Source organism: Pipistrellus hanaki (assembly GCF_964339955.1).
Source record: "Pipistrellus hanaki genome assembly, chromosome: 9".
Classification (NCBI taxonomy): domain Eukaryota; kingdom Metazoa; phylum Chordata; class Mammalia; order Chiroptera; family Vespertilionidae; genus Pipistrellus; species Pipistrellus hanaki.
The window spans coordinates 29,868,645-30,012,823 of NC_140511.1; the positions used below are offsets into that span (position 1 = coordinate 29,868,645).

At 39.2% G+C, this 144,179-nt stretch overlaps 3 protein-coding genes across 3 annotated transcripts; 1 reads left to right on the forward strand and 2 right to left on the reverse strand.

The window, feature by feature from the left end:
• The first annotated feature begins 31,115 nt into the window (after nucleotides 1–31,115).
• Nucleotides 31,116–56,674, forward strand: CHORDC1 (cysteine and histidine rich domain containing 1). The gene is made up of 11 exons (XM_084894666.1): nucleotides 31,116–31,319; nucleotides 35,840–35,889; nucleotides 39,477–39,533; nucleotides 40,779–40,936; nucleotides 43,537–43,637; nucleotides 44,283–44,341; nucleotides 48,910–48,980; nucleotides 50,057–50,162; nucleotides 52,304–52,423; nucleotides 52,901–52,963; nucleotides 53,161–56,674. The coding sequence occupies exons 1-11, from the start codon at nucleotides 31,256–31,258 to the stop codon at nucleotides 53,305–53,307; spliced, it is 996 nt and encodes a 331-aa protein (XP_084750792.1). The 5' UTR covers nucleotides 31,116–31,255; the 3' UTR covers nucleotides 53,308–56,674.
• NAALAD2 (N-acetylated alpha-linked acidic dipeptidase 2) lies at nucleotides 53,457–107,256 on the reverse strand. Its single transcript, XM_084894643.1, has 20 exons — nucleotides 106,965–107,256; nucleotides 106,103–106,214; nucleotides 93,606–93,792; nucleotides 90,841–90,942; nucleotides 90,040–90,165; nucleotides 85,650–85,836; nucleotides 82,932–83,025; nucleotides 81,849–81,944; nucleotides 77,286–77,371; nucleotides 76,873–76,992; nucleotides 76,692–76,774; nucleotides 74,524–74,587; nucleotides 73,382–73,449; nucleotides 71,013–71,104; nucleotides 69,811–69,901; nucleotides 68,154–68,418; nucleotides 65,950–66,031; nucleotides 65,690–65,782; nucleotides 59,255–62,431; nucleotides 53,457–57,996 (listed from the first exon to the last, which is right to left on the reverse strand). The coding sequence occupies exons 1-19, from the start codon at nucleotides 107,140–107,142 to the stop codon at nucleotides 62,242–62,244; spliced, it is 2,316 nt and encodes a 771-aa protein (XP_084750769.1). The 5' UTR covers nucleotides 107,143–107,256; the 3' UTR covers nucleotides 53,457–57,996; nucleotides 59,255–62,241.
• Nucleotides 107,257–122,054: 14,798 nt separating this feature from the next.
• LOC311627288 (NUT family member 2F-like) lies at nucleotides 122,055–124,054 on the reverse strand. The gene is made up of 3 exons (XM_084893656.1): nucleotides 123,841–124,054; nucleotides 123,342–123,461; nucleotides 122,055–122,828 (listed from the first exon to the last, which is right to left on the reverse strand). Exons 1-3 carry the CDS (start codon nucleotides 124,012–124,014, stop codon nucleotides 122,130–122,132), a joined length of 993 nt encoding a protein of 330 aa, XP_084749782.1. The 5' UTR covers nucleotides 124,015–124,054; the 3' UTR covers nucleotides 122,055–122,129.
• Nucleotides 124,055–144,179: the final 20,125 nt, after the last annotated feature.

Genomic DNA, 144,179 nt, shown 5'->3' on the forward strand with positions numbered 1-144,179 from the left:
GACCAACTGAACAACAGAGAGGAAGGTGATAAAAAGATCAGGTTGGGCCTTAGATAAATATTGGGGCGGGGGGGGGGGGGGAGAAAAGGGGGAAAGGGCGGGTGGATAGGGAAGCCTTTTCTAAAAGCTGATGGAGGGGGGAAATGGGAGGTTAAAACAAACAAACAAACAGTGCATGAGAGCTCAGCTCACTGCAGGGCTGTGGCCTCTGTTTGCCTCAGGAGAAGCAATTTCTCCACTTTTAGAAGCAGGCAGGACAGAAAAGCCAGGAGTCTGGTATTGAAGACAATAGGCCCCAAAGGTTCCTGCCACTATTGATGTTGGTCCAATGTTCCACCCAGAGTACCAACAGAACATTAGGTCCCAGGTCTTGCCAAAATGGCTAGCAGAGAGTGCTTGGCCATTAAAACTCCCTTCAACTTTTGATTCGCCTCTTCTAACCAGCACCCAAGGAGCAAAACACTCCTGGAACACAGAGTCCACCTCTTATTCTATAAATAAGTGAGCAGATGGGACAATTTAGTTTTCTCCTCCTTAGAAATAAATGGGGGTCCCTAATGGTTTCGCTTTGCATCCCTACCTATAATTCCAGATTTAATACAATAGTGGTCAGTGAGCACAGGTGATCATGCAGGGAGACAGGGAATCACCAGTCATGAGAAAAACACAAGTTCAATCAAAAAGCCCTGTAAGATACTTTTTTTTTTTTTAACATAAACTAGGTACTGCTTTACTTTTGAGCAGAAGCATGGAGTTAAATGCAATCACTTCTTAGTTTTAAACCAGAAATAGGAGGATAAAAACAGAAGTGATCATCTGTTCTGTCCTTAGGCCACTTACTCTGTCAACTCTGTTCAAGTATCTTTCTCTGCAGGAGACCAGGCAGAAATTTAGGATAATCTCTCATCAGTCTAATAGTGAAATGCAATTTTTTAAAATTTCCTGGTTTCTTTAAAACACACAAAGTTTAACCCATCCCTAGGAGCAAACATCGGACTCTGTCCCAGGAGTCTCACCTTAACTCCAGGGCTTGTCATCAGCATTCACACCCTCTTTCCCCACGCACACACCCATGGCCATTCAGTCCAGAGGAACATTCACCTGTTCAACAGCATCTACCCGTAAGCATATTGAGTATTTGGGACACAGAGGAGGGAACCTCAAACTAGAAGGACAAAGCAGAGTCCTGGGAGAGTTTGCATTTAGTTTTGGGAGAGAAAGCCAATCGGGCAGATGAAGGGGGTGTTGAGATGAGACTAAAGGCACCATGATGGAAAGGGCATCATGATTACTTCAAGGTGTGTTAAAACCTCTCTACACAGGGAAGCAGAGAGAAACCAGGAGGAGCCCTCATTTGTTTTTAAGGAGAGAAAATTAGGTTTCCCCATATGCTCACTTGTTTATGAAGCAAGGAGTAGACTCCCTGTCCTAGGTAGAACAGTCTGCAGAAGAGTTCAGATCTTTTCATTTGGGCAGGACCTGGTTGAAATTAGAAGCAGAATGGGAGAATTCCAAGTTCATTGATTTCCTCCCTCCAGAATAGCTGCTGATCGTCCCTCATCCCTCTGTTCCCTGCTACCTAAGATTTGGGTTTGGTGTCACCAACCTGCCAAGCTCTCTGGCTTAGGGCTCAGGCTGGGCAAAGCCAGTGAAGCTTACTGAGCCAAGTCCAGACCCTCAAATCACCTCAACCAGGTGGCCTTCTCTCCTTAGCCTGGACCAGGGGATCTCACAAGGCCAAAAAGGAACACACCAGTGACAAAGGACTCAGGCATTAAGCGGGAACATGAGTGATCTCAAATCCAATGGCAGATGTGGATCCAATGGCTTAGATTGGGCAAGGCACCTTTAGTCACAGATAGTGGTGTAACTAACATTTGTACCCTCTTTTGAAAAACTCCAATTCTGTGTTTGTCTTTGTTACTTTCACCTTCCTACCAGTTCGCCAGAGGCACTTTCTTTAAGTCCAATATCAGTATCCTTTTTGTACTTGCCAATTTTGTTACCACATCCTGACGTGTGAAGCTGAAAAATAAAGTTAATTTTGAACAACAGCCAAAAAAAAAAAAAATCAGAAAAATAAAGCTTACATGACCTAGTAATTTGGAGGATATATGGGGTAAGGAGGGGGGGGGGGCATAAAGATACATATGTAATACCTTAATCAATAAAGAAAAAAAAAAATAAAAAGGGATTTTCACACAGAAAATAAATAATAAATAATAAATAAATAAATAAGGATAAACATATATCTATGCTGTTGCAGAGAGGGAATGTAATGTAATATAGCAGGGAGGAAAGATAAGAGTAATATGCACTTTAAAGACATGCACTTTTTACAATGAATGCATCAGAATGTGATTAGCTCCTGGAACCAAAATGCTGGCAATAGACCATTGGAGGAGAGGGGGAGGAGGAACAGGGAATAGGTTCTCTGTCCCCTCCAAGTTTCAGAGTTCCATTGGTGAGGCAAACAGGGTAGATAGTCTTTCTGCAGCAGTAAATGCCATACATCAGGAGATTTAGGGAAAGGCTTTGAAATGGACAAAAGGATTGCTGAAGTGTCTTTTCAGTGGAACGCCGGGTATTATCTAACAGACTCTACTGTGATTATCTGATCCTGTAGAAGAGCCTATGCCCTTACTGCTTTTATGCTATTTTACAATTCCATGATTTATTTTAAAAAATGTATAATCATGCAAAAATACATGTATTTTTTAAAGGCAGGGAAATAGTTTTTTTTATTTAAGGAATGGACTAAGGAATGTTGTTAATGCAATATGGAATACCCTTTATAAGGTATTAATAGTAAAAGCAACTAGATGTTACAGTAGCTGGTGCAGCATTGCAGATATCCAGTGATGTATATGAAAATGTAAAAAATGAGCCATGGCAGAAATAGCCCATAAGGATTCAATGACCTAGATAATATTGACCCAAAGAAATTGTGGTAAATTCTGAATTTGTGATGGGGGGGAAAAAAAGGTATTATAGCCCCTCTCCTCTTAGAGCTTATATTCAATTGGGGAAGATAAGCAATAATAATGTTTAGAGCTATGAGATGAATAAGCAAGCAAGCAAGAAAAATACTAAAACAGAAAATTAAGAATGTAGATGTGAGGAGGCAGAGAAAGCCTCTCTGGGGAAGTGGCATGAACTGAGACATGAAGGATAAGAAGTAGCGAGATAGCAAGAGCAAGGCAAAGCTATCTGCAGGCAGAGAGCACAGTGAGTGCAAATGCCTAGGTGGGAAAAGAATTTTGCCAAAGAAAGAGGAGAGAGAGAGAGAGAGAGAGAGAGAGAGAGAGAGAGAGAGAGAGAGAGAGAGAGAGAAAGAAAGAAAGAAAGAAAGAAAGAAAGAAAGAAAGAAAGAAAGAAAGAAAGAAAGAAAACCCTTTCATCTAAGAGTGCAGTGGGTGAGGAAGAAAGTGGCATGAGATAAAACTGAATAGTGAGCTGGTTCCAGGTATTGTGTGGCCTCGTAGCTATTAAAAGGTGTTGTGAGTGTATCCTAATTGCAACAAGAACCATGAACAGAGTTTTAAAAGGTCGTGAAAAGATATAATTTGAGTTTCTTAAATAAGCGTACTATCCAACATGTGGAGAATGCATTGTAGGGGGCAACAGTGAAAGTGGCAGCATCCATGGTTCTCGCCTCCCAACATCCATTTCCCCATCTCTTGGAAATAATGCCTGGTGTTGCTTTAAGGAATGATCTTTTCCTTCTTCCTGTCTCCGAGGTTTGGGTGGGAATGGCCCCAGAATCCCACATAACTGCTCTTGACAAGTAAGAGCAATGTTTTCCTCTGGACTTGGTTCCGGCTGGGATTCTCTGGGGAAGAGACACTAAAATATGATTCAGGCCAGGCTCATGAGAGCCCTACCTTAGGCTTTTATTAGAGCAAATAATTAAGAAAGAGAACTGCTCTTTCTCTGAGAAGGAGAGCTTGATTAACACTGAAATCAATGCAATTAGGACACATGAAGTAATCTGTAAACGGAAGATATTGACTTAGTTTCGATGGGTGACAGGAAATAGAGAGCAGTGGGTGTGTTGTAAACATATCTTTAAAAGAGATTGGACTTCCATTCCTAATGGAATAGAATGAAATAAGAAAAAAATTTCAACTTCTGCTTAATTAGACAGGGTGAATGGATTATGGTGTCAAGCAGTGTGAGGAAAAGACAAATAAACTTGTTAAATTTGAGACAACTTTGGTCCGTTTGGATATATGAATCTGAATCTAAGGAGAGAGGAATGAAATAATATATACATGCCTGTATGCATATATGTATACATGTATATGCATGTTGTGTGTGTGTGTGTGTGTGTATGTGTGTGTGTGAACAGATAAGAAATGAGTGTGTAGGAACAGATAAGAAATGAGTGTGGACAGAGAACTTAATAGGACCCAGTTAAAGTCTTAAGGAACTCTGCTGAAAAGGAGCAGAGTATAAAACCAAGGATAGGAATTGTCAATATTCATTATAGTCCTTTTATAAACTATCAATCTTAAAAAAAAGAATCTTAACAGATGCCTCATTTAAAAATGCAAAATGTGATCTTTGCTATAGAAAAGCAGTCGCAATCCCCAGAACTATCAAAGCAAATGTGTATATGAAGGGACAAATAATAATTTCCAGAAAATTGTGCTTTCTGAACTGTCTGTTCACTTGCACAGAGGAAAGGAATCCAGTCTACCATTTGCTCCCAGGGAAAAAAAATAGATTTTATAGATTCTTAATTCTTCATGAAGCTACTGATCTTTCCAGCTCTGGAACTAATTTCAGTTCCTGCTGAGGGTTATGAGAAAAACCCAAGGGAGCTGTTACCAAGCAGAGGCCGGAGTTGTGAGGTGAGCATCGGCGCGTTGATACGCTTCCCTTGCCTCTTTTCAAGTGTAGCACTTTGGATGAGCCAAATGTTCCTCCTCACTGAGGACTTACTTTCTAAAAGCATGTGTGAAGTTTCACAGAAATAGTATTGACAGAACGTAATTATTTTTACCATTGCATAACAAAGCCTTTACCTGGTGCTTAGTGACTCATCATGACTCCTTTTTTTTTTTTTTTTTTTGTATCGCAACAAAGACAAATTCAAAATGGTAAATTCATTCAAGTTGTAGGCACTTAACAGCAATATGATATTTTTGTAAGGCAAAGTAACTCCACATATTAGTCTGAGGTTTATCATGCTCAAAATTATGCAAGTCCCCTGGATTGAAAGAAACGAAGGGTCTTCTTTATTTAACAAGTAAATGGTGACTGTCTAGGCTCTGTAGATGCTATGCAAACAAAGAGGGATATTCACTGCTCTTGTTGACCTCAAATTCATGTAAGAAAAATTAATTAAACAAGTATGTATTAGTTTAAGATACTAGTGATGACTTTGATGGAAATAGAGAAACAATATTTACTGGGATAAGGGATAACTAGATCAACTGGGTATACATGGGAATTGTGTCCAATGTATATCCTCTCTTACTTGCACTTGAGACAAGGTGGCTTACGTATATCCTTTACTCACTGTTGACAATTACAGTTGCTATCATTGTAGCTGTTGACACCAGAAAGAAAGGAACTCTATCAGCTTACTCATATTTCTTTAACTGGAAAAATAGATGACTACTGAGGAACATTCTATAGCTCTCTCAAGCAGAAGTTGTTTATTCAACATTCAGAAAATAATAACCCATCATAATAGCAAACATTCATTGTAAAATTTCTACATATACACACTATACATATACTATACATGAATGTATTTCATTTAATTATCACAGCCCTCTTACTATTCTCGGTGGAAGTGGGGTATCCCTTTCCCCACTGAATGGTGGGGGTTGGGTCCTTATGATATCTCAAGAAGAGGAATTTTCTGAGACTCACACAGGACGAAGAGTGATTTTCATTTTTTGTGGAATTACATCCTTGGGTTTCCAAAGTTCCATTTCCCTTAATCCAGTCCTGGAAAATGTGCAGCTGGAGATTTAGCAGAGCTATAAGCAAAGCCAGCTTCCAAAGTTTCCATTCCACATTGCAGCTGGGTCTGGTTTAGCATTAAGCTAGTTGCAGTCCATTAGTCCATCATGTGTGGGGTCCACATGGCTGTGGGCCATGTGGGCAAATGCAGGAGAGCTCAGTGAGAGCTCTTCAGGCCAGGAGTCAAGAGCACGCAAGAGGCAAGAGGCAAGAGGCCATGAGCAAGAAAGCAAACTCCTTTGTTTAGGAGTTTAAAGATTTCAAATCTTCCCACACTTGTAGGGGCCACACCTCTCCTGGCCAGTGACCTATTCCCAGGTATGACTGACAGACTAGTACTTCCCTTATGTCACCCAGACTTCACTGGGCATGTGTTTCTACTGCAGCTTCCTAGCAAGGCTGCATCAACCCTATATAATAAAGAGGTAATATGCAAATTGACCATCACTCTAACACACAAAATGGCTACCCCATGTGGACACAAGATGGCTGCCACAAGATGGCTGACAGAGGAGGGCAGTTGTGGACAATGAGGCCAGCAGGGGAGGGCAGTTGGGGGGGACCAGGACCACAGGGGAGGGCAATTGGGGGTGACCAGGCCAGGCAATTGGGCCAGAGTGGGAGCAGTTAGGTGTTGATCAGGCTGGCAGGGGAGTGATTAGGGGTGATCAGGCAGGCAGGCAGGTGAGCAGTTGGGAGCCAGCAGTCCTGGATTGTGAGAGGGATGTCTGACTGCCCACTGGGATCAGGCCTATATGGGCAATCAGACATCACTCCAGGGATCCCAGAGTAGAGAGAGTGAAAGCTGGGCTGAGGGACACACACTCCTGTGCATGAATTTCATGCACCAGGCCTCTAGTGACTATAATAGTTGGCCTTTCCTTTGCTCCTTTTCAGTTAATTAGTAACTGGATTAAATTACAATATAACAGTATCACTATGAGGTAGGTCCTTTTACGCCTATTTTACACATGTGAAACTGAGGCATAGGGATTAAGAAACTTTCTTAAGCTCACAGAAATACAGCCATGGCATCCAGGCAGTCTGAATCCACAGCTGGCACTCCCAGGTACTATCTTCTTTTTTGGCTGCTCATGCATTAGAAGTGGGGCTTCAGTTCTCATGTTGCTTTACTCCACAGAAGCTCATGCAGCCACTTTTAAAACCTCCTGTTCCTTATTGTTGTCATCTACCAATTCCTGGCCAGTTCATCTCATTCACTAAAGATTTTGATATCTGTATCAGGGTATTGATTTCCTCCTTGATTCCTGCCATCATCTCAGGAAATTCTATGTCCACATGGACAACTTATCCAATAGCATATTATAACTTTCTGACCTTCTTATCATTAGTGGTATGTTTTACATATTCCCACCATTTGTTATAACTTATCACTAAAAATAACTTCAAATCGCAAAACATTTCACTCTTATGAAAATTCCCATTTGCCTACCCAAGAAATCCAACTCTCACTGTGATTTGAGCTTTCAGTTCCATTGACGTCTCCACTTTCTTAAAAAGTGTTAAATTTCTTACTCTTGATAAATTCTAAAATATTTTCTGTCAAGCATTTTGATACCAGTACATTAACCTCCCTTGTCCATTTGTTCTTTCAAAGCCTCCAACTTAAAATAAAATTTCTCTACATAAGAGTCCTACATTCTCTAGAATCTATGCTAATATGCAATGCTTTAGCTTTCAGTGTATTTTTTCTTATTACTATGATCCACAACAAGAAATATATATTATATTGAAATATAATATATACATATTATTATAGGTACTACATGTGAACATATGTAATAGATATGCTATATATATAAATATCATGTATAAAGTATCATATGTAAAGTATATCTCTTACTATGAATTATAGTAGACAATTTATACAAATAAACTAAACTAAATTTAATAAGATAGTACCTTATCATTGCACTGAAATAAATATATATATATATATATATATATATATATACACACACACACACACACACACACACTAATAAAAGAGAAAGATGCAAAGTGACTGTACCTTCACGATGCCCACCAACCAATCAGGAGTGAATATGCAAATTAACCCAACAAAGATGGCATGTTAATTTGTATATGCAGGCACGAGTGGCCAGGGGGCAGGATGCTTGGTGACAACGCAGAAGTTCCACACCTACCCAGCTGCTCCAGGCCTCTAGGCAGCATGGGAAGGCAGAAAGGCAGTTCCAGGCCAGACCAAAGGCAGTGCTGGCAGCCAGGGGAAGGAAGGCCCATTCTTATATAAATCTTCATGCACTGGGCCTCTAGTATATATAAATATATATATATTTCAGAGAGGAAGGGAAAGGGAGAGAGAGATAAAAACATCAATGATGAGAGAATCATCGATTGGCTGCCTCCTGCATGCCCTCTACTAGTGATTGAGCCATAGTTCAGGCATGTGCCCTTGACTGAATCAAACCCAGGACCCTTCAGTCTGCAGACTGACACTCTATCCATTGAGCCAAATGAGCTAAGGTGCACTGATATATTCTTTAACGCTGGTTACCACTCACTAAATTAATATTACCATACTCCAATAAGTCATAACCTGCAATTTGAATCACAGTGAATTACTCTATTTCCCTTTATCTTTAAATTCTTTCATCTAAATATTTTTAAAAACTTTCAGCCCCAAGTGCTCCTTCAGTACATATCCTCCACACATTTAGACTTACCAGAAGAAGTTATTTAATTTTAGCCTCTACATTTCATTAACTTCTTAGACCACTCTAATCTGTCTTCTGCCTCAATACTCCATGAAAACCACTTTCCTTAAGTTTCAGTTAGCTCTTGTAACTAAATTCAGTGAACATATTCCCGCTTTCATCCTACTCCATATCTCAGCAGCATTTAACAGTTGACTTCCCCTTCTTGCAACACTACCTTTGCTTTGCTTCCATGACACGACATTCCATCCTTTTTCCTTCCTACCTGGGTTCATCTTCTTTCCGCTGGCTCTTCTGTTAGGCTCTCAAATATCAGAGGCCATCTATTCATTTCACCTTCACTTTCATCATCTCCTTCTCACTGTTTAGCTCTTGTTCTCCTTCTGACTGCCATTGTTGGGATTACCATCTGGATTTAGGAGACACGGTAGACATCTTATTTATAGGTTAGAGGCCTTTGGACGTTAGCTAGGTAATAAAGCTCCCTTCCCCCGGAGGAAAACAGAAATTTTCTTAATAATTCAGAATCCAGGGCTTCTCCTGAATCACTTCCAGGCATATGCAGTTACATAACAGAGGAATGCTGCTTTTTACATTCTATGCTTCTGATCCTGACTGCTTCAGCACATTTAAGATTATATAATTTTTTGGCATTATCAAAGAATATCGAGTTTTCATTCATTTCCTAGTTAGTTCAATTCAAGGTTTCCTTTTCTCCCTCTAGGATTTATGTATCCCTGGAAATGAATAGCTTCTCTTGGAAATCAGCTGGAAGCCTTTGAAATGTACATGATCAGCATCTGAGAGATAGATTTTCATGATGTATAAGTCATCACACCCACCTTTCCTAGTTTTGGAAATTCTATTATATTTTCCAGAAGATTTGGAAATGTCTCCTATTTTCAATTGTATTGCCTGGAGTGTTACTAGAAATCCTTTTGAAATATCTCAATAACAAAATGAAAACCAGCTTTATCTTGCCCCTGCCAATTTGGCTCAGTGGATAGAGTGTCAGCCTGAGAGTGAAGGTTCAGTGTTCGATTCCCATCAAGGACACATGCCCCATTGTGAGCTCATCCCCAGGAAGGGGCGCTCAGAAAGCAGCCAATCAATGATTCTCTCTCATCATTGATGTTTCTATCTCCCTCTCCCTTCCTCTCGGAAATCAATAAAATAATAATTTTGTAAAAATCGGCTTTATTTTCTTGGGTATTTTCTTCTCTAATTAGGTAAATCACTTATAAATCACTTGGTTGATGCTTTAAAATTTACAGATAATGTTCCAGCAACAAATAAATGCTCAATTAGTAATAAATTTTTATCTTGCAGATCTATGATGCTCTTCTGAACCCAATATTTCCATTTCAATGGTGCATCCAATGTAATAATTACTTTTTTAAAAATATATTTTATTAATTTTTTACAGAGAGGAAGGGAGAGGGACAGAAAGTTAGAAACATTGATAAGAGAGAACACATCAATCAGCTGCCTCCTGTACAACTCCTACTGGGGATGTGCCCGCAACCAAGGTACATGCCCTTGACCAGAATCAAACTCTGGTCCTTTCAGTTCGCAGGCCAACACTCTATCTACTGAGCCAAACTGGTTAGAGCCCAATGTAATAATTTCTATGAATTTTGTGCTGCAATTGACAAATAAATATGCACATAGCCATAGATCACTTCACAGCAGGGAGGACACGTGGTAATAATGCTTTATAAAGTTTTGACATTGAGGCAGCAAATTTAGCATGGATTATCACCATATACATCAATTTTAGAATGTCACAATGTGGAGACAATACAACTTTGAATCAAATAAAAATGACTGTCATTAAAATTGGTAAATTTTTATTTTTATTATTTTGTAAAATATATATCTTTATTGACTTCAGAGAGGAAGGGAGAAAGAAAGAGAGATAGAAACATCAATGATGAGAGAATCATTGATCGGATGCCTCCTGCATGTAACCCCACTGGGGATTGAGCCCACAACCTGGGCATGTGTCTTTAGCCAAAATCGAACCTGGGACCCTTCAGTCCACAGGCTGACACTCTATCCACTGAGCCAAATCATCTAGGGCTGGTAAATTTTTAATTAATTAATAAAATTGCAAAGAATCAGAAAACATTTTGAATAATAGCTTTCTTAAGCTATATAACTTGAAATAATTTTATTTCATATATCTACTTATTAGCCATATATGTAATTAAAATTTTGATATGTAGGCTATTGAGATGGATCACTTAATCTAAATGGTAACTTTGCCACTAATTAGTTTTGGCAACTTGGGCAAGTTAGTTAAACTTTCTGTCATTTAGTTGCTTCTGTAAAAAATGGAAAGTAATACTACTTACCTTATAAGGTTACTTGTATGAAAAAATGGTTTAACACCTATGAATATCCCCATATAGAACCTGTAAAATATTAAGCTTTTGATAAATGTTAGCTACAGATACTATAAATTTAATGTTGATGGCTTATTTCTTAAACTGGTTGAAAATTGCTCAAGGGTAGGGACCAAACATTAATTTTACTTTTACTCCCAATACTAGCATACAGTAGGTATTCAAGAAATACCTGGTAATAATAATACAAAAATACCTTATGCTACATTTTAGAAGAACATTATAATACTAACTAGAATTTAAATTCTGATGACAATGATTCCATGTGAGACCTTCAGTATAAATTAATTATACCAAAGGAAATACTATAGGTAAATTACATACACCCATTTTTTTTCAAAAAAAAAAAAAATGAACTGCCAGCTTTTAAATAGAAAAAATAAAGATCAGCATTTCCTAAAATATATTTTATTGGACTTATTTACAAGGGTTATTGTGCAAAGATTTTTAAAAACTTCACAGTTTAACTTATATGATACTTGATATAAGTATATCCTGGATCATCTGAAGACCATCTTAAAACTAAGAAGTGTTTTATAAATTCAATACACAGTTTGTGCTTACGATAATAGCATAACAAGCTTTTAATCATCAGAGTCTAACAACAAAATAACCATTTATCTGTAATTGATGAGTTTTTCCAAGTGACAGCCAAATATCTTATCAGTATATAGAATAACCAATTTAATAGAAGAGGTTATGAAGAATTGAATCATCCCATAATCATTTCGACCTCTGCTTTCAAAGAGTCAATTCCATTTTCAACTTGAGGTAAGTTATTTATATTGAAGAAGACATGCATTCATTACAGCAAATTAATTTTGTTAATATTAATTTTTATTATTTCATAGTTTTGCTTATATAAACACATAAGCACTATAAACAAAAGAAAAATATACTATTTCTATGTTTTACATATTTAAATAATACCAGAGTAAAAAGTAACTTAATAATTATTAGCAATATACAAGAGTGTTTTCCTTTAAAAATGGTAGAGGATGAATTCTTAATTTGGTGACAAAAGTGCAGTCCGTAAAAGAAAAATTGATAAATTAAACCTCATCAAAATTAAAACTTTTCCACAAAAACTATTAAGAGATTTTAAAACTATTGTGTGGGAGAAAATGTTTGCAAACTACACAAAGGACTAGTCTAGAATATATAAAGGACTGAGAATAAGTATTTGCATTATACGAAGAACTGTCAAAACTTGAAAGTGAAGAACAGTACAATTTGAAAGCAGGCAAAAGATAAACATTTCATCCAAGAGGATATATACATGGAAAATAAATTTTGCCATCCATATGCCACGAAAAAGGATAAACTGATAGCACAGAAAGGATGTTTAACATGATTTGCCATTAGAAAAATAAAAATTACAGTGAGTTACTAATACACCCCTATCAGAAGTGATAAAATGGAATCTAGAAACAATACCAAATGCTGGCAAACCTGCAAAGAAACAGGAGCATCCACACATTGCTGGTGGGAAGGTAAAATGCCGCAGCCACTGTGAAACACTTTGGAAGTTTTTCATGAAATTAAACATGCAGCTACCATATGACTTAGCAATTACACTTTTGGACATTTACCCCAGATAAATAAATGCAACATTCATGCAAAAATCTGGAACGAATATTTACAACAGCTTTATTTGTAATGGCTAAACACTGGAAACAACCCAGGTGTCCTTCAGTGGGCGAGAGGTGAAACTAATTTGGGCACATAGTACATTCTATGGAACACTGTGCAGCAATAAAAAGGAGCGAAGTAAGGATAAATGCAATAACTTGGATAAGTCTCCAGGGAATTATGCAGAGTGAGAAAACAGTTCCAAAGGGCTTTTGAATGTAAATTTCCACTCATATGACATTCTAAAAATGACAAAAGTATAGAGATGGAGACCAAAGGAGTGGTCATTAAGGATTAAGAAAAGGGCAGGATCTGGAGGGCTTAGTTTTAAAGAGACAGTAGGGCCCTGGCTGGGGTTTCCCTGTGATTAGAGCATTGGCCCTCACACGAAGGGTTGTAGGTTCCATTTCCATTCAAGGACACATACCTGCATTGCAGGTTCAAACTTAGCCCTGGTCAAGACACATGCAAAAGGCAGCCAATCAGCTGAAGCCGGTTTGGCTCAGTGGTAGAGCGTCGGTCTGTGGACTGAAAGGTCCCGGGTTCGATTCCGGTCAAGGGCCTGTACATTGGATGCGGACACATCCCCGGTAGGGAGTGTGCAGGAGGCAGCTGGTCGATGTTTCTCTCTCATTGACATTTCTAGCTCTCTATCTCTCTCCCTTCCTCTCTGTAAAAAAATCAATAAAATATATTAAAAAAAAAAAAAGGCAGCCAATCAATGCGTCTCACATCTATGTCTCTCTCTCTCTCTCTCTCTCTCTCTCTCTCTCTCTCTCTCTCTTTTCTCTCTCTCTCTCTCTTTTCTCTCTCTCTCTCTCTTTCTCTCCCCCCCTCATCCCTCCCTTGCACTCTCTCTAAAGGAAAAAATGTCCTGTAATGAGGATTAAAATAATAATAACAATAAAATAAAAGGGACAATAGGGAACTTTATAGTGATGATACCGTTTTTTATCTTGACTGTGATGGTAGTTACATACAATAGAGATACATGTGATAAAATTGCATATAAGTAAGCATACACACAAATGAGTACATGTAAAACTGGGGAAATCTGAATAAGATAAGTGGATTGTATCAATATCAGTTCCCTCCTCATGGTATTTGTATGATAGCTTTACAAGATGTCACTATGGGGAGAAACCAGGTGAAGGGTACATGAGATCTCTCGGTACCATATTTTTAGAGCTGCATGTGAATCTTCGATAGATTCCAAACAAAACTTTTAATTACACTTTTAAAACCTCCGCCATGGAGTAAAAGTAGCTTTCAAATATTGCTCTCATCCCCCATTTTTTTGAGCAACTTCCTCTGTGAAATTTTCATGTATAACACATTCAAAAAATATGCATCGGATAACCACATAATTATATACTGTAATGATACTGTACGAGACAGTTAGGAATAAAAGTAAGACTTAACTTTCGCTACAATGGAACACTTACTGAGAAGATAGTAACAGTCAATTTCTACCTGAAAGTGTCTTCAAATTATACAAGCACTACAAAATAGCTTCCAACTCTATCGTACAAATTTTCTAATTCACAAATACTATAGAATAAGCTTCTTTTTAAATGCTTTGGGCAGAGCTATAGAGATAAGCTTTGAATTCAGAATGCCTGGCTTTGAATTAATCTTTTTTGACCTACCAGGTGTGATAATTTAGGTGTAATAATTTAGGCACTTTAACTCCTCTATGTCTTGTTTTCCTAATCTGAAAAACTGGGTTAATAAAGTACCTACTCATTTCAGTTTCTGTGAGGACTGTCTATACAATAAAACCCTAATATGTAAATCGACTGAACAGCGGAATGACCAGTCGCTATAATACGCACTGACCACCAGAGGACAGATGCTCAATGCAGGAGCTGCCTGGTGGTCAGTGTGCTCCCACAGGGGGAGTGCAACTCAGACAGAAGCCAGGCTCATGGCTGGCAAGTGCAGCGGTGGTGGTGAGAGCCTCTATCACCTCCATGGCAACACTAAGGACCCCTTGGGGGATGTCCGCCTGCCTGCTTAGGCCAGCTCCCCGTCACTGTGGGGTCCCGGACTACGAGAGGAAGCAGGCTAGGCTGAAGGAACCCCCCGCCAGTGCACTAATGTTGTGCACTGGGCCTCTAGTTTAATGTAAAGAGCCTAGAACAGAGTAAGCCCTGAATTGTTGTGTTGTCATATGTAGTAATGAATATTAAAAATAGAATAATCCTTTGTTCTCAGCTATTAATAAAAATTAAGAAATTATATTTACATAGTTCAACTGAAACATTGCCATGCACATATTTAGACATTATTTAGTTGGCTTTTGCTATTTTCAAAGGGTCCTGCACTTTCATTTTTTTTATGAATATGCAATATCATAAATATTATGTATTTGGAGTTGTAGTTTACATCTTTATCTTTCAGCATATTTACTTACTTTCAATAATAAAAAAGGAACTGAAATATTGTGGAAAAGATATTCAAAAGCTAAATCAATTAAATATTCCTTACATGTGATTTTAAAAATGATAATGCTACCAGTAAAAGATGCGTATTCACCAAAAAATAGAAAATAAAAACTAGAGAGAGCAATTATTTACTTCTTCAACACATTCAAAGCAGAAACATCTGGATTTGTTTTCTATTTTAATATGAATACTCCTTGCATTTGTCCCATCAAAGCCTGATGCCCCTTGAGTGAGTGACATATGTTTTTTGTTTTCCCTACTATTTATTTTTTTTTCTTTTCATTTCATTAGCCCTCTTTCTTTTCAACTTTTCAACTTGTAGAATTATTTTTCCAGAGAAGTAATATGTGTGAATATAAATATGTAATGGAGCCTGACGACACTTCATAACATTTTTATTTTAAAAATTCTTTGAAAATCATTACTCCTAATATTTGATAGCTTAGTAAAATATAACTGTATTTTATGAAAAGAATCATGTTACCTGCACTAGTCACAGTATTTTTCTTTTAATTTCTACTTTCCAATGGCAAGTACTGTGTGAAAGTTGCTATTTTGCTTAAGTCATACCAAGCATATATGGTAAAGGCTTTGTAAGGTCCTAATCAGCCACTGTATAAAATTACTCCCAAGGGTATATTTTTTTATGCTGTTTCCTGGCTGGTTTTGAATAACTGAAGTATTCACACTTCCCATGGGAACATATTTCACAGCATGATTTTAGTATTAGAACATTTTCCCTGAAACTAGATTTATTTAAATTTTCTGTTATTATATTACAATGTTATCTTATTTCTCTTTAGTCCTCTTAACACATTCTGCTTTGATTTTTATGAAATCCTCATTAAATTATCTCTTGGCCAACTTATGGCTATTTAATTATAATATTTTCCATGAAATAATTTGTATTCACTTTTTCAAAGAAATGGAGGAAAGCCTAAGCATATATTATTCAGGACCACAGATATTAGCCGAATATGATTTTCAATGTCTACTGAAATGATATCTACTAAGCTGACTCATTTTTCAGACTTAAAGAAAGAAGGGTACACTAATAATATAGTAAAATATGAATTAGAAACCTTGCTAGGACATAGAATGATTGACAAAATGAGGAAAAATTGGCTTATCCATACAAAAAAAAAACCCACCCCTGAGCATTAGTTTAATCTTAAGACATCTGAAGACAATCATTCTATATATAGATTTTTATGATTAGTCAACAAATAAATATAAACTTTCAATCTTTAAAGTTTTGATGAGTATGATTGGTACAAATAAGCCAGACAAATCCATTTGCAAATAGATACAATTCCCAGGGTAACATTATGACATATAAACTATGATGCGGGCACATCGGATCTGGTAGAAATAATGGTCACCAAAGAAAATGTTATAAATTATATCTTACTAGTAGCACTGCACATGAATCCGTGCACCAGTAGCTCTCTGCGGGGCCTGGCTACTCTGCATCCACAGCCCAGAGGCCCATCTGCAGCCCAGAGGCCCATCCGCAGCCAGGCACGGGATGCTTGCCTTATCAGTGCAGCAAAGAAGCAAGCATTCTGCCAGGCCGCTCTCGCTGCTCACTTTCCGTGGCTAGGGGATTTAGGGGACTCCGGCAGAGCTGATAGGACCAGGCACCACCATCTTGTGGCTATGGTCACTGCCATCTTTGTCACAGAGTGATGGTTAGTTTGCCATCTAATATTATCCTTTTATTAGATGGGATTTAGTCACCAAAAAAAAAAAAAAAAAAAAAAAATCACAATGGATCAAATCTATCTATATAAGACCCTAATATGCAAATTGACCTAACTGCAGAACTACCGAATAACCGTTGGCTATGACATGCACTGACCACCAGGGGGCGTGTGTGGAACATGGCAGGCCTTGGCTGCAAGTGCGGAGCACAGAACATGGAGGGTATTGGCCACAGCGGGATAGTAGAGCAGGTGAGTGAGGAATCAAGGCGGAATGCCAGCCATTGTCATCGGGGCGAGCCTCTGAGGGCTACTGAAAAGGCTTTGCTCCCATGTGCCGCGGTCCTCTCCAGGGCTCTCACCTGCTGCTGGCACCCGGTACACTTGCTGCTGGCGCTGGAGCCACTGCTCATACCCACTGCCAGCACCTGGCGCCAGCCCTGATCACTCAGCACTGTCAGTGGGTACAAGCAGTGGCTGCCGGCGCCAATCACCCCCGAGGGCTTCTCCACCTCCCGCTGCTCCTGAAGGAAGATCAGGACAGCAGCAGCTGCTCACACCCACTGATGGTGCAGGCCCAATCACTGCACAACCATTGGCAGGTGCAAGCTGGGCCAGTGCCATCAGTGCATGGGAGCATTCGCTGCCAGCAGACAGGGGACCGGGGGCTACAACGAGAGGGACGGGGCAGGGGTACAGAGGATGGCTGGGCGTTGGCAGGGCAATCAGATCAGCCGGGTAGGCTGACGGCCAGGGAAGGGAGGCCCTGACTAGCAGCCAGCAGTCTCTAGGGACCCCACCCATGTATGAATTTCATGCACTGGGCCTCTAGTCTTATTATAAACTTTATAAGAAAAAATATATTAGCAAAAATAATTTCACAAGTTTAAAATGAAAATGGCAAAGTTATGAGTGATTAACAGTGTAGAGAAAAGTGACCAACAGATTAAACTAATGTAATGACATATATTCCTCCAAATATATTCACATCAAAAATAATCAATTTTGTAATAAATCTCATTAAGATGTTTTATGTGCATGAGCAAAAAGAAAAAGGTAAAGTTAAATACTTATTACCTAAAAACTGAACAAACTATTCTGCATCTATATTTGTAAAGTATAATAAATACCTCTTATGCTTAATATAAAATTATTTTGATAGGATTCAGAATACTGCCAGTTGTTCACTGTCAATTTAACAAACATTTGCTGCGGGACTTTTAATTGTCAAACTTGTGCTAAGTAATAAAAACCAAATTGCTCTCAATATGGCTATCAAAATCTGTAAAACTTATCATTGTAAGTTTAAATAACATAAAGCTTCTTAAATAAAAACCATGACACACATTTACAAGAAAAGCTTCTAAAACAACTTTACTAATACTTTGGCAAGTGTTTGGTTTATAACACAGTTTCACAAAAACTTTTTGAACTGATACTTCTAACAACCTATATTTAGGTTAGAAAGCATGTGATATGCCCAAGCTTATACATTGGGACCAAATGTCAGGCCTTCTTCATCCAAACCCTGGCTCTTCTCATTCCTTGTTTTTTATTATTATATTAATATCCAACTGCTTTTAGTCTTCTTCATTTTATTCTTATATATTGATAAAAAATCACATGTGACATAAATAACTAACACAATTTTAGAATTACCACCCTTGGAAAACTTAAACAGAAACAACAACAAAAAATGAAACATTTCTTAATGACGAATCAAATCTAATATGCATTTTACATTTAATAACAAGAGTGAAATCTGTGCTTCCAAGAAGCAGTGGATTGAATTCATTTTAGGAGGGCTTAACATATTTTCTAAAATGACTGAGTCAGATTAAAACAAAGAAACCCCTCCGCTGTCCCTGGATTCTCTGATGTTGTCAGACGAGAAAGTTCTGGAATATTCTCCCCTAGGCCTCCATCCCACTTACCCTTGCTTTATGTCCCTCCAGTGTTGTACACTGGTTCTGACTCTAGAGATAACATTCACTGGTTTTCCTGTAAACGCCAGGTAATGAGAAGTTGCCCTTGAACTGGATTATGTGGAAAGGGGTCTCCACATCGCAGTGGAACTGGTTCTGGGCCTTGAAGAATGTGTCAGCTTTAAACAAAAAGAGATTGTGGAGAGAATGAAGTAAACAAAGCATATGTGCCTGAACCGATCATTGTCTCACTGATAAAGAGATGTGGACAGGGAATCTGGAAGGCTGGTCAGCCTTAAATGCTCTGAAAGGTCACTCATTGTTTCGTTGAGACATTGGTAGCTGAAGCAGCCTCCACCTGTTAGTCTTATGTAAATTCTTGCTGATGGGCTATTATTGGAATTTCCTGCCTAAAGTATATGAGTGTATCCCATCACTTTAATAAAAGGGATAGCAAGAGCAAGGTGTAGTTCTCCCACTAGAGGTGAGCTCTCACCTGGCCCCCAATATTCACAAATTAATAATTCTCTAGTCTCTTTCATTTGGGTGCAGCCTTCTCCAGAACTCGAAGCCGGTTGGCTCAGTGGTAGAGCGTCAGTCTGCAGACTGAGGGGTCCCAGGTTTGATTCCGGTCAAGGCCATGTACCTTGGTTGCAGGCACATCCCCGGCGCGGTGTGTGTGTGTGTGTGTGTGTGTGTGTGTGTGTGTGTGTGTGTGTGTGCAGGAGGCGGTTGGTTGATGTTTCTCTCTCATCGACATTTCTAGTTCTCTATCTCTCTCCCTTCCTCTCTGTAAAAAAATCAATAAAATATATTATTTTAAAAAAAAACTCGAACCCTGAACCTCGTGGGAGTGAAAGGGGTTCCCACACATGGTACATAGTAGGTCAAGAAGAATTCATGGTACATAGTGGGCAAGAAGAATTCCATTTGAATCATGTAGTAAGCCACATGAAGTGAATTAACAAAGAAAGGACTGAGACCATCTTGTGAAGATCCTTGAATATGAAGTCTCCTCCCAATACCTAAATATTTAACTATGCTTACACTCATTTTCACAATTTCCTCCAAACTCTGGAGAAAAACAAAAACAGAAACATTTTCTCCATGTATAAAAACAAATGCTTCACCTAGCTGTAGACCACATCTGATCATTTTCAGAATAGTATTCTATTACTTATTCTTTACTGTTCTTACATTTTAGATTTCTTCGTCTACCAGGCTCTGTTTTGTTTAGTTTTGAAATACGTTTTTTATTGGCTTTAAAAAGAGAGGAAGCATAGGGAGGGAGGGAAGGAGGGCGGGAGGGAAGAGGAATGGAAAGAGGGAAGAAGGGAGGGAGGGAGGAAAAGAGAAACATCTATAAAAAACATGGATCATATTGATCGACTGCCTCCTGCACGCCCCCTACTGGAGATTGAGCCCCAAACCTGGGCATTCTGGAACCTGCAACTTCTTGCAAGGGTGATGCTCAGCCACATGAGCCATAGGCACCAGGGCTCTGCCACGCTCTTTTTCACAAATTATATTCATGCTCTTCAACTTTAAATCAATCTATCAATAAACACTATTCCCGCATTCAGACTTTCTATGGAGATACCATCCTGTCTTTCCAAAGGAATCTTCTTGCAGGAAAATGAGACATTTTCTCATTTAATCACTCTGCAGGATTTGACACCAAACTATTCCATTCCTAAAAGCCACTCAGTTCTTGTCACACATGGCTATTCTCCCAGTGCTTATACAGCTTCCTGGCTTTTCTTTTTCAGCCTCATTGGCTGTCATCGCCAACACCCCCTTCTTTACTATATCTAAGTGAACTGCAGTTATAAAAACAGGATGTGTACTATGACCCCATTTATGATCTGTTACATATATACAGATAGATATTCAGACTATGCATATATAAGTTGTGTTTATGTGTGAGATATGTCTGAAAATATATACATCAAAATGTTAGCAGTTAGGATAATCTGAGTGAGTTTTACATTAGTCATGTCTATAGTGAGTTTTACAGTAGTCATGTCTATAGTTTTAAAATATTTTTGCAGCTATCATGTATATAAATTTTTAAATTAAAGAGTCATTAATATACAAATTATATTTATAAGCTCTTCAAATTTTACTTTTATGTTGATAATTCCCAAACTGTCCTCTCAAACCTAGATTTTATTCCCGAATCCCAGACTCAGAAGCTCACAGTTGATCTCTCTTCTCATCCCATTCTCCTCTTTGCTCCTCCACAGTCCTCAGACTTTTTCTAAGTTCTTTGTGGCTAGATCTTTACATTAACTCCAAAAATGAAAAACTTCATGTGTTTATTTGTTTCTACTCCTAGTACATATCACAGCACCTTATAAATAGAGTATGGTTACTAAATTGGTTGAGGAATAATATATATTTTTTAAATTCTCTATGTTTATAGAAAATTATTTTGAAAATGTTAGTGAAGGATTCACATGTTCAGATTTGTAATGTAAGATTAATCTGAAAGTGTACAAAATGCAATGGGAGTAGAGAATTTAAAAGAGAGGAGGCAAGTATAAGGAGTCATAGACTCTAAGCACTTATAATAAAATATTTCTGATGAAATGGTACCTCTGAGGAATAATAAATATATACATATGTATTTATTATTCCCGTGTGTGTGTGTGTGTGTGTGTGTGTGTGCATCCTCCAGATATTCCCTATAGATGATAGGTTTTAAAAATCCATTATTTTTGGTATTGACTGAGGGTGTCTAGCGACTCAAAAATAAGTCTTTGCTGCCATCTTGAGGTGAAGAACATTTACTGATATATTGCATAAAAATCTTTAAGCTTTGCAAGACTGTGTACATAATTATCCATAGTTAAATACTTTGTTAATCCTCACCCAAGGGTATATTTTTCATTGCTTTTTTAGAGAGAGTGGAAGGAAGGGAGGGAAGGGAGGCAGGAAAGAGAGGTGAGAGAGCCACAACCATTGGTTGCCTGCTGCACTTGCCCAATAGGGACTAGAATTAAATCTCCAACCAAGGAACATGCCCTTGACTAGGAATCGAACCCAAGACCCTTCCGTGACCAGGCCTATGCTCTAACCACTGAGATCACTGGCCAGGACAAATAATTTTTTAAAAAATACTTTGTTTTTAAAAAAGAACTATAGCCAAGACCGGTTTGGCTCAGTGGATAGAGCGTCGGCCTGCAGACTGAAAGGTCCCGGGTTTGATTCTGGTCAAGGGCATGTACCTTGGTTGAAGGCACATCCCCAGTGGGCGATATGCAGGAGACAGCTGATCGATGTTTCTCTCTCATAGATGTTTCTAACTCTTTATCCCTCTCCCTTCCTCTTTGTAAAAACATCAATAAAATATATTTTTTAAAAAATATATTTCAACTTAACCCTTAAACATTTAAAAGTATTCCTTCTTTCTGCTGCTTTCATGCAAAGTTACTTTTCAATATACAGGGACTTTTGATATCTTTCGGGAGTTTAACATTGTTTTATTAATTATAATATAAATATATCTAAATTAATTTATATATTTAATTTTTTTGGTTCAGTTTTGCTCCAAATGCTACAGGCTGAATAAAAACTTGTGATAATTTAACTGTAAATTTTCCATCTTTTATCTCTTTCCCTATTGAGTACATATAATTTCAATCATCTACTGTATCTAACAAATATCTATTGAGTGCCTATTTTATGTCAGTCATTATCCTAAGCATTCAGGGTATAATAGTAAGCCAAGAGACTAAAGCACCCACTTTTAAGGACCTTATATTTTATTTGGGCATATAAAGTAAGTTTATATGTCTTGATGGTCTTTAAAAATGTTATTTGGTATCCACTATTAAAACACCGCATAAGTTTCTTGTTTAGAAGGAAGTATGATATAGAGAAAACTATCACTAAAATGGGATTTCTTTTTAGAAAAAAAAAATGTTGTATAGAATAACCCAAAATTAGAACCATGCCTATAAAATTTCACAGAAACTGGAAATTTTAATGATTGTTTCTATATTTATAAAATTATAAAAATAGGCTACAAACAAATGAGTCAGCAACACATTTTACAATTTTGCTTTATTCAAATCTACAAAACAAGACATTTAGCCTTCATCTGTACCCTGTAAAGGTCCAAGCTTAATGAAAAAGGAAATTGTTTGGAAAAGCTGGCCTTTTATACAATAAGAGAGAGATAAATGTAAGGAAGTACCAGCAATCATTGCCTAAGGAAATTGGTCTTCCTGATCCACAATAGCTTCAAACTTTCAAACTATAAAGTTGCCTTCCCCTTTTCTATTATTAGAGCCTTTAGTCTATAAACTTCTGAAATATGAACAAGTTCGTCCTTTGGAGCTTTCATTTTAAAAACAAATATTCAGTACGAACGCCCGTATTTCTTACTGAATAATAATAACTATGATATGTATTGACCACCAGGGGGCAGGTGATCAGTTTGGGTCAGGGAGAAGGTTGTCTCAGTTGGGGTAGTCTCCAAAAGCAGAGCAGGAGACAAAAGCTGGTAAATAGTTTGCTTTAGGACATTAATTCCGAAGAAGAGTGGGAAACTGGGAAGAGAAAGGGAGAAAATTAAACCTCAGGATATATTGGGTCGGCAGCTAAGTAATTGCGGGTTTCACACATATATGGCTTCAGTTGAATTTTTAGGTTTGCAGACGTAGTACAAATGTAAAACACATTTTGTTATTTGATAGTTGGCTATTCAGCTGTTAATCAGTAAAAAAAGTTTTTTGATCTGTTTTGTAGTTTTCGTTTGGCGTTCGTTGAAAAATGGAAAATCAAAAGGAACATTTTCGTCATATTTTGCTTTTTTATTTCTGCAAAGGGAAAAACGCATCGCAAGCTCATAAAAAGTTATGTGCTGTTTATGGTGACGAAGCCTTAAAAGAACGGCAGTGTCAAAATTGGTTTGCCAAATTTCGTTCTGGTGATTTTTCACTCAAAGATGAAAAACGCTCTGGTCGTCCAGTTGAAGTTGATGACGCCCTAATCAAAGCAATAATCAATTCGGACTGTCACAGTACAACACGTGAGATTGCAGAGAAGCTTCATGTATCACATACATGCATTGAAAATCACTTAAAACAACTTGGCTATGTTCAAAAACTCGATACATGGGTTCCTCACGAACTGAAAGAATCACAGTTAACGCAACGCATTAGCAGCTGCGATTTGCTAAAGAAACGTAATGAAAATGATCCATTTTTAAAACGACTGATAACTGGCAATGAAAAATGGGTTGTTTACAACAATATCAAGCAGAAAAGATCGTGGAGCAGGCCAGGTGAACCAACTCAAACAACATCAAAAGCTCATATTCATCAAAAGAAGGTTTTGTTATCAGTTTGGTGGGATTACAAAGGAATTGTCTACTTTGAACTCTTACCACCCAACCGAACGATCAATTCTGATGTCTACATTGAACAACTAACAAAATTAAACAATGCAGTTGAAGAAAAGCGGCCCGAATTGACAAATCGAAAAGGTGTTGTATTCCATCATGACAATGCAAGGCCACACACATCTTTGGTCACTCGGCAAAAATTAATGGAGCTTGGTTGGGATGTTTTGCCACATCCACCATATAGTCCTGACCTTGCACCATCTGATTACTTTTTGTTTCGATCTTTACAAAACTCCTTGAATGGTAAAAATTTCAATAATGATGATGATGTCAAATCGTACCTGATTCAGTTTTTTGCTAATAAAAAGCAGAAGTTTTTTGAACGTGGGATTATGATGCTGCCTGAAAGATGGCAAAAGGTCATTGATCAAAATGGGCAATACATTACAGAATAAAGTTATTTAGTTCCATGAAAAAATTGTCTTTGATTTTCTTTAAAAAATCCGCAATTACTTAGTTGCCGACCCAATATGATTGAGCAATGTGATTACGGCAGTTGAGTAGCTGGGACCCAGTTTCTCTAAGAAGCTTTGTAGACTGCCCCTCTGTCCGCCTGAGAAAGAATCAGGAGCACGCACCACCTTTCCCCACCCGGGCATTGGGCAAGAGCAGCACCAGTAAATGTTTCTTACTCCCACCTCCAGGTGTGATAGGCACCTGACAGGCTGACTGGATTCCACCAGGCACTTTACACAATCGCACAGAGAAGCCTGGGAGTGAAGAGGGAAGGGTAGGTGATGCAAACAGAATGAGATGCTTTCTGGTTCATCCACAGTGATGGAGTAAAGTGGTGGGTAGAGAGAATGTGAGATCGGGAACAAAATACGTAGTGTTCTCACCTGCCTTGTGATGTTATTAAAACAAATGTGGCCCTAACCTGTTTGGCTGAGTGGATGGATAGAGCATTGGCCTGCGGACTGAAAGGTCCCAGGTTTGATTCTGGTCAAGGGCTTGTACCTTGGTTACAGGCACATCCCCAGTAGGGGGTGTGCAGGAGGCAGCTGATTGACATTTCTCTCTCATCGATGTTTCTAGCTCTCTATCCCTGTCCCTTTCGCTCTGTAAAAAATCAATAAAACATATTTTTTTAAAAACCACAAATATGCATACCATCTTAAATGGAAATTTTTTAAAAGTAAAAACAGATGAGAGTTTATTGTAAAAAAAAAAATATCCTTTACAATTCTGATGTGAGAATTTAATAAATTAGTTCTGTAGGGATTGCTGCCAATAGCGGCTATTTGGTAATGTTATCAAAGTTGAACTCTTCAGATCACTGTGTGTGTGAGCGTGAAAGAGCATAAGCATAAATGTATACTTTTTCAATGTACAAAATTATCATCTTTAGTCCTCCTTACTTATTTATGTTTTGTTTTCTCCCTGGCATTGTAAGGATATGTTTCATTGTTTGTGATCTATTTTTAAAATTGCAATTCACTAAGGACTTCAAAAGCTGGAGAGTTTTAAACAGTCCAAACTTGTGAACTATTTTGGTTAAAGATGTTCAGCTTATTTCAAAAAACAGAGTAATCAAGTTTTGGGAGAATCGCTTAAAAATATGCATTACTATATGCAAGACATTTATATTGATTTACAGAATAGCAAAATGAGTTCAGGACATTTCTAAAAGTTTGATTGACATAGGGAAGCAAAAAGTAAACATGTGCTTCCAGGATGAGGTTTTATTTTCTTTTTTTTCCAGCTAATTTTGTTTTTCATTCAACAATGGCTCCCCATACAAATTCAGTTCAGCTATTCTATGTAGGAAATATTTGCAAATTTTCACAATTGGGGTTCTATTTTAACTAGTATGCCATTGCAGCTTAAGTAAATAAAATTATACATGTACCACCACCACTAGTCCCAACCATATTTTTTACTTCATAAGTTTCTTAATTTGCTAAGAAACTGTGCCATGATGTTGTGCTCCAATAAAATTAGTGTTTATATTGTTACAATAAAAACAAATGATTTTATTTTCAATGTAGAACTTTTTAATTGAATAGCATTCCACATGTCAGATGTCCAATATTTACAAAGAACAATGCAGAAATCAGGATAATGAAGCAATATTTGTAAAAATGGTTAGAAAACAAGTATGAACAAATGATTTTATATCTACTCAAGTCCTTAAGTTTCAGGTCTATAGAAAAAATATTTTTAACATGTAAGAACTCAGAGAATATTGTTTTCATAAGCTATTCCTGATGATTCTATTGGAAGACCAACTTCATCTGACCACAAGAATAAGGAAACTTCAGCCACAAGACTAATGGTAAGCAGTGAATATACTTTTAATATATTTCTTATGAGTAAATAAATGCATATATTTGATGAATATGCATTTCTATGTTAACATATAATGTAAATGATAAATATATCTAAATAATAAATAATAAAGGTAGGCATCAGAGGGGAAGACTAACATGAAAATGTTACACTCTTTAACAAAATAGAAGAAAAAAAAAGTGAGAGAGGGGAGGAAAGAAGAAAAGAATAATAATCTCATAAACTTTTTATGGTAGCAATTTTCAACCTGTGTCCCGAAAGAGACACACTGGTGTGCCATAAGAATTTTTTAAAAATGCAATACCTGACTATTTAGACAGGAAAAGACTGACCTCTTTTCCCTTAGATTGTCAACTTAAAAAAAGATAATAGCCAACACAAAAATAGCTGTCCAGTGTGAATGAATCAAACTATACCTATTTTTGCCACAGAATTTTAGTGATTAGTTTATGTGTCACAGATAAAAAAAAGGTTGAAAACCCCCGGTTTAAAGAAAACTACAAGTCCAAGTCAGTTAAATCCGATAAACTGAGTAGGAAAGGCTAAGTAAGAAAAAGAAAATGGTAATTTCATAAAGGTATCAGGACACAGGAAACCACGGGAACAAAATACAAACATTCCTAAATACCACAATGAAGACACAATTAAACAAAACAAAAGCTGCTGATATAAATTGTCTATTTTTGTACCCCATTCAAACCTTATGGAGTGTGTGTGTGTACTTTCACCACCATGTTAGTGGGATCTGAGGGAAAAAATGGAGGTTCAATATGACACCTGTAATCAAAATACATATAAGATTACTTTTTTTTTAATTGGTTACTTCTCAAGCTAGGATATTTTTCATATTGAATTTTTAGAGACAGTGGAAGGTAAGGAGGGGGGGGGGAGAAAGAGTGAGTTAAACCGGCTAGTAAGGTAAGATTACTTTTTTAAAAAGTTAGATTACTTTTTAAACACTGAGATTGGACTTCCTGTTGTAGACAGGTAGCCAGGGTTAATTAATCTTATATGGCACTCAAGATTTATAATTGATCAGGAAGTAAAATGAAAGTTGAGAAGTTAACTGCTCATGGATGACTATTCTATTCCTCTGATTTGAGATAATAGGTAGATGATGGTATGTTTACTGGTTGTTTTTGTTTTGTTTTTCCTTAATTCCCTGGTTGTTTACCTACTTCCATCCGATTTCCAAAGACCCTTCACTGTAAATAAGTTAGAGTTCAAAGATATTTCTGTAGACAAGCAATCTGCATCTAATTTGATTATTCAAGCTAGTCTTTTATATGAAAAAAAATTATGCTATAACATTTAAAAATTATGTTACCACTGGAAATTTTAAATACTTAGGCATCTAGAACTCAGATTCCTGTACTATGGGAAAAATAAGACACAGAAAAGTACATAAAATAAGTGCATTACTTTATGAATCATTATAAAGTGAACATGCACCACATTAAGAAATGAAATATGCCAATACCTCAGAGACATCCGCCTTTCCTCTAGCCTTCCTAAAAGTAACCATCATCTGGCATTTATGACAACTTATGGCTTTCTCATGTTAGTATCATTCTTAAACACAATGGCTTGTTTATGCCTGCTTTTGAAATTTATGTAAATGGTTACAAAGCATGGTTTTCTTTCTTTTTTTAATATATTTTATTGATTTTGTACAGAGAGGAAGGGAGAGAGATAGAGAGTTAGAAACATTGATGAGAGAGAATCATCGATCAGCTGCCTCTTGCACACCCCCTTCTGGGGATATGCCCCCAACCAAGGTACATGCCCTTGACCAGAATCGAACCCGGGACCCTTCAGTCCCCAAGATGATGCTCTGTCCATTGAGCCAAACCCATCTCGGCCAAACCATGGTTTTCTTTCTCTGTTTGGCTCTTTGGACTCAACATTATGTTTGCAAAATTCATCCATTTTGTTGAATTTGTAGTTCATTCCTTCCCATTTTTGTGTAGTATCTAATTTGTGCATACCTTTTCATAATTCCTTAATAATTGGATTATTTCCAGTTTCTGTCTTTCATTAAATAATGCTACTCTGAACATTTTTGTACATACTTCTTGATGTCTTTGTGATACTATTATTTATAAAAGAAAATATTGGGAAACACTTCAATGGCAACAGAGAATCACCTATAGTTGTTTAAGAAAATACTGGTATTTGCAGCAATAGGACTAATTACCATTAAGTCAGACTATTTCCATAGAAATTTTCAAAGAAAAAAATAATTTTCATTTATTGAGCTTCTACCATGAGCAAGCTAATGTACTAAGTGTTTTACAGGTTATTTATTTTCATGCTTTCATGAACACTAGGAACACACCCATCATCTACACAAAATTATTATTTTTTGCAGAAGAGAATATTGAAGTCTAGAGAGATGTTCTGAAATGATCAGATTTAAGTATTTTAACTTTATGTTATAGAGCTAGGGTTTGAATACTGGTCCGACTCCAAAACTCTCCTCTTAACTACTCTCTAGCACTGCTTTCAAAACGTAGGAATAATATCAAGATACTGTGTAAGAGTACTTATAACTGTGTGTTGGGGGAAGGGATCAGGAGCTGGAATCAAAGGCTATGTAAATTATGTATGTTACCAGCACAGTTCCTGTATTCCTGGTACCTGGTAATCCAACCAGTGCCTAGGGTTGGGAAAAAAACAAAAACAAAAACAATGGCAACACTTGACAATGAATTTATCAAAAAGTTATTTTGGTGATTTAGTACTTATTGCTAGGTGGTGGAATCATTCTAGATTTTGTTCTTGACATATCTCTGCATTTTCAAATCATCATAAGCATTTATAATTTTCTGATTTTTACAAATTATAGTTGAAAAACTGACAAATATTAAAACTATTTGACAACAATGCTAATAATGTTACTTAGACAATGGATTTGGCCACAATTAAAGCTTTCTAAGTTTCTCCATTTCTAATTGTGTAAGACCAATTCCTATGGTTTATTCCTTGCATCCATGGCTGGCAAAATTGCAAATTGGTATCACCTTTTGGGAATAATTAGCAATATATACCTTTAAAATGTCTAACTTATTTTAAAAGGCTTATGCCCTTTGCTCCAGTACTGTACTCAACAATTATTTTGAGGAGTAATCTAAAATAAGAAAAACAACATACAGTAAGTTGATTATCAAAGCTTAAGTTCAATAAAGAAAGTTGGTGAAATTAAAGGAAGAATAGTTATCCAACAAAATATTACTTCATCATTCATAACAAAACAAAATAGAAAAATACTCATATTAGGTTAAATGAAGAATACAACATTGTATATATCCAGGTTGGAATTATTCCATTATTTTTTTTAAAAAAAGTTTTGTTTTTTTTAAATATATATTTTTATTGATTTCAGAGAGGGAGAGCTATCAATGATGAGAGAGAATCATTGATCGATCTGCCTCCTGCACATCACACACTGGGAATGGAGCCCGCAACCTGGGCATGTGCCCTTGACCGGAATCGAACCCAGGATCCTTCTACATTACATATAATATTTCTAAATATAAAGAGGGGAGGGGAACATGGAAATATTGCGGGGCGGGGGAGGGGAGGTAGGATTATGAGCTGATCTCTCATTAACACACGTGGGATCACTAAAAACATGGCATGTAGCTTTGTACTTCTACTGAAAAACTACTGATATTCCTATTTTAATATTGTTATCTAAAGGCGTTTGGCAGGTATACAAGTCGGAGCTAGAGTCCTTTGCGTGTGCCTGCTAATGCATTACTAGGGATGTACCATGCACTTGATGAAATCTTATTGGAGGTCCCAAGGTTGCAGAATTATGTACCCACAAACTAAATTAAATGGAAACTAACATGAAAGCGACCATTGCCTGTACTGCATGAGATCCATTCTTTCCTTTGATTCTCAGATCTCGGAGCGCTTTGTATTTTCACAGCGACCTGAGGACCCCGAGGACTAGGTCAAATCGCTCCCACGGCCCACATTTCTTCAGAGCTTCAGAATGAAAACGATGGACACCCAGGCAGCTTCGCCCTCCACTCCTTTCCTTCCTCCCGCCCCAGCCACGCCCTAGTGGGAGGACTCAGGAAACCCACAGGATCCTGCAGATACGCTCAAACTGCCGTGGTGGGCAAACTGCGGCTCGAGAGCCACATGCGGCTCTTTGGCCCCCTGATTGCGGCTCTTCCATAAAATACCACGGCCCGGGCAGGTCTTATTCTGAAAAAGTGGCATTAGAAGAAGTTTCACTTTTAAAAAATTTGCTCTCCAAAAAGAAATTTATTTGGCTCTGTTGACTGAGTTTGCAGACCACTGCTCTCAAGCCTCTGGGGGGGAGAAACCATGGACCACGGGGTGTAATTGCAGTCTTGAGCGGAAGAGGGCAGTATCTGCGGGAGTCACCCAGAGCCAACAAGGAGCCCCAAAAAGCTGGCCATGCCCGCGGAGGCCCACGCCTTCCGCCATCCAGGTTTCCCCGGTGCCAACCGGGCCCACCTCCCAGCCTGCAGCCCCGCCGCTCCGCTGGAGTCTGACCCTGAGCCTGACCCGCCGCAGCCCCGCCCCCGGAAGAAGCCCCGCCCCTACCCCTACCTCCGCCCCTTCCCCTCCCATCTCTGCGCCTGCGCGACCGGAAAATTCGGGAAGGTTCCTGACCTGAAAGCGGCCGTTTCCGGAAGCCGGCTCCCGCCGCCGCCAGACTGGCGCTCGCAGCGGGAGCTGAACGCGACCCGCCCCGCGGCCCGGTCGCTGGGACGGAGATGGCGCTGCTCTGCTACAACCGCGGCTGCGGCCAGCGCTTCGATGCCGACAGCAACGCCGACGGTGAGGGGACCGCGCCGCCCGCCCCCCTGCACCCCTGGAGCCCTGGGTCCCCCCGCGAGCCTGCGCCCCGCCGCCCCCGATCGGTCCCTTCCGGGGCCCCAGGTGCGCGGCCCCCGGCGGGAGCTGTGTCCCCGCCCGCGGCCGCACGTGTCTCCCGCCGCTCGCTCTCCCGTTCGCCGGGAATGGGGACACCTTCCCCCAGCCACGTCTCCGGGCTCCCCGGGCGGGGGGTTCTCAGTGTGTGTGTGTGTGTGTGTGTGTGTGTGTGTGTGTGTGTGTGTTGTATGTATGGTGCGTGTGTTGTATGTTTGGTGTGTGTTGTATGTATGGTGTGTGTGTGTGTGTGTGTGTGTGTTTGCTGTACAGACAGACCGGAGGACTGGGGACTGGGCGGTGGGCGCGTTAGCCCAGCATTTCGGGGTTCGGCCTGGTCGTATTCGTGTAGAAGTTCATTTGTCTGGAAGCCGGCTTGGGGCGTGTATGGGAGACCCCCTCCTGCTATAAACTTACTTTTACAAGCGTACTTTGGTTAGGAACATTATTCTGTGTCTCAAGTGTTGATGCACCCGCTTCGGGGGGTGATACAGCCGGGGGGGGGGGGTGGAGGAATGCTGGGTATTGTAATTGTTGCTCTGGCCTTTCTATTTTAATAACGTGGTCGGTGTGGGTCAGTGGTTAGAGCCTCGCCCCTTGCACAGAAGGGTCGCGAGTTCGATTCCTGGCCAAGGGGCACCTAACTGCGTGGCAGGTTCCATCCCGGCCCCTGTGGGGGGATGCGTGCGAGAGGAAACCAGTGGGTGTATGCCCCCCTCCCTCCCACTTTCTCCAAAAATCAATGGGAAAAATAACCTCCAGTGGTGAAGATTAACCAAAATAAGTTAAATAACATGCCATGTTATGGATAAAAGTGATTGGATTAACTCTCAACACCAAGATGTAGCATTAAGGATGTAAAGTAGAAGTTAGTTGCCAGACTAGAGGAAAAAAGAAAGTGATCAATGAACTTGAATTTTGATTGGCGAATGGGACAAAGAAGTGACTTGATTATTTGAATATTGAAGGAGGTGACGCTTATTCAAAATCAGCTTTAACGCTTAGTGTAGGTTTTCTATATGCTGTACATTATAACATTATCTCATTTTAATTTTCACCACAACCCTTTGAAGTAGGTATCATTCAGAGAGGCTGAGTTCAACGTGGTAGCCACATGGCTCCACGTTGTGAAGATTAAATCTCCAGGCTCTGAGATCTTTGACATATTTATCTTGGTGCACAGGTGAATTGGTGGCATCATTTAAAATAAGAGCATTGGCAAGACTCTAAGGAAAAGATAAATCCAATCTTTGTACAATACTAAAGTGATTGTCGTTGACATTAATATTGTTAAGTATTCAAGGGGGAAACTGAGATTTCAGTGATGACATAATTGAGTGAGGGGTTTTAAAGCCCTCTGCTATTGGTAGCCTATGTGAAAAGTAGACTGCCTTGCCCAAGTCTAGCCTGTTTGTTCAGTGGCTAGAGCGATGATGGCCTGCAGACTGAAGGGTCCCAGGTTTGATTCCGGTCTAGGACAGGTACCTCTCTTGCAGGCTCCGCCCTGACCCTGACCCTGGACCTGGTAGGGCTTGTAGAGAAGGCAATCAATCGATGTGTTTCTCTCACATCGATATTTCTCTCTCTCCCTCTCTCCCCCACTCTCTAAAAATCAATGGAAAAGTATCCTCCAGTGAGGGAGGAAAAAAAGTAAGCTCCTTTAATGTCTGCGTGTATTCTACTTTAACTTAATAATGGTGAAAGGCTGATGCTTGGTAGTTCCGGACAGTATGTTGATTTATAGGGTGTTAAAATTAAGAAGAGATACACCATTTTTTGGAAGTCAGCTCTATGAGTGTCAAATGGTACAAAAGAGATTGGGCGTGGGGTACAGGAACGCCAGAGGCGTGGGCAGCCCCATCAGCAATACCAAAATCAGCTGGGAGCGCCAATCAAGTTGCCTCACGTTCTTTGCTTTAGCGAAATGGGGATCATTTAGAGCAGAGGTGGGAACATTCAGCAGGCGGCGGAAGGCTCAGGAAATCATTTGGCCCGGCCCTGCCAACGTATTCGGGGTGAGTTAATGAAATGTTTGACCAAATATAGGTTGATAATTTTGTCAAGTCGTGAATGATGTTTTAAATACCCAAATGGCCCTTGGCAGAAAAAAGGTCCCCACCCCGATTTAGAGACTTAGAATAAATATTCCAGTAGGTTGATTGATAGAATGGAAAGTTAAGAAAAAGGAGTTAGAAATTAGAAGAGCGAAGGATGAACTGTGGACGATATTAGGAGAAAGTTCTGTATAATGGGAGAGATCTGACAGGTATTGACTATCGATAAATAACAAGGCTCTTCAAAGCTGATAGAACATTTCAGTTTGAAACACAACTAACTAAATGAGTGTTTAAAGGAAACCTGACTGGTAACTTGCATATGTTATAAACAGTTATTCTGAAAAAATCACCATTTCACAAACAGTGTTTTATTTAGTCCACATACATGAGAAAATTGAAACAGCTGCCAAGCCGAGACCGGTTTGGCTCAATGGATAGAGCATCGGTTTGGGGACTGAAGGGACCCGGGTTCGATTCCGGTCAAGGGCTTGTACCTTAGTTGCGGGCATATCCCCAGTAGGGGGTGTGCAAGAGGCAGCTGATCCATGACTCTCTCTCATCGATGTTTCTAGCTTTCTATCTCTCTCCCTTCCTCTCTGTACAAAATCAATAAAATATATTAAAAAGAAAAGAAAAGAAACAGCTGCCAAGAGGCAGGTCAGAATTTGAGCTGGGGTCAGTTCCAATGTTAAAAGCCCTTGGCTCTTAACCACTACCAATTTGTAACTTCTTACCCATAAAATATTACTTGGAGAAAAACTGGTAAAAGTCCTATAGAAAGGCTAGAGAGGACATTGCCCATCTATTTGTTGCTTGCTTTTGAAAGTGGTGATTTTCCGATGTTGTTCATACTAGTTGTATGGTTAAGACCTGACTCATTGCTGCTGCTATTCTGCCAAAAACTGACCATTATTATGATAGTACTTCTTACTGTTATGCGTTTATGCCCCTGACTCTTGGTAAATTTGGCATTTTAAAAGTCTCTGTTCACTACTTTGGTTCCCCTCTCAGTTTCATATCCCTCTGCACATTCATTTCTACTTTGAACCTCCTTTTTTAGTCCTTGATTCCTTTTCTACCCTTAATAGCTTCTTTCTAATCCATGGGTTTATTTACTGTGCCATGAAAATACTTGACACTTTCTTGTTCTGTTTGCCAGCTTAGTATCTAGACAACACCTGGATACTAAGTTAAGAAACCATATTTGGCTGTTAAGGCAGGGATAGAGAGATTTCCATAAATACCAGTATTTAATCAACACCAGGAGTCAAAGGTTGTAACAGTTGAAATCCAAAAGGACATGTAGGTTGAGCAACACATCTTATAAGAAAACTAGAGGCTCAATGCACGAAATTCGGGCAAGGGGCTTGGCGCTTGCAGCTGCGGTGGCTTGCTTTGGCCCTCATAGTCCGGCTTCCTCCAGAAGGTTGTTCAGCTGTCTGGTCTAATTAGCATATTACGCTTTTATTATTATAGATTACCCAGGTATGGAATTGAACTGTTTTTTTCCTAAGCTTGGTAAGTGTGTCTATTATGTGACTTTTTTCAACATAATTGTCCATACTACAAACTCATTTTCATGAGAGAGGTAAAAATTGGTGGTGTGATGAAGAAAGGAAATACAGAATAACAATCGGTGAAAATAGACTGTAGAACTTCACCTTCTTTTTAATGAGGTTCATCTCTAAGAGTTGACAGTATTTTCATCTCTAAGAGTTGACAGTCTAAGTTTGACAGTATTTTTGTAAAAACAGAATTGAAAGATAACAGTCAAAATCTTGGAGCTTCAAGTTTTTGGTACTAAAATTTTACTACAAAGATTAGAAGAATACAGAATGTAATCTGTTATTCTTGAATAATTCTGCATTATTTTTATCTATAACTATCATACTCCTGAATTAGAACTTTATTACTACTATTTTAATGCAATGTTATAATAAGCACTGTGGCATGTGTCATATTTGAGCATTAGTGAATTTTTAAGGAAAAGTATTGCCTGCATTTGGAAAGAAGATAAAATGTTAACACCTGAGCACTAACAGATTTGGCTCAGTAGATAAAGCATTGGCCTGAAGACTGAAGGGTCCAGGGTTTGATTCTCCTTAAGAGTATGTACTTCCTTTCAGGCTCAATCCCTTGCCCCTGAGGCAACCAATCAACTCTCCCTCCCCTCTGTCTCCCCACTTCTCTCTCTTCCTCCCCTCTCCTTCCCCCTTTCTCCCTCCTTCCCTTCCACTCTCTATAAAATCAGCGGGTAAATATTCTCAGATTAGGATAAACAACCACAAAAACCAAATGTTAACACCTGAAGGAAATGATGTTATTTCTTTATTATAAAGTAGTATTTTTTTTTCTTCTGTTTTTGCCCAGATGCTTGCACATACCACCCTGGTGTACCAGTCTTTCATGATGCATTAAAGGTAGGAATTTGATATATTTCAGCCTCTTTATATTTATAGAGTAAATTTAGAGCTGTAATACTAAATCTTTATTTCTCATTTTTTGTTATTCTGCTTTCTTAATGACCGTTTTGGGATGATTTAAGCAAGTCCTCCACTAAATGCAGGGACAGATCTTTTCCAGTTATAAAGTGGTTATTGCTATCCCAACTCATTTTCTATAACTCTCACTTCTTCACTTTCCTAATTTTGAAGGGAAATGAAAGTAGTTTTGAATCTTAATCTCAATCTGTCAGACTGCTGCTGTCTTCTTATTAGACTCTGAATTTTAGGAAAGATTGTTAATAAACACTTAATGGTGCCAATCTTGGGACAGCATGTAACTTCAGAGTGAAAATAAACAGGAAAGAGATGCCACCTGTTTCCCACCTGTTTTTTGATCTGGAGAAGTAATGGAATAATAGAATGTTGTTTGTCCAGGTTTTTCATGGTGAGTTTATTGGCCTTTTAAAATGTATGATAATATGGTACATTTCCCATTACTATATAGCTTAAAAAGAAAAAGTTGCAGTATGGTGGTATGGTTTTAGTGTGGCTGCTTATTTGTAGTGGCATTAACAATCTCATTGCATGTTTAAATACTATTGGTTCCCTTTGAATTTCTAATATAGTACCTTTCAGGGAGTAGCTGGATCTTTTTTGACATTTAGCTGTTCCATAGCCAACTATAAACAAAGATGCACAAGCAAATAGCAAGTTTATGTTATTCTAGTTTTAAGTGAGGGAAACAGAACAAACTTCCAATAGGGCAAGTTGAGACCTTACTCCTCCTTATGGCTTTTTTAGACTTTTCACAAACTTATAAGGATGGAAACTGTGATTCTGTGGGAATTTTTTTTTTTTTCCCCCCAGGAGTGAGGAGTGTTTTAGCTTTCCTGGCCTACCATTTATTCTAAGTTTGGTTTTCTTATTGCATGTTTTTCTTTTTTCTTTCCTTGATGTTTTCTTCCAATATATTAACCATAGTCATGGTTTTCTTCTCAATCTTCGACTTCCTACTTTCTCTCATTTTGTTAATTCATTCCTCTCCCTCAAATGTTACCTCTGGCTTCTCCAAAGTATTTCCATTTCTGTGTGTAATTGGCAACTGCAGAACAGTGGACTCTTATTCCAAAAATACCCTGCCTCTCAATCTTGCTCCTGTTAGCTATCACTAACTTTCCAGTCATTCAGTCCATAACTCTTTTTTACTAAACAACAGTTAATTAATGTTAATGATTTTACTTTGAAGTATTTTTATTTCTCTCTTCTCCAACCCTACTAGAGAAGAGAGGAAATTTTTATGATAACGCACAAACCAAAATTTTTCTCAATTTTGGTTTGTGCTTGATACAGTAAGTAGTCCTAAAGGAACCCTACTGTTGTTATTGTTTCTATAAACATTTCTTGAAGAATTAGACTTGCTAAGACTACTGGATTTCACAGCTCACTCACTTTTAGACAAACTTTGTAAGTCAATGTAATGTTTACTGTTGCCAGTTTTATACTTGATCAAGTAAGAAGTTAAACATTGCAGTATCAAAAGAAAGAACATTTTAATATTCAAATTAGAAGAGGTATATTTCGAGAAAAAAACAATCCTTCTGAAGAAACAACAGGAACCTTATACTCACATGCTTGAATTTATCCTTCATTTTTTCTCATTACTGAGGACTACCATTCATCCCAGATTGGCATTTGGGAACAGTTAGTCTATATCACCTGTGTAGCCCAGTATTCCCACCAACTTGATAAAATTCTTCATATATACCGTAGTTAAAACAATAAAACCTTTGCTTGCATGGAATAACTTCTCTGGTGGCTATATTATTAATGCTACTTAAACCCTTTATTTAAGGTTGTAGTAACTTTTCATCTATATCTCAAGCCTATCTAATAAAAGACTAATATGAAAATTAACCACCACTCCGCCATACCCACAAGCAAATCAGGAGCAAATATGCAAATAAACCCAACCAAGGTGGCTATGGCTACTGAGAGCAGGAGGGAGGCTAGAGTTCCCCTGGCAATGGGGGAAGCCAAGCTTTCTGCAAACCCTGGCCGGCCCAGGTCTCCACTTAAGGCTACAAAGTTTCAATTATAGAAGATACATAAGTCCCAGCAGAAATGGCTGCTGCCTGGAAACAGAAGGCTTAGCTCCGCTCCAGGCTACAAAGTTTCAATTGTAGAAGATAAATCAACCCAGATACCAGGGCCTCTCCACTTGGGTCGCCAGGGAGCATGGCCAGCCTGCCCCTCGCCCAGACTGCCCCACGCCCCAAGGGAACCCCCACCTGATCCGGGACACTATCTAATAAAAGTAATATTCAGATTGACCATCACTCCACCATACAAGATGGCTGCCCCCGTGTGGACACAAGATGCCCGCCCCCGTGTGGACACAAGATGCCCAGCAGGGGAAGGCTGTTGGGAGGGACCAGGCCGGCAGAGGAGGAAAATTGGGAGTGACTGGGCCTACAGTAAAGGGCAGTTGGAGGGGACTCAGGCCTGCAGGGGAGAGCATTTGGGGGGGATCAGGCCTGCAGGGGAGAGCAGTTGGGGGGATCAACCCTTCAGGGGAGGGCAGTTAGGGGTGACCAGGCCTGCAGGGGAGGGCAGTTAGGGGTGACCAGGCCTGCAGGGGAGGGCAGTTAGGGGTGACCAGGCCTGCAGGGGAGGGCAGTTAGGCATCAATCAGGCTGGCAGGGGAGTGGTTAGGGAGTGATGAGGCTGGCAGGCAGAAGTGGTTAGGGCAATCAGGAAGGTAGGCAGGCAGGCAAGCAATTGGGAGCCAGTAGTCCTGGATTGTGAGAGGGGTCCCAGATTGGAGAGGGTGCAAGCTGGGCTAAGGGATCCCCCCCCCCTCCTCCCTGCACAAATTTTGTGTACCGGGCCTCTAGTTTAGAATAAAAAAGAATTACATTTCAAAATAAAGGAAATATGTATAAAATTTTTCTTAAAAAAAAAAAGCAAAAACAAAGCACCTCTTAGTGCATACTGTGAAAATATCACTACCAAATTCTTCAAGCATTATATTTGGGGAAAGGAGGTGACGTGAGACCCAGATGGGTATGTGCAAAGCTGGCCTTTAGTCTATATTTCAGGCCTCCAAAGTCTTGCTGCCTATTTATTTCCTCATTTTCTGAACTACATTGGAATTAAAGTTCAAGTAATTTTTTGATGATCCAGTTGATATTTTGTTCAGAAGTTACACAGTGGTTAGCAATTTCTATATTTTTATGCTTCTGACTGAAAAGATCATTTGACCTTCAAAGATCTAACAGTACTTAAGTTACTACATTAAATTATATTATTCTGAAGATAGGTGGAACTCATATTTTGAAGAACAGCTACAATATTTAGTACTAAATTATTATAATTATCTCTCTCGTTTACCAGATTTTCTAAGTAAAGCACTTTCTCTTTTTTTTAAATTATGAAATACATAAATATATAGACAAGTCACTTCAGGATTCAAGAAGATAAGTAGAAGTAGAGTATTTTACTGGATTGTGGTTCCCATGCAAATACAGTTTTCAGTTTTGTTTTTTTCCTCTCATGTTTCATAGGGTTGGTCTTGCTGTAGGAGAAGAACAACGGATTTTTCTGATTTTTTAAGCATTGTAGTAAGTATTACTTTTTTTCTAGGTCATCTCTTGAAGGGTACATAATCTGGGAAGCTCCAGATTTAAGGAATCTGATTTCAGTTGAGGCTCTGTTAACTGTATATCATATCTCCCTCCTATAGTCTTTAAAATGTAGGAATTTATCTACCTGTTTTAGAGATTAAAATTTCAAGTTCTCAATTTTGGTTTGTGCTTGATACAGTAATTAGTCCTAAAGGAATATTAAGGAGATGGAAGGTGGTAGGCAACAATTTAAAGTATTTTCAGTTAGGCACAATACATTTTTATCAAGTCAGACATTCCATGGAAATGTACCATCATTTTATATACTTGTAAGAAAGGAAAGTAGAGCTTAATTGACTTGTCATTACTTAATTGACTTGTCATTAATTTTATGATTTCAGAGATGTTAAAATGTATGTATTGTATGTATGTTTGCTACCTGCCAGATGTGCCACGTATTCTATTACTTTATTCACTCCTCTCAAAAAATATCTTACCATTATCTCCTTTACTAGTGAGAAAACTGAGATTTGAGAAAATTGTCCAAGGTCATGTATTTAGTTAGTAGCAGAACTGGGGATAAGATCAACAAGAATTTTGTGCTGTATGTTTAAGAGAGAGTTAAGTAGATATTTATGAAATGTTATTCAGAAGCTTTTTTAAAAAAATACTTTATTCAGATATAATATCTCATCTATATATATAAAAGACTAAGCAACTGGCTGAACGGCCGGTTGCTATGATGCACACTGACCACCAGGAGGCAGATGCTAAATGCAAGAACTTCCCAGTGATAGCAACTTTGCAGAGTGCCCTCTCGCACTCTGGAACCCTTCAGGGGATGTTGGACTGTTGGTTTTGGCCCAATCCCCAAAGGCCAGGGTCCCCATCAGCTGGAGCGACCTGCTTACTTCACAGATGCCCTTTGAGCCCCGGCACCACCCCAGGTCCTGTCTGCCGGAGAGAGATTGCAGGAGGTTGGCTCCAGGGCATGTTCGGTAGGTATCACCCAGTCCTGCCCTGCTGGCTACCATCTAATTTCCTTTAATGTGCACGAATCTGTGCATCAGGCCTCTAGTTTACAAATAATAGTAAATTTAGAGTCTTTTAGTTTCTTAAAATAAGTCAGTATGATAAAAGTGAAGAAGAGGACTTATTAATAAAGAATAAAATATAGTTTTTCTATCAAGGCATGTGAAATAGATGAGAGGGTAACTCTTAATGAATACCTTTCACTAACAGGGCTGTACAAAAGGTAGGCATAATAGTGAAAAGCCACCTGAGCCAGTCAAACCTGAAGTCAAGACTACTGAGAAGAAAGAACTATCTGAATTGAAACCCAAATTTCAGGAGCACATCATTCAAGCCCCTAAACCAGTAGAAGCAATAAAGAGGCCAAGGTACATGTCTTACAGTTGCATATTTTTGTCACGCGTGAATAATAGCATTTGTTCCTGGTATTATGGTTTTGCATAATGCATTTGTAACAGTTGTTTAGGTCACCATCTTTTTTGCCATTTTGTTTTCCTTTAGAAATCTTTTCTTTTTATTCCTCTTCAACTTGAGGCCATGTACACAGTAAACTAATTGCGAAATGGGTCACTGTACCATCATAGTCATGGTGGGGGGAAGGGGAGGAGCCACACATCCGCCTTGTGCCGTGGCTTGTGTCTTTCTCACTCGGGCATAGTGAGATTCTGGAAAGGAATTGTCCTTTTCACCAGTTTGAGTTGAAAAAGAACTTAGAGGTCTTCCTTTTCATTTTTCTCTACTGTTTCTTGAATATATTTTAGGACATTCTTGACAGGAAAATTTTTAGTTCCCTGTCAAATCTATTAAAGAAGAATGTCCTTTTACTTCAGAGGGGTCCATTTTTACTAGATCAGTATGTGATTTTCCCTTGTATTGAACCAAAGTTTCTCTTTTATTTGTCTATATTTTGTCACTTAGAAGAAACCTACTGCCATCTTCTACTAGTACTTTCAGATGCCTGAAACTATTAATCTTGTTACTGACTTTGATTTAGATAGCATATCTGCTAAAGTGTTTAATGTATTTTATTTACATAGGATAATTGTTAAAGCACTTTCGCTCAGTAGAATTATATGATTCTTCATACTCGCCTAGAATCAATTTTATATTCTACACTGCAAATTGGGTGCCACTGTTACACCAGGTCTTATTCATGTGGCACTTGAGTGCTGAATTATTTTAGAACCAAAGTACAGGAATGAATGAATTGGACTTTGTCCTCAAATATGGCTCCTGTTGATATTTTATTTACACTAATGACAGGGTTTCCCAACTTTTCCTTTAATGATCTTCCTTAAATTCATAGCATATTGAATTATATCAGATCAAGATAAGAACCCCAAGATACTTTTTTGATTTTTTGTTTATTTAAGCAAACAACTTTAGTATTTTTATTCCAACTTCACCTTATTAAAAATCATGAGAGACTATCAAATGCCTTGCTTAGCAGTCTAAAAAGTTTTTTGTTTTTTTTTAATTATCAGAAAAAGACAAGCATTGTGACATGACTCCTTAAGTATTACAGTGTACATATAATTGTCAATATGAGTTACTATTTTTTTTAAAATAATGCACTACTACTAATTTTACTTTAGAAGAAGAGAGATAAATATTTTATCCTATATTTGGTGATATTGTAAAGATTTTGAGGATATAGGTTTTTATGTACTTTGTTAATGGCCTCCTACATCAGAGGTTTCATTTCATTAAGGATGTGGAATGAATAGGCTTTATATTTTCATTCCTGAGTTTATTAATAGTCATAATATCTATTGAATGGGCCTTAAACAGTTCCTACATATGTCACTTAATCATATGAAATGCTAGGGGAATGCTGTTACTGTTTTATTATACTTAAATTTCCTGCTGATACATCTGAATTTAAAGTTACACCAGTGTCCACACTAAGTGAATTCTCTCCAGCAGTTAGGAATATGATTCACTTAGTACATATTTATTGCTTATTTATTACATACTCAGCATTTTGCTAAGTCATGAAACATAAAAGTACATCATGGTCCCTTCCTTGCATATACTCATTTTGACAAACTTGGATTGCCACTCTTTATTTTCTTCCCATTAGCCTATTGATTAATAATTCATTCTGTTGGCAATAGCATTATTTGAGATTTAATATTTTAATATCAGAACCTTTTCTATTAAACTTAGACATGTTGCCCTGACCAATTTGGCTCAGTAGATACAGCTTTGGCCTGTGGACTCAAGGGTCCCAGGTTCAATTCTGGTGAAGGGCATGTACTGTGGTTGTGGGCACATTCCCAGTAGGAGGTGTGCAGGAAGCAGCTGATTGATGTTTCTCTCTCATCGATGTTTTTAACTCTCTTTTCCTCTCCCTTCCTCTCTGTAAAAAAAAAAAAATCAGTAAAAGATATTTTTTTAAAAAAAAACTTAGGCCGAAACCGGTTTGGCTCAGTGGATAAAGTGTCGGCCTGCGGACTGAAAGGTCCCAGGTTCGATACCGGTCAAGGGCATATACATTGGCTGCGGGCACATCCCCGGAAGGGGGTGTGCAGGAGGCAGCTGGTCGATGTTTCTCTCTCATCGATGTTTCTAGCTCTCTATTCCTCTCCCTTCCTCTCTGTAAAAAATCAATAAAATATATTAAAAAAAAAAACAACAAAAAACAAAACTTAGACATGTTAATTCAGTAGAGCAGTTATTTGGAAAAACTCCCCCTGGCTGGTGTGGCTCATTTGAGCGTCATCCCATACACCAAAAGGAGGCAGGTTCAATCCCTCGTGGGGCCCTGTGAGGAGGCAACCCATTGATGTTTCTCTCTCTCCCTTATTCTCTCTAAAAATCAGTTTAAAAATTTTATAATGGGAAAATCTTGATTCACACATGTTTTGGCTTCTTTCCATAAATAAGCTCTTAAAAATATTTATTTTTAGTACAAAGAAATATTTTAGTACATTAATGATGGTAATAAAATTTCAAAATTCTCCAGCCCAGATGAGCCAATGACAAGTTTGGAATTAAAAGTATCTGCCTCCCTAAAACAAGCCCTGGATAAACTTAAACTGTCATCTGGGAATGAAAAAGACAAAGGTAAGATTTTGTTTTGTATGTTGCAATTATTTTTCGTACTATTTATGTAAAAGCGAAAGGAGCTGGATAATTTACTGAATATAAAAAATACATATGTAGCACCTTGTAGTAAAGAACTTATTTAAATGTTTTTTGAATGCCAATAATACCAGAGAATGGGTATGTGGTTTATTTAAAATGAGAGCCTGTTAATTAAATTATGTTCTTCTTCAATTCATTACTATTTTTTAAACAGATAAATTTCTTTGATAATTGTAAATGTTTCCTTGTGTACTCGATAAAATATATTTTCTGACCTATACGTGATATCCATAGGAAGAAAGTACCCTTTCATGATTTCTCTTTCAAACAAGATTAAGATATTGGATATAATATTTTATTAAGAATAGAAATGGGTCACATAGCCTTTTAGAGATATCAGTAAAATCTAATCACAATAGTTGGCTTATTAGCTTTTTAAATACATTACCTGAAAGGTCATGTAGAAAACTTAGTTACTTAAAATGCTTAATATTAATATCTTAAATTTTTGTATTTAGATTATTTTTAAAATATATTCTTTTTATGGAAAAGGATACTTCTTAAAAATGGCACTATAGTTAAGTGTTCTGTTTTAATGTTTCTCATTTGATTTTTTTGTTTCAGAAGAAGACAGTGATGAAATTAAGATTGGGACCTCATGTAAAAATGGAGGGTGTACAAAGGTATATATTGTAAAATTTTGTTGAGTCATGGAAGTAAAATATTAATTTTGGAAAAGTGTAATTTTGTAAATCAATTCAACACACATTTGTGTGCCTATTACATGTTGGGCACTGTGCTATGAGCTATGGTTTGTGAACATTGATAAGGGAGTGTCTGAGGAGCATATCTGATAGGATCGTGGGATTAAATAATCCTAATTTAGTCAGCGCTCACTGAGAGCTTACTATGTGCCAGACATTGTGTAAGGTAAGAACATAGTAGATTAAAGCAGAAATCTCTGTTCTTGTGATAGTCTAGTTTAGAAGAAAGAACAATAAATAGTTAATTAAAATGAATTCAGACAGTTATGAAGAGAAGAAAATAGAGTGAAGGTATTTAAATCAGAATGTCAAGAGAAATTTTGCCAAAGCCGGTTTGGCTTAGTGGTAGAGCGTTGGTTTGCAGACTGAAAGGTCTCGGGTTCGATTCTGGTCAGGGGCATGTACATTGGTTGCGGGCATATCCCTAGTAGGGGGTGTGCAAGAGGCAGCTGGTTGATGTTTCTCTCTCATCGACATTTCTAGCTCTCTGTCTCTCTCCCTTCCTCTCTGTAAAAAATCAATAAAATACATACACACACACACACACACACACACACACACACATATATATATATATATATATATATATGTATAAAAAGAAATCTTTTATGAAGTTGTGACACTTAAAAAATCTTAATTATGTATGGATGAGTTGAGTAAGTCTTAGAGTAGACTCGGGAGTAGTATGTATAGAAGCTTTAGAGCAGTGTTTCCCAAACTTCTCATGATGAGAATCACCTGGTGGAGTTGTTAAAACACAGATTCCTGAATCCCAACTAAGAAGTGCTAAACTAGAATTTTTGAGAACATATAGGTAAAATTGCATACCTAACTTAGTGCTCTGTATATAACATCTGTCTTAGAGCACTAGTTAAGTATACAATTTTACCTATATGTTCCCAAAAATTCTAGTTTAGCACTTTTTAGTTGGGATTCAGGAATCTGTGTTTTAACAACTCCACCAGGTGATTCTCATCATGAGAGAAGTTTGGGAAACACTGCTTTAGAGCTTGTCTATTCAAAGAATTATGAGAACTTCAGTGGGGCTTGGACAAAGGTGTGTAAGGAGGTAGTGGAAAAGAGGTGGGCAACATTATGGAGGTCCTTAAAAGCCACAGTGAGGTGTTTGGGCTTTATTCTAAGTAAAATGGGAAGCTATCATCTGTTTTAAGGAGGGATTTAAAAATTTGTCTTCGGCTGCTAAATGGCGATTATAATGGGGCAAGAGTGAATTTGAAGAAGGAAAAGTAATTAGGATATTATTGTGGAAGACCAGGCAGTGAGACTAGAAAGTATGTTTTTTAGAAGTGGTTAAATGTGGGATGTAATCAGACATCTCAATGAGGCTTCCCCCTCCCTCCTTGTTCTATGTAAAATTGCATACCCTCCAATATTTCCTCTCCTTTTTTTCTCCATAGCACTTCACACCTTATGACATACTACTTACTTTGCATATTTATTTTGCTAATGTTCTAGCTTTCCATTCCCCTCCTTCCCTTATATAAAGTTTAGAAGGAAATGATTGTATTTGTTTTGCCTCTTTGCTGTATTTTGAGTGCTTAGTGCAGTGCCTGGCGCATGGCAAATGCATGTAGAATGAATGATATCTTGAAGAATTAGCAGGACTTGCTAATGAACTGGAAGTGAAGGAAGGAGGCTTGTGTCTTTAGCATGTAGGTGATTGGTGGAGCATTAATGAAAAAAGAAGATGAGTTGGAGGGAGCAGGTGTGTGATTTATCCTCATGTTAAGTTTGAGATCACCTTACTCATTTAGGGATGGAAATACAAACGTCTTCACAAAGGTAGAAGCAGTAGATAAATGATAATTCTTGGGGTAGGAGAGTCAGGGCAAGTGGTAGAGTAGTGGAGAAAGAGACACAGAAAGAAGGTATTCTGGGTAAATTTTGAAAAACAATGATAGTTCTGTAAATGAATAGAAAGGAAAAGAATATACTACTATAGTGGTCGGCAAACTCAGTCAACAGAGTCAAGTATCAACAGTACAATAATTGAAGTTTCTTTTGAGAGCCAAATTTTTTATACTTCTCCTAACGCCACTTCAAAATAGACTCGCCCAGGCCGTGATATTTTGTGGAAGAGTTGCACTCAAGGGGCCAAAAAGCCACATTTGGCTCGCGAGCCAGTTTGCTGACCATGGTACTAGTGTATCCCAAAATAATGGAACAGAATTTGCTCGTGCAAAGTTGAGATTAAAAGAGATAAATAGGGGCCAGATCCTGAAAGACTTTTTAATGCTCAAAAGTGAGACTTTAGATTATGAAGGCTATTACAGAAAACTTTTACTCTCTTTTTCATTGAATATACATTTAAAGACATGCAAATACAAGTTTGAGAGCTTGAGGGATTTTCCAAAGCAGAACCCTTCTTATGCCTCTTCTCATTATTCACTCTCCCAAAGGTAACCACAGTTTTCTATTCACAAAGATGAGTTTTGCCTGTTTTTGAACTTAATGTAAATAGAATCATAGAACAGGTATCCTTGTCTCTGTCTTCTTTGCCTAATAAAATATTAGGGTGATCTTTGTTGCATTAGCCGTAGTTTGTTCAGTTTCATTGCTTTGAAACATGCCGTTATTTGAATATATCAATTTATCCTTGCTATTGCCCTTTATATTTTTGGATTAATGATGCTGTGAACATTTTTGTGCATAACTTTTGGAACATGAACATTCTGTTAGAAATATGACTAAAAATGGAATTGCTGGATTATAGTGTGCATATGTTCAGCTTTAGCAGTTATTTTGACATATTTTTTCAAATTGGTTGTTATTTACACTCCTCCAGCAGTTTGTTAGGCTGGTTTTATTTGTTCTGCACCTTGGTAACACTGTAATATCGATCTTTTATATGTTAGCCATTCTGGTGGGTATGTAGTGTTCTCATTGTGGTTTTAATTTAACTTTCTGGGTGATGAGATTAAGTACCTTTCTGTATTTTTATTGGTCATTTGGATATCCTCTTTTGTGAAATGTCCAAATCTTTTACCTATTTTCCTATTAAATTTGCTTTTTCTTACTGATTTTTGAAATTCTTTATATATTTTATTTTAGATAAAAGTTTTGTTTGTTAGAGACAGTATACATTTTCACTATCTTAATGGCTTTTGATAAATAGGGGCTCTTTAATTAAAAATAAATCCAATTCATTAATTTTTTCTTTGTGACTAGTGTTTTCTGTGTCCTGTTTATGAAATCTGCTTACTTCAAGGCCCTGAGTGAGAATCTGTTATTATAGTCTCACTAGGAGCCCAGCGTGCGATTCGAAATTGAATTGCTGGTCCTACCCTGCCTCTTTCTCTGCCTCCTCTGGCCCTTGAAGCAGCCACAGCCTCTGCTGATCAGGCCCTCCCCTGGTGCAGGCACATGGGGGCCCCTGCCGCCCCGCCCCCCAACGCTGTGTGCACAACCTCCTCCTGTCTGGTTGACCCATTATACCTTCCCGGTTAATTAGCATAATTCTCTATTTTATATAAATTGCCTAAATCTGGTGGTGATCATGAGAAAGATTAGCAGGTCAAGTTGATATTTTTAAGTCAAATTGACAGTTTTTGATAGACTGCATATGATTGGAGGGAGAGGAAAAATTGAAGAGGACTTACAGAATTTTGCTTTGCGAGATTGCGTTGATATGGTGTCATCAAATAAGGTGGGAAGATAATAGGTTTGGGGGGCAACAGTGATAAGTTCAGAATCGAACATACTGAGTTACATGTACTTATATCTTTAGGAGATACACATACCCAGAACTTTGGATTTACAGAAGAGTAAATACAGAATTTTATTTTCTGTACTGTAGGTGGTTACAGTAAATGCCAAAATAGAAAATATATTACTGGCTGCATTTATGTTTTATTAACATAACTTTTTGTGAATTCATCTGTAGGGCCTTTACCTACAGCAGGAATGGGGCCCGGATCTTCCAGACAAATCCTGTGTGTGTGTGTGTGTGTGTGTGTGTGTGTGTGTGTGTGTGTGTGTATATATATATATATATATATATATATATATGTCTGCAGCTCATTTTACCCTTCATGGGGATAAGAAATTACTCTAGAACTTGCAGAATTTCTTACTAGGTTGTCCATATTAATCCCTAATACCCAAACAGATTTTACTATGCACATAAATCATACTGTTCCTAATCTCTTGGTTTTAATATTGTTCTGTAAATTTAAATACCTCAATATTCTTGGATGTGACTTCATACCCAAAAGTCTGAAAGCATATTAATATATCCTATTGCCTACTTTTTGATTTGCCTTTTTCATAGGGGACTGAAACTTAAGCATATTCAAACAGGAATAATTTTTCATTTCTTATTGAAACGGCCTGGGTGAATTTGACTACACTAGGTTATGTTATTTCTTGAACATTTTCATAGTTCATAGAGGTCAGCACTACTACAAATATGTGTGAAATGTAACTTTGAGGTATGTAACTTTGTTTGTTTGTTTGTTTTCTTTTAGACATATCAAGGTCTACAGAGTCTAGAAGAAGTCTGTGTATATCATTCTGGTGTACCTATTTTCCATGAAGGGTAACTTACTTATTAAAACTTTATGGTAGAGGTTAGAAAAGTTATTATGCCTTTAAACATTATTTGCCCTGCAGTAAATTAGATATTTTTATTTGTATTGTGTAATCTTTACAATAATCTAGAAATGTGTGTGTTGTCTCTTTACTCATGAGAAACTGAAAAAGTATTTCAGTTAAGTGGCCATTGTGACTCAAACTTCATGTTTCTCCTTATTTTATATTTTCATAGAGGCCCAAAGCACGAAATTCGTGCAAGGGGCTCAGCTCTCGCAGCCCCAGCTGCCTCGTGGCCCCACGGCCCCGTCCACTGATCATTCCAGAAGGTCATTCCACTGTCCAGTCTAATTAGGATATTAGCTCTTTATTATGTAGGATGTGATACTTATTTGAGCTAAACAGCTTTTTGTTGTTTGAAGAACAGCATTGCAGGGCATTTATAGTTTTTGACCTTGGGCACTAACAACACCAACGTTGTGGTGTCCAAAAACCCATGCTTGTCTATAGCTTGTAGTTGAGAGCCTCTCATTATCCTATAGTTTATAGAAAAACTGTTAAAATCTTCCATTGTTTCCACTGTTCTTTAGAAACCAAGCCCAAAAGTTTTACTGTAATTTTTGTCTTCTAATGTTAGATTTTATCAAGTATGTAGTGGTGAGTTTCATTATTCACAACCCCAATACTTTGGGAATGACCTTCACAGATGTGCAGACATTAGTTTTTAGTTTTGTTTGCATGTTTTCATTTTCCTGGGTTATTAAAATGTGAGGATATAAAACTGTGGTCATAGCACTCTTTGGTAGCTTCATGAGGACACTGGAGCTGTCAGTGAAAAGTTGATTTGTAATTCTGTGGTGTTTTTAAGCACCATTACTTAGGAGATCCAAAACTGTTATAATAAATGACATTGTGAATTTAAAATGATCAGTCTTGATAATATTAACTGGTTACCTACTTAGATTTAAGATACTAAAGTTGCACACTTAGTGATTTTTTTATATCACACTTGTCGCTATGATAATTCTGAACTTAATTGGTTGTGAGATTTTATTTCTGAAACTTTTCTATGATAATTTATAGGATGAAATACTGGAGCTGTTGTAGAAGAAAAACTTCTGATTTTAATACTTTCTTAGCCCAAGAGGGTTGTACAAAAGGGAAACATATGTGGACGGCAAAAGATGCTGTAAGTTACCTTTTCAAGATAACATATTAAAGTATATTCATCTGTGTTATTTTTTAAAATTTGAGATTATCCTGTCTTTAGATTAAAAATAACAGTTTGCCTCTATCTCACACGTTTGATGGGCCTAAAAACTAAAAGTAATCTGAGTTAAACTCCCAGAGCATGCCCTTTGATCAAAATAGTCATTGTATATATTAATGCTAGTATATACATTTTTATGAAATACTTAAGCCTGGAAATTTTTTTAGATATTTTTCTGTAATTCTGTGGTTATTCCCACTTTTTTTTTTTTAAATAAAAATCACTTTTCTGCTCATTTGATGTTATCGATCATTTAGACCTCTGATTGTCTTTTGGCCTTAGAAGTCCATTCAGCCATTTACAGGTGAACAAACACTTCATCTGGTAGCCAAAGAGAAGTATTGCAGACTTGTTGAAATTGTTTTGAATGCCTCTGTTTGCAGGGAAAGTGGTCAACAGAAAAAAGAAAGCATCAGTTCCTACTTCCCTAGGTAGCTTTTTAAAAAGACTTGCGGTTCTGCAAATAATTCCCCCAAATCCCAGTAAGCTATAAAAAAGCAAGTAATTGCCGAAGCCGGTTTGGCTCAGTGGTTGAGCGTCGGCCTGCGGACTGAAGGGTCCCAGGTTCGATTCCGGTCAGGGGCATGTACATTGTTGCGGGCACATCCCCGGTGGGGGGTGTGCAGGAGGCAGCTGGTCGATGTTTCTCTCTCACCAAAGTTTCTGTCTCTCTATCTCTCTCCCTTCCTCTCTGTGAAAAATCAATAAAATATATTTAAAAAAAAAAAAAACAAGTAATTTATTGCTAAATAAGTGTTTGAGAGCTATTATTAATATATTATGTAATGTAGTTAGATTTATGTGCTGCATTGGCACTAATAAATCCAAGGCAAATATTTTCAGTATATGTCTTTTAACTTTAAACGTAATTGTAAATTTTCAAATTGCTGTAGGGATTTATTCTGCGAGTGAGTATTCTATATTTTCTGCCTTTTAATAACACATGGTTGGAGATAATATATACAGGGTGGAACAAAAGTAGGTTTACAGTTGTGATTACCTGAAACACAGGATTTAATTCTTGTATTATTACTTATTAATTATTGAATTATTTCTATATGAACAACTATAAACCTTTTGTCCCACACTGTAAACCGTTTGTCCCACAACTATAAACCTTTTGTCCCCTATAATCCCTCAAATTATAATTCGTCTGTCACAAAACTTCTAAATGTGTTTTATTAGCAAAAGAGTGAAGTCTCCTTGTATTTTCTCCTAAGTCCAAAAATTTGAAGATTTCATTTAAAAAAATAAACTTGTTTTTTATTATATGCAAAAGTTTTCAGAATAGAACCCTTGGTGAGATTTTTTTTGTAAATTAAAATAGCTTTATTTTTCCTGTTTATAGAAAAGAGTAAGCAGAATTATAAATTGTGTGAAAGAAAAGTTCAGATTGTTTAAAAATTTGCCATTTGAAGTGTAAAATTCAGTAGCCTGAAGTACATTCACAATGTTATACAGTCATCACTTCTTTTTCCAAAAGTTTTTGATCCAAACAGAAATGCTATACCATTGAATCAATATCTCCCCATTCCACTGCTTCCCCAGTTCCTTGGTTACCTCAACCTACTTTTTATTTCTACAAATTTATATATTCTAGATATATAAGTGGAATCATACAATATTTGTTCTTTTGTGTCTGGCTTATTACAGTTGGCATGATATTTCCAATACTTATCCACATTGTAGCATGTTTTAATACTTCCTTCTGTGTGTGTGTGTGTGTGTGTGTGTGTGTGTGTGTGTCTCACACTTTGTTTATCCATTCATCTCTCCTTTTTAAAAATATATATGATTTAAATTGATTTCAGAGAGGAAGGGAGGCTCTAAAAGAAAAAAAAAGGAATACATGTGTTCTCTAATCATAAAACTATAAAGGTTCTTTGTATAATGATATATCTTACTATTCAGACTTTTTATGGCAACTTTAGAAGTTTACTCATAAGAATTAAAGGTAATTACATGATAAATTTTTCTCATGTAGATAGGTCTTAAAAAATCCTCTTTTTCAGAAGTTACATGGAGCTTTGTAAATTCATAAAGGTTGTCTTATATTACAGGGGAAAAAAGTTGTTCCATGTAGACATGACTGGCATCAAACTGGGGGTCAAGTCACAATTTCAGTATATGCTAAAAATTCACTTCCGGAACTTAGTCAAGTAGTAGCAAATAGCACATTGGTAAGTACACTAAAGATCTCTGAGAAAAATTATCTTTGTACATTTATTCTTTATGTTGATGTAATAATTGTTCTTATTTGAATTGGCTTTAAGATAAGTTCTTTTCATCTTTCCCATTTAAAATTTGAAATTACTTTTAAAGGAATATTTTAAATGAAAAGTTTGAAATTACTTTTAAAGGAATATTTTAAATGAAAATTTCTACATAATACAGTTCTGGAGCATTTTGGAGACACTGTAGTAGCTTAGAAAATTTGTCAAATAATATGTTACTTAGTTCTCTCAATGGGAAATTTCAGATAATTTTTCTTTCTGCTCATGTTTTTTTCAAATAAAAAGTACAATATTGGCAGTTTGTTAAAATGGCTTAAATGGTTTTTATCAATATATTCTTATTTTCATAATCATTGTTTTATATCATAAACCTTGAGTTTGGATTTGATCAGTTATTCAGCTTTCTATAAATATCTTTTTCAGTTAAATGTGCACATTGTATTCGAAGGAGAGAAGGAATTTCATCAAAATGTGAAATTATGGGGTGTAAGTATTATGAATCCAGCATAATTATTTAAGATACCATTTCTATAGTAAAAGGCAGCACTTTAGTAATTATTCTAACCAAAAAGGTGAAATCTAGGTATTTAAATAGCACTAAAGTCTTGGAATTTTTTATTATTAAAATAGGCAAGACTAATACACTACCCAGGTTTACTTTAATTATCTTGGATATTTTGCAGGTGATTGATGTAACACGAAGTTATGTAACTATGACTGCAACAAAGATTGAGATCACCATGAGAAAAGCTGAACCAATGCAGTGGGCAAGCCTTGAACTGCCTGCAACCAAAACCCAGGAAAAGCAAAAAGAAGATAAAACAGAATGAATTGAGAGGGAATAAAAAGTTATTGCCTGTTTTAGAATTCTTAATATGTGGTGAAGTAGTGGCTTGCTGCTGTAAATCTTTGTTTTGTTGTGATAGTTGAATCTGGTATTTCAGGGTCAACAGTGTAGGTTCTTAAAAGCCAAAGTCAGTTTTATCTTTTTGTGCCTCTTTTTTTTTCTTTTTCCTTTTTCTCTTTTTTTGGTTTAACTAAGATTGATTATTCATTTATCCTCACTAATAGAATTATAGTTGTGTCCCATACTTGAAAAAGCTAGAAAATAGCTTGTAAGTAGAATAGTTCTTTGTATAATATTGTGTTAAACAGATGAATATAAAGTAACATCTCTTTCTATTCCATAATTAGTAAAGCAAGACGGAATGTCAAATTTTTAATTAGTTTTTTCATGAGTTTGTGTTCCTATAATACTTGAAATCTTTAAAAGTTAAAGCTCTGCAATGTTTTTTTTCCACTCGGACGGTTAATTTCTGTAGGAGGATTAAATTGTAAGGTAGTGTAATAACTAGTTAAAGAGGAATATATGCATTGATTAATAAATTACAATTTATTTGCAACTAATTGCAAAAAAACTTATATCAGTACCTATATTACTTGCAAGGCAGTATCACTTAAGAATACAGGAAACATAAAAAATATAGAGGTATGGATTTATTTAAAATTCATCATTTTATGAGACTAAGCAATAATGTTAAATATCTTCTGATTATTTATAAGTCTTGGTATGGTGTGATGGTTAAATTGTATTTGAATCATAGGCCATACCCTCTTAATATTTTTAATTACATATAAAGAGAAACTAAATATATATATCTGGCTTTCCTGATGGTAAACTTTATAAAATTCTAGAAATACATTATGGAAATACACTAGAATTTCAGAAAACTAAATATTTGAGCGTTGCTTTATGACAGCTATTACATATTAAAAATAGTGTAATTGTTTTATTGGTGTTTTTTTTTTTTAGACTTTCATGAACAGTTTGACAATTCCAGGTGATACAATATTGATTATATATTGTATTTTTAAATAAGTATCAGAGAATTAGATTGTTTATGTTTATAGAACCCATTAAAGAATAGATTACTTTTTGAGGTAGTGCAGAGCTCACAAAGAAAATGAAAAATGTTATGAAGGCAAAAACTCTGGCAGAATTTTTGGGCATGAATTATGCTTGCAGAGATTAAAATGATTATTTCCTAAGCCCTTTGAGTGGTTCTTCTCTCGTCCCTGCAACCCCTCTACCCTCGTCCTCTTGATGAATAGGATTTTATCATGGAAAATTTGCTGAAATACAATTTTAGTTAAAGAGTTAGTATATCTCACTCTATAAATAACTATTAGATGTACAATAGTTATGTAATTGTTAAATGGCTTAGCTCTGTTACAAATAAAGATGTAAAATATGGCAACTAGGCTTTTCTTATACTAAAATACTCTGGCAAGAAATTTTTGGCAGTAAAATTGGTACACAAATAGAGTATTTAAGTGAATTGTATTTAAATTTTGTAACGGTAGTTTTCATAACTTAGGACCTGGGTTCAATAGGACACATGCAATCTTCATTGTTTAGGGGAAAGGTTGCTATTTTGATTTGAGGTAATGAATTAATATACCCTTTTTTTATATGCCCTTTTTGAGGCTATTTTCCCCTAAAAACCACCTTACTATGTTCTGTGCTATTGAAATATTGTTTAAAGCAAGCGGATTATACACCTAATAGTTAACAAAGTTCTGACTTTTGTATTATTTTTGGATACAGCATACACTTTAGTCTGGTTACATTAGTGACCCTTCTGTTGTTAATTTCCACGAACCTCTGAATTTGCTGGCCAGATAAAAATTTAAATGATACTTGTCTTTAACTTATACATACATATAGCAACACATTTATAATTAGGTAAAATGTGTTTTACTTTTATCAGACTTTCAAAAAATTAAAATTCTTAACTTTTATTAAGTTGTCCCTCTAGAAATATATTTTGTCTTTCTCAGCATTGCTAGTAATTACTATAGCAAAGCAGTCAAAGCTATGTTTATTATATACTTGGTAACTAATTTGATAGCTAAACTAATCATGGGAAAAATTATTTTTTGCCTACCACATTTGCTAGTAGTATAAAATAAGGTCCTAAGAAGTTGAGCTTTTATTTCTTTTCAACCTCTTATTTTTAGGAAAATTTAGATTTACAGAGGAGTTGCAAAAAAAAAAAAGTACAGAATTTTTTATATGTTATGTTAATCTTTCCCTAGTTTTAAAATCTTACATAATCAAGTCATGTTACATTACTATTAACTAAAGTAGAAAATTAATTTTGACCATCTGTTTTTAGAGGAATACTATTAAATGGTAGTTCTTGAGACGTATTCTAGTTTTTGGTAATAATTTAAGCCAGGAATTTATAAACCATTAAAAATATAAATTGAAGTCAGTCTACCATAGACAAATGTTTGTCAAAGGTGTAATTTCTTGTTCTGACCATATACTGGCAAAGGACTGTAATCTATTTTATTATAATTTATATTTTGTACCATCAATTATAATTTTTATCATGTATAACTTTTGTTTGGTTTTCTTTAGACAAGTCTTCAGCATCTTAATGGCAAAGAGAACCTTAAAGAATTCTTACAAATACATTAAGTGACTTTGGATTATTGCTCTGCCACCCCTTTCTTTTAAAAAAAAAAAAAAAGTCAGTCATTCTCCAGTTTGAAAATGCTTGTCATGCATACACCCACAATAAACTTTTTAAAAAACTCATGTACAAGACCTAATGTCAGTTGTAGGGTATTTGGGTTATCAGAACATTAACAGGTGTTTTTGTTTAATTATGGATTACTTTGATATAGAATTCATATTTGGTATTTGATTCTGTTTCTTTTATAATTTCTTGCCATCACATGTTCTTAGGTTTTGTAATTCGTTTTTTGGGGTTGTTTGTGGTGTGTGTTTTTTTTTTTGTTGTGTGTCTTTCCCCCCATATATTTTCATTGCTGGTTTGTTGGGTAGTTGGAAAGTTGTTTTTTTTTACCTGATTGCTTTCTTGCTGTTCCAAGTATCTTACAACTTAAACTCATTTTGTTGTATGGCATGCCTTGTTAAGTAAGGGTAGGCACACGGGGTTGTATATTTGTGTGGCATTATCCTTAAAATACTGGGCTTGCAACATTTTCTTTTGGGCAGTTATTGTTTGATGTTAAGTTTTTATGTAGTTTTTAGTTGTAATTCATTCAAGAACAGTTTTTCTGAACAGCATATTTTTGTTAAATGCTAATTAATGACTTTTTAGTTTTCCAATTTACAAGGTTATTTAATGTCTATTAAAATAAAATAAAACTTCCAGCCTTTAACATTTTTGTGTTAAAGATTGTGTCAAAATAATTTAACTTGCCATTCGTTTTTGATTATGCTATTGTCCAGATAGATTCTTTTTTTTTAAGGCTGATACTTTGAGTAAAAAAGTATTAGTGTTAAGCCTGGGAACAGGGAAATGGGTCTATTAATGCTTTTTTAAAAATGCTTATCCTTTCCTTCACAATGCTTATTTCAGTTTGCAGTTCCATACTTCATATTTTATTTCTATGATTAATTTGTAAGTGTCTATATCTTCTCATAAACTGCATATAACTTTGTGTTTGGGCCAATCATTTTATCCTCATTTTTTAATATTTGGCATGTTGGTTGGCTTTTGTAAATATCAAGACACTAAGGATTAGTGATGGGCCAGTCACTGTCTAAGGACTTCAGTGAATATGGACTTGATCCTCATATTCAACCTATCCAGGTAAGTTCTATTACTATATAACAGGTAAGTTTTATTACTATATAACTGGAGAGAAAACTGGTTTATGGCACAGGTTGAATAACTTGACCTAAGTCAAAATGAGTGAGTTGTGGAGTAGAGAATTCAAACTCAGGCATCCTGGCTTTGTGTTCTGTGCTGCTTATGTCTGTCATTTGAATTAATAGGTTCCATAAAGCATGGGCAGATGGCAAGGAAAACTAATAACACTGTGTTCAGTCACCAGGACCACATTTTTTAGTTTCATATATTTTGTTAGAAAAAAAATGTATAAAATATGTCCTTTTGTATGGATGGTTTTGGTTATAACAATAAGCTCGTTATTTGTGATTTCGCAATTCTTAGTCTCTAGTCAAAATCATCAGTTGAAAAAAAATTTTTTTTCCATTGCCATTTTGATAGTGATACGTATTTTGTATGTAACTCATAGATGGGAATTCATATCTACCTGTTAAACAAAATAAACATCAACTTATCTTTGTTTTTGCCATTAGTAAGAATTGGAATGTCTACAACAAAGAAACGTATAAGATTGTAAACCTAGGGACAGATAGTGAAGGATCATTTGAATTCCTTCCTTTTGTCTTCTAGCCCAGGTCAGTGGTTATTAAAATATCAGTTCTAGACCAGTGGTATCAGCATCTCAGAATCTGTGACAAATGCTCTTTTTTTTCTTTAATATCAGACCTACTAAATCAGAACCAAAGTGATGTCCCAAAAATTTGAGGTATATTTTGTTTCATTGTAACATACAATAGAGTTTGAAAAACACTAACAGCGTGAGTCTAATTAAGCTTTTTTTTTTTTTTACTTTATCAGCTTATATATTTTGTTATTAATCTCTTATCAGATATATGGTATATATCGGGTCTAGTAATAATTAATGTCGTTTTTAAACATTCGTTTAAAATCTTGCTTGGCGTTGACTTGTATTGACATAACCTTCAAACACGTGGTAGCTACAGAACGTGTGAAGTGCAATTAACAAGTTTTGCTTGAAAAAGTTTGTGTTTGGTTTGGTTTTTGTTGCAAAACTAGGGCTAAGAAGATGGCGGATGAAGAGCATATTCGGCACTGCATGCTTTACGAGTTCCAATTAGGAAGAAAAGCAAGTGAGGCTGCAAAAAACATCTGTAGTGCTCTTGGTCAAGATGCAGTTAGCACCAGAAAATGCCAGCGTTGGTTTGAGAAATTTCGCGAGGGAAATTTTTCGTTAGATGACAAGAGTGGTCGAGGCCGTGTGTCCAATTTTGATCAAGAAGCTCTTCAAGCTCTTTTGGTGCAAAATCCTCAAATTACCCAACAAGAGCTTGCGACAACTTTAAATTGTTCACAAAAAACAATTTCCAATCAATTGCGTGCACTTGGCAAAGTCCAAAAGTTTGGAAAATGGGTTCCTCATGAGTTGACCGACAACAACCGTAATCAAAGAGTCGAAATTTGCAGTTCGCTCCTCTCTTGTCAAAACCGTTTGCCGTTTTTAGAGCAAATTGTTACCGGAGATGAAGAACGGGTGCTGAATGTTAATTTGAAAAGGCGGCCTCAATGGTTGGACAAAAATGAGGCTCCGCAGCCCACACCAAAACCTGACTTGCATGCGAAAAAAGTGATGTTGTATGTTTGGTGGAATTTTAAAGGATTTCTTCATTATGAACTTTTACCATCTAACCAAACCATTACAAGTGCAGTGTATAGTGCCCAATTGGAAAGGTTAGCCCTAGCTTTAAGAGAAAAAGAACCCGCGCTGATTAATCGGAAGGGCGTAATTCTTCACGATAACACACGACCGCATACTGCAAGAATCACTGCTGAAAAACTGCGCCAGTTGGAATGGGAAGTTCTCCCTCAACCTGCATATTCTCCGATTACCATTTGTTTCGTTCTTTGCAAAACTTTCTTCTTGGAAAAAAATTTAATAATGAAGAATGCCTCAAAAATGCATTGACCGAATTTTTTGCATCAAAATCACAAGAATTTTACAACAGAGGGATTAAAATGCTTCCTGAGCGTTGGGCACAAGTAGTAGAAAACAACGGCAACTATATTGTTGATTAAATTTTGTTGTATTGTTTAAATTCGATTTAAAAAAGTATTAGAAAACGACATTAATTATTACTAGACCTAATACAAATATTTTTTCTCCCATTTTGTAGGTTGTGTTTTAAATGTTTTATTGTGCAAAAGTTTTAAATTTTAATGTTCCATTTGTTGGTTTTTCTGTACATTATTTGTGCTTTATTTGTCATATCTAATAAATGCTTTCCAATGCCCATGCTAAGAAACTGCTTCTCTACATTTTCTTCTAGGAGTATTATAATATCAGGTTTTATGTTTTAGTCTTTAATTTTGAATTTTTGAGTGTGGTGTAAGATAAGGATTCGATTTCATTGCTCTGCATGAGTTTATTCAGTTTTTCCAGCACAATTTTCCCAGAGTACTCTTTCTCCATGGGATGCTCTTGGGTCCCTTGTAAAATATTAGTTGACTATATAAGCAGGGATTAATTCTGAACTTTATTACATTTGTCTTGATGGTATCATACTGTTTTTATTGTTGTAGCTTTGTCACACACAAAATGTGGTACCTCCAGCTTCCTTGTTTCTCAGGATTGGTTTGGCTATTTGAGGGTCTTTTGTGGTTCCATACAAATTTAATGATTGTTTTTTTTGTGTGTGAGTTGTTTTTTCTATTCGGTATTTTGATGGGGATTCCACCGAATATGTAGATGACTTTGGGTTATATGACATTATAGCAGCATTCTTTCCGTCGATAAGCATGGGATATCTTTGCTTTTTGTGTCTTTGATTTCTTTTAGCAAAGTGATGTAGTTTTCATTATATTTTTCACTTTCTTGGTTGAATTTAGTTCCTAAGTATTTTATTGTTTTTTTGATGTTGTTAAGATCATTTTCTTGTTCAGATGTTTCATCTTTAGTGTATCGAAATGAAACTGATTTCTGTATGTTGATTTTGTATTTAGTAATAATTTTTACTAAAATTATTTTCAACAGTCTTTGGTTTGAGATAATTTGTGTTTAAAACCTCGTCATATGCAAATAATGACAGGTTTACTTCTTCCTTTTCCATTTAGATGCCTTTTATTTCATTGTATTGCCTAAATGCTGTAGCTACTACTTCCAATGCTTTATTGAATCAAGGAAGTAGGAGTGGGCATCCTTGTCCTGTTCCTAATCTTAGAAAGTCTTTTTCTCCATTAAGTGTTATGTTAGTTGTGGGTTTGTCATTTTTGGCCTTTAGTGTTTCTTCCATATGCAATTTTCTGAGGGTTTTAATCCTTTAAAAAAATGTTACATTTTGTCAAATGTTATTTTTCCATCAATTCAGATGTGATGTTTATCCTTCATTTTATTAATATAATGTGTTACATTTATTGATTTGCCTATATAGAACCATTTTGCATTGCAGGGGTAAATCCCATTTGGTCATGGTGTATAATCCTGTTTATTCATGAATTTGGTTTGCTGATATTTTATTGAGAATTCTTATATTTCTAGCCATCAGGGATATTGATCTATAGTTTTCTTATGATATTCTCAGTGCTGGCCTCAATAAGTTTGGAAGTATTTCCTCTTCCTCAAATTTTTTGAAGAGTTTGAGAAGGATTGGTATTAATTTTTTGCATGTTTGGTACACTTCACCAGTAAAGCCGTCTCCTGGAGTTTTCTGTGTGGGAGGTTTTGATTGCTGATTCAATCTCTTTGCCCATTTGTAGGCTGTTCAAGTTTTCTATTTTTGGGGATTTAGTATTGCTAGTTTATGTTTCTAGAATTTTATCCATCTCTTCTAGGTTATCTAATTAACATATAATTTTTCATAATAGTCTCTTATGGTCCGAAGTATTTCTATAGAATCAATTGTATCTTTTTTTCATTTCCAGTTTTTAGTCTTGCTTTGCTAGAGACGCATCAACTTTTATCTTTTCCATGAATCTGCTTTCATTTTCATTGATCCTTTGCATTTTTTTTTCTTTCTGATTCCTATTTCATTCATACCACTCTGATCTTACTTTGAGGCTGAATTGTTATTTTTTCTAGTTCCTTGACATATAAAATTAGATTAAGATCTCTGATTTCTTAATTAGTTCATTTATCACTTTTAACTTTGTTTTCAGAACTGCTTTTGTTGAATCCTATTATTTGTTATGTTATTGTGGAAAATCAGTGAGATACCCTCTGCTAATGTTGAGGTATTCAGGAAATCTTTGGCCCTAAACTAAGTACTCCCACTGTTTTATTGTTGTTTTGGTTAGCAAGCATAGGTACCAGGGGAAGTTTCTCTTATAGTCAAACTTTGAATGGTCATTTCTTATTGTAGTTAGTGTGCCTGCCTATAAGGGCTTTATAAATTTTTATTTTCAACTCTTTTTTGCTAATTGAACAAGCTTGTTCAACCCTTAGTCAATTTACCCATAATTCTGGGTCAGTAGCCTCTGCATAAAAGTTTACTGGTGCTGATACAGTTTTTGTGGCAACTTTTTTTTTTTTAACCTATTACAATCAGTAGAGGTGAAGCTAAAGTATATTCACTTTTCTCTTTAATAAATACCTAGAAGTAGAATTTTAGTTGTCATAAAGTAAGTATATGCTTAACTTAGAAGCCAGTGTTTCCCAAATTATGGTACGTGTACCCCCAGGGGTACGGGAAGAGTTTGGTGGGGATATGCACTGCACCGTGCTTAGCTGCGCCTAATTCTACATTCTCATGAGTACGAGGGGTACTCAGCGTTATGAAAATTATAGAAGGGGTACACATATGTCAAAAGTTTGGGAAACACTGTAAGCTAACAAAATTTTTTCCAAAGTGGTTATACCATTTTAAATTTCTTCCAGAATATCTGAGATTTCAAGTTCCTTGCCATGTGTTAGTTTGGGGAATTTTCAGTTTTTATCTCTTTCTGCCACATGAACGGAGTTTTTGGTTTTATTTTGTTAATAACACACATGATGAAGTGATGCATTTTTAAAGAACCAGAACACACTTTGCAGATGAACAAGGTGGAAGTCTAAAATCAAACATGATATGAAAAAGATAAACACAGATTTTATCTTCAGACTTCCAGTGATATTTTTAATGGATGGCCACTTGGCTGACCTTACTATACCACTTCTTTCAGTGTTTCTGCTGCTGCTTGAATTGTAAAGGCTGCAATAGAAATGTGTTTCTTCACTTCTGTCCAGGCTGAACGTGGGTCTGCTTTATTTTCAATGTCAAACATAGCATCATAGATCCCAGGAAATGACTCTCCAGCATATTTGTTGTGCCTGCTTGGAGCAAAGATGATGTGCCTATTAGGAAAAAACAAAACACAAAAAACATAAGACAGGTTGAGTTTAAAACTATATAAATATACCTTCTATGCTTTTTTAAATATGTTCCCTTTTCATTCTTTCTCTCCTGGCATTCGCTATTATTACTCCAAAATGAAGACATATAATTGATTTGAGATACTTATGTAACAGTATTCTTTTAAGCAAAGGAGCTAAATCTATCATGTTGCCAACCCATATAGTTGGAATGGAACTAGATTCTTTTAAGTTATGTGCATTAGTTGTCTAACTGCCTAGACTGCCATAGTGATAGAATGTCTTTTATGGGTATGGGTGTATGTATATGTATATATACATATGTTATTTATATATATATGTATATATACATACACACACACATATACAGGTCATAGATATTCCTCAGTACACTTGCCATCTTCTGGAGAATTGTGAAGGGAGAATGTTATGAAACATTGACAGAGGAATCAAACCTTGTTTGAATCATTGACCTGGCATCTAACACTTCTGTTCTCTTTGGCAAATTGTCTAAGTTCTCTAAACTTGTCCCATAGGTGTAAAGATTTACTCTTAGCCACTTTCTAATATGCAGTATGGTATTGTTAACTATAGTCATCATGCTGTACATTCCCATGACTTAGTTTGTAACTGGAGGTTTGTAACTTTTAACCACCTTCACCATTATGACACATCCCCCACCCTCTGACAACCACCAGTCTGTTCTCTGTATGTATGAGCTGGTTTGTGTGTGTGTGCTTTTGTTTTAATTCAATATATATGAGATCATATGGTATCTGTGTCTGATGTGTTTCAGTTCCATTGATTTCTGTGTTTTTCTTCCAATACCATCCTGTTTTGATTGCTGTATCTGTATAGTATGGTTTGATATCAGGGTGTGTGACACATTTGTCTCTGTTCTTAGGATTGCTTTGGCTATGCAGGGTCTTTTTTTGTTCCATGCAAGTTGAGCATTTTTTGTTCTATTTCTGTGAAAAAATGCCATTGGGGTTTTCATTTTGTGGATTGCTTTAGGAAATAGGAACATTTAATGATGCCAAATCTCCCCAGCCATGAGCATGAATTATTTCTTTGAGTCATCTTTCAATATTTTATAGTTTTCATTGTACAGGTCTTTTACCTCCATTCTTAAATTTATTCCTAGTGTTTTATTCTGCTTATTACAACTATAAATTCTTTGTATACTAGTATTTTTTTTTTTTTTTTTTTTACTCTGCAATGTTAATGAATTTATTAGTCCTAACAGGTTTTGGTAGTCTTCAAGGTTTTCTAGAGTATGTTGAATAAAAGTGGCCATCTTTGTCTTATTCTTGAAAAACTTTCAGTTTTTCACCACTCAGTATATGGTAGCAGGCTTGATAATTTTATATATATATTCTTTTATTATGTTGAGTTTTTACCATAAATGGATGTTGAATTTTGTGAAATGCTTTTTCTGCACATATTGATATGACTTATTCTTTTAATGTGGTGTATCACATTGATTTGCATATAGTAAACCATCCTGGCATCCCTGGAATAAATACATGGTGTATAATCCTTTGAACGTATTTTTGAATTTAATTTGCTAATATTTTGATGAGAATTTTTGTACCTATGTTCATCAGGATGTTAGCCTCCAATTTTGTTTTCTGATTTCCTTGTTTGGTTTTGGTGTCAGGATAGTGCTGGATTCATAAAATGAGTTTGAGAAGAGTGATATGTATTCTTTGATTTCTAGATTGGCCTATTACTTGTTCAGTAGCATTTTTTCCCCCACCTGTTTGTGAACTTCCCAGTTTTCTCTTGTAATTGATTTCTAGTTTTATACCATTGTGGTTGGGAAATTTGCTTGATATGATTTTAAATGTTGTTTTGTGGCCTAATATATATCATCTATCCTTAAGAAAAATGTGCTTTCTGTTGCTTTTGAATGGAATGTTTTATATAAATCACCAGAGCCAGGCAAGGTAGAATTGTCTCTGGGCAGTAGCTACACAAATTGGGGTGCGGCAGGAGAGCAGAAATATTGCTTCCACCAGCTTCCATTCCCTGAGAGCACCTCCATATGCTTTCTCAGGAAGACGGGTGTGGAGTAACTTGTAAGTGGAGAGCTCTAGAACCAAACCTTCCAGGCTGTTCCCTGGGCAGCGGCTATAAAAACCAGGACACGAGAAACTGGTGCTTTGGCGCTCCAGAGAGAAAAAGCATAAATATGGCACCTATCATCTAGAATCAGAAAACCCATAATCTAGTTCACTTATACATATATAAGTGACTTCCAGGGTGTTTTCATTTCAAGTAAGATGGTGAAAACTATTTTGTAAGGGTGTTTATCACTAAATAACATACTAGTTCATGTTCTCTATGTTGCCTTTCTTATAAATATTAGGATTAGTATTAACATCTAACTGATAATAAACAGGATTTTCAAGTCTAGCTCTGCTAGATACTAAGTCTAACTTGGGCAAATTATTTCTTTAAACTTCAGGTTCCCCAGGGTAAATGGAGATTATTGTTGCTTTCACCCCCCAAAGGCTTGTAGGTTTAAGGTATATGGAGGATTTAGCTCAGAGAGACACTCAGTAAATAGCTGCTATTTTTATAAAATCATAAGTCATATGAACATAACTGTTTGATGCCAATATATTACTTTAATCCTTTGCCTGTTACTAGTTATTTATAAGCAAAAATTCTAGATAGAAAAAAGAGGCAGTTCCTTTAGGGGAAATATGAACCATCTTCAAAAACTCAAAATGTTAAATAAAAATATATCTAGATTTATTCTATTCAATTTTGGGGAAATTTACAGGAAAAACTTCAAGAGGTAGTAAGCACCCCATCACTGGAAGATTCAAATAGCGGCTGGATGTTTAGATACAGGCACACCTTGGAGATTTTGCAAGTTCAATTCCAGACCACCACAGTAAAGAGAGCTTCCGTCTTTTTTACAAATTGAAGGCAAAACCCTCTACTAGCAAAAGGGCATTATGTGTGAAGCTCAGTAAAATGAGGTTTGCCTATATCTGAAATCCTAAAGAAAAGATTTATGCAGAATGTTGAACCACATGAGTTATGAGATCCCCTTAAAGATTCTGTGACTTTACATCTACAGCAGAGCAATAAGGAACATGAAATTATTGTAAGTTATACTGTTTTTGCAGAAATTTTTTCATGTTCCTCTTGATATACGTATTTACCTTTCACTCACATGACAGTAGTTGAAAGTATTCTTTAGTGGAACACCTGTCGCTTCCTTACCTGTAGAACTTCCTCCCAGGTAAGCCCAGGGGATCGATAAACGCTCTTTCCAGGAACATCAGCTGGTCATTCACGATTCTCACTGCCATGGGACTTTGAGAACAAGAAACAGATTACAACTCTTACCTTGAAGCCATATTTTAAAATATTAAATAAGGATAAGGCTGCCCATAATTTGAGTAGCAGTGATTTAGTGTGCAATGTTTAAGTGACTAGGTTGCTTTTTAAAACAGCAGGGGAACTTTACATGGGAAGCTTACTTATTAAGATCCACTTCTGCAAGTCTTCGGTGGAAGTCTGAAGCAGCCTCTGAGAAGTTTTGTACAGCAGAAAACAAGGCATCTTTCCAAAGGAGAAAAGCAGGAGGGAAAGGAGAAAAGCAGGAGGGAAATGAGTAAGTACAAGGGCTTCCTCTCTGAGGTTTGCTTTCCTGCTCTCCCATTCCAGGTTGAGATGACTGAATAATATTGAAGCTGTTTTTATACTGAGCCTCTGGCAGAACCATGGAAATTGTTTAAAGTATTGTGACAAAGAACGTGTCAGAAATGGCTAAATTGGTTCTTAAGATAATAACTTTTAAGAATCCAGGGCATGTATAATTCACACTGCTACTAAGGACAGTAAGCCCTCACTTAACATCATTGATAGATTCTGTAACTTTAAATAAGGCAACATATAATGAAACAAGTCTTACCATAGGCTAATTAATAAAAACTAGACTTAAGGTCCACAGGCATTTATCTATGTTTTAATGAAACAATATTAGAGGACCTACTATAGTACATTCAATATAAAACCTGATTTATTTAGCCCTAGATATTCTATAAACTTTAATTTTTATTGCTGTTTTAAACCATGTAAAAATCTAATAATAGATATGGGAACTAAGGACAAAGGGTCAAAGAAGTAATTGTAAATTTCAAATGAAGCATAGAAATCAAGATAGATGAGAACTGAAATGTGTTCCTGGGATTTAGTAACATAGGTGGATGAAACTTTGGCAAGAGGGATTTCACTACAGAGTAGGAACTTGAAGACAGTGCAGGGGTTTGGTTAACGGGAGGTAAAGAACTAGAAGGGGGGGAGAGTGTGGGTCATCCATTCTGTCATTAAAACATTTGAGGGACTTTTTTTTTTTCCTTTTCCTGGCACTAAATGAAAAATTTTGATTGTGAAGTAAGTAGGGCACATCAGGAAAGGAAATGTTTTTAAGATAATGAATCATATGAGATGGAAAGTTTGGTAATATATGGGGAGAAAGGTATTAATAGATCAGAGTAGGTTCTTAAGTAGTCTTATAACAGTAAAAATAGGTGAATCAATTAACCTTGTCTAAAGAATCCTTCCACTATAGCTGTGTGGTTTCTCTTATCAATTTAGCTGATACAAATAGATAAAAGATAATTTGCCAAGAGGAAATCAGGGCGTTTAGGTAGAGATCTGGATAGCCATGGACCTATGGATATCAATCTTGCTGTAGACCCTGCTATGTCTATATTTTGTCTCTTATGACTAAACACAGTTTTCTAAATTGTCTTTGCTTTATTTCTAGATCTTAGTATTCTTCAGAAAGTTATGATCAGCAGGTACTAATTCTTATGTAATAATACTCCGAAGTCATTACTGACCTTTGTACTCCTATAGTAGTACTCTCTGTGTATAATAACTTGTCCCTTGCATTTTGTTGTCTTCCCCACATGAGACTTTAAGCTCTGAGGACAATGACTGTCTTATTAAACAGACTATTCAAACATATATATATAGTCCAGGAAATAACAGAACTTGCTACACAATAGGCAGGCAGTACAAATTGGATAATTACACGTTATATGCTAAAATATACTCAGAATAATAAACCAGTAATAATAGGTAGCATTTATGAGCACTAAGTGTCAATCACCATTGTTTCCGTGTCAAACAATTGATCCTCCACAACAATCTTGGAAATGTTTTTTTTACCATTTTACTCATAAGAAAATTGACAACACACAGAGGGCTCAAGTAACTTTGCCAAGGTCTCACAGTAAATAAACAGTAGAGCCAGGATATGAACCACACCCAATGTTACTACACTATTCATGTTTTGTAGAACAGCAACCACAATATTAAAAAAAAATCCTCCATGTAGAGAAACATTAAAAGACATACGCAATAATAATTACATATGTACTGGAATTGGTTTTCTCTTCTTTCCAATATTAGTGTGGTGGTGTACTGCATCTATAGAGTAGTCTTAACAGTAAAAATATTTTAAAGTCATTTGTAGCACTAACTTTAACAAAATGAATTCATTCTACAAAGACCAAATTAAATCAGTCTTTACTAGATGTTAAATTTGTTTCTAGAAGCCACACTACTAAGTGAGGCAGGATAAATTCTAGATGACACAGCATACATTGATGATACCAAATATCTTAAACCTGTTACTTAAAGATTATGGAATACCTGCTCAGTCACTTCTTACCAAATGATACTCTGTAGTCTTTCAATTGTTGGTCGTGTTTCTTGGATAAATTGTAGATACTTGTTGCATAGTTTTTCAAAGCTTTTGCATAGTCTTGAATATTGAAAGGAATGATTTGAGAGTCTGCAAGCTCATAAACCAGTGCCCCTCGTAATTGAGCCACAGAGAGCTGTTTTTTAAATGTCGGGTCATAAAATTTTTCGACCAATTCAAACGTCTCATAAATTGTATGATATACTGGGTAGCTGCTGTATTTATCTGTTTTCTAAAGAAAGGGTGGGGGGAACCAAATACAAACATTACATATTCAAATGATTGAAGAAAAAATATAATTATATGACCCTCTTGAGTTTTATTGCAATGAGGTAAAAAAAAAAAGTTACCATTAAATAATTTATGTAATCTTCATTCAAAATACTTCGACTTAAATTCTCCTTATTGTATTTCTGATAAGATTAAGGAGTTCATACTCAAGTTGCAAAGGAGTACACTTGACAATTGGGAATGAAATGTCTGGGCGGTTAAGTCTATGTAGCTGAAGGATGATGTATTTAAGCTCCTTCCCTGTCTCCCCAGCTAGTGCATAACCAAATGCCATTTAACCTATTTAAATATTACCATTATAAAAACATCTTATGGTGGTATTCTGTGTAAATATATATTTTTAATTTCTTAGGTCTTAACTTTAGTTTTTATGTATCTTCATTGATATCAGACAATATCCTTATGTCTAGTATTCTGTTTTTAATCTGCATTGTCTTAGTAACTAGGTAACATGGTTCAGAATAATAGTATAAAAATGAAAGGGCAATGAAAGAGGTAAAGCACATCACTTATTCAGTGTGATGAGTATTAATATACAAATGCATGCCTTTGAATTATTCTACTTCATTCTTAGTTATATTCTATACAAGTAAGATGTTATATTGCAGATATGATTTGAAAATTATTAAAATCTGACAAATCTACTCAGCTCCTGCCAATTTGTAAAGCTATATTTTGCTTTTCTTCACTCTAGGATTCAGTGTGATTTATGATAATTTATAACAGAGGCAAGCAAACATTATATATTGGCATATCTAAGTACTTGTTTATCATCGGCATATCTAAGTACTTGTTTATCATCAGTGTATTTGAAAGGCAATCATGCAAACCAAGATCAAGTTAAAAATGAAAAGAAACTTGTTTTGTTGCCTATTCAAGAGTTTGGATGCAGATGACTGGCAGGGTGGTAATGTGGGATGCCTGTAACAATAAAGAATCTCAGCCGCATTCCTTGTAACAGAAATGTTCACCAGCATATTTTCTCCAGGAAAAGCACATCAAAGCCTACCAGACTAGGAGCATGAGATTTTCCAACAATGCCTGTCTCGGGAAAAGGATGTGAGCTACTACTTAATATTGATCACTAGATAAGTCCCTGATATTATTTGGTCAACTACTACTACACTGAATAACTCTGGCAATGAAAATCACAAAATCACCCAAATTTCTATCGAATCCACTTGGAAAGGGACATGCAGTCTGTCTCTATCCCTGAAATTCTTTACAGGCCACATGTCCACCCAGTGCCTGTACCAAACAGCAAAATGGCAGAATCCTTAACAAAAAGGATGTGGATGAGGGACTATGTATCCAAAATAATAAAATTGCTTACCCTATTCTTGGTGTAACGGGCTCTGCCTGAAGCAATGCCAAGTCTCTGAAAATAAGCTTCAAAATCACTTCCAGATCCCAGCTTGTTAATTCTACATGTAGAATGTAAATATACATACAGAGAATGCATAAGTAAAATGAAGTTAAATATAATAGGTGGGGCAGTGAATCCCATCCCAAGATTAGAAGGAATTTAATGGCACATTTATAGGATTTAGGAAAAGATATACCACCCCAGGACACTTGGGTGCCATCTGCTGGATATTGGTGTGATAAATCTGCATTGATCACAACCAGAGCTTGGCAATGCCACCAAAAGACCCCAGTCTAGTGACTGCTGTGTTCCATATTTTCTGCACTTAGGGTATTTGTTTAGAGGGGAAGACAAGATATGGTTCCTGCCCTCAGAGAATTGTGCACTGATCAGAAAATGGCAATGAGGAAGTCTTAATTACAGTATATTTGTATGTAATTAAGAGACCACTATACACATATATATGTATTACATATAATAATGTAATCACATGGAAAAAATTGTCATAACAAAATATAAAATTACATATGCATGAAGAACCTAACTATATACTTATTTCAAGTGGGTTTTTTTTCCTTCTATGTAAGTATGTGAAACATTTATAATAGAAACACATTTAAACTTTCACAGATGTATTTGGAATGTGGAATGAAGCCATAAACCACTACATCATCTGCTGCTTTTAGAAATTGAAGTAGAAAATAAATATAAAATAAATTCAGGAAAACTGTTGTATGACTGAGATGAACTAAAATACATTAATACTTAAAGTCTAAGTTGGTTAACAGGTATGATTAACAATTTGGTAGTTATTGATAATCCCCATTAATAAGTTTTAACTTCATCTTTATCATTTGAAGTTATGTTGTTAATGTATTCAGTACATATCTAAATTAAATTTTATATAAGATGCAAAATAATGCCTAATATTGTATCAAAATAATTTTGACTAAAATCTTGTGAAACTAGATTTCTGCTCTCCTGTGGGTTAAAAGATGTGGCTGTTCTGGCTGATCAGCACAGCTAAGGCTGCACAGAGGGATCCTGTAGAATTGTCTGGACTCAAATTGTTGAAGCACCTGAGCATTATATGCCTGGGGAGGAAAACAAGGGTAAAGGGGGATTCCTAATCTATCCTGTGGTAGAAATTATACAAACAAGTAATTTACCTAGGAAGGTTTGTATTTTCAGATGAAGGGTCCTTTCCCAACCAGCTTTCATAAAGAGATTTACCCTGAAAACCATCATCGGGGCTAGAGATCTGAAAAGAAAATACTGGGAATTAGAAGCAGAAGCAACTAAATTTATGCCAACATAAAACCACATATTAATAGCAACTTTTAACTATATGCATGTTGATGTAGAAAAATATGCTTTTGGAAATAGGAAGAAAAATGTCCAGCCCAAATTCTTGTTTATGATGCCTGCCTATTGGTAATTTTGCCTAATAACCAAGGATGAAGTTTACTAATTATTTTAGTACAGTTTTGCATAGAGATTCGTATTTTTAATAAATGTAATTCAATACCTTTTAGTAGGAAGTATTGGGGGAGGGAATTATATTTACTTTAGAGTAAATTGTTTTTGTCTGGGAAGAGTTGCAGAGTCTTCGGGCAACAGATTAGATTATGAAGCTGAGCTTGAAACTGTCACTATAAACCTTAGTTTTATCACCAACCCTGGTGGTGGGTGAAGAGGAATGTTATTTTAGAAAGTCTGATTATATTTGAATAAAGCTGGGATTTGATAGGTTTACAAATCTCAGATTTCCATTTGGGAATATTAAGAGACTCTGGTATACCTACACATTTTTATTACCCTCGTTAAAAGAATGTTTACAAACACACTTATACTTTGCTTTTCTTTCTCCACTCTACGAAAGAACAGGGGCATGTGTTGGAACAATGAGACCTTGTGGAATCTGACCATCTCTAGTTTAGATCCATATTATCACACATATTGGTTGAAGTTTGTTCATTTATAGCTCTGCTTTGTTCAAAAATGGACCCAAGATAGACCCTACTTATCTCAGACATCTTTGGAGTCTTGCTTTAAACCCTAATTTTCTTACCTGTGGAAATGGAGAGAATGGTGCCCGTCTCAACTTAAACATCATCTCTGCTATCTTCTCTGGCCTTTATACAGAGTGAGTTATTCCCTCATCACCACATAGGAGTCTTCAGCGTACAGTCCAGGCACTCCACAGAAGCATCCCCTCCCTGCTAGCATGCTGCAGCTGCAGGGATGTTCAGCTCATTTCCAGACAACTGACTGGGATCTACTCAGCTCCTGCCAATTTGCAATAGCTGAGGTCCTGCTCTAATTCCTACAATCTGCTTGGACCAAATTCCCTGCAAAATCCTCTCTATTGTCTATAATCAGGCCGTCTCAGTCTAGCACTAACCAGAACCCTGTCTGTTTGTCCTGGACACCCTGGATCAGATTTTTCTGTCTCCGCTATATGCACTGTCATAGTTGCTGTCCCTCCTCCATTGCATGGACACTTTGTCCCATTTCTTGCTTTTATCTTCTCTTAAGCGCAGCCCTCCTGGCCCAGCCAGTGTTACTCAGTGGTTGAGTATCAACCTATAAGCCAGGAGATCATGGTTCTATTCCTGGTCAAGGCCCAGGTTATGACTTGATCCTCAGTGAGGAGCATGCAGAAACATGTTTCTATGTCCCCTCCCTCTCTGAAATCAATAAATATATATATTTAAATGAGGGTAGGGGGGAAACTCAGCCCTCCCTACCAACCTCACCTTACAACACACATTAGAGGTTGATAAGCTTGTAATCATATGCTTACAGGAGAAGAAGAGAGTCCTTTTTCTACTGAGTCTTGGTAGATTTGTCAAGCGCCATTTCTCACCATCTTCCCACAACTTACTTTGTGCTTAGGTCATACTGAGCTACTCCGGGTCAGGAAGTGTGTTCTTTCATCCTCCACATCTTTTGAGAGACCTATGTCCTCTGCTTAAGCCTTCTCCCTCACCTTCACATCCTTCCGTTCTACAGCCTGAGCATTAATTATTCTGTAAACATCCCCTGATGCTTCCCAACTTCCCCATCTACCTCGGGACTTTAGGTTCTCTTCCATAACTGTTCTTCATTGTATAGAGTATCCAATATTCCAGGGAACTGTAATTCCTCATTTACGGCTCTGTATCCTTTCTGGATTACAAAGTATTGGAGTCAGTGACCTTGTCATTTATCATCATTGCTGCTATAAATTATTTTATGGGACCTGATAGCTAGTAACCACTCAATAAATATTTGTTGAATGAATGAGTAGCCAAGGCAATCTCTGAATCAAGGCTTTTCCATTCCAGCTCAGTGGACACAATACAAACTTAATAGAACAGAAGTTGGTGACTTTACAATTAAGCAATACTATCTTAATTGTAATGTCACATCGTGTATTAGAGATTTTTGTTCTGCTTTGTTATACAAATCAGTTATGTCTGTTACCAGTTTAAAAACAAGTACAGCTAATCCGCTAGTCCATTAATCAGAAAACATGAGACATCTAATTATGTACCTCTTTTGTCAGCTTATACACCAGTTGGTAAAGAAGGGGTGTACAGTCAACTCTGAGAGTATAATTGCCTGTAAAATAAAGCACAGAGTATTTTAATACTTTCAAATAAAATTAAATATAGATTGAAATTTCAACTTTATTTTCTAATTATAAAAATGTAACAAATTTCAATGGGGTCACTCCCTGGGAATTGAAAATAGGGTGAAGCCCTGCCAGATACTTGGGTAGAGCATTGTCCTGATATGTCAAGATTGAGGGTTGAATCTCCAGTCAGGGCACAAGAATCAACCAATAAATGCATAAATAATAGGAACAACAGATCTCTTTTTCTCTCATGCCCCCTTCTCTCTAAAAACAATCAATAAAAAAATTTAATAGGGTAGAAATAGTTATTGAGGAGCAAAAGAGACTGTAGTGTACTCTTCACAGAAGGTATAAGTAGACTTTGGTAGCTAGGACAGCAGCTACCATATTGTAAGGGTCATTAACACAGTGTCTCTTAGAGGATGTTTGGCAAAGAAATGGTAAGGCTGCAGCATTCGTTCAATTAGTATATAGCAAGACATTACACTGTGGAAGGGAAGGATAGAGACAGAGAGGAACATTTGAGAGTGATACATTGATAGGGTTGCCTCCCGCATGTGCCCCGACCAGAGCTGGGGATAGAGCCTGCAACCAATGTACATACCCCTGACCAAGGTCGAATCCAAAGCCCTTCAGTCTGTGGGCTAACACTAGCCAGAGTCAACCTGGCTAGGGCTGGAAAGTATTTCTATGTGAAATATTATGTAAACTACTTCTGAAATATTTTAGTCAAATTCTTTAAAATATATTTTTATTGGTTTCAGAGTGGAAAGGGGAGAGAGAGAGAAACATCAATGAAGAGAATCATTGATCTGCTGCTAACTACATGCCCCCGCACCAGGAACCGAGCCCGCAACCCAGGCATGTGCCTTTGGCCAGAATTGAATCTGGGACCCTTCAGTCCACAGGCCGATACTCCAAACCAGCTAGAGCTAGTCAAATTCTTTTAATACCTCTATAGGAAGGACGTAGTTAATACTAGATTTTAAAATAGTAATCCAAATGCTAAGAATCCTAAAGAAATTAGGCTCGATAGCTTAGTTATACATTAAATGTACCTTCAATCGATGAATCTGAGTTGATGTAAGCGATGCCTCTCTCCTGGAGTGTTTTTGCATTCTCCTACAGTTGAAGCAAAGTTGTTACTTAAATCATAGTATTTATAGTTGTGGAAATGGAAACAAACCAATTAATTTAGTTAAAAAAAAAAAAGTGGTCTGCAAATACTTTTTAAGAATCAAATACCTTTGCCTTCAACCATAATTTCTGAAAAATGCCCGATAGCTGGTTGGTTGACAACAACATTAATGAAATTAAAACAAGAAAGAAGAAGATTGTGCTGCTATAGTTATTTATTGTTTACAATAGAGGCAGCCCCAGAGAAAAAATACTTTCAAGGTGTGGTTCTTTTATTCCCTAAACCAGACCAAATGTGAAGGGATGAAGCTACCAGAATGTGGATATCCCCCCAGACCTACTGAATAAGAATTGCTGAAAGCAAGGTCTGGAAATCTGTATTTCCCAAAAGGTGTCCTGGCAATCCTTAACACTCATTGAAATTTTGAGATCATGGATACCCAAATAAATGTAGCATTTTAAGTGAAAAAATAGAAAATTTCACTTTTTTAAAAAAATTAGAAGATAGAATGAAAAAAAAATATGAGAGGAAGACAAGAAAACAAGAGGGAGGAAAGGAAGGATCTTGGACAAACACAAGACCGATTCTGACTTTCTCCCTCTCCACACCTCCACAAAAAAGATTAAGTAGAGAAGATGAATGTCACACACAGATAGGAATATGCCGAGGGTGCCCTTTATTTCTCTCTCACTACTTATAAGAACTTATAAGCATTTAAAGCTGTGAGACGTTATGGCCCAAATGAGGACTGGCACTTCTCTGCACTGCCCATACACACCACACAATACTTACCTCTGTTATGGGGAGCTAGAGGGTCAGAGTTTTCATTATAACAGATTTAAATTAGAAATAGGGAAGATTTCTTAGTTACTTAAAGGATGCTATTGAATATGATGGAGGGGGAAATGGTAGAAAACTAGAAATTTGAAATTATCTTTTAACCAACAAGAATTTAAATTAATGCAAAGCATGTTATTTTATATCTTAGATTTCTTTGATCTTTATTTTAAGCTGCTAAAATTCTAGAGACATGTATTTTTTACATATATTCATATGAAATTACATATTCTAAATGTAAATGACCTTAATTAAATTTGGCTCATCTAAATAGTCAACTTCCAAAAAGCATGTTTGTAAAAGCAATGTACTAATAAAGCTTTGTGATATAAAGGGAATCAAAAGGATAAGTGATAGGTAATTGTGTGTGTGGTTTTACCCCCTTACTGATTTGATTCTTACTATTTTAAAGTAAAGTTAAGAGAAAATGAATCAGGAGGAAAACATTTTAAGAACTAGAGCCAATGCCAAGAAATGTTTGACATGTTTCAAACAACCCCATAAAATCTGAATTATAAAAATATCTGGACTTAAAATAGATACTCAAGGGAAAGGGAGGGAGAATAAGTGCTTATATAGTGCACATGCCTTTATAAGAATCATGAGCTTACCTTGTACATTTAAGAACTTAGTTACTCTACAGAGAGGCTAAGGGGAAAAGATGAAAGAAGGTGGCCTGAGAGAGACACTAAATGATAAAACATAAAGAGCCAGTCACAAATGAAAATCATATCTGAAGAAAAAATAAATCTTAGGAATTCTAAAGTAAGGCAGTTAACTAAAGTAATTCTATGTACAAACTAACATATACTCAACAACCTGGCACTTTTGTGAATGGTAAAATATACATACGATTGCAATTTTATATGGAGTTGCAATTGTATACGTGTGAAATCAAAATCAAAGTCAAGACATCTTTATAGGGCCTCTTGTATTCTTGGAAGAATTTCAAGGAAACATCAAAAACTTGAAAAGTCACTCTAGGGATCTGTAGGAGTTTTTAGGTAAGTTAATTCACTTGTCAGTAACAGCTCGCTAGTCTTGACTATTTTCTGAACTTAAGAGATTTTAGGAGGTTATTCTGTTTTGCCAAACTGATGTGAAAGTAAAAACAAACTCTTAAGTTCTTAAGTTCTCTTGAGACTTTCGACTTTCTCCAAATTAAAACCATATTAGGCAGTGGAATCTATTTGTGGACATCCTGAGGCACAGAACTTTGTTCCCTGTTGACCAAGAAAATGACTGACTTACCTCAGCCCACTCTGTGGATCCCAAAAGTCCAAATTCTTCTGCATCCCAGCTGGCGAAAATGATAGTTCTCCGAGGTCTCCATCCTACAATCATTGTAAACACACAGTTAGGTACACCTGCCTAAAATAAAGGAGAATCAGTGTGTCACTTTGTCCTCACCCACCCAAGAAACATTACCTACCTCTACGCATCAGTTTTCCAAAACTCTGAGCAATTTCTTGAAAAACAGCTGTGCCAGTGGTTGGGTCAATACCTCCAAACACCCAGGAATCCCGATGACCCCCCAGAATAACATACCTGTCTGGAAAAGAATGTGTTCAAAAGAACTACAATTTGAAAGGCATTATAAATAGTTATAATTTACTATGTGCTTTTTAAATTTCCTCTTGCTTGAGTTTCCTCCATAGAAAAACATTAGCACTACAAGGGAGAGTCTTATTTTAGATTAGTACAAGTATTTTTTTTTGAAATGTACTAGTTTTATATTAGCAAAAAAAAAAAAAAAAAAAAAAAAATCAACAGTTGAGTACAGTGATCTTCTCTCACTCTTAATGTTTGTAAAAACAAAGGGTTTCTAAAAATTCTCAGACTCACCAGGTTCCACAGATCCTCTGATAGTTCCAATTACGTTGTAAATCCTTGTAATTTTATTGGTATTATGAACATGCATTTTAACCTTCCTAAAATTTCAAAAGGAATAAATTACTTCACATAGAGTGTTATGCCTAAAAGCTTTCTTTCAACGTTTAATTATGAAATGTATCAGAAGTGCAAAAAGCTCTATAATTATAATAGTTCAGTGAATTACCATATAGCCACCACCTAAATTAAATAATTGTTGATATTGTTGAACCAATTGCAAGTAAGTTGCAGACATCATGACATTTTACTGCTAAGTACTTAAGCATGCACCTTATAGTAAGATTTTAAAAACTCAATTATTTTATATTCTTTCTATAACTATATTGATATTTAATTAAAATTCAAAGAAATCTATTATTCAATATGTCTTGGGTATTCATTCTAAAATGTAAAGTATAGGCTGCTTAATTACAAAAATAAGGAATGCAGCCATTATGTATTTAAGGGCAAATAAGTCATTTTTTACATGTGGCTTTGTATTTACATTAATTTCTGCTGTTTAATAGTTTTCTTCATTATTGAAGTAGTGTATCAATTACAGAGCTGGCTCAGTGCTGCCCGTAAGAAACATGATAAATTCTATAAATGGAAATTGGGGGAGTGCCTGTTAATATGTACAAGGCAAACATACAGTGAAACTCCCAGGCCATCACTGATGATTCCGATTTGGGGAAATCTTTTAAATATTCATTCAGGAATTATAATCAACCTAATTAGAATTCAAAGGAAAATATAATCAAAGACAGGAAAAAATACATTCATATTTCATGAATCCAAAATGACATGGGAAAATGTTGAGTCTTTTTCATAAAGAAACAAAATTTACCTATGGAGGGGTTGCCGGTGGGAGGGGTGCGGGGGGAGGAGGGAGGTGAAGAGTGGAGATTCCAGCAGTTTGTGATTTGTGGTTCATTTTTTAATGGAAGAACTAACAATCTGTCAAAACCTATAAATTGTTAAGTGCAGGTTCTGTGTTGTTTTCCCTTCAAAAGTTTATTGCACTTCTGAGGGCATATTTAATTTATGTGCAATATTCAATTAAAAATGCTTTTGGAGGAAAACTTATCAATGGTTGGTGTTTTGTGTGTTTTTGTTTTTGTTCATTTTAAGACATCAAGTAAAGGATTTATTTTTTGCTGATAAAAATTGATAGCAAAGCCCTAGCTGGTTTGGCTTGGTGGATACAGTGTTGGCCTGTGGACAGAAGGGTCCCGGGTTCAATTGTGATTAAGGCCACATGCTCTGGTTGTGGATTTGATCCCCAGTAGGGGGTGTGCAAGAGGCAGCCAATCAATGATTCTCATCATTGATGTTTCGATCTCTCTCCCCCTCTCCCTTCCTCTCTGAAAACAATAAAATACAGATTTTTTAAAAATAGAAAAAAACCACAAAAACATGTTTTCACATATATTTCTAAACATATGAGCCTAATATCTATTAAAAATTCATTGATAATATGTCATTAAGTGAAATTTTAAGAAAGTCAAGCGAGGAATGAGAAAAAAACGTTAATTTTTTTCATTAGAAAATTTTATTTTAATGAAAATGAACAGAGGCTATCTATTCATATTCTCAAGAGTTCATCCACATCTTTTTTTAGTTTGCTTATGGAAGATAAATTATTCCCCAGTGGCAGCTGTGGCTAGGAATTTGATTTCATATCCTGTCATTTGGTAATTTCTGTAAATGGATTATTAGATAATCAAGATCTCTTTAGTGTAAGATCTGACAGAAAATGCATTTTTTAGTAATTTTGTGTTTTTGTCCATTTTGAACTCAAATCAATCAAGGCTTCTGAGCCCATGTTGAAGGAGGTCAGCTTTTTTATATGTTGACCAGAGAATTTTTATGTTTTTGAGTTTTCTCTTGAACTGTGACTAAAAATAGAACTAAAGCTTCATCTTTGCTGCTTTCTCTGACTGTTTCTGTTTGTAAATTAAATAGGCTTTTACCTTTCACTGTGTATTTTTCTTACCTCTAGAGGACATTAATACATTCTATATAATACAAGAGTAATATGTAAATTGACCCTAATGGCAGAACGACCAAGAATGACCAGTCATTATGACACACACTGACCACCAGGGGGCACTCAACACAGGAGCTGACCCCTGGTGGTCAGTGTGCTCCCACAGAGTGAGCTCTGCTCAGCCACAAGCCAGGCTGACAGCTCTAAGAACAGCAGTGGTGGCAGGAGCCTCTCTTGCCTCCTCTGCAGCGCTAAGGATGTCCAACTGTGGCTTAGGCCTGCTCCCCATGGACCTAAGCTGGCAGGTGGACATCCCCCGAGGGCACCTGGGCTTCCAGAGGGATATTCACCTGTCAGCTTAGACCCGATCCTCCAGGAAGAGGGCCTAAGCCAGCAGGTGAACATCCCCAGAGGGGTCCAGGGCTACAAGAGGGTGCAGGCCGGGTTGAGGGACCCCCCCTCACAAGTGCACAAATTTTCATGCACCAGGCCTCTAGTTAGATAATAAAATATATCAAAGGAACTCTGTTCTGATTGAGTTATAGAGATAAATAAGCATTTATGTAAAAAATTCTAAACTGTCTATAAAATAAGGAAATTAAACTTCTAATACTTTGAAAGTTCTGAAATGAAAATAACTAGCCCTGGCCTGCTAGTTTACTTGGTTAGAGCATCATCCAAAACACCAAGGTTGTGGGGTCAGTACACATAGAAGAAGCAACCAATTAAGCATAAATAAAGTGGAACAAAAAATTGATGTTTCTTTTCCCTTCCCTTAAGATCAATAATCTATATATACCAGTAGCCCTGTGCACAAATCATGCACCAGTAGCTCTCTGCGGGGCCTGGCCACTGCACCTGCTGCCCAGAGGTTCTCAGTGGCCCAGCGGCCCATCGCAGCCAGGCGTGGGAACGCTTGCTTCATTGCCACAGTGATGAAGCAAGCATTCCACCAGGCTGCTCATGCTGCCCACTCTCAGGGACCATACCCCAACCCCTCCAGGACTGGGGGACTCCAACAGGGCTAAAAGGACTGGGCGCCACCATCTTGTGGCTATGGGTGCCGCCATCTTTGTGATGGAGTGATGGTCTCTTTGCATATTACCCTTTTATTAGATAAAACCCTAATATGCAAATAGACTGGAGATAGAACAACTGAACAACTGGTCGCTATGATGTGCACTGACCATAAGGGGGCACGTGCAGAACATGGCAGGCATCAGCTGTGGCAGGATGGTGGGCAGGGGCATCAGACCAAGGCCGGTGCTAGTTGCTGCCATTTGGGGTGAGCCTCTGGTAGGTTTAATGAAAATTCTTTGTTCCCATGCACTGTGGCCCTGCCCAGCGCTTGCACCTGCTGCTGGCACTGGCCCCACTCACACCTGCTGCCAGTGCCCAACGCCAGCCCCGATCGCTTGGTGCCATCAGTGGGTATGAGCGGCGGCTCCCAGCCCCGATCACCCTTCAGGGCTTCTCTACCTCCCCCTGCTCTTGAGGAGTGATCAGGGCTGGCAGCCACCTCTCATACCCACTGCTGGAGATGGTCCCACTTGTACCTGCCTCTGGCACCAGCCCCAACCACTCTGCACCATCGGTGGGTGTGGTTGGGTCCGACGCCATCCGTGCATGGGAAGGGCAGCAGTTGTGGAAGTTGGGCTGCTACAAGAGGGGCCGAGACCACCTCTGTGTCCACTGCAGCCTCATGGCCGGCCTACAGTTCCTTTCAAGATGCACGAATTTGTGCCCTGGGCCCCTAGTCAATAAGTAAGAAATTAGAAAAAATAAAGAACACTCTAAGAATTCACACTGTTAATGTGAATTCTTAGCAAACATGACTAATTATCTTGGTTTAATAAAAACAGCTTTACCTTCCCTGATTTATCACCGTGGCATTGCCTTATCTCTCCGCATTTCAGGCAAATCAGACTCCTTCACATCTGACCATGCCATGCTGTTCAACTACTCTGTTCCAGCTGATCTCTCGCTGGCATTTCCTGCCTGCCTCGATCCAGTGGAAAATAAACTCTGAAAAATTAAGCTCAGTGAACTCGTCCTCTATTATCACTCCTCCTGTACAACAGTGCTGTAATGTGTTAATAATTAAAATAAGTGTATTGAGCTCCACCATAGTTAGTGCTTGCCCATTTGATTTACATAACCCACCCAGTAAGTGATCAGTAATGTTGCTTCCTTTCTCTTTACTTCTTCCCCTTAAGTCAGCCTAGTGTTTCACACATGCTAGTATAACATTTTGAAAGTAATAGGGAAACCATTTTTTAAAACTTAAAGTAAAAAGGGATGTTAAAATACTAAACCTATAAACTCAAAAGTCTCAATTTTTGAAACTATGAAAAAATTTCTTCCACTAAATGAAGAAATTTGATACATGATTCTGTATATATTTCTTAAGTGATATAAAATGATCATTTATTATAGAAGTGAGAAAAAGATGATAAGCAAAATACACCTGGTAGAACAGTTATCTTGACATTTTCCCCATTAAACACTGAAGGCTTTTCCAGGCTATTAAATTACAGTGAGATTACCTGGAAGAATCACGCCCTGTGAAGCCCGGCCCGACGTTGTAATCCACATTAAGACTTCCTTTCCAGCTGTCTGGTGAAGCGGTTCCTCCCATGTGGCTGCCAGGAGAAAATGAAAAGACAGAATAAGGCTGAGCATCACTATTTCTTAGGAAAAAAGCATGAATTGTGGTAATGAGATATTCATACACTTAACAGATACTTATTGAGCATTTACTAAGTGCCAGGTACTGCCCAAACTCCCTTCCCTTGTGGAGCTTACATTCTAAGGAGAGTCATAACTGAAATACATAAGCAAAACATTTCATGTGTTAGTGCTAGGAGCGAAGGAAAGATTTACAGAGGAAAGGGAAAGCTGCGGCCTCCTTACTTGTGATTTTATTTATGTAGGGATGCCTTAGGTCCAAGAAAATCCTAAAAATATAAAATACATGACTGTGCTAAGGAGAAGAAATTAATTTATAGAGAAGGCACTCATTATATAGTAGGTATTCATAAAGCAATTAGTAAATGATATTTATACAGACTTAAAAGTAAATATATATAAGGATATTTGAAAAGGAACATCAATTATAGGATACATATAATAGCAGCAAACATTAATAGAATGTGTACCATATTTTAAATACTTTACATGCATGACCTTGTCTACTTATAATAATGCTATCAGGGAGAAACTATTTCAGTCCTCATTTTACAGATCAAGGAACCGAATCAGAGAAAGATTGAGTAAGTGGTCCAAGTTCACATATCCAAGTGGTGGGCATTATCATTTTTAAAATGCCGGTCAAGTACAAATATCAAATGAATATTTAAGAAAATCCAACTACTTCAGAAATCTCAAATCAGTATTTTTCTCTTTGGGCATAGTTTTGCTTTTGAGACTCATTCGTAGCAAAACTGTTTTCTTAGGCACTAAACTGACTGCAGGTATGGGGGTGGGGAGGAAGGATGTGCTGTTATTCCTACTTCAGGAGCTATTTTGATCTGATACTCTAAACCTAATTAGGTTGCATTGATTTTAAAAGATAAATGAACACATTAATGCAAAATATCTTATTCTCATAATCAACAAGAAAACTGTACCGTAATAATATTTCTGCATCATTAAACCCAATAGGATGTACAGGGATTTGGGGTATTCCCACTCCTTCTTCAACATCAAGTCTAAAGGTGTACTCTGCAAATATAAATTGCATAAAATGAAAACAGTTGAAGAATCTGAGCCAGCGGTATAAAAATTATTTTTTTGTTACTATTGCAGATTTGCTTTATATTTGACATTATTTTCAAATTAAACATTCTGCCCAAATCAATGATTGTTTTAACTGATATGATCTATTTAAACCATTTACATTCTAATTTAAAAATCAATTGTAGGTATTGTAGCACCCAAACTTGTTTTGACATTTCACACAATTCTCCTGAATTTTACAAGCATATTTTATTTTCTCAAGGATATCTTGAATCCTTGGAGAAGCTTTAACTTAAGGTATCTAGAAAATGGTTCCCATATTCTGAAACTAGAAATAACTACAAAAAATTTAAAGGGAATTCAAGAGATCTTGGGAGTAAGTGGTAAACATCTTATAAAACAATATTCTCATTAAAGAAAGGTTGAAACATATTATCAGGCTTAAAAACTTTCTTGGAACTTTGTCAATCAAAATAGAATTGTATAACACTGAAACACTTATTTAGAAAAAAAGGTTTCAAACAAATGACATAAGATTCTACCTTCAGAAACTAGAAAACAAAGATAAATTAAAAGTCAGCAATAGGACAGAAAGATCAGGGCACAAATATAAGAAGAAACCGAAAAATGACAGAGATTATCAATCAAACTCAAAAATGGTCCTTTGAGAAGATCGATAAAACAAATCTTTAGCAATACGGATCAGAAGAAAAGTACATAAATTGCTCATATCAAGAATAAAGAAAATATCACACTAATACATGCAAACAAAAATTAAGAGATTATTATGAAAAACTAACCCCATAAATTCAATAACTCAAATGAAATAGACAAATATCCTTGAAGACACAAAATGTCAAAGCTCACTCAAGAATAAATATATAACCTAAATAGCCATATATCTATTAAAGAAGTTAAATTTGTAGTTAAAAGCATTCCTACTAACAAAACTTCAGGCCTGATGGATCTACTGAGGATTTCTACCAAACATTCATAGAAAAAATCAAGTCCATTCTTATAAACTCTTGCATTAAAAAATGAAGATGAGATAGCTTCAAACTCATTCCATGAGGACATTATGACAACAAAATAAGGTCCGAGATATTACAAGAAAACAAAGCTATAATCTGATATCCCTTAGGACTACAGACTAATATTTTAACAAGATGTTAGCCCAAATCCAGCAATATACCAATATATAAAAGGATAATGCAATATAACCACCAAGGATGGAAAAATTGGTTTAACATTTTAAAAAATCAATTTAACTTAAAGATAACTTATTTGATTTCAATAAATGCAGTTAAAGAATTTGACAAAATCCAGCAAAAATATTTAAATACATGTATTAAGATAAAAACTCTTCTCATATTACCACAAAAGTAAATTTTCTTAATTTGACAGTGTGTAAAAAACATACACCCCTACCCGGTTTGGCTCAGTGGATAGAGCGTCGGCCTGAATACTAAAGAGTCCCAGGTTCTATTCCCCTTGGTCCCAAGGAAGGTTAGCAGGGGAAGTGCGAGCGAGCTTAGTGGACACCCCGCATTCTCACCGCATCTCTTTCCCCATCACCCCCACACCCAAGTAATCGGCGAGAGGTTGCAGCGTGTTGAAGATACCTGCCATGTTCCACAACGCCCTCTGGTGGTCAGTGCATGGCATAGCAAGTGGTTGAACTCCCTGTTTAACTGCCAGTTGAGGGGACAATTTACATATTGGGCTTTTATTATATAGAATAGCCCCAAACTGCAAACAATCCAAATTTTTATCAACCAGTAAGTGAATAAACAAACTAGTATATCTATTTAATGGAATACTTACTACTCAGCAAAAATAGAATGAATTATTGACACACATCAGTAACATGGACCTCAAAATAAATATGCTGACAGGAATCAGATCATTGTGTATGTAGGGGTTAGCAGGGAGGGGGCAGGAAGGGTTGAGAGGGAGCCATTACAAAGAGATGAGAGGAGCCCAGCCAGTGTGCTCAGTGGTTAAGCATTGACCTATGAACCAGGAGGTCAGGGCACATGCCTGGGTTTCAGGCTCAATCCTCCACTGTAGAGCATACAGGAGGCAGTAACCAATGATTCTGTCTCCCTCTCCCTTCTCTGAAATCAATAAAAGTATATTTATAAAAAAAGAGATGTAAGAAAACTTTTGGGTTATAAATAGATTCATTAATTTGATTGTGGAGGTGGTTACATACTAGATGTCAAAACTTTTCATACTTTACATATTTAATAACAAAAAAAGTCTTGGTATTTTTAAAAATAGCAATGTATGATCTAGAGAAGCATAAAAGCACTAAGTAATTCAGAAACCCTACATCCTAGTTGGAGTTGAGGGTCCGTGTTTCTGAACCACCTCTCTACTAAAGGTAGAGAGAGAATTGAACTGACCTTCCCTTCTCCATGTCCGCATCTCATGAACATTTACAACTAAAATAATACAAAGGAAATGTCTGAATTCCTAGCAAGAGCGAGCCAAGTTATGATGGCACACAGCTCTAATGTGTCCTATAGATGCTTGTTTCTATACCTTCTAAGGGCAAGTACTATTTTTGCAGAAAACAGGCAGACCAGCACAGGCTCATCCCTTACCTTTAGCTGGGTAGCCTGGAGTGAGTGGGTCGCCGGCACCGTTCAGATTTAACACGTTCCCTCTCTGGGCTGCAGTTCCAGGAAGGTTCCATCCTTTGGGGTACGGCTGTACCTCAGGGGCAGAGTAGTCAGCTGGGTCCGAGTACAAGATGATGCCTATGGCTCCTGCCGCCATGGCGTTGTGAACCTGCAGGGGCAATGGGCAGTCCGTGACGTACAAATGGCAAATGACTGAGTTGTTCATCTAAGCAAAAGCCACCTTAATAATGTGAGCAAATTCAGACACTGCTTTTTATCATGTTGTTACTCATTTAGCTCTCTTTGCCTTGAATATAATGTCTCCGTAGACCTAACAACTCTCCTTTATTCTTCACAACTCCAAATAAGTTATCACTTCTGGGAAACATTCCTACTGTTCCTAAAACTGGAAAATTAATGTTTCCTGCCCTGGCTGGGTAGCTCAGCTGGTTAGAGCATTCTGCAATATGCCAAAGACTCGGTTTTAAACCCCAATCAGGGCACATACAAGAATGAACCAATAAATGCATAAATAAGTGGGACAACTAATCTCTCTCTCTCTCTCTCTCTCTCTCTCTTCCTCTTTCTCTCTCTCTCTCTCTCCCTCCTCCTCTCCCTCCCTCTCTTCTTCCCCCTTTCTGTCTCAATCTTTCAATCTTTGCCTCTTCCTCTCTCTAAAAATAAATTTCAAAAAGGAAAAATTAAAATTAATGCCTCCCCTCTTTGTACTTCTATATTTTGTACAGATTTCTATTTTAGAATGGATAAAAGTATTTAAAAATTTTTTAAATATCCTCTCTCCCCTGGGTTAGCATTCTAAGAGATTAGTGTTATTGTTAGCATTACATTCTATATATAAAAGAATACTGGAACAGAGGGTGTTTTTAAGAACTATCCACCCTCCAAAATCTGGCACATCATAAAGTAACCACTCCACAATATGTGTGGTACTAAACTAATTTAAAATTATATTCAGAAGAGTTATATTGTTTAAAAATTGGCCACAGTGTTTCTGTAAATGTTTTCCTAATAACCCAAACTGACCACAAATAAGAAAATCTCTATATATAAAACCCTAATATGCAAATAGACCAAATGGCAAAACCAAATAACTGGCTGCAACCAAATAACAGGGCTTCTCCACCTCCCCCTGCTCCTGAGGGGCAATCAGGGCCAGCAGCCGCCTCTCATACCCGCTGTTGACACCAATGCCACTGCTTACACCCGCTGCTGGCACCCAGCACTGCTCTTGATTGCTCGGCGCTGTCAAAGGGTACAAGCACTGGCTGCCAGCCCCAATCGCTCCTCAGGTCTTCTCCACCTCCCTCTGCTCCTGAGGGGCAATCAGGGCAGCAGCTGCCTCTCACACCCACTGAGGGCACTGGTCCCACGGAGGATGGGCCAAGACCTGCCCCTGTGCCCACTGCAGCCTCCTCGCGGTCTACAGTTCCTTTCAATGTGCATGAATTTGTGCACTGGGCCCCTAGTATACCCTATAAGATACTAAATTACTCATTGCCAGAAGTATTGTAGCAAAATATAGATAACCATCAGTTTTGATCAGTAAAAACATTCAGAAAACATTCATATATAATGTTAGTGAGAGAATAACTTGTTACAACATTTTTGAAGGATAATCTGATAGTGTGTATAAAATTTTTTAAAGAATATACAATATGAATCAGCCATTCAACTTCTAGGAATCAATACTACAAAAATATATTCACACAAATGTTCAAATACAAAAAGATGTTCACAATTGATTTATAATTTTAACAAATTTAAGACAATAAGCATCTGTCAACAGAGAAATAGTTAAATAAGTTGCTATCCATTCTGTGAAATATTATATAGTTACCTAAAGGAATGAGAAATTTGCTTGATAAACAAGTTACATAGAAATTACTAAGTATAAGTCACTATCTGAAGTGCTTTTATACACCATGTCATTTAATCCTCACAAGGATTCTAGGAGTTTGGTACTATTGTTAGCATTTCCATTTTATACGTGAGGAAACACTGGGACAGAAAGGTTAAGCAATTTGCTTCCAGTAAAAGACCTAGGGAATAGGAAGTCCAGACTAAACCAGAACCCAGGCTATAGCGATGTAGAGTCCCATACACTTAACCGTGGAGGAATACACACAAGTTATTGCCGAGGGACTAAATAAAGTTATACAATATATAGTTTCTAGTGTCCTCTATGTAAAAAAATTATATATGTAAAAAAATTACACATGTAAAAATCATTATAGAAACATGTATTTATACTCATATTTCACAGAATTAGGCCTGGAAAAACTGTTAAGATTATGTCTGGGCAATGAAGTTGGGTAATATAGGGGAGCTTTTGGGGATTTTTTGTTGTTTTTTCTTAATCCTTCCTAAGGACATTTTTTTTCATTTGATTTTCAGACAGACTCGAAAGGAGGGAATGGGAAGAGAGAGAAATATTGATGTGACAGAGACACATAGATTGGTTTCCTCTTCATGCACTTCAACCAGGATTGGAGAGCAAACCTTTAAGAGAGGTACCTGCCTTTGACTAGGAATCGAACCTGCAACCCTTCAGTCTGCAAGCCAATGTTCTAAACACTGAATCAAATTGGCCAGGGCAAGTATTTTTTTTTTAACTCATATAAATATCCTTTAATTAAATGTAAAAGATAATATTGCCTGGCTGGTGTGGCTCAGCAGTTGTGCATTGACCCATGCACCAAGAGATCTCCAATTCAATTCCCAGTCTGGGCACATGCCCAAGTTGCAGGCTCAAGTCCCAGGGGGGTGCATGCAGGAAGCAGCCAATCAATGTTGATGCATTGATATTTCTCTCTCTTCCTCTCTAAAAGCAATAAACACATTTTTTTAAAAAGGGGGGAAAGCAACTATTGCTTTGGTAATAAAATTATTGAAAATAATTTCCCTTTATAGATATATGAGATAACATAAAAACAGGATTTTATGTGCAAAAATATTTTCTGTGCTATCCATATCTATATCTATATCTATATCTATTTTGTATCTGTATCTATATGTTTATATGTCTATATCCTATCCTATCTAATAAAAGAGTAATATGCAAATTGACCATCACTCCAACACACAAGATGGCTGCCCCCATCTGGTCAAAGATCCTGCCCCCATATGGACACAAGATAGCCACCACAAAATGGCCAGCAGGATAGGGCAGTTGGGAGGGACCAGGCCTGCAAGGGAGGGCAGTTGTGGGTGATCAGACAAGCAAGGGAGGGCATTTGAAAGGGACCAGGCATGCAAGGGAGGGCAGTTGGGGGCGATCAAGCCTGCAAGGGAGAGCAGTTAGGGGTGATCAGGCTGGCAGAAGAGGGAAGTTGGGGGCAACCTGGCCTGCAGGGAAGGGCAGTTGGGAGGGACCCAGGCCTGCAGGGGAGGGCAGTTAGGGGGGACCAGGCCTGCAGGGGAGGGCAGTTAGGGGGGACCAGGCCTGCAGGGGAGGGCAGTTAGGGGCAATCAGATTGACAGGGGAGCAGTTAGCATCAATAAGGCTGGCAGGGAGCAGTAAGGCATCAATCAGGCTGGCAGGGAAGTGGTTAGGGGGTGATCAGGCTGGCAGACAGAAGCAGTTAGGGTTAATCAGGAAGGCAGGCAGGCAAGCAGTTGGGAGCCAGCAGTCCTGGATTGTGAGAAGGATGTCCGACTGCCCGTTTAGGCTCGATCCTACCAAGATCGGGCCTAAATGGGCAATCGACATCCCTTGAGAGGTCCCATATTGGAGAGGTTGCAGGCTGGGCTGAGGGACACCCCCTCCCCTCCCATGCACGAATTTCGTACACCAGGCCTCTAGTATATAATAAAAGGCTAATATGAAAATGTACCAAACAGTGGAATAACTGGTCGCTATGGCGTGCACTGATCATGAGGGGGCAGATGCCCAAGGCAGTAGGTGCCCCTGGTGGTCAGTGCACTCCCACAGGGGGAGTGCTGCTCAGCCAGAAGCCAGGCTCACACCTGAAGAGCACAGCAGTGGTGGTGGGAGGTAAGGAGCAAGAGGTGCCGGACTGCAAGAGCCCTGGACTATGAGAGGCATCGGGCCTAAACCGGCAGGTGGACATCCCCTGAGGAATCCTGGGCTGCAAGAGTGCACAGGCCAGGCTGAAGAAAATCCCCTTCCCAATGCACGAATTTTGTGTGCACCAGGCATATACATATACATACACACACATATATATATATATATATATGTATATATATGTATATATATACATATATATATATATATATATATAGCAATTTTAGAAACAATATAAGATGTTCATGTATATTTACAGAATATATCAATATATCTTATCTTCTTCACTCTAGGACTCTAGGAAAACAAAAAATAGCACAGTACTTTATTTCCCCTGAAGATCTTCCCGTATCTGGCAATAACAATCTTTCCCGTGCAGTTGATGCCCATTTCTCTTTCTAGTTTGAAAAAATCTTCGGTACGAGCATAGTTTACGTATACAAGATCTCCCTGCAGGTAAAGCAAAAACAAACAAACAAAAAAAAGAAAAGAAAGAAAAATAATACATAACACTGCTATAGTTAAAGAGAAAACTGAAGAATAAGTTTGCTCCCCAGCACTACCTCATCAAATGCTGTCTTTCCTGCTTGGGCTCAATAGATAGAGGTCCATGCTAATTCTACAGAAGTAGAAAATATTTCAATATGTTCAAAAGTTTTAAAAACGACAATATGTAAAACATATTAAACCACGTGCCCTACTTTGAAGAAACTACCAGAGTTGTGGGAAGTAGGATAAATAAGAGTCATTTTAAAATCCCAGCCAAGTTTAATTTCCAACTATGGAGTTCATCTGAAAATGTCTATAGTCTGATCTATAAAATCACATCGATAATTCTGTAACAAAGTCAGACTATGAACAAAGAAAAAAACTTTTAAAAACATCTATTGCTCTTACCGAACTAAAGGCATGTTTAACATTTCTTTATTTCAAATAGTGTCATTTGGTTATTAGGGTCTCATTTTTGTATATTTATTTTCTTTTTCTTTTGTTCTTTAAGAAGTGTGTGAATAGCACTGAACCTCAAAGATCAGCATGCATGGGCCTCCTAATCTCTTACCCCACATAGGTTTTATATAACAAATAAAGTTTTAAAGAGTTGAATGAGAAAATGTCTCATTTTACCTCTGGCGTGCCTTGGGCTGAGAAAGCATTATATGGCGGTACAATATCTGTAACATTCTCATATCCATCTGGTGGTTGCTCAAGGTATGATGTTTTAAAAATCTAGCAAGCAATGAAACACATGACATTAGGAAGAAAGTTTCTAGATTGCTGTTAAGGAATAATGCATCTTGCCCCACGTATACACTTAAGATTAAGCATCCTGAAACTAGTTCTGTAATCAAAAAGATAAATTTCACTGGCAACAAGGAGAAAGAGCCTTGTCATCATTATTGTCTTCAAAGTCATGGAAACGTCTATACATGCATGCAATTTCAGGTAACTAATAGTTCCCACGTGATGTATAAAAACAGGCTTTGAAGGTGGCACTCTCATGATTCTCCTATTCATTTCCGTTTGTCTCTCATTTGCATTTAAATAATGTGTCCCTCTGTTTTATCTGCAGTACAGTGCTAGCTTCATTCCATACTCCCTTCCTGGGAGGTTTCATTGACTTAAAATTTCACCTATACCTGATATGCTTATGATGCCCGACCTTCCAGACATGTATTTAAGTGCCTGATGTACATGTCAGCATGATTGTCCAAGCTCAACTGCCTTAACTTTGCATTTATGTTCTCTCATCACAGGTCTATTTCTGCATTCCCTACTGCTATTATGAGCATCACTAGCTAGCCACCCACAACAGACACCTAGGAATCAAACCGAACTCTGTCCTCCCCTCCTTCCTCCAATCACTAGTCAAGTCCTGCCAATACCCCTTCCTAACTATTTCTCAAGTCTATCCCTCTTCCTCATTCCTGCTATCATCCTAATTCAGGGCTTCATCATCTTTTACCTGCATTGTTGTCTGAAGTCTCCAACCTTAACTCCTTTCCTAGTCAAGGTCTAATCTGCAGACTGCCCAAACTATCTAAATCCCTCTCTAACCACACCCTTCCATTTTATTAGGACATCTCAATGGTTTCACTGACTGAGGTTGAATATCCTAATTCCTTAGGACAATGTATAAGCCCTTCCATGATCTGCCCCAAAACATATACAGTTGACCCTTGAACAATACAAGTTTGAACTGCAAGAGACCACTTATAAGCAGAATTTTTTCAATAAAATATGTGCAATACAGTCAATGTAATTTCTCTTATGATTTTCTTAACTTTTTTTCTAGCTTACTTTATGGTAAGAATCCTATATGGTAAAAGGGTAATAGGCAAATTGATCCTAACAGCAGAACAATCAGTCGGGATGATGCACACTGACCACCAGAGGGCAGACGCTCAATGCAGGAGCTGCCTCCTGATGGTCAGTGCGCTTTCACAGGGGAGTGTCACTCAGCCAGAAGCTGGCTCATGGCTGGCCAGTGCAGCAGCAGTGGTGGGAGCCTCTCCCGCCTCCTCTGCAGCGCTAAGGAGAGGACTCTAGGGCTGCCAGAGGGATGTCTGACTGCCACCTTAGGCCCGCTCCCCTGGGGGTCCCTGACTGCAAGAGAGCATAGGCCGGGTTGAGGGACCACTCCTGAGTGCAAGAATTTTTTTGCACTGGGCTTCTAGTGTAGTATATAATACATGTAACATATAAAATGTGCATTAATTGACTGCTTATGTTACCAGTAAGGCTTCCTGTCAACAGTAGGCTATTTGTAAAGTTTTGGGGAGTCAAAAGTTATACATGGATTGTAGTTCGGTGTTCCTCACCCCATGTTGTTCAAGAGTTAACTGCATACTGATCTATCTCTGATCATGGCTCACTTTATTTTTTTTCATGGCTCTTTATATGTTAGACTCTTGAAATACAGAAAACCTTTTAATTCCCAATATGAAATTAGCACATCTCCAGTTTTGCCAATATTTTCTCTTCCACCTAGAATTCTCTTAGCTTGCTTTTTCATATGATTAATTAAACCTTTAGAATCTTTATGACTCACACATAAACTCTTTGACTTACAGGGAGGTTGGACAAAAAAAGGGGTTCTATGGAAAGTAACCTTACAAGATTATATGATCATAAATTTCTAACTGGGCAGGTCCTGATGGGTAGTCACACCCTAAACATATTAACATTTGCTGATTTCTTTTTAAAAGTTTATTATTCCATGTAAGTACAATGGTCGTTTACATATTTCTCCATAATTATCTTTTGTAAAACTAGACATATAACTTTTTAGTAAAAGGTGATCTTTGCCTTAAGCAAGCCCTGTCCATTGTTTCTGTGCATTTAGGCTAACACACCTTTGAAATAACCACCTTCAAGAGAGCTCATAATCTTGTTAATTATCCTGTAATTCAATCCCCACTTTGTTTTCTCACACCTCCATGTGATCTTCCTTATGATCCCTCCTTAATTTCAAATGCATAAAAAGTTGCAACCTGGCATATGACATCAGTTTGAATCAAATAAACTTTTATAATAATTCTCTATAGATTTGGATGTTCTTACATCAACACTAGGCCACGTGACCCTTTTCATTGTAGATAAAGAACCTAATCATACTCTTCATAGTACTTACCACATTGATTTGAAATGATGTGTTCTAATGTCTGCCTCACCTTACGCATGCCCTAGTCTTCATTCTGGTCACGGGACCTAGCACTGTGCCTGGCACATAGTAAACACCAAATAATTAGTTTGCCAACTTAACTTTTCTAGAAACACATGAATTCTAGTGCACTATTAACAAATGTATCTTTACTTGGCCCTACATTCCAATTCACTTTGTAAAAAGGTGGCGTTGTAAAGTATGAGTAGTACCCACAATTCTACATCACCTCAGTGCCACGTTCATCCACAATTGATACATAATTGGCATTTGTCTCATTAGGGTAAGACAGGAGAACATCATAATGAACCAGCTTGGCAGAGTCCAGTCCAAATTTCTTCCACTGCGTTTGGATTTTCTTGGCAAGTAGCCAGTTCTGTTCCGTTCCCGCCAGATGAGGGAGCTTTGTAAAAGAACTAAAATGAAAAGAGAACGCCAGGGGGAGTTAACGACTGCTCTTTTCAGGTGATATGCCTAAGAACTGTCCTAGCTGCATTACTCAGACTTTAGGCATTAACTTGTCATTTCTCTATCAGCGGTAAATAAGAAACCCAGCTAGCATTACCCATTTCTCGATGTGCCAGTGAGGGAGAGCAGAGATGGCCACCTCAAAATGAGCCTTTTGGGGTACTCATTGGTTTAAGCTGGTTATTTTCAAGAAATAAACATCTCAGAAAAAAATCTTTGACCTTTCCCTCTACTGCCTAAAAGGAATTCAGATTTAAGAATTTGCATCAGAAAGGGCGATATCATCGGAGGTAAACATAGTTTACTATGAGCCAAATCTGATAGACAGGCAGGAATCTAGCAAGGTCCATTTGATCAAAGTCCTCTCTGTGTTCCATTATCTAAAATAGCCCAGAAAATGCATATTTACCCTTAAATACAGGCGCCTTACCATCATGCCCTTTGAAGTCCCATGTAATTTGCCTTCCTAACTATTTCTCAAGTCTATCCCTCTTCCTCATTCCTGCTATCATCCTAATTCAGGGCTTCATCATCTTTTACCTGCATTCTTGTCCAAAGGCTCCAACCTTAACTCCTTTGAAGTCCCAAACCACAAATGCCCTTCCCTTTAGCTCCAGGTGGAGTACAAGCCTGAACTGCGGGATCTGTCCTCCGGCCTCATGCTCTTATGGGACCCCTGTGTGTGTATATGCAATAAGTTTGGTTATTTTCTCCTGTTAACCCATGTTATGTTAGTTTATCAGTCCACCCAGAAGACCTTGGAGGAAAGGTAGGAAGAAAATTTATTTTTCTGCCTCATTCCAGTTTATTTCTTTTTAAAATGTGATTTTATTGATTTCAGAGAGAGGAAGAGGAAGAGAGAGGAAGAGAGAGAGAGAGAGAGAGAGAGAGAGAGAGAGAGAGAGGGAGAGAGAGAGAGAGAGAGGGAGGAGAGAGAGAGGAGAGAGAGAGAAAAAGAGAGGAGAGAGAGAGAGAGAGAGAGAGAGAGAGAGAGAGAGAGAGAGAGAGAGAGAGAGAGAGAGATATTAATGATGAGAGAGAATCACTGATCAGCTGCCTCCTTCATGCCTCCTCCTGGGATCAAGCGGAAACCTGGGCATGTGCCCTGACCGGGCATCGACCTTGATCTCTTGGTGGAGCCACACCAGCCAGGCTGCTCCACCCCAGTTTTTAAATGTTTGTGTGCAGCTACAGATTTCACATCATGCTCCCCTGGAAAAGAACACATGTCATGGTAAACACATATAATCAGTAGAGACTCAGGTGTGAGAACTCACCCTAGACAAACATCACGCCTCTATACCAGCGGCATGCCTTCTTGCTGCTCATTAGTAAGTGAGGACATTTTGAAAAAATATCATGTTGAAAAAATATCAACTCCTTGTCCTTCACCCTCTTATGTTTGTCAGAGACCAGTTGGGCAAGTCTATTTAACACTATATACACACACACACACACACACACACACACACACACACACACACACACACTGAGTGGCCAGATTATTATGACCACCTGATGTTTGTAGGCAAATTAGCCATACATTGCATCCTATGGGATATGGAAACCGAAGGCCTGTTCAAACACCTTTGCTGTCTGCAGTTACCACGATAAAATGTCTCCAATTCACACAGGAACACAAGGATTGGACTGTGGAGCATTGGAAAAATGTCATGTGGTCTGATGAATCACGTTTCCAGATGCATCATGCAAATGGCAGAGTGAGAATTTGGTGGAAACGGCATAAAAGCATGCACCCTACATGTATGAATCCATCCAACCCTTCAAACTGATTGGGGCAGTGTTATTGTTTGGGGCATGATTTCCTGGCATGGTTTGGGCCATTTAATTTGTGTGGAACAATTTCAGAGATTAAACCACCAGCATTAAGGTCCAGTTTTTGTAGACGCTTTAGGTTGAAGTATACCCCACTGGCACAGGAACTGCCTCTATAGTGGTCAGAAGATTGCTCCAGGAGATTATTCCTAGATTCGGGCTGCCAGTATAGCTCAAGCCTTAGGACTGGCATGAGCAGGACTCTGAAAAGGAGTTTATCTAAATGTGTCCTAAAATCGGTGAAAATTGGACCAACTCCTTGTCCTTCACCCTCTTATGAGCCAGGTGTACCCCTACTGGGATGGTTTCCCCCCTTTTTTGAGATCATGTAACCACTCCCTTGCTCAAGTCCTTACAGGCTCTGCAGTTTGCTTGTTCCAGATGCACTGCAAATGCCCACCGCAGACCCTGTAGCCCGGAAATTCAGTGTGGGTAAAGAAATTCACTGCCCAAGGACTCAAAGGGACGCTACACTGTTATCCTGAGCACACCCACGGCTGTTAAAGTACACGGCACCCAGACCTGACTACATGACTCCCAGCTCCTGCATGGCCTAGATCCTGGCAACTAGCGGCCTCACCTGTGAGATCCCCAGCCTGGGCTCCATGCAGGCCAGCAGGAGACTTGATGCCTGCAGGAGGGGAACTGGACTTCAGTGAGAACAATACTGATGGAAACTGTGGTACTAAGGGTCTTGGTAACTGTATTTGTTGTTTATGCTGACTCTTACTCATGTTGTCAAGAACATTTTTACAAGCCAGTGAGAAAGTCCAGGGCTAAGTAAGACTAGATAACAGAACAGCAAATGTCCTAAAAGGAAGTAGGATGAGTCAATGATTTGACTCATGCACATAAGACAAGAGGAGAATGAAAGGGCAGGGCAGGGTAAGACAAGCTCCTGACTCCATTTTGTATTGTGTGGCAGAGCAGAGCTATCCTCCATTTGTGTAACTGAACCCTAGCCCTCATCCAACCAATCAGGGTCAGCCAAAGCAGTGACATCACCACCCTTATAAAACCCCTTGACCTGTCGAAGTTTGGCCTCTCTTCCGCAATGTTGGCGTGAATGGGACAGAGCCCATGCTAGCATGGAAGAGGCTCTTTTGTTTATTGCATCAGACTCAGATCCCTGGTGGTCCTTGGGGCTTGTCATTGGTCCACTGTAAGGGACACCAAAAAGGGGACTCCCCAAAAGCAAGAGGGAACTAAACTGTGGATGAAGCAGCCTGGGGGGCTGCCCTAAAACTAGTGGGTCCTCTGCAGATTCTAGTGACTCTTCCAGACCCTGACCTACCCACCTCACCAGCTTACATGGAACCATGCTAAGCTTGCAGAGCTTCTAAAAGATAACTACTATATCCCAATCTAGGAAAGCTAAAATCCATAACCAATCTTTACTCAAGTTCTTACAGGTTTATAGTTCACCCAAAGAGCAGTCCAGAAGCACACCTGATATGTACTGCTTATACCAACTTCTGATCCAGTTCATCCCTTCCACTCTGGTGACTCTGGGATTAATAAATTTACCACACAAGGACTAACTCCTACCTAAAGAGGACCACACACTGTCATCTTGACCACCCCCATGGCAAGGTCAAGGTCGATGGGATCCCGATGTGGCTTCATCACATTGGGCTTAAGGCAGCACCGGCAGAATAGAAAATCCAGGATTCTTCATCAAACCCACTAAAGCTGAGACTCTCTTGCATATACTCCTGGCCCTCAGTCTAGGATCCTGTCTTATAAATTGGTTTACTAACTTTATTCAACAGAAAATTAATTCCACCAAGCTTATAGTCCTTAGAGGTCACTATAACTCCCTCCCCAGCAATAAAACAAGAATCAATGATTTGACTCTTATACATAAAACCAATGGGTAATGAAGCATAATAATCCCTCTTTTGGAAAAACTGATGTTTAAAACTGCTGTTTGAAATTCTCAGCTATGGTTAAATAGTTAAACTCTGTCATTGTAAACTCTGTCATTTTTTAGACAGTCTCTTATTCTGTAAAATAAATTTGTTTTTGTTTTTAGCTTTAATAATAGAAAAGATAAACTTAATTGTATGACCTTGCAAGCTAGCCATCTAACATAAGGGACTGATATACTGATACTGATAATATTCTCATGCCAGGTGTTTGTTAGATATGATATGTACTCAAGGTTATAAGTTGTCTGTATAGATATGATATATACTCAAGGTTACAAGTTATCTGCAAAAGTAACATACACAAAGAACAGAAAAGATATAAAAAGAGAATGCTTCTTCTTTTGTTTGTTCAGAATTTGACAGAGATATTCTGCTCTGAAAGGGATGTAATAAAGATGACTCCTAATTGAAAAAAAAATTGTGTGGAACAATGTCTGCATAGCACAACATACCTAAGTATCGTTGCTGATCAAGTTCATCCTATCATGTTGATGGCGTATCCCAATGAAGATGACTTCTTCCAACAAGACAATGCACCATGCCACAGTGCTTGTATTGTGCAGGAGTGGTTTCAATAACATGAGGGAGACTTTACCTTGTTTAGGTGGCTCCCGCAATCACCAGATCTCAATCCAATTGAGCATTTGTGGGATGAAGTTAAAAGAGCCATCAGGCAGCTAGTTCCACAACCATCAAATCTCACAGAACTGGACAGTGCTATTCATCAGGCATGGTGTCAGATTCCTCGCATCACCTTTCAACATCTCTTGGAGTCAATGCCAAGAAGAATCGATGCAGTATTGAAGGCAAAAGGTGGCCCAACGAAGTATTGATGCAGTGGTCATAAAAACCTAGCCACTCAATATATATATATATATATATATATATATATATATATATATATATATATATATATACTTTTGCTTTATCATTTTATATGAAATTATTTAATCACTAAAGAGAAAGTCCCTCCTGCTTACTTCCTGCCTATCACCTAATAATTATAAAACAGAAGTTGTTGAATTGTGTTTGGGCAATGTTCTCTTGGTTCTGAGTTTAAATGATTGGGAACATTCACGTGACCTCGCAAATGTAGTTCTTAATGAGATCTATTTTGCTTGAGGTAAATAATATTTTAAAACTATTTCCCAAACCCCTTTCCCCATCAGTAGAACAATAATACTTTCATATTTGTTTTTTTTAGTCAGGCAGAGAACAACCAAAAAAAGGAAAATTGACATTTGTTGAAAACTTACTATATGCCAGGAATGATATGCCAGGTACTTTCACATGGATTATCTCATTGAACTCTCACAATTCCTCTACCATTGTTCCCATTTTGAAAATCCATGTGAGAGCCCTGGCCAGTATTGCTAAGTGGTTAGATTGTTGGCCCTTAGATTGAAGGGTTGTGGGTTTGATTCCTGGTCAAGGACACATACTTGGGGTGCAGTTTCAATCCCCAGCTTCAGTTGGAGGCACGTGCAGGAGGCAACCAATTGATGTGTTTCTATCACATCAATGATGTTTCACTCACATGCTCTTCTCTTTCTCTCTCCTCCCCTTCACAACCCCTTGCTCTTTAAAAAAGAAAGATACTAAAACCTTCAAGAAATATCAGACACAAAAGAACTGGGATCAAATGGCCCCAAAATCTCAACAGCTATCTTGAAGGCTAGAAAACACTGAAGCCCTAAGTTCAAATCCGTGAGAGTAAATGTACCACAACTTTTCTATCCATTCATTTACTGACGGACACAAACTACACCACCAACTTACACCTTACACAAGAAAAAGCTCAAAATGGATTAGACATAAACGTAGTCATGAAAACATAAAAATCATAGAATAAAACATAGGTAGTAAAATCTCAGACATTTCTTGTAGCAATATTTTTTTTCCTGATATATCTCCTCTGGCAAGGAAAACAAAGGAAAAGAAAATAAGCAAATGGGACCACATAAAACTAAAAAGCTTTTGTAACAAAATGAAAATGACAACGCACTGAATAGGAGAACATATTTACCAATGATATATCAAATAAGGGTTAATATCCAAACTTTATAAAGAACTTATACAACTCACCACCAGGAAGACAAACAATCCAATTTAAAAATGGACAAATGACCTGAATAGACAATTCTCCAAAAAGGACATACAGATGGCCAACAGACAGAAGATGTTCAAGGTCATCACAGATGTTCAAGGTCATTCAAATTAAAACCACAATGAGATATCACCTCAAGCCTATCAGAATGGCTATAATCAATAAATGTACAAACACAAGTTGGTGAGGTTGTGGAAAAAAGAGAACTTTCATGCACTGTTGGTGGGAATGCAGATTGGTGCAGCTACTATAGAAATAGTATGGAGTTTCTTAGAAGGTACATTTTAATTGTAAAGGAAATGATAGGTTAAAAATAAGTGGTAAAAGAAAACATACCATGTAAGTATACTATAAGAAGGCTGATGTGGCAATATTTATACCAAATAAAATAGATTTAAAGATAGAGATTACTACCAGAGATAAAGAAGGGCATTTCATAAAGAAAAAGGGTAGTTCTTTCTTGAGGACATAACAAATTAATGTGTATATGCCTCATAAATGAGTCTTATAATATATAAAGCAATAATTTAAAGAATTGGAAAGAACAGATAATTTCACATTCCCAGAGGAGACTGGAAAATCATTCCTGATAGAATTTGAACCTCTCTCCCAAATCATTAAAGAAATAAAAGAATTGCTAACCAGCTAAAAAAAGAAATATCATAAGATCAGATAAATTGATGAAGATAAACCATGTGACAATATTTAATACTTATTCATGATTTTAAAAAAGAAATAAGAAACTTCTGCTTGGTTGGATAGTTCAGTTGGTTAGAGAATCATCCCAATATGCCAAGGTTGAGGGTTTGATACCTGGTCAGGGCACATAAAAGAATCAATCAATGAATGCATAAATAAGTGAAACAAACCAGTGTCTTTTGCTCTTTCTCCTTCATTCTCTCTCCTGCCTGCCCCCTCTCTCTCCCCTCTAAAAAAAAATTCTTAGCAATGTTGGGATAGAGGTGAGTTTCCTTAACTCAATAAAGAGCATCCACAAAAAAAAAAAAAAAAAAAAAAAAAATCTACAGATAACATCATAAAACTCTGAATTTAATAGTAAAACTCTGAATGCTTTCCCCCCAAGACTTAGAAACAGGGGAAGAATGTTGGCTCTCATCACTTTTATTCAACACAATACTGGAATTTCTCTCTCTCTCTCTCACACACACACACACACACACACACAGACAAAGAAAATGAAAGAGAAGGAGGAGGAGGAGGAGAAAAAGGCATACAGTTTGGAAAGGGAGAAATAAAATTGTCCCGATGTAAGAATGGCATGATTGTCTACCTAGAAAATCCTAATTAAACTACAGAAAACTCATAGAACATGTGAGTTAAGACAAGCCACAAGATATAACAACAACACATAAAAATCAATAGTATTTCTACATAAAAACAAAACAAAACATGTGGAAACTGAAATTAAACACCATATGACTCACATTTGCTGCGAAGGGGGAAAAACCCTACATAGATATAAATCTAATAAGACAGATGCAGGATCTGCATCCTGAAAATTATAAAATATTGATAAAAGAAATAAGTCTAAATAACTAGAGAGGTGTACTATATTCATGGATTAGAAGAGTGAATATATTAAAACTGATAAGTTCCCCATATTGCTCCATAAGATTAATTCAATTCCTATCAAAATCTCAGCAAGGACTTTTCTAAACATAACTGTTTCTTTTGTATTTTATATAAAAAGGCAAAAGAGATAGAATAACTGTAATAATTGTTAAAAGAATAAAGTGGGAGAAATCATTCTATACATTAAGGCTTATGATACAACTTCAATAATCATGACAGTGTAGACAGAATGATGTCAGCAGCATGCCTGAAGCTTGATAGAAATTATTTCAAAGTTATCATAGGCAAAGTTCAACAGCATACAGAGTATAAAACAAACATAAAAATTGGCCAATTGGACTTAAAAATCTCTGCCCTTCAAAAACTCTAATAATCTACTAAGTAAACAAAAAAGGCTAACCACAGAACAGAATATTCACAATACACGCCTGACAAAGGAATTATATCCAGAAGAAAGAAATCCTACAACCCAGTAACAAGAAAATAAAACAATTAAAAAACAGGAAAATATTTAAGGAGAGACTTTATAAAAGAAGATATAGAAGAGTCTAATTAGCATTGGAGATGATGCTTAACATCAGAAAGTGCAAATTAAAAGCACAATGAGATTTCTATCATGTAAAAATGGGAACAACTGTGAGACCTTTGCCCATGGAGAATGGAAACCAAAGTGGCAACTAGGTTAAATGCACGAAGTCTGCCAAATGTAAAGCCAACTGTCAGCCAGCTAAGATATTTATGGGGGAATAACCTTGAACCCATAAAGGCATCTCCAGGCCCCGAGTGCAAACGGAGCTGAAACAGGCGAGTCCCAGGTGATGATAAAGGCAGTGATGAAGAAATGACAGGACCCCCAGCTCTGTCTGTGGGTCTCCTGGGAAATGACCAAGTCTAGGTATGACCCTGACTACCACATGACCCTGTGGACAGGTGAAAGTTCTCACAATTATTCCCATTTTGGCATTATATAAATCTCAGCCTCATAATGATCTATATATACAGTGACGAGTAGACATGGTGGTCTTAAAATGGTGGATGATAACAACTACGTATACAGCAGATTGCAAAGCTCCATAGATGGTCAGACTGCCTACTCTACTAGAAAATGATCACAGGTCAATTTGCAAGTCCTTTGATGAGCCCAGAGAGACCTCCCATTCATCAAAACCTAAAGTTTACCAGCCTGTTCAAAATACAAAAGAAGTAGCTGCTAATTCTTCAGTCTTTGAGAGCATTAATTATTGATTCTTTAGTTGGAAACGGACACCTCTCTTAATGAAGGAAGGAGAAATTTTAGTGAAAAAGTGAAACTCTGAATGAGATGAATTAACAAGCCAAAAAAAAAGTAAAATATTATGAATGGAAGACTTCAAAGATGATATATTTTCATAATAAAGCCTTTTAATTTTTTTTTTAAAGCAGCACAACGAGATGCCCCTACACACCCATTAGAACGGTGAAGATTGAAACAACTAACAAAACTAACTGCTGGCCAGGATGGGGAGCACTGGTACATTCACACATGATCCAGAGCAATGGAAAGTGGTACGATCCCTTTGGAAGTCTGTCTGACATTTTCTTCTGTTAAACATATGCTTATCATCCAAACACAGCAATCCAAAAGTGATGAAACATATGTGCACACAAAATCTTGCAGACATTTGCTCATCGCAGCTTTATTCACAATAATAAAAACAAAACACACTAGAAATAACCCAAATGTCTATCATCTACACATTGTATAATAGTATATTCATTCAATGTAATACTACTCAGCAGTAAGAAGCAATAAACTACTGATGCATTCAACAACTTTAATAAACTCTAAAATCATCAGGCTGAGTAAATGAAGATAAACACAAAAGAGCACTTATTGTATGATTCCATCTATATAAAATTCTAGAAAATGCAAGTAAATCCATCATCCTATCTAATAAAAGAGTAATATGCAGATTGACCATCACTTCAACACACAAGATGGCTGCCCCATCTGGTCAAAGATCTTACCCCCATGTGGTCACAAGATGGCTACTACAAGATGGCCAGCAGGGGAGGGCAGTTGGGAGGGACCAGGCCTGCCAGGGAGAGAAGTTGGGGGCAATCAAGCCTGCAGGGGTGACAGGGGTGGCCAGGCCAGCAGAGGAGGGAAGTTGGGGACAAACAGGCTGGCAGGGGAGCAGTTAGACATCAATAGGCTGGCAGGGGAATGGTTAGGGGGTTATCAGGCTGGCAGGCAGAAGTGGTTAGGGGCAATCAGGAAGGCAGGTAGGTGAGCAGTTGGGAGCCAGAAGTCCGGGATTGTGAGAGGGATGTCTAACTGCCCATTTAGTGAGATCAGGCCTAAACGGGCAGTCAGACATCTCTCTGGGGGTCCCAGATTGGAGAGGGTGCAGGCTGGGCTGAGGGACACCCCCTCCTTGTGCACGAATTTCATGCACCAGGCCTCTAGTACCAATAACATATAAACACGTAAATTGACCATACCTCCGCTATGCCTACAGCCAGAGTGAGTATGCAAATTAACCCAACAAAGATGGAGGTTAATTTGCATACATAGGTGCCCAGCAGCCTGGATCCTGGGAACTTTCTCAGCACCCAGGTCACTCTGAGGTCGGCCCCCACTGGGTCCTGAGCAACCTGGTAAGAGCCTGAGCCAGGGGGCTCCTGGGTAGGGGTGGAGCCGGGTGATTGGAGAGAGTGGGGGCTTAGGCCTTGGCAGGGGCAGAGCCAGAGATCAGAGGCAATTGGTGTGAACTACGGAGGAAATACCTTTTCTGGCCGCTCATTAGCTAAGCTCCCTGTTTGCCACTGGTAATATTCTTAGTAACTTGGGTATAAGAATCCAAAAAGGTGATCTAGGGTTTTTCCACCACACTCCTGAGAAAAAAAAGGAAGGCCCGCTGCTGGAGGGCTAAGAAATATCATATCCTGCCCTTGGTGGTTTGGCGCAGTGGATAATGCCTAGGCTTGCTGACCTAGCAACAGGGTCTGGTTCAATTCTGATCAAGGACATGTACCTAGCTTTCAGGCTCCTCCCTGGCCAGGGCCCAGATCAGGGCTCATGCAGGAGGCAATCAATCAAAGTGTTCCTCTCACTTTGATGTTTCTCTCTGTCTTCCCCTTTCTCTTCCACATTCTCTAAAAATCAATTGAAACATATCCTCAGGTGAAGATTAAAAAAAAAAAAAAAAAAAAAAAAAAAAAGGAAATGTCATATTCTATGAAAGACAGATCTTGAAAATGCTTAAAGAAAGTTTTCTTTTTTCTTGGTGAAGGGACTGGAGTCCATATTGATTAAAATATCTTGGTGGCCTCAGTGACTGGCAGTGGCTGCAGCAGCTGGGTGATGGGGCTGGTACCTTCCCCTGATCAGCCCGGTCGCCTCAGTAGGGCTCCTGAGGGCTCCCAGTATGTGAGAGGGGACAGGCTGGTCTGAGGGACCATTCCTCCCCCCCCCACTGCCCGAATTTCATGCATTGGGCCCCTAGTAGTGACATAAAATTGATCAGTGATCATCTAGTGCCAGGGGTAAAGGGAGGAGTAAACTTCAAAGGGCATGATGTACACTTTCTGTGTTGAGATTGAGGTGATGGTTTGTTGAGTCTATTATACAGCTGTCAATACTCTCAAATTAAAGGCTTTATATGGAAGATTATTTTATGTAAATTACCCTATCTAATAAAGAGGGATATGCTAATTGACCCTCACACCCTCATAAAGACAGTGGCACCCACAGCCAATAAGGAGGGGATATGCTAATTGACTGCCACACCCTCAAAGATGGTGGCACTCACAACCACAAGATGATGGTGCCCAGTTCCCTAAGCCCCACCAGGGTGGCAGGCATGCAGCACGAGGTGCAGACAAGCCTCAGATGGCGGCAGTGCAGCCTCCCAGGGTGGGCCTGAGGCACAGGCAAGCCTCGGATGGTGGCTGCCCAGTGGCCCAAGGCTGCTGGAAACTCAGGTAACTAGGGCTGGCTGAAGCTTGTGCTGCCAGCGGTGGCAGCAGCAGAGTTGTGATGGGTGCATTGCCTTCCCCTGATTGCTGGGTCGCCTGCCACCCTGAGGGCTCCCAGACTGTGAGAGAGGGAAGGCCAGGCTGAGGGACATCCCCCAAAGTACATGAATTTTCATGCACTGGGCCTCTAGTACTTCAATAAAGCTGGGATGTTTGTTGTGACAATATCGTTTGAAAGAGTCTGAATATAGAAGTAAATGTCATGCTGATTACCTTCAAGGAGTTCAAAACCACTCCCTCAAATGTCACTCTTCTTCGTGCTTAGAGACCTATGGATTTGCACTGACCCTTTTGCTTTCACTTTGTCCAATTTTTATTACTTATACTTGCAACATGGGAGAGAGGTTGAATCTTGTGGCAGACAGAATCTGAAACTTTAACCTCCTTCCCTCTAAACCAGAGTTTACAACCAGCTAAGTCTTCCTGACAGAATATAATGTTTAAACAACATTGCTGATCTGATTAAACCCAGGGACTGAGGAACAAAGAATAACATTCTGTTGCAGCCCAAAGTTACATGAAGTTGAAACATCTCTTAATAAAGCAACTGGCTAACTTTGTCTGAAGATGAAGTTAGGCAAGAAGGACTCCTGCAACAGTCAAATAGACTGTGTGTGTCCTCATAGTGGTTCAGGGGCATTTTATGAATGCGATCTCATGTTAACTTGACACAGAGATTACCATGGGAATACAACCAGTTTCAGTACACTTCCCACTCTGCAATATCTTAAACACTTTATTATTAAGATCAAATGTGCAAAACACACTTACCGGAGAAATGATTTAATGTTCTCAGCTTTCATCTCGGATATCAGGTTCCACCGCACACTTTGATGATAGCGCAGCGTAGTGGTTGTTTCTTTGAGAGGCTTAATAAACCAGCCTGAGAGGAGAAGACACATAGGCTCATATATGTCACACACACACACACACACACACACACACACACACACGCTTTACACTTTTATAAAAAACGAGAAGCCAAAACTAGCCCTTCCCTAAGTAAGAAATATGAATATCATAAAGGCAGGGAACCTAATTGCACTGTGCAATGCAATTTTGAGTTGGTTAAAGAGTTTTTAAATCAGGAAGTTCTTTTCATTTTCCCACGTAGACATCAAGGCCTGGGCCTTAGTCTTGTTTTGGGGCTGGAGGTGGGGATTGGGAGTGGGGGGCAGGGGGAATCTAATTCTTAGCACCATGCCGGACACACAGGGAGCATCCCACAGATTTTTATTTAGTCGATGATGGGGGAAGGGCACTTTTTGCAACGCTGCACATATTAATTACTAGCTCTGACTCATTGATAATGGTTGTAACAGAAACCTCCATGTTCATCCCTGTGGAGTCTGGCCGCTCTAAATTCTCTGAACAGCTCTTAGCAGTATCCTGAACCCAGGGAGCATTTACTAGATCTGGATTGCGGCCCCACTTAATAGGAAGGCCCAATGCCTTCCCTGAGGCTTCCAGTTCGGCTGAAACTCCGGGAGTTCACCATCCCGGGCTGAGGGAGTTCACCATCCCGGGCTGAGGCTGAGCTCAGCAGGCCTGAGGAGGCCAGCACAGCCCAACCCCGTTTTTTCCTGCAGAGCAGCAGCTGCGCTGAGCTGGGGGCAGGGGTCTGCACACTTACCCACCATGAATCCTGCCAGGAACGAGGCCAGCGCCGCAGCCAAGCACATGCAGAGGTACAGCCGGCCCCTGGACTTCGCCATGGCCTCTTGGCGGCTGAGCTTGGAGCGCGCGCTGCAGCAGGGGGCCTCGAGGGTGCACAGGAACCAGGAGAGCACGCGTGGGGACTCGCTGAGCATGCAGGCTCCCGCGGGGCGGGGCCCCTGTGGACCTTGGCCCAGGCCCTGCCTCCGGCCCCCAGGTCCCTCCGCAGAGGAGTGAAAACCTGCTCCCAGCAACTCCTGGCTCCTTCGTTCCCCAGGGGGCCTCCAAGGGAGAGAGAAAGCTCTGCAGGGGAGGGAAACACATTGTTCCAGTTGGCAGGCAGCTTCCAGCCTGTTGATTCCAGGCAGCAAAGTCTGCCTGGCTGACCTGCCTCTGTGCCACCCCCATTCCAGGAACTGCTGAGTTTCAGCTGGAAATGCACTGAAGTCCCACTTGCTTTTCCTTCCCTGTAGATTACCCAGATTCTCTGCCCTCATTTCTAACGGGTCACACTTGGGAAGCATTTTGGCTGCTGCCCTCTCCAAGGTCACACACATGTTCCTTCAGGATTCAGCATCCCAACTGATAGGTTTGAGTTCTTTTGTTTCCCCCTTAGCTGGACAAGTCTCCAGGTTCTCAGTTCCTTCTGTAACTGGAGTGTTTCCCTCCCTCACTGGAGTGCTGTGAAATTCAAGTAAATGAGATTAACCATTGCAAGCACTTTGCTCCATAACGGACAGGAGGGTCTCAACAAATGCCACCCTCCCTGTCCTCCCCCACTTGAACATTTACAGATGCTTCTCTTTAAAAGTGTTTTGTCTCTATAGTATAGTAAGTTTTCTTAACAACAAACGTCTTAGAAAGCTTGCACAAGGAAAGTCCCTGTAAAGAGCACTCCCCAATCCAACTATTTCACCCTAGAGGCAATCATTAGCAAGTCCCAAAAGCAGTTTTACAGCCAAAGAAAAAATGCCTCTGAGTGGGTTATGAGAGATAGTATATCTGTTGTTTTTACTCCCAATCTCCACTGCATTTTCCAAGCTCTGATGACCTCAGCTGTGAAAAATATGCCAACGGCCTCGCGGATGTCTCTTGGTGGCTGTGTGTTGACCCACGAACCAAGAGGTCACTGGTTGGATCCCTGGTCAGGCCCATGCCTGGGTTACAGGCTCGATCCCTATAGGGGACACGCAGGAGGCAACAGATTGCAGATCACTCGTGTTTCTCACCGATGCTTCTACGTTTCTATCCTTTTCCCTTCCTCTTTCTCTAAAATAAATCAATAAAAACATACTTTAAAAAAATGTGTAAATGGAACTGGAGTCACCAACCCAGAGGAACTGCCTTACCCATCTCATTCCTCCAATTTTGAAGTGTTTTAAGTGGGCAGAATAACTGGGGCAAAGCCACACGGTATTCCAAACCACTGTTTGCAAAGCAGACATTCTGATGACAGGACCGAAAGTTAAAGACATTCTGTAGAATCAGCAGCACTATGCACAGCTAAGCAATAACTTAGCTTCTCTGTCCCTATAGAAATTCCTTCTTTGGCTTATTAGCACCGATAGAAATGCCTTCCCTTCTATTAACGTGATTATTCTCCTTCCCTTTCTCATAAAAACCCCTTGCCTTCAAGAACGCTATCGGGGCTTCTGTCCGAATCAGTGCTTCCAGAATAGCTGTTCTTTTGGATCTCAGAGAAATGCTTGTTGCCAAACACTTCGGCCTGTTAGTTTGCCTTAGCAAAGTTAAGGCATTCTACTTTGCTCCTAAGGAGTTTCCAGAAGAGTCTAATTACTTTTTTCTGGCACTGTAATCGCCGATGAATATATCTGATGGTTTTTCTCTTGGCACTTTTGTGAAAGGCCTGATAGTTAGCATTGAACCAAATGTTGTTAGTGAATTAATTGATTTCAAAATACTTCAGTTGGGCAACAAGGGTCTCCTCAATGCCACAAACAATATCAAATGTAATTTGTGTCAGTATTCACAAAAAATATGTTACATGTATAACTTTGGAGGATTGATTATATAGTTTCTTAATTTCTAGGCTCTAGGCCTTTTCTATCTGCTCCCCATGGGATTGCTGTTATTGGCTACATTCCTCTCAAAAGGCAGATCAAAACCATTTCTAGATGAAGACTTGTTGCAGAGAGACGAGTTAGAAAGTAGTGATTAAAATTACTGTTATTGATGAAATTTGTTTTTTCCTACTCCTATCCCAACTTTATAGCTAAAGTTGGATTAGTAGAAGAAATTAGTGTACTAATTAGCAGTTTTCTAAGCTGATTAATTTCCCCAAATTAAAGTTAGGTTATTCTTAAGTCAATATTTAAGAGGCTACAGCCAGCTAGAAGTGAAAAATTCTGAGAATCTGATCTTTGCCTTTAGGAAGTTGATGGTATAATGAGAAGGCAAATATTGAATATATAATTAAAGTGTTCTAGCCCTAACTGGTTTGGCTCAGTGGATAGAATGTCGGCCTGCAGACTCAAGGGTCCCAGGTTCCATTCTGGTCAAGGGCATGTACCTTGGTTACAGGCACATCCCCAGTAGGGGGAGTGCAAGAGGCAGCTGAACAATGTTTCTCTCTCATTTATGTTTCTAACTATCCCTCTCCCTTCCCTCTGTAAAAAAAACAATAAAAAATGTATTTTAAAAAATAAAGCTAAGTGTTCTAGGATGGAGCAATATTACCTTAAATGTGAAGGCTGTCGCTGCCTCAGTAGGTGGCATTTACAATCTTTGTCTTGCCAATCCATCGTACAATGTCCACTTAGCCGGTTCAGCACATCTTTGGCCTTGTGTTAATACAGATACAGATACATTATTTTATCTTAACAAACCTTATAACACAAGGCTGTTTCTAATTATTTGTCCTTAGACAATATTTGCACACTTAACAAAACACCATTGTTGATTTATGCCAACCCCTTTCAATCTTTCCTTCAAAGCTAAGAAATGTATAAAAACCTTTTGGTATTGGAAAATGCAACTCTCAATAACACTGCTTCACACGCTTGACCTGCTCATTATTCAGTGGGCATCTCACGGGACAGAGCTAGTTTCTCCGTTCACACACATACATTGCTCTTACATAACCTTTCCCCCTTTTCACATCCTGAAAGAGGCCCTCTGGTAACTTTCAAGTTAAAATGCTCTCAACTGGGTCACAGGAGATTTGAAAACAAAGTGTGACTCATGGCCTCATAAAGCAATATAGGCGAATTCCTTAACGAACATACCAGTAGTTAGGATTTCATAAAGAAGGAATGATGTTTAACTGCATCAAGGTTCATATTTTGTTTGAAGATGTTGCCATTTCTTTCCTAAGAGAGGGGTCACGGAGATGCTCACTGCAGGGACACAGACATGATACAGACATGAGTGATGTCACAAGGTGACATGATAATGATCTGGTCATGCAGACAGCAGGGTCCCCTTTCTGAAAAAGTAAAAGGTTGATGTTAACATGGCCGAGAGTCATGGGAAGAGATATGTTCCAGATGAATATTTTTAAACCCCAGGTCACAAAACTGCCCCAAATCCATTTGAAACATAAAGATGTTAGCATGTTAGTACATTGTACAATATACCATAACCTCTAAAGCAGGTGAAAAGTAAGATACAAGTATAGATGGTGACTAAACGGTAAAAAGACTAATAAAAGTGAGAAGAAATTTCAAAAGAAAAGCACAAAACCATGATTGGATGTTTTCCTTCTGATGTCACAATTACTCTACTCAACAGTAGATGTGTACATTAGTGAAGACCCCCAAGTTAAACTGTAAAACAGAGAGAAGACAGCCACCCGCGCCCTCCTGTTGACCCGGGACACTAGTCTCATGATGCTCACATTCCTGGAGGAACTTGGCAATGGTGAGTTCTACGGGTTGGCCTTTCAAGTAGAAATTCTTGCTCAATGTTTTTCATTCCTTATCAGCATGTGCCCTCAAGTCTATTTTCCCGTGATGGCTTTTATCAGACAGAGCTATGGTCAGGGGACCTTATGCTTTTTTCTTCCAGCTCTTTCATCTCTGGCGTCATTTGCATCCTCAGTCCCTGCGGCCTTTCGGTGTCATTGGAATTTGAATAAATCTCTAGATTCTTGATCTTGCTTCTAATAGCCCCCTTTCTGTTCCATCTTAACTGGCGCCTATTTTCACTTGATGAGACTAGTTTCACTCAAACCAGATAAACTTCCACTGCATGGGGGAAGTGGAGATGAGTTTCACAGGGACCTGTGGGGTCCCTGAGGAAAGATGGAACCTTTCTCTGCCAATAGTCTTTTACTGTGTATTTTCTTTTGACGTTCTTTACCTTTGATTATATCATTTGCTCTCTATTCTCATTTTTTGCCCCCAATTGAGCACCAAGCAGCTCTCCCACCTCCTGAGGTTACTGTAATGCCTGCTTTGTAGATGTGGGGACACCCCCAGTCCTTAACACTTTGTTTTCATTCACAACTTGTATCCAATGAACCAGTAAGTTCCATTGGCTCTGCTTGATTCCAGCTGTTTCACCAGGATCCATCTAATCTCAGGCACAATCACCTCTAATCTAGACTTCTGTAACAGCCTCCCCCTCGACCCTCAGTGGTCTCTGGCCCCACTCTTGCTCATATATAGACCATCTCTGACGTAGTAGAGTTTTCTTCCAGATCAGGGTATTATGAAAACCCTTCAAAGCTTTCTCATTAAACTTAAAAACAATGAGACTGAAGACTTCTGGAAGCTAGCAACCAAACTTACTTGATCTAGCTTTTGAAACTTGACTCCCTTGGAGGGAAGGAAACACATGGCAACCCGATGCACAGAAATCAGGAAACCACCACATCAGCAGAGGTCACCAGCATCACAAAGAACCAGACAATCCCAAAGGGAGGCCTGTTCTACTTACTGTGCTTCCCAGTGACGGTGTACTACCTCCACGTGCCTGCAGGTGAAGGCAGCATTGGTAAGTGGCAAATGGCCAAGTACTTTCCTGGCCTCCTTCCATAGTAGTGTCCCAGGGTCTCTAACAAAGCAAACAGTAGGGAAACAGTATTCAAATGGTATGATTAGAGGCAGTTATTAGAAAAACTAAAAAATGTATTCCATGTCTTTACTCTAGTGAGCTGAGATTCTTTAGCTGCTAGCTCTTCTTGGCCAGCTAGAATGACCAAGGACAATAGAATGCATGACAACAGCAACATATTTCCTGTTCTGCAGGCCATCTCCACGATAAAGATTGGCCCAGTGGTTCCCTAAATGGCACTGCCATTATTTGGAATTCAGTGCTTATTCTCTTCTCTTTAAATCTCAGACTATGCTGAGAAAGTCTGCCAGGTACTTGCCAAGCTCTTATTCATACCAGCTTTCATGTAGAATGCCTTATTTTTCACACAGCCAGAAAACAAGGCTGTTCGTTGAGCAAGCGAAAGAGGTTTTCAGGCCATCCAAAGCCTTCCTGCTCTTGCTTGAAGCGGTGAAGTTATTGTAGCCTCTGGTTTGCACGTAGGACTGAATCACGAGAAGAAGAGATAGAGTAAGAGAACCATGGCGTGATCCAAAGAATGTGAAATAACTGGTTTTCTGAATTCTCTCTGACTTGCACAAAGATCAAAATTTTAAACAACATTCTGTCCTAATTCCTGAAACACAGGTCATCCTTCCATAACAAAACTAAATCTCTAACCAACATAGATGACATTTTGTTTAATCCCTCTGAAGTCTCTTTCCATACATAAGAATGTCATTAAGATATTTTATAAAAATCCTTTAAGCTGGAACAAAAATCTAAGTGTAACTTGCATACTGAAGAATAGTATAGCCTGGCCAGCATGGCTCAGTGGTTAAGCATCTACCCATGAACCAGGAGATCATGGTTTGATTCCCGGTCAGGGCACATGCCTGGGTTGCAGGCTTGATCCCCAGTGTGGGGTGTGCAGGAGGCATGCACTCTCTGGTGCATAGGCCAATGCTCTAACCACTGAACAACACTGGCAGCAGTGAATCATTTATCTTCAAATCTCTTTAAAAAGGATTTTAGTATTTAAAGAAAGATAATACCAGTGTAGTGCTACAATATATGTAAAGACATACAAAAAATAATGAAAGTTTAGCTTATATGTGCCTATTTTAGAAGAAATGCACTTTAAATATAAAGACAAGTTAGCTAAAGAGAAAAGGATTAAAAAAACAAAGAACATGGAACTTAATAACACTAAGCCAAAAAATAAAAAAGATAGCTGCCTTCTGCTGGGCAGGTGCCCCAACCAGGAATTGAATTGTGACCTCCATGTTCATACGTTCGATGCTCAGTCGCTGAGCCATGCTGGCTGGGCGACACTTAAGATTTTTATATAACTTTTTTTTTTTTTCCTGAGATCAAACCATTTTATCGAGGGATGGGGAGGAAGAGCAGGGTTTGCTATCCCCAAATATTCCTCTTTGGGATATTGATTCTTTTAAGCTGGTTTATTTTTAAGAAAAGAAAGACTCAGGCCCTAGCCAGTTTGGCTCAGTGGAGAGAGCATCAGCCTGTGGACTGAAGGGCCCTGGGTTTGATTCTGGTCAAGGGCACATGCCTGGGTTGTAGGCTCAGTCCCCAGTGTAGGGCATGCGGGAAGCAGCAGCTCAAGATCAAGGATACTCTCTCATTGTTGTTGTTTCTATCTTTCTCTCCTTCTCTCTTCCTCTCTGAAATAAAGAAAACTATATTTTAAAAAAAGACTCAAAAAAAAAAAAATCCTTTGACCTTCCCCTTTATTGCTCCAGGAGGGAGATATCACAGATAACTACCATTTGAAATGAGCTAATGTGTGATAGACAGCCAGGGAAGAACCTAGCAAGGCCCTTTTGATTCAGTTCCTCTCTGTGCCCTAGTGTTACAAGAGCCCAGAAGACACTTAACCAAACATTTGCCTTTCTGCCCTTTTTAGTCCCAAACCACAAACCCCCTCTCCTTGGTTCCAGGTGGAATACCAGCCTCACCTGTCCAATGTGTCCTTGGCCTATTCTCCGACACTCTTAACTATCCATATCGATTACCTTTGGTCACTTTCTTATGTTAATATACTTCACTTTAGTTGATCTTTAGTCCAGTCAGAAAAGGTTAGAAGGTGGGAGGAATTTTGTGTGTCCCTACAAGGGGCTTATGGGAAGGGTATAAGGGCTAGAAGGACAGTGAGACCCCAAGTCCTCCTGGAGGCTGAGACCTCCTCAGTTTTATAGCTGTCAAAAGCTTTTACATAACTGTTAAAATCCACTTTAATTTTTCAAAGAAAAATATCAAAACACACCCTGCCTGCTTCACTGCTTGGGTGGTAGTTTTAATCAAAATTATCTGACACCAATTATTTAACAAATTAAACTATTCAAATATATTACCAAAAATATATTTAAATATATTACCACAAACACAATAGTTCACTGATGCAAATATCTACACCTGTGTTTTAAGAAAGGGAAAAAGGGGCTCTCTAGATTTTCATCGCATTTGAGGGGTTGAGGAAGCAGAAAATGGCTTTTGCAAGAATGACACACCCTCCATTTCTTTTCATAATAACCTGAAATGGACAGTTATTTGCACAAGATGGGAGTAGTGCATAAATTCCATCCTCACAAACAAACAAAGATATTGCTTATTTATGATTAAAATAGACTTTTCTGAACACAGTCAAATGCATAGAATTAAGCAATTTGACTTAATTATATTTTTATTACTTATGGTTGGATAATTTTAGTTTTTAAAGAAAATAGTGTCATGCATATTAACCAATTTGACATGTAAAGGTATTTTATTCTAATTTCAGAACAATCCCCTCTAAAAATTGTTACATTTCATAATTGGTGAATATTAAGGGTTTGGTATTTTGTTGTTGTTAAAAAGAATACATACAATATACCTGATTTTTAAAAGGATGCATAAGCAATTGAAGGAGACAGGGTAGCCAGCTGGGACAGTTAGATCCATAGGTAGGAAAATGAGCTTTGACTAAATTCACAACTAAAACAAAAATTCAAATGGCTCAGAGACTGTAAACTATAAAACTTTTATTAAAAAAAATACATAAAAATATACTTGGACCTGAGGTGAGGCAGTATGCTGGGTTTTAAAAGTCAATCTCCAGAGGTTTCATACCGCACAATCCTATTTATTAAAAAATTCCTGAAGTTCCAAAATCATATAGATACTTATCAGAGCAGTTGCCTCCCAGTCCAGTTGCCAGGGGCTAGACAAGAATGAGACAGTTGGCTGTGGCTACAAAGGATCCTTATATGGCAATATTCTGCATCCTGATTGTGTCGGTGGTTCCGGGAGTTCACACACATATTAAAAGCACATGCAGCCAAAACCGGTTTGACTCAGTGGACAGAGTGTCAGCCTGCAGACTAAAGGGTCCCAGGTTCGATTCTGGTCAAGGGCATGTACCTTGGTTGTGGGCACATCCCCAGTAGGGAGTGTGCAGGAGGCAGCTGGTCGATGTTTTTCTCTCATCAATGTTTCTAAACTCTCTATCTCTCTTCCTTCCTCTCTGTAAAAAATCAATAAAAAAATATATATATATTTTAAAAAGTGCACACACACATTATCAAAAAACGAAGTTGAACAAAATGACATTATTTAAAAAGTATAAATTACTTTAGTGTAGTTACTCCCATGTTAATTCTCATTAATTCCCTCATTCTTAACACCTGCGTAGTATTTCAGTTCATAATGATGAATAGGTGATGGGTTTGTTTTTTGGGGGGTCATTTATGTTGTTCTCCTATCATCTCTATTAAAAATCTGGTAAATTTTTTTTTTTTTTTTTTACAAAGATAGAAATGTAAGGAGGCTGTCTTCCATATTTCTGTCAAATAACTTTGATGAAAAGGACAGGTTCAAACCATACGTACATTAAACATGTTAATATGAATTCTATGCAATGTGTTAGTAGCAGCAACAAAGTTTTAATGTCTCCAAATCTGCGACAAAACCCAAAAGAGCAAGCAGGATAACAAGGCAGCACCTGTGAGAACACAGAGTGCTGTGGTAGCCCGTGAGCCCCACACCCCACTGAGCACGCCCCCTCTCCCTGTGAGCCCCACTCTAAGCAAGTAGAGCTACACCACAAAGACTCACAGGAATCACCCTCTGTCCCGCAGGACACAAGGGAAGAACACAGGGTTCCCAAAGGCTCTGAGAGCTGTGAGACTTAGAAATCCAATTGCTAACAGACACCCTTCCCCCAACTCAGGGAGTCCTGCCTGGCAGGCCTGGAGAGAGCAGGGGAGGCCAAATGGCTTTTAGGCCCCCAGCTCCTTAGGGGAGAATGGGGATGGCAAAAGCAGACGGCGTGGTGGTCTGCAGCCCCGTGAACGCACCGATTTCACCACTTCCTGAACAAAGCCCTTCCCCGAGGAGCAACTTCAGAAAGTCAGTCATCAGGTTGGACGAGGACCAAGAAAAGAGATGACCAGATTAAACATGCGGAAGGGCGGGGGGTGGGGAAGGCAGAGCTCAGCAAATTCAAGCACAGGTCATTTCTTACCTTCAAGTTCCAGAAAAACCAGAAGCCCTGGATGTGAAATAAACCATAGAAGCCTTGACTCAGTAAGTTACATCTTCTAACTCTTGTTACGAATCCCAGACATTCTCCTTCCCAGACCTGTCCCATGACATACAGTTTCTCAGCAAAAAGTACCTAATATTTTCTCGGGGAAAACAGTGCTAAGAGAGTTCTCTCAAGCTCCTACTGCTGGGTTGACACGTGGATTTGAAATACCACCAGTGCTTGAGTCGGCTCAGCTTCTTATTGGGGGCAGCACGTCCCTCCTCCCGTAAAAAGCTATTAGCTTCACCTGTTGATACTCCACCCTCCTTCCTGCTGTGTTACAGCCAATATTGGTGCTATCCCTCCCAGTCCAGAGCAAACATGTTCAAACTCATTCCCTCATTGGCTCTCTCTCATGCCCCCCTACTCCATGGGCATATATATTTTTTTAAATTTTTTTCTCCTGTATTAAAAAAACAAAGCAAAACAACTTCCTCCCTTCAGTGTAGAGATGGTGAGCCTGGAATATATTTAATTTCAAATCAGAGAAGACAACAAGAGCAGGATCCAGTGGAAGGAATGGAGTGCAATGCCAGGTGGTCTGACAAGGAAATGATAGAATGTTGAAAAGTGGGGGGAAAGGAGGGAGAGAAGGCATTCTGTAGAATAAGCTTTCTGACTGGTCCATCTCTAATGCCTGGGAGTCAAAGAGTTGTTTGTGGAAGTGCAGGCATATTTACTGCTGCCAAGGGAGACACTTCATGTTGGTATCATATCAAACTGGAGGACGAAAGAGAACATGGGAGGGGAAGAAAGCGAGTCCAAGGAACATTGTCTGGAGACAGTAACTGCTGTCTAAAGGAAGTGACGTATGTAGAGAGGTATATCAGGCAGCCTTCAGAACAAAGGGCCAACCTGCCTAAATATGTCAACAGTAAAACAGAAGCAGCAAATGCAAATAAGATAGTGCAAGACACATACATGCATGTAACACACAGTGTAAAATACCAGACCCCCAAATAAAAGTCCACAGAATTCACATTAATCGAAGTCAATGTACTTTAATTCTCTTATGAAAAGCAAAAAGATATTGTCCAATTAAAACACAAAACTCAGTTCTACATTGAATGTAAGAGATCTACTATTTGAGAAAAGTGAAAAATAAAAGGGGGTGGGCAATATACACACCAAAAGGATGCCTCCTCTTTATGCTCATGGAGTCACAGAGCAGTGGACTAACACACGACACGTTCTCATGCGTCCACACTTACACAGCTGGAGGCCTTTACAGCACGAGTGTGAGTGTATTCAAACACGCAAAGAAGACCTTTTTATATAATGAGACGTAGAAATGATAATAGTGAGTGAAAGGAGAACATAGGAGCATCTGAGATGAAAGAGCCAAGGTTGGGTACTTAGTGATTACCACGAGGCAAGTTATTTCCAGTGACAATGTCCTTATTCTGCTGCTGAAATAGCTTGTGATCCTGGGAAAGTCAGGGCTGATTCTCACAGAGCTGCTGGCAGCTGTGATGTTGCTGTGGCCACAGGGGAAAACACCAGACTTAGCTTTTGCTGTCACATCCTTGATGGTCATATTTTGCTTGTTAGGGAGGCTGTGATACTGCAATTGTATTTTGGATACTTTGTCTGATTCCAGACTAATACTCTCTCCAGAATGTGAGTGAGACACACACCTCGAACCATGTGGAATGACCCTTTGGTAGAGATTCGGGATTGGGTTTCTCTGCAGTGACTGTGGCATCCTGAGCAGGCTGGATACCTGCCTGTTACCTTTCTATTCCTCTGGCTGGGACAGGGGTAGGCTTCATGTGAGGAAGCCTACAATGATTTTTTTTTTTTAGGTTTGATTTATTATTATTTTTGTAGGTTTAATTTACCTTGTGGCTCTTTTACTAAAATAAAATCAATACTGCACAACTGTACTAACTACATTTGCAATATTTTCCCCCACAGGTATATGAGGCTCTTGCTTCATCTCAGATTATCTTCAGGGTCACCTGAAGGTTCTCCTAGTAGTGTTTAGGGACACCTCCCCAAGTTGTTAATGGGGCTGCGTGAATGTAAGGTAGAATCAGGCGATGGAAACCAGGTGAAAGCATTGGGTTACTCCAGAGACACAATGTAATGTATGCCTAGGGCTAGGCCCTAGGACAGTGGTTGGCAAACTGCGGCTCGAGAGCCACATGCGGCTCTTTGGCCCCTGTGGCTCTTTCACAAAATACCACATGCAGGCGAGCACGTACAGTGCAATTGAAACTTCATGCCCATGTGCAGAGTTGGTTTTCGGCTCTCAAAAGAAATTTCAATCGTTGTACTGTTGCTATTTGGCTTTGTTGACTAATGAGTTTGCCGACCACTGACCTAGGGAAACTGTTGTGAGTATCAATGCTTTAAGCTTTGTAAGACTGATCCTATACCAAGATTATAATTATGCAATTTGCATAAAATTTGGTACAAAGATAGTTGAAATGTGTGTGTATTGCTTTTAATATTGTTTGTTATGCTAATTTAAGTATCAACTAGAAACAGAAGAATAAAACAAAATGTTTATAATGCATGGAGAACCACATAATAAACACCTGAGTCTCCAGCCGTCTAATTTAAGAGCTCCGTTTTCATGATTGATTTTGAAGCCACCTGTGTGGACTTCGCTGCTTTCATCTCCTTCTTTTACCTTCCCAGCCATGGAGCATTGAGTTCCGTGTGTTCTATTATCATTTTGCTATTTTTGCTTTTTGTCTTTAAATATTTTAATACAGTAATTTTGCTCATTTGGCAGGTTTTTAAACGTTATACAAAATAGAATTCACCATGTCTTTTGTAATTTCCTTTTTATTTTTTAATACATTTGACTGATTTTTAGAGAGAGAGGGAGGGAGAGAGAAAGAAACATCCATTGGCTGCCTCCTGCACACCCCTTACTGGGGATCGAGCCTGCACCCTGGGCATGTGCCCTCACCAGGAATCGGACCTGAGGCCTTCAGATGTATGGGTCAACATTCAATTCAGCCACCCCGGCCAAGGTGTGATTTCCTTTTTAAAATAAAATTATTTTCCTGCCGGGACTGGTTTGGCTCAATGGATAGAGCAGGGGTCCTCAAACTTTTTAAAGTGGGGGCCAGATCACGGTCCCTCAGAGAGCTGGAGGGCCGGACTATATGAACTACTAATTCCTACTGTAACACCTCGGCTGCGCTCACTGCCCAAAAAACCTGGTGGGCAGGATCAGACTCCCCTGGGGGCTGCATGTGGCCCGCGGGCCGTAGTTTGAAGACCCCTGGATAGAGCGTCGGCTTGGGGACTGAAGGGTCCCTGGTTCAATTCCGGTCAAGGGCATGTGCCTTGGTTGCGGGTATATCCCCGGTAGGGGGTGTGCAAGAGGCAGCTGGTCGATGACTCTCTCTCATCAATGTTTCTAACTCGCTCTCTCTCTCTCCCTTCCTTTCTGTACAAAATCAATAAAATATATTAAAAAAAATTATTTTCCTGAAATCCTTTTGTTGTGTGTACTTTATCCATATTTCTATGATGTTGCATCTCATACGCAGTATACATTATACATCAGTGACTTTGATTACCATCTCATTGTTTCAGATTGATCTACACTCAACATTGCTAATACAAAAATTCTGCTGCTTTTTTATAGGGCACATGCAAGTCTTCCCCTATGGTTGTATTTGTTTTCTTTTTCTGCCATCACAATTTACCACCAACTTAGTGGCTTAAAAGAACACAGATTTATAATCTTAGAGATTTGGGGGCTGGAAGTCTGGTATGGCTCTTACTGGACTGAAATCAAGGTATCGGTAGGTCGTGTTTCTTTCAGAGGCTCTGGGGGAATCTACCTCCTGCTCATTTGGGGCGTTGGCAGTATTCAGTTCCTTGAGGCTTTAAGACTGATTGTAAGCTGAGGGTTGTTCCCAGCTTAGAGTCCAGTCACTTCCCCTGACCTGTGACTCCCCCCTCTAACTGGGAAGCCAGCGATGGCCAACCAACTCTTCCTCATGCTGCCTTCTTCCCGATCCTCTGCACCTGGGGTTGGATTGGGCCCACCGAGATAATTCAGGGTGATTTCTCCATCTCAAGGTCTTGCATCATAATCCCATCGGCAGAGACCCTTTCCCCATTTAAGGTAACGTGTTCACAGGTTCTGGGAATCAAGGTGGGGGCATCTTTTGAGAGCCAGGCCACTTTGGAACCAGATAGAGTTAGCCCCATCCCATCGCTGCTGCTGCTGGACCACTGCCCTGGGCACAGCTTTGCATGTGGGGAGGGGTGGAGCAGAGGCCATGCTCCTGGAGGCTCAGTGGTTCTGATGCAACCTGAGCCCAGGAAAGGAATCAGAACTTAAATACAGGGAAGAGGCATTGGCTGGGAAGGAAGGAGGTGAGGGCCAGGGCTGGGACAAGGCAGTTCTGGAGACGGTGTTTCCTCGGCTTAGCTCCTGCTCCTTATTGTTTGCTCATCTTGCTCTTACATCCGGGGTTCAGATCCTCTGCTTTGACTGTGGGGTCTGTACTTGTGCCCACAGCAGGGCGACTGAGCCCCCTTCCCTCAGCCTGGATCTGCAGCTCCCACCAGATCTGGAGCCGGGTGCAACTCTTCCACTACCGCCCCTGCTGATCCCGCTGTGCTTGTGAAACTGCATCTCAGTTTGTTAGGAGTCCTCCCCCCCTCCCCTCCACTAGAATAGGAATCTAGGTTGGCATCTATTCACACACGAGTCCTACCAGGGTTGTAAAAGAAGGAACAGTATTGTGTGGTGGTCTTGAAGACTCATTGTCCCTGAGCCTAGTCCCCCAGCCACACCAGATGGGTTCCCCTCCCTCAGTTGGACAAGAGTCTCCCACACAGAAATCCAAACAGGGATGTGGCATCCTCCTTCTCCCCTCTCCCCCGCCCCACTGTCATTTCCCAAGTCCACACCTTTAACAGGCTTGTCACCATTACTCTTTTGTCACCCCCTTGTTCCAGCCTCACCCCTCCACCTCCCTCCACATTCGATCATCCCATTGAGACTAAAGGATGCTTCCCTGTAAGGAGGCACAGAGGCAGACAGCCTGTCACCTGGGGCCAAGCCTTTTGGTCTAGGGTCAGGCCACCCACACAGGAAACCCTGGAGGAGCTGAGAATGGCGGAGCCCCATTGTCTGACTGCTTCCGGGAGACCCCTCGTTCACTCTGGCCTTGGGAGTAGAAGTGATGATGGGAGGGGTCCCCGGGGATCAGAGAGCTGAGTGCTGCCAGGAGCAGGCGGAAGGAGATCCATCTCCATCTGGAAACAGGGACGGAGCCTGGCCTGTGAATCCATAGCGCCCTGACCTCCCACATTCCCTTCCTCTTGGGTCCCCTCCCCAAGGAGCAGCGCAGACTCAAGTACAAAGACAAAGACATTTTCATGCACAACTATCTTTATTCATAACTGGAATACAATGTCCCAAAGATGCTGTTCCTACCCCCAGTCCCCCAAGCCCACCCTCACCCTAACAGCCCTGCCCTCCCTCCTTGCCTCCCACCCTCCCACATCTCTAGAACAGCCAGAATTATCTTTGGGATGAAAAGGAGCCCCGGGCTTTTCTGGGGCACAGCCACGTCACATTTACTGTGGGCCGCCAGACTGGGGGCTGGAGGGGCCCCCCACTGCTCCACGCTGGCTGTTGTACCTCTTCCTCTTCCTTCCCCTCACTGCGACAGACTGCTCACACTTTCTCTTTAGAGGCCGGGACTGGGCAGCTTTCCGGGCCCCTCGACCTCTAGGGCAGGCAAGGTCGGAGGCCGGGACAGGACTCAGAGAGAGAGCGCTGGGCGACAGGCTCTGAAGAGATGCCACGGCAAAGACCTGGTCTGGGAGGGGCCCCTCCTTCTCACTGGACTTGGCCACTGGCCTGCGGCGGCGGCGCCCCCTGACAGGAGCGGTCTGCATGGGAACGGCAGCATCCATGGGGCCCAGGCCAGAATCGGTGTGCTCGATACCCTGGGGAGCAGAGGGGGGACCCAGAGCCCCGAGGGGTGGGTACTCCTGAGATTCTGAAGGGCCAGCAAAGGCTTGGGGCCCGGCCAGTTGGGCATCTACATGACCAGGCCCTTGACCATCCTTGAAGTCATCCGGTGGGCAGGCGTTGGTACTGACCCCCTCCTGGGGGCCGTAGTCATCTCCCTGGGCACCTTGGCTGGCCACAGACTCAGAAGGACCGAAGTCATATTGGAGTGCACCATCGAGCTGGAGTGCCAGCTCCTCCTCATTCACCTCCACCTCCTCCTCCTTCTCCTCCTCGGCCAGGCGCAGCTTCTCTAACAGCTGGGAGGAAAAGGGGGACAGTGACATGCTCTGCACACATGTGTGAGAGGAGGGGAAGTGTGGGTGATGGACAATGGTGTCAGGGAAGGAGTGAAAGGGGGGACACCGTGATTCAAATCCCAAACAGACATGTGGTTCTCCTCTGTATCCCTCTGCCATATTCCCAGCTTTGTGTCCTTCTCTCTCTCTCTGTCCCCCTTCCCCCCACACACAATCCTCTCCTTCCCATCATCCTTTTCTGTCTACAATTCTCTCTTCCTTGTCCTCTTGCACTTCACCCACCAAGGAGCTGGCTCCTAGGTATGCCATGCTTACAGGCAGCACTGGGATGGCAGAGTCAGGTGCGCCCCCTTTTCTGAGCTACTTTTTGCCCTGGTTTACCTGGAGTCCCTCCCTCCACGACTCACATAGGGACCCTTCCTCCTCTAACTCTCAGGCATCTGTCCCTCCCTCCCATGGCTCACCTGAAGCCCCCCTCCCATCTTTTAAAGTTCCCTTCCTCCCCTGGCTCACCCAGACAAGAGCTAGTGCTTCCTCCAGCTCCAACAACTCCTTAGTTAGAGCCAAGAGATCCAAATGTGAATCCGCGGAAAGTAATTGGGACACGAATTGGGATTGAAGGATCTCATCCACCTGGAACAGAAGGAAGAACGTATAAACTGGAGATGGAGGAAAAGTAGAAAAGCAAAAACCCACCCTCTCCTCTTGCACAAGGTGAGTGTTTTACTATTCAGGGCCATCAGCTCCAAATGCACACACACACACAGAGGAACATATGCACATACAAACACAAGGGCACACCCACATATACACACACTGAAAGCACACACCTCACACACAAGATACACACATGCACACAGAGACACACCCACACCCTCATCACCCATGCATGCACCCAGCTCAGGAACAAAGAACAGAGCTTAATCCAATCTGACTGGGCAGAACCCAGGTCTGGGTGCTGGAGTGCCACACTCTGGAATCTTGAGGACCTCAGAGCTCAGAGCCAACCCACCTTGTTGAGCAAGTCTTCCTGGGAGAACAGCGAGTCAACATAGCTCAGCGTATCTGGGTCCAGGTGGATCGCAATCTCTCCCTGCTGTGGCTCCATTCTGCCCTCTTCCCTTTCTCCACTTGGCTCCCCCATGGCCGGTTGGGCCAGCCCCACCAGCCCATCCTTGACATCCATGTTTTCTTGCACGGCCTCAGCGGGGATAGCCTCAGGTGCCTGGTTCCAGGGTGCCTGGTTCTCCTGGAACAGCAGCAGGGGTCTTCGGGCTCTCCGAACTCTGGGTAAAGGCTTCCAGATAATGCACACTGTTGCAGAGGAAAGAGGAGAGAGTGTGAGGGACTCCAGCTTCCACCCCCTGAGATTGTGATACTGAGGGCAGTATTGGGTGGTCAGAACCTCTGAAGCCATGTTACCATGGGAGGGGAGAGGTCCAAGGGAAGCATCCAAAAGAGTCAAATGTGAGGATGTGTAGAGCCCCCGATTCTCCAAGCCCCTGCCCCCACTACCCTGTTCAGTCGCTTCTTAGGTACACATCATAAGCCCCTAATTACTCAGGACTGGTGTCCTAAAACTTTTACTAATGATACAGATCATCTTCCTGCTTCTGTGCTACACCCCTTGCCCCCTTTAAAAAGGAATCTGCCTTGACAGATGTTACAAGAGAAAAGCAACACGTTCCAAGAGAAAAGCTCCACATTTGTTCTCAGTCTATGAAGGAGGGACGTGGACTACGAGCAAACCCCTCATCTCAAAGATAAAAGGCAGGGAGCCTGGTCTGTGGTGCTCAGTGGTTGAGAACCAACCTAGGAACCAAGAGGTCATGGTTGGACTCCCTGTGTTGGTGGGAGGTACCCGGTTGCCCTGCCCCTGTGGAGCCCAGGACAGCAAGCAGCTCCCTGAGCTCAGAAGTGAGCTCTGGGCTGGAAGCAGCAGAGGAGCATGGGCTGCAGCAGCTGGAGTACCTTCCAGCCCAGCCCTCGGGGCAGTCATTTCATTGTGAACTTTACCACAGACAGCGCTGGACAACTATCTGGCTGGAACTACCTCTCCCGACTGCGCCAGTAGCTCCGGTATCCTAAACTGAAATCCCTTAGCTATTGTGGGCGAACTCCAGGTACCTGAAGAACAGGACACAGGACTAGCTTTCCTGTGACCCTCCCTGTGCCACCACCCCGACATAGCCCACTACTCTCTATACACATGTGGAAGTGGCATGTCTGCCCTCTGGAAAGGTTCCGTGTGCCTGCTGCCTCCACACCCAGGCATTTTTTCCTGGGTCATCCTGACTCACCTCTGAGGACCCCTCCTGTTCAGTCACAGGTTTCCGCGGACTCCCATTCTCTCCTGGTGAACGGTCCTTGAGGAGGCCAGTTCTCTCTCTCCTTCCCCTACTTCGTCCGAACTACGTTTCTCCAGTGGAAGTATCATGTTTTAATCCCAGGTGTTGAGGGACATTATGGTCGCTAATAAACCTCCAACTCCCATGCCAACCTATAGGCTTACCTTCATCTGAAGCCATTCCTGAAGTCTGAGAGAGGATGAGAGAGTTCAAGTGCAGGTCCAGGAGGTGATCTGCTCCAAGAGACACTCACGATCCAGTGAAGGAAGAGGCTGAATTTAAATGTCAGGACGTAGAATTCCAGACATTCTGCATTGGGGGAGGAGCTAAGGGTAGGTGTCCTGGATGGGGTTGGAAGGGGCGGGGGAAGACATTCCATGGAGGGCTATGGCCTGTAGGCAAGAACCAGCATCTTCTTTCAAATTTTAAGTGATAACACAATTGGTGTGCGCTTCTTTCGGCCATTTATACATTAGTTTTTCAGATTCATGGCACAAATGCTTTTCTTGATGTTCCCTTTATCTCAGTTCTTGATCCATCAGCCTAGTTTGGGTCCCTCAACCTGCTTCTCAGCCAGCTCTTGGCTTACTTCAACACAGACTACACTTTCTGAACAAAATTAAAACCTAAAGAACTTGGGGCTACATGGAACCCAGTGTTTGAAATTCAAGTTGACTCAGCAGATCCAGCCTGTTGGGGTGCTGTGTGCCCATCATTTTTGGGGGAGCAGTCCTGTGGCCCCAAGTGCCACCCAGTGCTGGGAGCTCTGCAGAATGTAGCCGACCCAGTTTTACAAATGATCCCCTTTACTCCAATCCATCAGGAGAAGGCCCCATAGCCTACATGGCCAAGACCAGAAATCACTACTCTTTTTTTTTCTCTCTCAGAATATTCCATTGTTCAATGCTTACTTTTTAACCTTTCCAATGATTTTAATGTAATATATTAGACAAGCAATGCCTTGTATAGTTTACAGTATAATTGCACAAACTGGAAAATACGGTGACGCATCTTGCTCCTGCCTCTTTGCCTAGAAGCACAGTCTTCTTACTCATAGAATGCCACTGTTATCTGTTTCCTTTAAATGTTTTCAGAGATGTATTATGCAACTAAAAGCAAATGCAAACTATTTTTTTAAAGTGCTCTCGGCTTTTTTCCTCTGGTTAAAAGTAATATACCTGTATGTCTAGATATATTTATTTTAATTTTACTTAGTGTATACCATAATGATTGTCTCTGTACTGGCAACGTGACTCTGCTTTATTTCTGGAGGCTAGATTCTTACAACATGAAGTTCTACGGTTCCTTAAAATGAAAAGTATATTTTGAATGATGTTAATGAAAGAATAGGTGGCCTGTTCTGGTAAATAATAGACACCCAATGGAATTTGGATTTCAGATACACAACAGATTGGTTTTTAGGGTAATCGGGTCCACACTGTACTTGCAACATACCTTTACTTTAACTATGTTTGCTATTTTCTGAAATTCACATTTCACTGGCATCTTCTATTTTATCTGCCAACAAATAACTTATTAGACTCCTATAAGCTACTCCCCCTATAAGAAGGAGAACTTTAAGTAAAAGGACTCCACTGTGCATCTTGGCTCCACCACTAAACAAAACGGCACACACTCGTGACATATGCCCGTTGTTCTTTGGTAGACATGGAATTTGTGAGAGCCATCGTCATATGGCACTGAATGTCTTGGCTCCCTGGGGAAAAGATAGACGTAAGGGCCAGGAAGGCGGAAAATCTCATGATACCACGTTCTAACAGGGCTTAGCATCTCAAGGTCCTGATTTGTTCCAAATTGTTAAAATTCCACTGCCCAGGAGAGGAGACGCACGTACACTCTGAGCCAAAGCCAGGTCACTAGCCACCATGCCCAACCCTCTTTCTCAGAAACCGGCGTCCACCTACAGCCCAGCTTGCCCGTCAGAGCCTGGAAGCCCTGCTCAGAGGCTTCCAAGTTTCCTGCTTCTGACGCACACCCTCGCCCTTTGAAAGATCGGCTCATCTTTGCCCTTGGTTCCGTCTGCATCTGAATCACAGCAGCTGGCGGCCCTTAACAAACTTGTCTGATACGTATTTTCATATTGCACATAAATGTCTGGTAGTGTCTGCCAAAATGATATGAAAGAGCAATTGTGTTTTGTGCTGTGAGAGGAGAGGTTTGTTAGGAAAGTGGTCCAGGGAGATGAGGGGTGATGACTCCAGAGAATTGCAGCCCAATCCCTGGGGAGACAAGCTTCACTCCCTGCTGTGGCAGCAGACTGCCTGTGGTCTGTAGGATAAAGGACTGGGAACCTTCACTGAAAAAAACTACCATATAATACAAATCCTGCACATGATAGGGGGAAAAAAAGGGAGGAGAGGGTGAAATTCTTCCCATACTACCTGCTACCTGAACAGAAATTAGTCCAGCCAAGTCTTGATCCATGTTATAACAGCAACCTTACAACAGAAACATCTGCAAATCAACATTTATTGAAAAACCTCCATGTACTAAAGAAATAAAAGCAAAAAGTATTCTAATACAGTAAATGTGTTTGAAAAAACTTGGGGAATGGAGTCAGGGGGAAGTATCTCGTGTTTCCCAGGCCTACATGAATGAAACATTCAGACTTCCTAGGAGAAAGGACTGCTTTGAGAAACCACTGAAATGCCCTGCAGAGGACACGAAGGCACTTGCCCCAATTTGAGGACATGTGCTCAGGTAGCCCTCTCCAAATCCCTTCCTGACTGAGGGCTCTATCCATAGCATGGTGTGCAGGGTTGCAATTTTAAGATTCTAAGTGCTCATTGCACTCGCCCTGGTCTGAGCCAAGGACAGCCATGGAGGTTCCTGACGAGGAGGCCTTTCTGGAGAAGCTTTGCAGGAAACTCCTGACCTCCTCCAGGTTCTTTCCTCTCCTGTTCCTCAGCCTTGTCCTGTCCGGTGCAGAGATGGAGGTGGGGGTTGGGGAGATGGGGTTCCTTGTGCCATGATGCACGCACATGTGTTCTGGTGCAGAAAAAGGGGGAGGGGCTCCACCCTGCAAGGACTCCCAGCATGGGTTGTGTCTGTTGTAAGGTTGGGTCTGGTGGGCATGTGCTCGAGGAGGGAGGGGCCCTGACTGTGTTCCTGGCCTGCATGAGGCTTGGCATAACTACCTCTGCCTCTAGAGTGGGTTATGTACACAAGGAAGTGAGGGATGCACGGACCCTTACCCCTCAGGTGTTACCCCTCTTCACTGTTGTTCACAATGTGGGCTATTTGTGTCCAAGGCCTGCGTTCGTTCCCAATAAACACTCACTTCCGGTGGTGTTGACACCAGGGAACTGGCCACTGGCACTGGCTGCATGGGGGAGAGAGTTCAGTGGTTGGCAGGCCTGCTGGGGGAGTCTAATAAGGCTTGTGAGCTGCTGGATTCTGAGGGTCATTCTATGTGTCTTGCACTCTGAATAATGCAGGCGCTGTGGTGCATGAGCCAATGCTAGCACACAGATGCCAGAGCCCTAAGTATAATTTTTAAAAATCTATGAATAAATGAAGAATGCCTCCAGCCTGGATACCAGAGTTTTTGGTAGTTCTTAGGAGTTGTGTGTGAAGGAGAACCAGGAAGAAGGAAATTGTGGAAGCTGTTCTCCAAGACATCATGCCCACCTTCACTCTGAATTTTTGGCCACGATGTTACCTCTATCTGAATGCTACTTCCACTACCTCCTCTCCCCCATCCCCCAAATCCTAATTTGTTTAAAAAAACTCAGGAATTATTTTCTTTCAGTAAAATTTCTATATTTCAAAAACTGTGCTGTACTGCTATCATTTTCCATTGCATTATTGACCTCCTACTATTATTTTATAGAAATCTATCTACATAGCAATGGAACTACTTTTCTAAGTTTCTGGAATGATGCTTTGGACAGAGTTGAAACCAAATTCTAGCAAGGCTGTAGGTTATCATAGCCTGTGTATTATAATTTTATTCAATGTATTTTATGTAAATTATCTTGCTATATGATATCTATTACTTAATGGTCTCTTGTTGGAACTCAGTAAAGGAGAAATTTGGAAGATGGATGAAATCAAGGAATAAAGGAAACTAAGTACTATGATCTTAATGGTTGTGTGGCCCCAAATTTCATGTATTGAACCATAGTACCCGAAGTGATGGCATTGAAGGCGGAATCTTTGAAAAATGCATAAGTCATGGGAGTGGAGCCTTCATAAATGGGATTAGTGACCTCTGTAAGCTTCAGAGAGACCTTGCCAAGTGAGGATACAAGAAGTCTGCCACCTGGAAACAGAGCCATCAGCCAGGCATGTAGGCAGCCTGATTTGAGACTTCCAGCCTCTAGAAGACTGAAAGCTAAATTTTTGTTGTTTATAGGCTACCCAGTGTATGATATTTTGCTATAGCAGCCCCACTAGAATCATCCTAACATTTTCTATAAATCTACTGTGAGCTAAGCATTGTATATACATGAAGCATCTCTCTACTGTTATCAGGCCTCACTGTAATTTTATTAGCAGTTTATGAATGTATACTAGCAAATAGGCAAACAGATGATAAAGAGGTAATTCTTTTAACCAATGTATTCTTATTATAATAGCAACTTGAGAATTTTAATGTGCATTTGTCTATTTCCAGTGTTTGAGTTTTTTGTGACCAAATAATGTTTCCTCTTACTGATTTACATTGGTCAGTCTTCTCTGCTAGACTGTGTATGTAATGAAGTCAGAAACTATATCATTCATCTCTGTATTCCATGCAAGGAGACATGGCTTCCAACACAGGAGGTGCTGAATGAATTAGAAAATGCATGCTATCAATTCACATGAATTGACACAACCCTAATTGACCCTATGTTTTGACCCTATCTGGCCTATGTTTTAAACTGTACCACCACCCAGTGGCAAAAATGACTTCTGCAATCTGCTGATTTAAAGTAAAAAGAAACATGTCTTAAAGTTATTTTTGCAAATTTAATGTCAAGAGGGAAGACAGGTGACACAATCTGCTAAAGAATTTTACAAATAAGCATACCATATCATTCATAGGAAATGGGAAGATCTCCAGGGACTTTGAAAATAAAAGCACTTGTTTACCCTTAGCCTCCCACTGAAGCTGAAAATAAAGAAGTCTACAGAAGATAAAGAGTATTAGTCTTTCTTTGAATGCTAGATGTCACATGAAGTACTTTTGTTCTTTCAAAAAATATCTAAATATCCTTTAATATTTGTTTTGATAAGAGAAAATAAAAAATATTTTAGGGGTCTGTACTAAGATACAACATTAAAAGTCTTGATGTGCTAAATTGAAAATAGTTTCCTACAAAAAATTTTCCTACAGAATAGTGAACATACAATATCGTATACAGATGATATGTTGTGGAATTGTGCACCTGAAACATATATAATTTTATTAACCAGTGTAACTGCAACAAATTGAATAAAAAGAAACAAATGAAGGGATCAACATGGTGAGTTGGAATAAAAATTAAGTTGCATTGAGAAAAAATTTTAAATATATTTTTGTTGATTTCAGAGAGGAAGGGAAAGGAAGAGAGAGATAGAAACATTAATGATGAGAAAGAGACCCATGTGATAGACAAAACAGTTGGTTGACTCACCAACACACCTCCCAAACATCCAGGGGCAGGGATCAAACATAGAACCCAGTGAAGTGCTCTTGATTAGGATTTGAACTCAAGACCCTTTGGAGTACAGGCCAATGCTCTAATCACTGAGAACAGGAGCCACAGCTATGCACGTATATTTGTGTATGTGTATGTGTATGTGTATGTGTATGTGTATGTATGTATCTATCTGTCTATCATCTATCTATACCTTCATTCATACATCCACTCACCCATCCATCAACCCTGAAAGCTAAATAGAAGATTCACTTGAACCTGGAGCACCTGGAAAGAATTTAATTTTTGTCAAGGACAAATGCAGACACTACTTGGAGCAGCAATGTCCCAAGTTATAAAACATTTATCCCATGCAGGCCCTTTTTCAAATGAAAAAGCAAGCTTAGGAAATAGGATTTTATTTAAAATTAGTAAGAAAGTCTCATAGAAATATCAGCATGAAATATGCATGTATAAATATCTACAGGAAGCTGCCCACTCTCACATTAAGAATGGCCAGATCTCACCAGGACCTTTCTTAAATAGAACAACTGGCTCCTCAAGGCTCAGTGTAAGAGAAAAGCCCTGGGAAGAAGAAAATATTTGAAATGAAAAGAGAAATGTAGAAAAGGCAGAGGCCTGTTGCTCTCAACTGCCTTGAGTGTGGGCACCTTCTAAGTGCAGCTAGGTGTCTGTGACAGATGGTACAGGTTTTACACAAAATGAAACAGACTGAGGAGACTTGCACTCCACTGTGGCCTTTTTCTATAGGTGAATTTTGAACTTGGAGTAAATGGCGAATTTATAGATTATCTGGAGTGCAGGAGAATAGGTGGCTCCATCTATTAAATAATAGACACCCAACGGAAATTAGATTTCAGATACACAACAGATTGGTTTTTAGGGTAATTGGGTCCACACTGTACTTGCAACATACCTTTACGTGTATCTTTGTTTGCTGTTTTCTGAAATTCACATTTCACTGGCATCTTCTATTTTATTTGCCGACAAGTAACTTATTAGACTCCTATTAGCTGCTCCCCCTATAAGAAGGAGAAATTTAAGTAAAAAGACTCCACTGTGCATCCTGGCTCCACCACTAGACAAAACTGCACACACTCGTGACATTTGCACGTTGTTCTTTGGTAGACATAGAATTTGTGAGAGCCATCGTCATAAGGCACTGAATGTCTTGGCTCTGTGGGGAAAAGATAGACATAAAGGTCGGGAAGGAGAAAAATCTCATGATACCACGTTCTAACAAGGCTTAGCATCGCAAGGTCCTGATTTGTTCCAAATTGTTAAAATTCCACTGCCCAGGAGAGGAGACGCACGTACACTCTGAGCCAAAGCCAGGTCACTAGCCACCATGCCCAACCCTCTTTCTCAGAAACCTGCATCCACCTACAGCCCAGCTTGCCCGTCGGAGCCTGGAAGCCCTGCTCAGAGGCTTCCAAGTTTCCTGCTTCTGACGCACACCCTTGCCCTTTGAAAGATCGGCTAATCTTTGCCCTTGGTTCCATCTGCGTCTGAATCACAGCAGCTGGCGGCCCTTAACAAACTTGTCTGATACGTATTTTCATAGTGCACATAAATGTCTGGTAGTGTCTGCCAAAATGATATGAAAGAGCAATTGTGTTTTGTGCTGTGAGAGGAGAGGTTTGTTAGGAAAGTGGTCCAGGGAGATGAGGGGTGATGACTCCAGAGAATTGCAGCCCAATCCCTGGGGAGACAAGCTTCACTCCCTGCTGTGGCAGCAGACTGCCTATAGTCTGTAGGGTAAAGTACTGGGAACCTTCACTGAAAAAAACTCCCATATAATACAAATCCTGCACATGGTAGGGGGAAAAAAGGGGAGGAGAGGGTGAAATTCTTCCCATACTACCTGCTACCTGAACAGAAATTAGTCCAGCCAAGTCTTGATCCATGTTATAACAGCAACCTTACAACAGAAACATCTGCAAATCAACATTTATTGAAAAACCTCCATGTACTAAAGAAATAAAAGCAAAAAGTATTCTAATACAGCAAATGTGTTTGAAACAACTTGGGGGATGGAGTCAGGGGGAAGTATCTCGTGTTTCCCAGGCCTACATGAATGAAACATTCAGACTTCCTAGGAGAAAGGACTGCTTTGAGAAACCACTGAAATGCCCTGCAGAGGACACGAAGGCACTTGCCCCAATTTGAGGACATGTGCTCAGGTAGCCCTCTCCCAATCCCTTCCTGACTGAGGGCTCTATCCATAGCATGGTGTGCAGGGTTGCAATTTTAAGATTCTAAGTGCTCATTGCACTTGCCCTGGTCTGAGCCAAGGACAGCCATGGAGGTTCCTGACGAGGAGGCCTTTCTGGAGAAGCTTTGCAGGAAACTCCTGACCTCCTCCAGGTTCTCTCCTCTCCTGTTCCTCAGCCTTGTCTTGTTCTGGTGCAGAGATGGAGGTGGGGGTTGGGGAGATGGGGTTCCTTGTGCCATGATGCACACACATGTGTTCTGGTGCAGAAAAAGGGGGAGGGGCTCCACCCTGCAAGGACTCCCAGCATGGGTTGTGTCTGTTGTAAGGTTGGCTCTGGTGGGCATGTGCTGAAGGAGGAAGGGGCCCTGACTGTGTTCCTGGCCTGCACGAGGCTTGGCATAACTACCTCTGCCTCTAGAGTGGGTTATGTACACAAGGAAGTGAGGGATGCACGGACCCTTACCCCTCAGGTGTACCCTCTTCACTGTTGTTCACAATGTGGGCTATTTGTGTCCAAGGCCTGCGTTCGTTCCCAATAAACACTCACTTCCGGTGGTGTTGACACCAGGGAACTGGCCACTGGCACTGGCTGCATGGGGGAGAGAGTTCAGTGATGGGCAGGCCTGCTAGGGGAGTCTAATAAGGCTTGTGAGCTGCTGGATTCTGAGGGTCATTCTCTGTCTCTTGCACTCTGAATAATGCAGGCGCTGTGGTGCATGAGCCAATGCTAGCACACAGATGCCAGAGCTCTAAGTATAATTTTTAAAAATCTATGAATAAATGAAGAATGCCTCCAGCCTGGATACCAGAGTTTTTGGTAGTTCTTAGGAGTTGTGTGTGAAGGTGAACCAGGAAGAAGGAAATTGTGGAAGCTGTTCTCCAAGACATCATGCCCACCTTCACTCTGAATTTTTGGCCACGATGTTACCTCTATCTGAATGCTACTTCCACTACCTCCTCTCCCTCATCCCCCAAATCCTAATTTGTTTAAGATGAAACTCAGGAATTAATTTCTTTCAGTAAAATTTCTATATTTCAAAAACTGTGCTGTACTGCTATCATTTTCCATTGCACTATTGACCTCCTACTATTATTTTATAGAAATCTATCTACATAGCAATGGAACTACTTTTCTAAATTTCTGGAATGATGAATTGGACAGAGTTGAAACCAAATTCTAGCAAGGCTGTAGGTTATCATAGCCTGTATATTATAATTTCATTCAATGTACTTTTACATAAATTATCTTGCTATGTTATATATATTACTTAATGGTTTCTTGTTGGAACTCAGTAAAGGAGAAATTTGGAAGATGGATGAAATCAAGGAATAAAAGAAACTAAGTACTATGATCTTAACGGTTGTGTGGCCCCAAACTTCATGTATTGAACCATAGTAACCTATGTGATGGCATTGGAGGTGGAGTCTTTGAAAAATGCATAAGTCATGGGAGTGGATTCTTCAGAAATGGGATTAGTGCCCTCTACCAGTTTTAGAGAGATCCCTTGCCAAGTGAGGATACAAGAAGTCTGCCACCTGGAAACAGAGCCATCAGCCAGGCATGTAGGCAGCCTGATTTGAGACTTCCAGCCTCTAGAAGACTAAAAGCTAAATTTTTGTTGTTTATAGGCTACCCAGTGTATGATATTTTGCTATAGCAGCCCCACTAGAACCAACCTAACATTTTCTATAAATCTACTGTGAGCTAAGCACTGAATATACATGAAGCTACTCTCTACTGTTATCAGGCCTCACTGTAATTTTATTAGCAGTTTATGAATGTATACTAGCAAAGAGGCAAACAGATGATAAAGAGGTAATTCTTTTAACCAATGTATTCTTATTATAATAGCAACTTGAGAATTTTAATGTGCATTTGTCCATTTCCAGTGTTTGAGTTTTTTGTGACCAAATAATGTTTCCTCTTACTGATTTACATTGGTCGGTCTTCTCTGCTAGACTGTGTATGTAATGAAGTTAGAAATTATATCATTCATCTCTGTATCCCATGCAAGGAGACATGGCTTCCAACACAGGAGGTGCTGAATGAATTAGAAAATGCATGCTGTCAATTCACATGAATATACAGAACCCTAACTGACCCTATATTTTGACCCTATCTGGCCTATGTTTTAAACTGTACCACCACCCAGTGGCAAAAATGACTTCTGCAATCTGCTGATTTGAAGTAAAAAGAAACATGTCTTAAAGCTAATTTTGCAAATTTAATGTCAAGAGGGAAGACAGGTGACACAATCTGCTAAAGAATTTTACAAATAAGCATACCATATCATTCATAGGAAATGGGAAGATCTCCAGGGACTTTGGGAATAAATGCACTTGTTTACCCTTAGCCTCCCACTGAAGCTGAAAATAAAAAAGTCTACAGAAGATAAAGAGTATCAGTCTTTCTTTGAATGCTAGATGTCACATGAAGTATTTTTGTTCTTTCAAAAAATATCAAAATAGGCTTTAATATTTGTTTTGAAAAGAGAAAATAAAAAATATTTTAGGGGTTTGTACTAAGATACAACATTAAAAGTCTTGATGTGCTAAATTGAAAATAGTTTCCTACAAAAAATTTTCCTTCAGAATAGTGAACATACAATGTCGTATACAGATGATATGTTGTGGAATTGTGCACTTGAAACCTGTATAATTTTATTAATCAGTGTAACTGCAACAAATTGAATAAAAAGAAACAAATGAAGGGATCAACATGGTGAGTTGGAATAAAAATTAAGTTGCATTGAGAAAAAAATTTAAAAATATTTTTGTTGATTTCAGAGAGGAAGGGAAAGGAAGAGAGAGATAGAAACATTAATGATGAGAAAGAGACCCATGTGATAGACAAAACAGTTGGTTGACTCACAAACACACCTCCCAAACATCCAGGGGCAGGGATCAAACATAAAACCCAGGGTGGTGCTCTTGATTAGGAATTGAACTCAATACCCTTTGGAGTACAGGGCTATGCTCTAATCACTGAGAACAGGAGCCACAGCTATCCACGTATATTTGTGTATGTGTATGTGTATGTGTATGTGTATGTGTATGTGTATGTGTATGAATGTATCTATCTGTCTATCATCTATCTATACCTTCATTCATACATCTACTCACCCATCCATGAACCCTGAAAGCTATTGTAAATAGAAGATTCACTTGAACCTGGAGCACCTGGAAAAAATTTAATTTTTGTCAAGAACAAATGCAGACACTACTTGGAGCAGCAATGTCCCAAGTTATAAAACATTTATCCCATGCAGGCCCTTTTTCAAATGAAAACGCAAGCTTAGGAAATAGGATTTTATTTAAAATTTGTAAGAAAGTCTCATAGAAATATCAGCATGAAATATGCATGTATAAATATTGCCTGCTACAGGATGCTGCCCACTCTCACATTAAGAATGGCCAGATCTCACCAGGACCTTTCTTAAATGGAACAACTGGCTCCTCAAGGCTCAGTGTAAGAGAAAAGCCCCGGGAAGAAGAAAATATTTGAAATGAAAAGAGAAATGTAGAAAAGGCAGAGGCCTGTTGCTCTCAACTGCCTTGAGTGTGGGCACCTTCTAAGTGCAGCTAGGTCTCTGTGACAGAAGGTACAGGTTTTACACAAAATGAAACAGACTGAGGAGACTTGCACTCCACTGTGGCCTTTTTCTATAGGTGAATTTTGAACTTGGAGTAAATGGCGAATTTATAGATTATCTGGAGTGCAGGAGAATAGGTGGCTCCATCTATTAAATAATAGACACCCATTGGAATTTAGATTTCAGATACACAACAGATTGGTTTTTAGGGTAATTGGGTCCACACTGTACTGGCAACATACCTTTACGTGTATCTTTGTTTCCTGTTTTCTGAAATTCACATTTCACTGGCATCTTCTATTTTATTTGCCGACAAGTAACTTATTAGACTCCTATTAGCTGCTCCCCCTATAAGAAGGAGAAATTTAAGTAAAAGGACTCCACTGTGCATCTTGGCTCCACCACTAGAGAAAACTGCACACACTCCTGACATTTGCACGTTGTTCTTTGGTAGACATAGAATTTGTGAGAGCCATCGTCATAAGGCACTGAATGTCTTGGCTCTGTGGGGAAAAGATAGACATAAAGGTCAGGAAGGAGGAAAATCTCATGATACCACGTTCTAACAAGGCTTAGCATCGCAAGGTCCTGATTTGTTCCAAATTGTTAAAATTCCGCTGCCCAGGAGAGGAGACGCACGTACACTCTGAGCCAAAGCCAGGTCACTAGCCACCATGCCCAACCCTCTTTCTCAGAAACCTGCGTCCACCTACAACCCAGCTTGCCCGTCGGAGCCTGGAAGCCCTGCTCAGAGGCTTCCAAGTTTCCTGCTTCTGACGCACACCCTTGCCCTTTGAAAGATCGGCTAATCTTTGCCCTTGGTTCCATCTGCGTCTGAATCACAGCAGCTGGCGGCCCTTAACAAACTTGTCTGATACGTATTTTCATATTGCGAATAAAAGTCTGGTAGTGTCTGCCAAAATGATATGAAAGAGCAATTGTTTTTTGTGCTGTGAGAGGAGAGGTTTGTTAGGAAAGTGGTCCAGGGAGATGAGGGGTGATGACTCCAGAGAATTGCAGCCCAATCCCTGGGGAGACAAGCTTCACTCCCTGCTGTGGCAGCAGACTGCCTATAGTCTGTAGGGTAAAGTACTGGGAACCTTCACTGAAAAAAACTCCCATATAATACAAATCCTGCACATGGTAGGGGGAAAAAAGGGGAGGAGAGGGTGAAATTCTTCCCATACTACCTGCTACCTGAACAGAAATTAGTCCAGCCAAGTCTTGATCCATGTTATAACAGCAACCTTACAACAAAAACATCTGCAAATCAACATTTATTGAAAAACCTCCATGTACTAAAGAAATAAAAGCAAAAAGTATTCTAATACAGCAAATGTGTTTGAAACAACTTGGGGATGGAGTCAGGGGGAAGTATCTCGTGTTTCCCAGGCCTACATGAATGAAACATTCAGACTTCCTAGGAGAAAGGACTGCTTTGAGAAACCACTGAAATGCCCTGCAGAGGACACAAAGGCACTTGCCCCAATTTGAGGACATGTGCTCAGGTAGCCCTCTCCCAATCCCTTCCTGACTGAGGGCTCTATCCATAGCATGGAGTGCAGGGTTGCAATTTTAAGATTCTAAGTGCTCATTGCACTTGCCCTGGTCTGAGCCAAGGACAGCCATGGAGGTTCCTGACGAGGAGGCCTTTCTGGAGAAGCTTTGCAGGAAACTCCTGACCTCCTCCAGGTTCTCTCCTCTCCTGTTCCTCAGCCTTGTCTTGTTCTGGTGCAGAGATGGAGGTGGGGGTTGGGGAGATGGGGTTCCTTGTGCCATGATGCACGCACATGTGTTCTGGTGCAGAAAAAGGGGGAGGGGCTCCACCCTGCAAGGACTCCCAGCATGGGTTGTGTCTGTTGTAAGGTTGGCTCTGGTGGGCATGTGCTGAAGGAGGGAGGGGCCCTGACTGTGTTCCTGGCCTGCACGGGGCTTGGCATAACTACCTCTGCATCCAGAGTGGGTTATGTACACAAGGAAGTAAGGGATGCACGGACCCTTACCCCTCAGGTGTTACCCCTCTTCACTGTTGTTCACAATGTGGGCTATTTGCGTCCAATCCTGCGTTCGTTCCCAATAAACACTCACTTCCGGTGGTGTTGACACCAGGGAACTGGCCACTGGCACTGGATGCATGGAGGAGAGAGTTCAGTGATGGGCAGGCCGGCTGGGGGAGTCTAATAAGGCTTGTGAGCTGCTGGATTCTGAGGGTCATTCTATGTCTCTTGCACTCTGAATAATTCAGGCGCTCTGGTGCATGAGCCAATGCTAGCACACAGATGCCAGAGCCCTAAGTATAATTTTTAAAAATCTATGAATAAATGAAGAATGCCTCCAGCCTGAATACCAGAGTTTTTGGTAGTTCTTAGGAGTTGTGTGTGAAGGAGAACCAGGATGAAGGAAATTGTGGAAGCCGTTCTCCAAGACATCATGCCCACCATCACTCTGAATTTTTGGCCACGATGTTACCTCTATCTGAATTCTACTTCCACTACCTTCTCTCCCCTAACCCCAAAATCCTAATTTGTTTAAGAGGAAACTCAGGATTTATTTTCTTTCAGTAAAATTTCTATATTTCAAAAACTGTGCTGTACTGCTATCATTTTCCATTGCACCATGTACCTCCTACTATTATTTTATAGAAATCTATCTACATAGCAATGGAACTACTTTTCTAATTTTCTGGAATAATGCTTTGGACAGAGTTGAAACCAAATTCTAGCAAGGCTGTAGGTTATCATAGCCTGTGTATTATAATTGCATTCAATGTATTTTTATGTAAATTATCTTGCTATATGATATGTATTACTTAATGGTTTCTTGTTGGAACTCAGTAAAGGAGAAATTTGGAAGATGGATGAAATCAAGGAATAAAAGAAACTAAGTACTATGATCTTAACGGTTGTGTGGCCCCAAATTTCATGTATTGAACCATAGTACCCGAAGTGATGGCATTGCAGGTGGAGTCTTTGAAAAATGCATAAGTCATGGGAGTGGAGCCTTCAGAAATGGGATTAGTGACCTCTGTAAGCTTCAGAGAGACCTTGCCAAGTGAGGATATAAGAAGTCTGCCACCTGGAAACAGAGCCATCAGCCAGGCATGTAGGCAGCCTGATTTGAGACTTCCAGCCTCTAGAAGACTGAAAGCTAAATTTCTGTTGTTTATAGGCTACCCAGTCTATGATATTTTGCTATAACAGCCCCACTAGAACCAACCTAACATTTTCTATAAATCTACTGTGAGCTAAGCATTGTATATACATGAAGCTACTCTTAACTGTTATCAGCCCTCACTATAATTTTATTAGCAGTTTATGAATGTATACTAGCAAATAGGCAAACAGATGATAAAGAGGTAATTCTTTTAACTAATGTATTCTTATTATAATAGCACCTTGAGAATTTTAATGTGCATTTGTCCATTTCCAGTGTTTGAGTTTTTTGTGACCAAATAATGTTTCCTCTTACTGATTTACATTGGTCAGTCTTCTCTGCTAGACTGTGTATGTAATGAAGTTAGAAACTATATCATTCATGTCTGTATCCCATGTAAGGAAACATGGCTTCCAACACAGGAGGTGCTGAATGAATTAGAAAATGCATGCTGTCAATTCACATGAATTGACAGAACCCTAATTGACTCTATGTTTTGACCTTATCTGGCCTATGTTTTAAACTGTACCACCACCTAGTGGCAAAAAATGACTTCTGCAATCTGCTGATTTGAAGTAAAAAGAAACATGTCTTAAAGCTAATTTTGCAAATTTAATGTCAAGAGGGAAGACAGGTGACACAATCTGCTAAAGAATTTTACAAATAAGCATACCATATCATTCATAGGAAATGGGAAGATCTCCAGGGACTTTGAGAATAAATGCACTCCTTTACCCTTAGCCTCCCACTAAAGCTGAAAATAAAGAATTCTACAGAAGATAAAGAGTATTAGTCTTTCTTTGAATGCTAGATGTCACATGAATTACTTTTGTTCTTTCAAAAAATATCGAAATAGGCTTTAATATTTGTTTTGATAAGAGAAAATAAAAAATATTTTAGGGGTCTGTACTAAGATACAACATTAAAAGTTTTGATGTGCTAAATTGAAAATAATTTCCCACAAAAAAATTTCCTACAGAATAGTGAACATACAATGTCGTATACAGATGATATGTTGTGGAATTGTGCACCTGAAACCTGTATAATTTTATTAACCAGTGTAACTAAACAAATTGAATAAAAAGAAACAAATGAAGGGATCAACATGGTGAGTTGGAATTAAAATTAAGTCGCATTGAGAAAAAATTTTAAATATATTTTTGTTGATTTCAGAGAGGAAGGGAAAGGAAGAGAGAGATAGAAACATTAATGATGAGAAAGAGACCCATGTGATAGACAAAACAGTTGGTTGACTCACAAACACACCTCCCAAACATCCAGGGGAAGGAATCAAACATAAAACCCAGGGAGGTGCTCTTGATTAGGAATTGAACTCAAGACCCTTTGGAGTACAGGCCAATGCTCTAATCACTGAGAACAGGAGCCACGGCTATCCACGAATATTTGTTTATGTGTATGTGTATGTGTATGTGTATGTGTATGTGTATGTGTATGTGTATGTATATATCTATCTGTCTATCATCTATCTATACCTTCATTCATACATCCACTCACCCATCCATCAACCCTGAAAGCTAAATAGAAGATTCACTTGAACCTGGATCACCTGGGATAAATTTAGATTTTCCCAAGAAAAAATGCAGACACTACTTGGAGCAGCAATGTCCCAAGTTATGAAACATTTATCCCATGCAGGCCCTTTTTCAAATGAAAACGCAAGCTTAGGAAATAGGATTTTATTTAAAATTTGTAAGAAAGTCTCATAGAAATGTCAGCATGTAATATGCATGTATAAATATTGCCTGCTACAGGATGCTGCCCACTCTCACATTAAGAATGGCCAGATCTCACCAGGACCTTTGTTAAACGGAACAAGTGGCTCCTCAAAGCTCAGTGTAAGAGAAAAGCCCTGGGAAGAAGAAAATATTTGAAATGAAAAGAGAAATGTTGAAAAGGCAGAGGCCTGTTGCTCTCAACTGCCTTGAGTGTGGGCACCTTCTATGTGCAGCTTAGGGGTCTGTGAAGGAAGGTACAGGTTTTACACAAAATGAAACAGACTGAGGAGACTTGCACTCCAATGTGGCCTTTTTCTATAAGTGAATTTTGAACTTGGAATAAATGGCAAATTTATAGATTATCTGGAGTGCGGGAGAATAGGTGGCTCCATCTATTAAATAATAGACACCCAATGGAATTTAGATTTCAGATACACAACAGATTGGTTTTTAGGGTAATTGGGTCCACACTGTACTTGCAACACACCTTTACGTGTATCTTTGTTTGCTGTTTTCTGAAATTCAAATTTCACTGGCATCTTCTATTTTATTTGCAGACAAGTAACTTATTAGACTCCTATTAGCTGCTCCCCCTATAAGAAGGAGAAATTTAAGTAAAAAGACTCCACTGTGCATATTGGCTCCGCCACTAGACAAAACTGCACACACTCGTGACATATGCACGTTGTTCTTTGGTAGACATGGAATTTGTGAGAGCCATCGTCATAAGGCACTGAATGTCTTGGCTCTGTGGGGTAAAGATAGACATAAAGGTCGGGAAGGAGGAAAATCTCATGATACCACTTGCTAACAGGGCTTAGCATCGCAAGGTCCTGATTTGTTCCAAATTGTTAAAATTCCACTGCCCATGAGAGGAGTCCCATGAGCACTCTGAGCCAAAGCCAGGTCTCTAGCCACCATGCCCAACCCTCTTTCTCAGAAACCTGCATCCACCTACAGCCCAGCTTGCCCATCGGAGCCTGGAAGCCCTGCTCAGAGGTTTCCAAGTTACCTGCCTCTGACGCACACCCCTCGCTCTTTGAAAGATCAGCTCATCGTTGCCCTTGGTTCCATCTGCGTCTGAATCATAGCAGCTGGCAGCCCTTAACAAACCTGTTCGATACTTATTTTCATATTGTGCCTAAATGTCTGGTAATGTCCGTCAAAATGATATGAAAGAGCAATTTTGTTTTGTGCTGTGAGAGGAGAGGATTGTTAGGAAAGTGGTCCAGGGAGATGAGGGGTGATGACTCCAGAGAATTGCAACCCAATCCCTGGGGAGACAAGCTTCACTCCCTGCTGTGGCAGTAGACTGCCTATAGTTGGTAGGGTAATGGACTGGGAACATTCAATGAAAAAGACTCCCATATAATACAAGTTTTGCACATGATAGAAAAAAAAGGGAGGAGAGGGTGAAATTCTTACCATATTACCTGCTGCGTGAACAGAAATTAGTCCAGCCAAGTCTTGCTCCATGTTATATCAGCAACCTTACCACAGAAACATCTGCAAATCAACATTTATTGAAAAACCTCCATGTATTAAAGAAATAAAATCAAAAAGTATTCTAATACAGTAAATGTGTTTGAAAAAACTTGGGGAATGGAGTCAGGGGAAAGTATCTCGTGTTTCCCAGGTCTACATTAATGAAACATTCAGACTTGCTAGGAGAAAGGATGATTGCTTTTAGAAAGCACGGAAATGCCCTGTGGAGGACACGAAGGCACTTGCCCCAATTTGAGGACATGTGCTCAGGTAGCCCTCTCCCAATCCCTTCCTGACTGAGGGCTGTATCCATAACATGGAGTGCAGGGTTGCGATTTTAAGATTCTAAGTGCTCATTGCACTTGCCCTGGTCTGAGCCAAGGACAGCCATGGAGGTTCCTGACGAGGAGGCCTTTCTGGAGAAGCTTTGCAGGAAACTCCTGACCTCCTCCAGGTTCTTTCCTCTGCTGTTCCTCAGCCTTGTCTGTTCTTGTGCAGAAGATGGAGGTTGGGGGTGGGATGGAGGGGGTTACTTGCTCCATAATGCAGGCACATATGTTCTGGTGCCGAAGATGGGGGAGGGGCTCCACCCTGCAAGGACTCCCAGCATGGGTTGTGTCTGTTGTAAGGTTGGGTCTGGTGGGCATGAGAAGAAGGAAGGAGGGGTTCAACTGTGTTCTTGGCCTGCACGAGGCTTGGCACAGCTTCCTCTGCCTCCAGAGTGGGTTATGTACACAAGGAAGTGAGGAAAGCACGGATGTTTACCCTTCAGATGTCACCTCTCTTCACTGTTGTTCAAGCTGTGGGCTGTTTGTGCCCAAGGCATGCGTTAATTCCCCATAAACACTCACTTCCGGTGGTGTTTACACCAAAGAACTGGCCTTGGCACTGGTTGCATTGTGGAGAGAGTTCTGTGGTGGGCAGGCCTGCAGGGGGCTCTAATAACGCCTGTGAGCTGCTGGATTCTGAGGGTCATTCTTTGTCTCTTGTACTCTGAATAATGCAGGAGCTGTGGTGCATGAGCCAATGGTAGCACACAGAGGCCAGAGCCCTAAGTATAATTTTTAGAAATCTATAAATAAATGAAGAATGACTCCAGCCTAAAAGCAGGGTTTTTGGTAGTTCTTAGGAGTTGTGTGCGAAGGAGAACCAGGAAGAAGGAAATTGTGGAAGCTG

Coding starts and splice junctions, on each gene's coding strand:
- LOC311627288 (XM_084893656.1), bottom strand. CDS start 124,014: ATGGATGTCAAGGATGGGCTGGTGGGGCTGGCCCAACCGGCCATGGGG. Junction 123,462..123,840: donor AGGAAGACTTGCTCAACAAG/GTGGGTTGGCTC, acceptor CTTCTGTTCCAG/GTGGATGAGATCCTTCAATC. Junction 122,829..123,341: donor AAGCACTAGCTCTTGTCTGG/GTGAGCCAGGGG, acceptor TTTTCCTCCCAG/CTGTTAGAGAAGCTGCGCCT.
- NAALAD2 (XM_084894643.1), bottom strand. CDS start 107,142: ATGCTCAGCGAGTCCCCACGCGTGCTCTCCTGGTTCCTGTGCACCCTC. Junction 90,166..90,840: donor CAGCCCAAGGCACGCCAGAG/GTAAAATGAGAC, acceptor CTTTACCTGCAG/GGAGATCTTGTATACGTAAA. Junction 71,105..73,381: donor TGTATAAGCTGACAAAAGAG/GTACATAATTAG, acceptor TTTTCTTTTCAG/ATCTCTAGCCCCGATGATGG.
- CHORDC1 (XM_084894666.1), top strand. CDS start 31,256: ATGGCGCTGCTCTGCTACAACCGCGGCTGCGGCCAGCGCTTCGATGCC. Junction 35,890..39,476: donor TCTTTCATGATGCATTAAAG/GTAGGAATTTGA, acceptor CATGTTTCATAG/GGTTGGTCTTGCTGTAGGAG. Junction 52,424..52,900: donor TAGTAGCAAATAGCACATTG/GTAAGTACACTA, acceptor TATCTTTTTCAG/TTAAATGTGCACATTGTATT.